Source organism: Carassius gibelio, chromosome B6 (genome assembly GCF_023724105.1).
Source record: "Carassius gibelio isolate Cgi1373 ecotype wild population from Czech Republic chromosome B6, carGib1.2-hapl.c, whole genome shotgun sequence".
NCBI classification, from domain to species: domain Eukaryota; kingdom Metazoa; phylum Chordata; class Actinopteri; order Cypriniformes; family Cyprinidae; genus Carassius; species Carassius gibelio.
In genome coordinates, this window is record NC_068401.1 from 21,373,286 (window position 1) to 21,496,353 (window position 123,068).

The 123,068-nt window shown below is 38.5% G+C and overlaps 3 protein-coding genes across 20 annotated transcripts; all 3 read left to right on the plus strand.

The window, feature by feature from the left end:
• The first annotated feature begins 24,149 nt into the window (after nt 1-24,149).
• Nucleotides 24,150-25,771, plus strand: trim63a (tripartite motif containing 63a). Its single transcript, XM_052559038.1, has one exon. It carries the CDS (start codon nt 24,276-24,278, stop codon nt 25,314-25,316), a length of 1,041 nt encoding a protein of 346 aa, XP_052414998.1. The 5' UTR covers nt 24,150-24,275; the 3' UTR covers nt 25,317-25,771.
• A 12,755-nt stretch (nt 25,772-38,526) lies between these two features.
• Nucleotides 38,527-64,727, plus strand: mlpha (melanophilin a). Its single transcript, XM_052559030.1, has 14 exons — nt 38,527-38,606; nt 39,333-39,460; nt 40,833-41,054; nt 41,188-41,300; nt 42,204-42,245; nt 42,386-42,447; nt 42,975-43,064; nt 43,149-43,263; nt 44,570-44,766; nt 52,081-52,164; nt 52,327-52,545; nt 59,633-59,797; nt 63,105-63,182; nt 63,280-64,727. The coding sequence occupies exons 2-14, from the start codon at nt 39,351-39,353 to the stop codon at nt 63,331-63,333; spliced, it is 1,551 nt and encodes a 516-aa protein (XP_052414990.1). The 5' UTR covers nt 38,527-38,606; nt 39,333-39,350; the 3' UTR covers nt 63,334-64,727.
• Nucleotides 64,728-66,394: 1,667 nt separating this feature from the next.
• lrrfip1b (leucine rich repeat (in FLII) interacting protein 1b) lies at nt 66,395-108,615 on the plus strand. Of its 18 annotated transcripts, XM_052559012.1 has the most exons (22): nt 66,401-67,017; nt 78,343-78,429; nt 79,777-79,794; nt 80,051-80,098; nt 80,556-80,600; nt 81,886-81,936; nt 83,625-83,690; nt 85,614-85,658; nt 86,899-86,964; nt 87,672-87,749; nt 88,079-88,108; nt 88,219-88,344; nt 88,434-88,604; nt 89,459-89,551; nt 89,718-89,810; nt 90,035-90,127; nt 90,268-90,412; nt 95,953-96,002; nt 96,144-96,261; nt 96,489-96,568; nt 96,763-96,867; nt 106,643-108,615. In XM_052559012.1, exons 1-22 carry the CDS (start codon nt 66,928-66,930, stop codon nt 106,751-106,753), a joined length of 1,809 nt encoding a protein of 602 aa, XP_052414972.1. In that variant the 5' UTR covers nt 66,401-66,927; the 3' UTR covers nt 106,754-108,615. The 18 variants fall into 18 exon arrangements, with proteins under 18 accessions (XP_052414985.1, XP_052414972.1, XP_052414977.1 ...); XM_052559017.1 differs by lacking the exon at nt 90,035-90,127; XM_052559014.1 differs by lacking the exon at nt 80,051-80,098.
• Nucleotides 108,616-123,068: the final 14,453 nt, after the last annotated feature.

Consider the following 123,068-nt stretch of genomic DNA (forward strand, 5'->3'; position numbering starts at 1 on the left):
AATATCTGTATTTTCTTGTCAATATCTTGATAATTTAGCAATAACTATTGCTGTTCATACGTAGTTTCATACTTTTCTTGTAATTCATACTTAATGTAAATATACTTCGACATTATTGTAATGTGCTACCTTTTACTTTCTTTTATGAGGATGTAATTTTTCTTATAAATATTATATTTGGCTTGTACCTAGTACGTGTCTAGTACCCCACACGTTTTCACTTTCTTTTTGCATTCTTCTTAAACCAATCATGCATTACGTCAGAGAGAAGTAAATGCTGAAAAGCTCACGTATTAACTTGGAATGACCCACTGCCTAAACTTTACACACATCCTCGTTCATAAATAACACTCTGGCCAACTGTCAAACCCTCAGACTTCTGCTTTCACAAGCATTACAGTAATTTAAAGAGACAGGTTTAATGTTCATATGATACTACTTATACTATTGTGCCCTTGCTGGTGTCTTACTGACTAACTGAACACTCCTAAAGGACAAACTGTTTCAAGACAGAAAGAGATAGAGGTGAAAGTTTCATACTTAATGACGCATATAACACATTTAGTTTCTTACATATCTCATTACAACGCTCTCTCTTGTTCGCTGTCACACAGCATTAAGGAAACATTACACCACCAAATCTCCTATAAGGCCAGTTAAACTGGCTTATTCAGGTTCAACAGTTCCTCATCTCACTTTTCTTAAAATCTTCTCTTACTTTTCTGGCTCTCATTGTAAGAAGGGGGTGGTGGCTTTTGTCTGGATTCCACTTCGTTATCAGGGACTGTTTGTCTCCCATCAGCTCTAGCTGCAGCTCAGGGTGGCTTATCAGCATATAGCTTTAGTGAGAGATGTCTAGAGCAGTGGGCAATTGTGAGATCATGTTGCTGTCCAGCCTATACCAAGTGTGCATGACTGTATGCAAAGCCATTAAGAACTATTCTTTAATGCTTCGCTAACTCTCTGGCACAGTGAGAGGCAGCATGATAAGGAGAAAAAGAGAGAAACAGTGTGAAAAGTGTGGGCACATTCAATTCGAAAACAGCGTGGGATATGATAAAAGAACAGGGTTTTGACCTTGACCTGTGTTGATGCTGTGGCTGCTTAGCAAAACTTGACAAAATTCCACAGAGCCACAGATTCGAATTGCTAATGCAAATTCATAAGCCTTTACAACAAAATAGCATTTAAACAGTTCTTAAAGGTTAAAATATTATCTTTTTGTTTATGTGAAATATTTACAAGGCAATAAAATTAACATTCCATTCCATTTCCACAGCTAATATTGCAGCTAAAAGGATGAAAACCTTAACTTGTTAGCTTCCTACAGCACTCTATCTACTGTATGCTAACAAAAGCATGTACTCTGCTCAACTGTGATGATGCTGCCTCATTTTTTTTTAAAGTAACCTTTACATTCCACAATAAGAAAGAAATTACAGTAATTTACAGGTATGTTGCACAGGGAATACGAATACTTTTTAAAATGATTATTATTATAATGAGACATGCGGACAATAAATGTGACACAGCTACTGCTGAAGCTGGTAAATTAATGAATGACCTTGTACTAGAGACAGAACTTCCAGACTGATACTCTAAGGAGACTACACCTCAGATCAGGTGTGAGAAATCTGTTGCCCCAAGCTCTTTGTGGACATTCAACACCAAATCCCAGCACCTGGACACCTTATTCTTTCCCTTTCCTCCACTCTCGATCTTGGTTTCCCATTTTCTTCCTGATCTTTTTATATTTCGGATCAGCCTACAGCTATGAAAAGCCACAATATCCCATCCATGACATCCTGAAGCCTTCTTTTTTTTTTTTACTTTAGCAGGCAATCCCTGACCTTCGAGATCCCACTACGTGACAAAAAGCTTCTTGTTAAAAAAAAATAAAAAATAAAAATTCTTGTCAGCATTTACTCCCAGTCATATCATTCCAAACCTTGAATGGCCTTCTTTCTTCTGTGGAACACAAAAGAAGACATTTTGAAGGATGTTGTTAACCAAATGGTTTCAGGTCCCATTGACTTCCATAGAATGGCAAAAAAAACCTTCTTCCTTTTGGTTACCAACATTGTAGAAAGATATACATACAGGTTTATAATTACAAGAGTGATTTTTTTTTTGGTGGACCTTTTAACTTAGAATCTTAATTTAACTTAGTAACTATATTACATAGGCTTTTACATAGGGTTTTATTTCATGATTTTATTAGATCAAGTTTTATCAAGATTTCTTGTGTTAACCTGCAGGCTTTAAATGTGCTCTACTACTGTAGGTGTGAGAAACTCCCATATATTGTGTGAATTTAGTAAGTTAGTCATTTAGAAATGCACTGGGATCTAAAAGGAACAGTTAGTGACATCAAAATGCATTCCCACATGAATTTGTTTGAATAACATTTGGTTAAACTGCATTCTGGGGTAATTCAAACAGCTCTTGCCGGTTGGCACAATCTTTGAAGGCTAATATTGCTTGTATATATATAATATATATAAGTCAGCTAATCTCATTCAAAGCAAATGAAAAGAGCCAGAGGTAGAAATATTTTTTTAAAAGAACTAAAAGCCAGAGCGAATGTTTTGCTTTACGGTTGTTTTTACAGTATTGCCTGACACATTAAGAATAATGACATTACACATGATGTCATGTTCCTTAAAACCCTATCATGAAGACTTATCCCTCACTCTCCACAAGAAAAATCTCTGAGCTCATATGCAAGGTTTCTTTCAAAGACAAATGAATGCAAAGACCTTCAGTGGCTGTACAGACCTCACCTGAGTGTTGAGTGAGGGGTTTACTAACCTGGGAGGTCTCTGGTCAGGCCCAGGCTGGGTTTACTGAAGGCAGGTGTTGGATTAGTGGAGCAGAGAGCCCACACATTCCTTCATGAGAGACGCTGAGGGTCAGCTTTAAGACATGCTCCATGGCACACAAACTGGCCCATCCTCCATTCTACACAGTGAGACCCAGACTAAACGACTCCGAGATGGTGGGGTGAGAGCACATACATGGGCACTCATGCACACACACACCGGACACACACACACACACACTTGGAGAGACAGAGCAGGGCAGAAAAAGAAGCAGCATTTCTTTTCACAGAAAGGGAGAAGACAGTATTTCTTTTTGCTTTTCATTCTCCCAAAGAAGTTTCATTTGCTCAGAGAAGTGCAAATAAATATGTCAAAGCACATTCCATGAGTTTTCATTTGTAAGCCACTTTTTTGTGTTCCCAGTCTCACAATAAAAAGGCTGCAGATAATCAGGTGATATAATCAATGCAGTTTGTTGAATCATCTAAATGCATTTATTTTTTTGTTGCTTGCTTTATTAATTGTTAATGTACAAACATTAATTGTATTGCACCAGAATTATTTTACAATTTCAATTAATATTTATATTTTATTTTATGTTAGATTTCAATTTCAGTTACCGAAGAAGAGGTTTACTAGTTTTAGTTAGTTAATGATAACAAGAGTGTTTTTGTTAACAAAAACTAAAATGAAATCTACAATGAAATATAATGAAAGCATTTTTGTTAACTAAAATAAAAATAATATACTAATATATTATTTTTGTAAAAAAAAATAAAAAATTGTCATGACTCTAAAATTAAATAAATAAATAACAGTAAAAAAAAAAGTTTTATGATACAAAATACATTGGAAATTTTTACAATGTTATAATCCACCTCATTAAACATGACAGAGTCACTAGATAACACTAGAGTAAGAATTGTAATGCTGTTGTTTATAATTTAACCCATTAACTTTGTAAACACAAACAAACTAAAACTATATATTTTTAAATCTATAGAACAGTCAGAGTGAAAAGTAACAAACACTTAACTAAACTAAAAGAACAGAATGAAAAACAAATCCTTATTTAAAACTTTAATAACCCTGGTTCACATGTCCATCTAATCCTTAAGAATGATAATGTTCAACAGACTTAACCTGCTGTATGTAAAGGAGAGTCTTGAGCATGAGACTCGACTTAATTCACCCCCTCCCACTGCAGAAGCATTAAGATACTTCCAGTTCAATTTGTGGTGCACTATTAGTGTTATAAATGGTTGCATATGGAGTAAGGAGCTGGCTGACAGCATCACCATGCACCAAGCATTTTCAAGTCATTTGGCCGATAGTCGATGCCGATATGGATATATAATTATTTTTAATTTTGTTAGTTTTTAACAAGAACTTATTTGTTAGAATTAAATAGACAACAATAAAGTTATTTTATAAAGACAGCACAATAAAGATTTTTAAATAACTATGAATAAACTATGGTATATATTAATCCCTGTATTTTTTTCCCCAAGTCAAGTCAAGTCACTTTTTATTGTCACAACACCACAGCACATGTGCATTGGTGAGTGAAATTCTTGGGAGCGTGCTCAAGAAATTGCAGAAACAATTTACATATAACCATACTGACTTCATCAGAAAATGTGCAATATGCACATACATCTAGTCAGCACACACAGTGAACTATTAGACATACTTACAGTTAGCACTGCACATTATACGCAATATGTACATACATACAGTTACCATTACACATTATAAACTATACACAGTATGTACATATTCTACATTATAAAAATATGCTAAGGTGTAACAGATTGTACGTGAACTGGATACAGAAAATGTCATGGATGTGCATTGGATAGTATACAGTGGTAGCAGATAGATTATTGTATTAAATGCAGTGTGTATGTATAGCCCAGTGTTAAACTGTTGAAGTTAAAGTGCAGTGTGTGGCATACCATATTGTGGGAGTATGATGTAGGGCGTATTAGTTTTGACTGTTCATTAGTCTGATAGCCTGAGGGAAAGAGCTCAGTCGGCTAGTGCGGGATCAGATGCTGCGGAGACGTCTTCCTGAGGGCAGCAGAGAGAGCAGTCTTTGGGACGGGTGGCTGGAGTCAGTGATTATCCTCCGGGATTTCCTTATACACCCGCTGGTGTAGATGTCCTGGAGGGAGGGAAGCTCACATCCAACAATGTGGTTGGCAGTTCGCACTACCTTTTTCAGACAAGTGTAGAATGATCTGAGGATCCTGGGGCTCATTCCAAACTTCCTCGGCCGTCTCAGGAAGAAGAGGCATTGATGTGCCTTCTTCAGCACTGCATCAGTGTGTGTAGACCAGGTGAGATCCTCACTGGTGTTAACGCAGATGAACTTAAAGCTGCTTACCCGCTCCACAGGTGTCTTGTTGATGGTGATGGTTCTGTGTTCTCTGCTCTGTCTCCTGAAATCCACCATCAGCTCCTTTGTCTTGTCGATGTTGAGTGAGAGGTGGTTCTCCCGACTCCATTTAGTCAGGGTGCTCACCTCCTCTATAGGCCGTCTCATAGTTGTTGGTGATCAGGCCTATCAACATTGTGTCATCAGCTAATTTGACAATGACGTTGGAGCTGTGTGTGGCTGCACATTCATGTGTGTACAGGGAGTACAGGAGTGGGCTGAGGAGCCTGAGGAGCACCAGTGTTGATGGTCAGCGGGGATGAAGTATTGTTGTCCATTCTTACCACTTGACTTCTGCCTGTCAGGAAGTCCAGGATCCGCCTGCACAGAGATCTGTTTAGTCCCAGAGTCTGGATCTTCGCAACAAGTGTGGTAGGCACTATAGTGTTAAATGCTGAGCTGTAGTCCACAAACAGCATTCTCACTTAGGTGTTCTTATTTTCCAGGTGGGAGAAAGCATTGTGTAGGGTGAAAGCAATAGCATGGTTTGTAGAACGATCCAGTGAGGCAGGCAGCACAGAGGAGATGTAGTCTCTTACAAATCTCTCAAAACACTTGCTGAAGATGGGTGTAAGAGAAACGGGCCTCCAGTCATTTAAGCATGCCAGAAATATGCAGTGGAAACATTATCATTTTATTTTATGGTTTAACATTTGACCATGAATGGCATAAAGCAAAAGTAGTTAAACATTTCTGAATATCTTTTAGAGCTCTTAATTTTTTACAAAATATAACATATTACACATTAATGAATAAATCAGAATTTATACAATTATTTAATTTAAGTGTCATGTAGATTATTGTTTTTTTCGTTCATGTAAGCTTCTGACCAAAACATACTCATGATTTTATGAAATACATTCTAAATGTTATTTGTGTATTTTGCTTTCATTTTATTAGAAGTAGGCCAACAGCGCCCCCTACGGAATTAAAACTCATTACGGATAGGACCCGGCGGAAGCTGCCACTGCACGTGCTATTACTGGGTACTCGATCACATAGCGAACGCATCATTCTGTATGTGCATTCTCAGTTTAAATGCAGCGATCCAAAACAGTGAACCCAATCACCATTCAGGCAAAACTTTTCTTCAAGAACGAGCCACACAATTCTGACTTGATCTAATTGGTCTGTTGATGGGATCTAATAGCTAGCACAACCTGAACACATGTGATCCTTATGCACATCAAGACTGCATTTACTTGATCAAAAATACAATAAAAACAGTAATATTGTAAACCGTAACAGTAATATTACAGTTGTACTGTACAGGTGCTTCTTAATAAATTAGAATGTTGAGGAAAAGTTCAGTTATTTTAGTAATTCAACTCAAATTATCAAACTCATATATTAAATAAAATCAATTCACACAGATTGAAGTAGTCTAAGTCTTTGGGTCTTGTAATTGGGATGATTTTGGCTCACGTTTAACAAAAACCCGCCAATTCACGATCTCAACAAATTAGAATATGATGACATGCCAATCAGCTTATCAACTCAAAACACCTGCAAAGGTTTCCTGAGCCTTCAAAATAGTCTCTGATAATCATTGACACCCTTCACAAGGATTGTAAGTCACAAAAATTAATTGCCAATAAGCTGGCTGTTCACAGAGTGCTGTATCCAAGCATGTTAACAGAAAGTTGAGTGGAACAAAAAGTGTGAAAGAAAAAGATGCAAAACCAACCGAGAGAACCCCAGCCTTATGAGGATTGTCAAGCAAACTGAATTCAAGAATTTTAGAGAACTTCACAAGGAATGCACTGAGTTTGAGGTCAATTCATCAAGAGCCACCACACACAAGTGTCAAGGAATTTGGCTACAGTTGTTGTATTCCTCTTGTTAAGCCGTGTACCAAAGGCAATGTCATAGGCATCTTACATGGGCTAAGGAGAAGAATAAACGGCTGTTGCCATTGGTCTAAAGTCCTTTTTTCAGATGATAGCAAGTTTTGTATTTCATTTGGAAACCAAGGACCTAGAGTCTGGAGGAAGGGTGGAGAAGCTCATAGCCCAAGATGCTTGAAGTCCAGTGTTAAGTTTCCACAGTCTGTGATGATTTGGGTTGCAATGTCATCTGTGCTGGTCCATTGTGTTTTTTGAAAACCAAAGTCACTGCACCTTTTTACTAAGAAATTTTGGAGCACTTCATGCTTCCTTCTGGTGACCAGCTTTTTGAAGATGCTGATATCATTTTCCAGCAGGATTTAGCACATACCCACACTGCCAAAAGCAGTAAAAGTTGGTTAAATGACCATGGTGTTGGTGTGCTTGACTGGCCAGCAAACTCAACAGACCTGAACCCCATAGAGAATTTGTGGTGTATTGTCAAGAGGAAGATGAGAAACAAGAGACCAAAAAATGCAGATGAGCTGAAGGCCACTGTCAAAGAAACCTGGGCTTCCATACTACTTCAGCAGTGCCTCAAACTGATCACATCCATGCCACGCTGAATTGAGGCAGGAATTAAATCAAAAGGAGCCCCTATCAAGTATTGAGTACATGTACAGTAAATTAACATACTTTCCAGAAATTCAATTCACTAAATGTTTTTTTTTAATTGGTTTTATGAAGTATTCTAATTTGTTGAGATTGGTGGGAATTGGTGGGTTTTTGTTAAATTAAAAGTACCAAAGACTTAAACCACTTCAGTCTGTGTGCACTGAATTGATTTAATACATGAGTTTCACAATTTGAGTTGAATTACTGAAATAAATGAACTTTTCCTCGACATTCTAATTAATTGAGAAGAACCTGTATATATGTCACATGATCCCACAAAAAACAATTCTAACATGCTGATTTGGTTCTCAGTTATTATAAATAATTATTGTTGCTCAATTATTGGTAATGGTTCTTATTATTATAAGTGCTGAAAACAAGTTTTTGCTGCCTAATATTTTTGTGGAAACCGTGAAACAGGGTTTTTCAGAATTTGATGAATAGAACTCTCAATGCCATCCCAAGAATAAATTATATTTTATACTATATTAAAATATAAAACAGTTCACATTAAATTTTTCATACTATTTAACAATATTATTATTTTTGATTAAATAAATGCAGTCTTTCTAAGTTTAAAAGACTTCTTTAAAAAACACACACATTAGAAAATATTAATTATTCCAAAGATTTGACTGGTAGCCCTAAGTCTCACCATTTTAAGTGTAAATATAAAGTCTCTTTTGTTGGATTTGTCAGAAAGTAACAAAGCTGAAGAGTGTCTGTAGATAAGAATGTATCAGCAAGAATGTCAACATATGCAGTCCTAGAATAAAGCAGCATTGAAAAGATCTGATTCCAGGCCCAGACACTCCACAAATGCTATTATGTGAAAATCCTTCTTTATATAGTTACTTCTCTATACAATTATCATATTTCACCCTTCAGTCAGATGTATGGTATGCTTGACACTGTTACTAAGGGAAACTGGTTAAACAGAACGGCCTACACCCTACAGGGCATTTTATAGGTTGCCTGTAATATAAGAGCAAATGGAGCCTTTGAGGAGAAGGCAATGAGACTTGTTTATTCAGTGGAGTCTTTTCAGGAGGCCACATGTGGCCATAAAGCCGGAGGATGAGATGGAGAAGAGCTCTCATCACCTGCTGCAGTGTTAATTTGTATGTGAATGTAAGAAGAGACAAAAAGATATACGAGGACAGTTGTCCCCTGGACATATACAGTTATGGACAAAGCATGACACCAGCTGTTGGACAAACTGAGTATAATGAGAGAAAATCAATGAAGGATGTGTGCAGGATACAGAAAACTAGAAAGAAAAGGGAGCAAAAGGAGAACTGAACTTAAGACTAAAGAAATGTGTCGATCAAAACCTGTGTATTGAGAAAAAGGGAGAGCCAGAAACATTGAGATAAAGAAAGCTGGAGAAAAAGAGAGAGTAGGGGACAACAAAATGTGTGACAGAAAGAGTGATGAATGGGGGTCTGAAACATGTCACTCCACACTCCTCTTGTTCGGGGAAGCTCAATACGTCAGGATTTAACCCCAGGCCTCCCCCTTTTGTGGGCTGCTGTCAAACAGAGACAAATATGCAAACATGATATGAGCCCACTGATACTGTCACCGCCTAACAAATAAGTCTTTCACCAACCCAGCTGCATGTTGACAGAGCACCTCTGAGATGTTCACATTTCCTGCAGAATAATACAGGGGGCTGGGGATACGACACATTCTTTCATGTCTCAAAGGTCTTCTTCACTATGCCAAATTTAGTTTGTTCTGTGTCATCTCTGCAGTGCCAATAATACATAATAAAGACATTGCAATGAATATTTTTTATTGGATATTTTCCCCTTTATATAGCAGTGTATTGAATTTATTTTCTTCTAAACAGCCACGCTCAGAAGCAAATAAAGGTTTTCAAAATCCATCCACACACATGTTGGGTTTCCATGTTTTATAGGGACATTCCACAGGCATAATTATATTTATACTGTACAAACTGAATTTTCTATTTCCCCAGCCCTAAACCTGCCCCTTACTCAAAATTACTGGCATTGCTAGATTTTCAAAAAATGCCATTATGTATGACTTACAAGCTTGTTTCCTCATGGGGACCAATGAGGAACCACACACACACACACACACACACTTTTAATAATATATTATTTATATACAATTTTTTTGTAAAAATAAAAATAACAATTAACAGGGCTGTGCCACATATTGGGTAAAAAATACTGTATTTTTAAAAATTATTATTACAATTTAATGTAACCGTTTTCTATTCTAACATACTGTTTGTAAAAAAATAATAATAATTATCCCTGTGATGGTTATGTTGAATTGAACCTTCAGAAATGAGAAATCATTCTGATATGCTGATTTTGTGCTCAAGTGCATTTCTTCTTACTATAAAAATTTGTAATGGTTGTGCTGCTTAATTGGTATTTTGGTAATGTAAAATGTAACAATTCAATGTGCTTTACATATTTTTTGCATGTATAAAAATGGTCAAAGAATAGATATGAGTGCTTAAGTATTAATAAAAAAAAGTGGTGACCTCAAATTGACCCCAAATTATTTTTGAATTTAATTCAATTTTTCTTAATCATTTTCAAATGAGTGAGCAATACTTCACTGAATCTGGCGAAGCTCTGCCAAAACATCTAACGCTTGATTAGCATTTTTCCTTACTTCTCCCTCATACCCCACTGCACAAATTCATTACTTATGTTCACAGTCTAAATATATCACTCCATCTCTGCTGTTAGATGGGGCTAGATTAGATTTGATTATAATAGCCTACCATGCCCCTCTGTTGGCAGCAGTCTGCAGTCCATTGAGAGCGAGATCAAAGGCGCATGGTAGCCAGAGCCAAAAAAGTGCCAGATAGAGAGGAGAGGGAGGCCCCACGCTTACTCTCATACACTGAGGGAAAGTGACCTGTTCGGTTTTCCTCTGAACCTTCCATACATGTTCCCATGTGACTTGCCACAGGGATATTGCTGGGCATTGTGGTCTGACTGTTGAGAAACAGAGAGCTCCTTCACCACTCTGTTGCAAGTCAACGCAATCCACTCTGACTTTCTCTCAATGCTGGAAAATGAACTGCGAGGCACCCGGCCTCCGCTTCCACTCGAAAACTGTAAGATAGACACAAACAAGATCAAACGTCTGATCCCCGCTCATTCCCACTGCTGTAACCACAATGAATTTACAGCTGTCTCTTTACCACACAATCCTTTGAAGGACATACACTCTCAAGGGGCTCTCAGACATGTGGACGAAGTGATTGTTTCATGACATATGACTTAAACCATGAAAACGCTGTGACTCATTGGAACAGGCTCAAATGTGATGAACTGAGACATGACATGTTAACATAAGGGAAAATCATTAAAGGGTAAAAGCTTCTGGATCAAATGGCTGTGATTCTGATGCTTGACGTGTTGATATGAATGAAATATTTTCCGCCACAGGAACGACTTCCTTGCATTGTGTTACAGTTCTACAATTAAGTGAAACACGCAACTCTCTGCAGGATACTGACCCAGGTCAACCTAAAGCAATTTAACATGCAGTCGGTCAAAAGACACGTGCGTTAGGCGAACAGGGATGTATAAAACATTTAAAGAAATTTAAGACTGTGTTTTGATTGCAGTGGAACTGCATACACCACAACATATATTGACCTTGGCAAGCTCTCTGGAGTTTTATACAACATATATTGACCTATATTGACCTTGACCATTTTATACAACATATATTGACCTTGGCAAGCTCTCTGGAGTTTTACAGAGCAAATTGCTCTTTAGAATTAAAATGCACAGACAGTTTATCGGTCTAAATGATTTCATTCAAAAAAATCCCAGAGTATCTGTTGCACAGCAGACTACAGGCATGTATATAATTACTGTTTCTTTTCTGGGAAGGAAATAATTATGTGGACAAAAGGTTCTGACATGGGAATAAAACCTACAGTTAAGATGCATGTAAATTCAAAGTAAAAATGAAATAGTTTGATAGGTGGTCAGTCAAGCACTAAGATAATCTAGACAATTTATTATGGACTTTCACAGTGAAAGCACATTCATTCAGTTTTATTTACATTCATTGAATTTAGATAACAGTCATTTTATACTTATTACAAAACCCTTAATTCTGACTCATTTACTTTGCCAATTTCCCAAAAGATTAGAAACCAGAAACCATAATCCCTTAAATGTCTTATAATATTTTTTATGTTTTCATAAATATAAATAACCAGACACAGTCATACTTTTAAAGGGATAGTTTATTCTGAAAATTCTGTCATTAATTACTCATCCTTATTCATTTTCAGAACACAACTTAAGATATTTGTTTGATGAAATCCGAGAGCTCTCTGACCCTCTGTTCCTGTGTGATTTTTCATTATGGGTGAACTATCCCTTTAGATATTCTAATGCATTATACCACGATCCACAACAACTTTCATTCTGCAGAAGTTATACTTTATTGTTGGTATTAATTATCATAATTTAGTAATGACAAATCAACAGACCTCACGAAATCAGAACTATAAGCTCATGTGTTTTTATCTGTATCTTATGCATGTACATTATATTGACAGAATAAGTCAAGCTTATAAAATAGATAATGATCACTTCTTAAATAAAACACTCTGTGATAACTGATTTTATCCTGAACTCTATTTAAGAAACTCTCATGTTTATACAGCTAATCTGTTGTTTATATTTTGCACAAAACTGTATACATGTATTATATAAAACCTCAGATGTTCTGAAACTGATATGCACATAAACAATACCCACTTAATTTAACAATAATTTAGCATTTTCCATGTCAAGTTAAGATATCAACCCAAACACATACAGCATTACTTCCTGAACTTTAATGTCATATATCCATATGTCTGTTTTACATAATGCCGGTATATGATACTGGATGTGTTATACATAATAACATCTGTGGGGAAAAATATTGTTGATACAATCTGTATTTTCCCATTCTCATATCTTTCAAACCTGCAAAGAACTGTTTTGTGTCCTGGGCTGATAACAAAAAGATGGTGGATCAAATTACTGCTGTAGCCAGAGATTGATGCAACCCTAATAACTACATTCCTCAATGACAGATTCAATGAATTTATCTCTTATGTTCATTGGTTTGGTCCAAAGTTCAAATCGACCGGGAAAGTGGTCCCTTCAGCTTTTAGAGAGAGAAATCCCATAAGAATTTGAGAGAGAAAGAAATTTAGAATACCTTGTGCTTCAATTAAAGTAATTTTCTGTGTACTTCATCTCATCTATATATATTTTTTCTGTTATATGTCTTTAAACGTTATGCTTCTGTACTTACCATATGGGACATTTCAAGAGTTTGTTCCCAGTTTTCGGATTTTTCCCTTTCTGATTTCAGAACCTGTAAATCAAAGAAACCAGACTGTACAAATGATGAAGATTAAATGAGGTTATTTTTCCCAGCGCAGTATTCAATAAGTTTCCCTCATTCATCTGTTATCATGGGCTGTAATTAATAACTCTTTGCTAATGGGGTCTTAGTCAGACCCATTCATAACTGTCTGCTTTACCCACCAGCCCTTGCAGCGCTATGCATCTATAAAAAGCCCTTGACTCCAGGCCATGCAAACCCCATTCATCTTCACACCCACACAGGCTTACGTATTCTACGGCATAACCTGTCCATCCTTCATCAGAAAGGAACCTGATAAAGCTTAGTATTTACTGAAACAACATCCCTTCCTGCTGCTCTGGTTTCAATTGCATCTGCTAAAGCTGATGCTTGACCACACTGCCATTCACGTAACCAAAAACACTTTTCCTAATAGCGCTGCAGAACAAACCCACTCTGTGTTGGTTTCAGTCACACTGACCTGTCAGTTTCAGCCAAACACATCTGGCTCTGTGTGTATTTGTGTCAGGTATAATATGGGTTTACAACCTGCAGATGTCTTTCAACAGTTACGATGTTTGAAGTTTTACTCAAGGTTCCTTCCTTGGCGTTCCTTCCACTGGTGAAGTTCCAAAATTGGGTAAATATTAGGCCAAGGAATGAAAAAGACCCGAGGCCATTGGAAACACACAAAAAGAAGCCAGACACTGGGATACAGGAAGCTTGGCTGTCAGTACTGTATTTAATCCTGACCTCTATTATCTCCGCTGACAACTACTATATAGACTTCAGGCACCAATGATCCAGCGGAGTCCATTTCAGATAAATCCTGTGGGTGTTTTATTACTTTTGACAGACAGAGACATGGAAAACTGTCAATCATGGATGCCTTATCTACTCCCAGAAACAAAAGGACGACTAAAACGAAATTTAAGCAGGCCAAGTTATTTTCCTTCTCTCTCTTTTTGTGAACAGTGTCGATCAAAGTATTCAGTTTTTAGAAAGTGGCATAAAATTTATTATAACAGCTATTATAATTTTAGTGTAAAATGAATGACATTTAGTCATACTTGATCTCAACCATGACCATGACCATTTCCATTACACAAAAGCACAATAAATGTGTCTCAATACTTAGAGGTTTTGGCCTAAAGACCTCTGAGACTCAATTCACACCTGATTCACATCTGATTTGGTTGATCCAAGGCAAACTAAAACCAATAAAAGAATGAACGAATGCAAAGATGGATGAACGAACAAACAAACAAATGAATCAATCAATCAATCAATCAATTAGAGAGTCTGCACAATTCATTTGTCAAATGTGTTTTCAACCATGATAGCTTCAAAGGATCGTCACTGAAATCACTGAGAAGACAAGAGTCAAACAAGAGTTTTACTTCATATTGTTGTCTAATCAGTTCGTCCAAGCTTGGTTTTACTTGGACAGCTAATTCATCTATAATGTGAGGAAGGGTTAATATTCTAATAAAATGCAATGCTACTGAAACACCAGCCAAGTGGATACAGTTTGGAAGATGTTACTCTGCCTTTATGCTTTACTCTAGTGTGCATTTTTCATTTGAGGTCAAGGAAGAATGTTACGGTACATGGAACAAAATAACACAGAAATCCATATAGAAGATATGTTGATATGCACCTGTTTTTAAGCTCTAAATCTCTTGTGGCTTTAAGATGTACTGTTGGTTTTAGAACATTTGTGGATCACTACTTCTGCTACCCTCTCAATCAGTAGTCTCACAAGAGAGTCCAAATCCCTTTCCCGTTTGCTGCCAAATAGCTACATTCTCTTAGGGGCCACATCAGGGGTCAAAGGTCTCATTTCCCTCCATTTATTAATATTTTGATTATGTGCTAAGGTGGATGCCTACATGTATGTGCATTCATTTACTTTGTTTCAAAGAGCCATAGAGAGATTCCTGTCTGCTGATTGCCTAAACATCAAATTCTGTACACGTTTGTAAGTATGATTATTTACAAGAGAGCTGTAACATAGCTTTTTTTTTTTTTTTTTTTTTTTTTGCTGAAACATAGTACTCATTGTCTAGTGAGGACAAAAAAAAACAGAATTTTTTCAGAATATGTTTAGTAGAAAGATGTACAGTTTTAAAACGACACAAGGGGGAATAAATGATGACAGAATTAAAATTTTTGCAATGATTTACCCTTTAAATTAAAGAAATTAGTCTATGTAGGTCACTGTTTCAAAATCTGAGTGATGGTGCCAAAAGTTTACTTGTGAAACTTGCATGAATCTCTCCTTTCAGGGCTTTGGCTGGAAAACAATTTGGTTTAAGGGTACACAAATAAATAAAGTCAAAGGAAGATGTGTTCCACTCTATGTCTGGCCCCGTCTGTGGTTGACAGCCTTCTGAAAATATTCTTAATCCTAATATTGTATGAACCTCATGTAATCAAAAAGAAACAAATATTCAGCTTTTTTGTTTAGGATACATCATGATTACAGCCAGGGATAGTTAGAGCATCATCTGTGGAATAAAGCCAGTGCCGCAGTGCAGATGGCCTTGATTCCCCTCTGTTTAGAATACCACAGACAGATAATAGCAAACAAGTCCAGGCCTCTCTATAAAACATGGTCACATAATGAAAGTTCAGACCTCCTGCCTTTTAGACTAATGTGTGGGAGATAAACAAGGTGAAAACTGTGTGCTTCACTCTGTGGCGCCATGTGAAGGAAAGAGCGGTGTGTCTCAAACCTAAGAAAGGGACGTGGAGGCATAAATACTCTCCTGTCCTTCTCCCCCACTGACCAGACGAGCATTGCCACATATTTGAGCAGATAAGAATCAGCAAACATATGGGCTCAGACTCAATCAGCGAGATCATAAAGCACTTCCTCACTATTATATCTAGAGTCTGGCTGCGTCCTCCCCCGACATAGTTCAAAGACGCTTGGATGGAGAAAAGACACTTCACAAATAATCACGTCTTGAGGAGCGTTCGCTTGCGGTGCATACCAGCAATACACCCTTGAACTATGGCTTTGGTCCACCGTCTGTGCGCTGACCTACAGAAAATGGTTTAATTGCAGCACTGTTGACCCTTCGCTGACCCACTTCCTTCTCAGATACAAAACATCCCAATTAAAAGAACTACTACCTTGGAATTATCTGGGGAGGCGTTTGGTGAATAATTGCACCTCAAGCACTGTGGAGTGCTTAAGATGTTTTTGATGAAAAGATGAATAAGACTTCATTAATTATATTTTAGTTGAAAGCTTGATTCATTTATGTCTTGAACATCCCCAAAGAGTTCCCGACATAGTAATGAAGTAGTATAAGAATAATTTGAGTTATGCTGTGCTTTTTTAAAACCCATTATTAACCCATAAGTCACTTTTCCAGTTCACTTACGAGACACCATTAATAAATACAAGGAGTCCAGCTGAGGAAATGCTAAACTTATATTTAGTTTTTCAGTGTACTGGGAAATGGAAATACAGTCCAATGCCCTCTTTTTGATCTTGTGATTTAACAAATGAAAGGGATTTGTGATAGGGATGTGGTAAACAGAGAGTAAATTCTAACCCTTGAAAGAGGTTATCTTTGGTATGGACTGTTCTTAAAACAACATCTCACCGAAACACCATCTGAGATGGCAGCAGCTGGATAAGAAGCAGCTTAAAGACAGAAGAAAAGCAAATAAATGTGAAGCACAGATATCCCATACCTGTACTGACCTATATTGTGGCTGCTCCAGATTCAATTAGGGACTAGCTGTGTCCCAAAGCTTCTGCCCAGGGTCCCTGAATCCATCTGAGGGAGCGGACCAGGGTAAAGCAACACAAAGGTCAAGCTTCACTCTGGGTAATTTTATGGCTATTTGGGGAAAATCTAACTCTACAGCTGTCCCTCAGAGCAGAGCTTATGTTCTTTTGGACAGCCATGGGAAAAGCAGACCGGTGGATAATCTGAACCATGCTTTGACAAATCATGAGATCTTTGATAGATAAAAACATTTCTTTATTCAAGTTGTGAGACTTCCTCAAATTTCAAGCAGTATCAAAATCAAAACAGACACTTATCATTTAAAGCATTATATTGTAGAAGCTGAATCTGGTGTTCCAAGAACCGTGATATGTACAGTCCAACAGTACTGGGAATTCACTGTTTGTGTCTCTCCATTTGTCTTTGTCAGCTCTAGACCATGTGTGCCAACAAGTTACTGTTTTTATGAGAGAGTCGATGAATAATTGACACAACCGTTTCATTCAGAAACACATTCAAGAATGAAATGAAAAGAATGAGTGAGTCATAAAATAAATTTACTCAAGCATTTTTGTAATTACGAGATGTTAGAGTTTACAAATTGCGGTTAAATTTTGTAAACTGAGTGCGTTTTTGAATTACAATATTCACATTTATTTTAACTATTTGCATTGCTGGAGCAAAAATAAACACCATAACTGGCAATACTGTGTCCAAAATAAAATGTTCCAAGTATTACATTTTTTTTTGTCTTTTTTTTTGTCTTGAAATGCTGTATAAAAGCAATATTTCACTCGCAATAGCCTTAATGGTCTTCATATCACCACATGCTGTGGAAAGGCATGGCAATGCTCAAAAATGTTTTTGTAATGATGAAGGCCACAGATTTCACAAGACACATCTAACTCTGGTTTCCAGTGACATCATAAACCAATAATGTTTGTTACACCACAACCACTCTCTGTATCAGTTTAAGCCTAAAACCTGTTAAAAGTAAAGTCTCACCGCCACAATAAATGTCAAAGAGAACTTATTAAGGTGGCAAATGAAACTGAGAAAAAGAAAAGAAGCCCACCAGGACCCCTTAATCCATCTAGCAAATACTTCTGCGAACAATAGCAAAGCCCACAGTCAAGCAGATACTGTTAGAGTGCACCGTCACAACAATGTGTACACTATTACATCAATGTGTACCTCCATCCTGGACCATGAATATGGTAAGATACCCTGAGAATTAGCATTAGGGCCGACAGACATGTAAACAGCACTTTTATTTAAAATCGAATGGTGTTCAGTGAATAATGCCTTTAACCCAAGATACTGCATGCTAGGCTAATCTTTTGTTTACACTGGTGTGTCTTTCTCTGTTTTGCTGAAGGGGTCCAGAGTCTTCAGTAATCTCCATTTAATCTGACCACCTCTTCCTGTTTAGAGTGACAGTGGTCCACTTTTTTCCACTCTGTGGTGAATGATGTTGATGGATATGATCTCTTTCTCTTTTCTTACCCTCCCTTGCTATCCTCTTCTTATGACCCATTTCCTTTTCCACATATACAAATTTCTTTAATTCTATTGGTGAATGTTCTGTTGTCTTATAATCATATTAAAAAGTCAAGCATCAGTCCTAGTCTGTGGGAACATTCTCAGACTAAAATATCACAACCTGGCCTGTTATGGTGGCAGTGCTCCTTTACTGGTGCCGGACTAAAATACAGCAGCCTATATGTGTATTAAGAACAATCTGAATTAAGTAATGCAGCCAAATTTATACTCATTGTGTGCTTGTGTTTTCACTGTAAATGTAAACCTTCTGGAGACTATTTTGGAATTTAAAAGTCACGAATGAAGAAATGCCTGGCACTTCATTGAGACCACCATTCACTCCACCCGTGACCTCAAAAAAATCTCTATTTTAGGTGCATGTTGGGTGAATATGTGGAAACTGGCCACATCTGTATGGACGCCAGCATCTAGACAAAGCCATGAGCACATGGTCCCTCCTAATGCTGGTGATAGAATGGGCAGAGGGCTTCTAAAATAGAGGTGAGTGATCAAACATCGGGAAATTATGCCAATGAACAATACCACCCAGCTCCTTCATTTTCTCACGCACTCCCACTGGGTGCAATGCAGCTAAACAGAGACACGGCTCAACTGGGAATTCCTGCCTCATTGTCCTTGGCAATCTTTTCAATTCAGAAACCCTTCAGTTGAACAAATAAACATGGAAAAAGTCAGATCAAAGATCCTGATATGATGACTTGACCATTAGGTACTGTGTAATTTGTTAGTTTTAAAGAATTTTGATTCCTGGAACCTGCAAGGAACCTCTTTTTTTAAGACGGTTCCATGTATGAAAACCTATATATACTGTCTGAGAAAAAATAGTAAGTGTAATGATATAAATTATTTTCAAAATGCAAAATGAAATATTACACTTTTATATTGTCATTGTGCTGAAGCCCAAAAAAATTATTACAATTATATCTGGAAAATATTATTTTGTAGTAAGGTAATGGTATATTATTCATTGCCAATTATGATATAATACTGTAGGTCTATAAAACAAACAAAAGAAACATTTTTAATTCAGTTCAATTTATTTATATAGTTCTTTTCACAATAAATATTGTTTCAAAACTGCTTTAGATACAATATTGCCTAACAAATCTTTATTGTGAAAGTAAGAGTGGCAAGGTGAAACACTCTAGAAAGATATAAGATTATATTTCCCCCCAAAATCTATATGCAGATTTGTTTTTAGTTTTTATTGTTAAAAATCTATGGCTGTAAACAGAAAAACAGTGATTTATATCAAGTTTTCTGATTAAAAAAGGCACTTTTTTAATTGACGCTTTCACTGAATGTAACTGCAAATGTACTAGATTTCTTTCAAACCCAGTTTATCACGGAAAGACAACTAAAGACCCATACACCTGTAGATTTTTTATGTGGCCCTCTTAACTGTATCTGGATGAAACCTAACAGTTCTAATAGTCCCAGAAGGTACCCATTAGTCTATATTCCAGTGGGATGATTTAAGTGTATAGGTGATGAGAGAAGCCAGCATGGGTTCCGTCTGGTTGTGGAAACCACAAGAACAATGATTCATCCAGATAGAGATTTATACAGGGTAAAATCACGGTCCTCGTCTGGACACCTTCCCTCACACATTCCTCCATCCTGTGACTCCCGACACATGTTTCTTTTCTCAGAAGCACAAAAAAAGTTTCTTTTTTACTGAAGAACTTGTTGTCTTTCAGAATGGAGGCAGACAGAGACATAGTCACATGGACGGTCCCAGAATAGTGTGATTTAAAGCATGTGGAATGCTTTCTCAGAACAATTATAAGGACGTTGATTTTTTTTTAGGTTCATAAAATTAAATTGTAACTGGCATTTTGGCTAAATGTTCGCTGATCAACAGCTGACAGGAGGTGACAGAAAATCTTAGCAGCAATAGGAAGCTGACCTTTGCTGACCTGGTCTGAACTTAGTTAGATAAAACTTAACCCTCTCCTTGCCAAAAAGAGTAGATCCGCAGTTTTAAGAACACAATCTTTGAATATTACAATACAATTATTATTATTATTATTTTTGAAACTGCCTAATTTTCAATTTTCTTTAAAGGAATAGTTCACCCAAAAATTTAAATGCAGCCATTAATTACTCAACCTCATGTTGTTCCAAACCCACATGACCTTCTTTCTTCTTCTTTCATTCATCTTCTTTCATTAATAACAACATTTTACAACATTTTAACATTTTAATGGGGTGTCCTAACCCTTTAATGCTGTAAAAAGTGCATGTTTTGTATCTTTAAATGACCTAAATAGGTCATTTAATAGGTTGTTATTTTGCAATCTTTCATGTCTTGCCAGTTATGAGAAGGATCATTGCAAATTACATTTTATAGGTGCACTGGATATTTAAATTTTTTGAAGCGTGGGAAAAGATATCACTATAATCGCTACCAATGTTGTTGTTGACAGTGCCATTGTACCAAACACACTGCTGTATTTATGGTCATTTGACATCCTCTAAGTGGCGGAAGCTAAACACACTGTCAAGAACAGGAATCTGGTCTGCACGCCATGTCTTAGCTGGCACCTTTGACAAGGCGCAGAATTCTGCACAACAGCCTTACAGCATGATCACATCAGCATTGGTTTGCTATAAGTCATTCAAATCATTGTGTCTCTTGTACACACACCCACAATGGACTCGTATGGTAGACTTATGGGACACAAAGATAGTTCTGTTGATAGGAGCCAAACTGGCTCCATTCAGGAAATGTGCATTCATCAGTTATCTTTGATTGCTGCCCCAAAACAAATAAAGGGTCTCCGGTGAACACACACACTGTAGGAAACACATTTGTTGGAGAGACATTACATTTTCATAGATTTAATAAGTGTTTTGTATGCAGTAAGGAACCAACTTTTAGTCTGCCCTATTAAAATTCACAGAACAGAGGAGGATAGTACATTTATTTTTGGAATCTCTGACATCCTAAACCCACTCAGTCTATAGCATAGCTGTGGAACGAACTAAAACCTAATATATATATATATATATATATATATATATTACACTACTAAAATACTGACTGGAGCTAAACTAAGAGTGAGCTTGAGACCCTTTGTGATGTTGAAAAAATTGGTATATTTTGCCACCTAGTGGACACTTTTTGGTTATACAACGTACTTATGTGGACCTGAAGACTTAATATAATAATTACATTTTCACTTTTAAACACATTTTTTTTTAAATATTTACATTTTATATTATATTTCATAATTCATTTTTTTTAAACACAGTTTTTAAAATGCATATTAATTTAAATGAAATTATAAAAAAAAAATAAAAAAAAATTCCACTACATTTCCACTACACTGCCCTTACCACATCTGAATTTGTGATTAAATTAATGCACTGGAAATGACATTACGTTTTAACACAGGTTTCAGGGTTGCTAGATTTGAATCATATGATATTTTAAATCATTTCATAATTAAATTTTACAATATTATATACAATTATTAAATATCAGAATAATTTTGAAGAATTTGTCAACAACAACTTCATTGTTCAGTGGGGCATTTTTAATTATAGATTTAAATCATTTTCACACAATAATCATGGAAATGGTTTATTCTAATTTCTTTATTTATATCATATATATAAAGTATTTTTTTTTTTTTTTTTTTTTACGTACTTATTAAGATTTGTATAATGGGTTGGCAAATTTTAAAACTGAAATGGGTCTATGACAAGGGGAAAGTTGCAAAAATAAACAATATTGTTTTAATGTGATATTCATATAACCAAAAGAGATACAATTTGTTAGCTTTAATAAAAAAATACACCTGGGACATAAAAGTACTTGAAGTATAGTTGAAGGAAAGTTATAACTTTTGTTTAATTAGAAAGGGAAAGCTTCTGGATATCTTATCACAGTTGTCACACTTTTATCACACTTTGAAGATTTCTTAGAATATCCCGTGGCAAGAAAAGGAATGGTGATTTGATCTAGTCTCGGAAATTTAAACCTCACATTCCAGGAACATGCTTCACTGCCAAAACATGAATATCAAAAACAACCCACATTTACATAGTAAGCCACATGAACACTAGAGGTACAAGTACATCTTGCAAAACACAATTTCATGAGTTGTGTCTATGAGTTGCATAAGCATCCCTGCAGGTATCAGTTTGCAGCTGGCTCGCACGCTTGTTTATATTTACATGGATGATGTTCATGCAGGGCCAACAAACTGTTCTCAGTGACATTTAATAAAGGTTGTGCTCTAGATCAGGGGTGTCAAAGGTTAGTTCTAGGTTTTTCTTTCTTTCATTCTTTCTTATACTATTATAGTATTTATTATTATTTAGAATTGGCTTTTATTTTTATATTTTCATTTTCACATAAATTATTAATTTTATTTCACATTTCAGTATAATTTATATATTTTGTTATTTAGTATTCCTTATTAGCGTTTTAGATTTTTTTTCCAGGTTTAGTTTTAGTAAATGTAATACTAAATGTAATACTTCACTATTTTTATTTCAGTTTGTTGCCAAAGTTAAACATTTTCATATTTCTTTCAACTTTTTTTTTTTTTATTAATTAAAACAATTTTTAACAATGTTAGTTTTAGTTAATAATAACAATTTTTTTTTTCTGACGTTGGTTGTACAACATCATACAACATGCCATTTATTTGCTGGACAAAGATTTTTCAGTAATAACAAGCAATGAAGCAGCATATAATAAACATGACTATACAGCTGAAAATATATGTTTACCAGTTATAAAATTAACCACCTACATTTACAACACACAGTACATATGCCACTTTTTATCAAATACTTTGTCAAAAAAAAAAAAATGCTAAAATAAATAAATACATTACAGCTGCTTGAAAACATTTCTCAGGTATTTTCCTTTGATGATAAAATTGGCTCCTACCTTCGATGGGCACATACTGGTCTCAACATGTTGCTTTAGCACTCATGTGAGTGAGATGATGATGCAACAGATATGACTGACATATTATGTTCCAATATATTCTACAGTGACCATGTGCTATCTCAGGGAGGACAATGACACTTTCAGCATAATATTGCGTGAAGTCGCTGTTGAGGGGTGGGACAGTTTGTTTACAAATTCACTGTGCTAAAATTGTGAAACGGAAAGTCTGACGTCTGTCTCTTCACCGCCCAACCATCTGATCTCTCTTCCAGAACCATTCAGACGGATGTTAATGGCAAGCAGCCATCATTACAAACAGGTGAGGAACAATAGAAGCTAAAACAGACTGTGTTACACAACTCACCCCTTGCTCAATTGCCCTAAAATCCTTCTGCATTTCTCACATACCATACAACAGCTGATACAAATGCTCCAAGGACACAAAGTGCAGCTATCAAAATGTCATATTTTGGCCATTGACCCACCATGTTGTTGTGCAGTCTGGGAAGTTCTGGATATCTGAATGTCTGCATGCCAACAGGTATCACATGTGTGTATTTGCCTGACTATGTGATTCGCCTACACATTTCTCTCGCAGATGGAGAGCTTGGAAAGGGAGGGGGGTCTGTGTTGCTAAGTTTGGCATGTGACTTGTTCTTTAGTGGGTTGTGTTGGAGGGCTGCATGTTTCCTCCGAATCAAATCGCATAAACAAGTGGTGGGAGCAATCCTGTCCCAACCACCTCACAGATCAAGTGTCACAGGCAGCCAGCCGGTATATAAACCCTGAGGTTGTCCAGCCCCGACAGATCAAATAAGCTAGGTTAAGGCAGAAGCACCCAGAAAAGCTCAAGCTCAACTGAAAGGCAAAGCAGTGAAGGTTATAAGGACTCTACCTCAAACGACAGCAATGGACATCCAAACGGGTCAAATAGTCCGGGCTCCAAGTCCCATGGAGAGCCTGGAGAAGCAGCTGAGCTGCCCCATCTGCTTGGACATGTTCACAAAGCCAGTTGTCATTCTACCATGCCAGCACAATCTGTGCCGCAGCTGTGCCAGTGACCTCTACGACTCCAAAAACCCATACCATTACTCTGGAGGCATCTTCCGATGCCCTACCTGCCGATTTGAGGTGGTGCTTGACCGTCATGGTGTCTACGGTCTGCAGAGGAACCTTCTGGTGGAGAACATCATCGACATCTATAAGCAGCAGTTGGAGAAAGGAGGTAATGCCCTTGAACCCCCTCTGAAATCCAAAGAAACAAAAGAGCCTCTATGCGAAATACATGAAGATGAAAAAATTAACATCTACTGTGTGACCTGCCAGACACCTACTTGCTCTATGTGCAAAGTATTTGGTCAGCACAAGGACTGTGAAGTTTCCACTCTTAAAGGTGTTTATGAAGCCCAGAAGTCTGAACTTAAAAATTCCATCGACCTGCTAGGAGCCAGCAACAGCTGCTTGCAAGTGATGTTGACGCAGATTAATGAAACCTGCAAAACGGTGGAAGAAAACAGCCAAGCGCAGAAGCAGAAGCTGGGGGAGAATTTTGACCTGCTCTATGCCATCCTAGAAGACCGCAAGGCCCATCTCCTGGAGCAGATCACTCAAGAACAAGATGAGAAGGTGGCTCTGGTGCGATCGCTAATCCAGCAGTACAATGAACAGCTGCAGGCCAGCATCAAGCTGATGGACAAAGCCTCCCAGACCATGGACAACGGCAATACGGTTGAATTCCTCATTGCTGCCAAGCAGCTGCTCACAGAAGCCAAAGATGCATCCAAGAACTCCCATCTACAGAGGCCGGAGCCCGGCTTTGAGAGTATGGACCATTTCACGCTCTTCACAGAAGACGTAGAGACCATGCTTTCAAAAATAGACTTTGGAGTCGCTGGAGATGATGATGAGGATGAAGAAGAGGAGGAGGAGGAAGAAGAAGAGGAAGAATAAACAAAGATAAAATGTAGAAAAAAGACTTAGCGGGGAAAAAGAGACGACAATAGATACAAAACTTTCATGGTTCATGATAAGAACAATCATCTGCTTTTGATGACTGTGAGACAAGGGAAGTGCAATCTAAAAGCAGTTTTAGTACAAATTGTACAAATTGCACCATTTGTAATGTCTTTTCCACTTGACTTTTGTACTTTTTTATTAATATGGATGTTCATATTGAATTATGTTTTTTTTTATATTTTAGTAGAAAATAGAAGATTATGTTTTGTTTGCTAAATTAAAGCTAGATTAATAGGCTGTAGAATACAACTTTGCTTACTTTAATGGGTCATGTGAGATACAACTGTTTGAATACTTGAAATATTAAGTTACGCTCTTGACTAATGAACTGTAATGTAATGTTCATTTTCATTGTATAATTCAGTGGAAATAAAAAACTTACAAAGCCAGATTTATTTAAATTACTCCATTCATTTGTTGAGATACACACACCTTCAAATGGCCTTAAAATTCTTGCCATTTTACATCTATCAACTGGGTTGCTATATCTGCATTCTCTCTAACCTATGATTGTGAGGCATTGCCCTACACAGTTAAAGTGGGTGGCTATTTTAGCATGGTGAGAATGAGAGAGGCCACAGATCTCCAGGAATAGACTCACAGTGAGCTACAGGCCTCATGTTTCCAACCTTGACAATCACAGCTGCTTACAGGCATGTCTGAGGGAGTTTTGGGACAGAGGTTAACACTGACTCTGCTGTCAGATACAAACACAGTTGCCATGGTCCTAAAAACAAGCCCTAACACTGGATTTAAATAACAATTCTGTACGTGTCAAGTAAACAAGTAATGCCATTATATGTCTATATATAAAAATTAAAAAAAATAAAACTAAAAGTTTGAGCAGAGACTGAACAATATTTACCTATTTTAATCAGTAATTTATTTCTTTAAAAAAAAAATATCACAACCACTAAAAAATGTGTATTATAAACTGCTAAAAAAAATAAAGGGTACACTTGTGGGTTACGTTGTGTTGTTTAAGTGCTCCCTTTATTTTTTTGAGCAGTTTAAATATATATATATATATATATATATATATATATATATATATATATATATATATATATATATATATATATATAAAATGAAATCACTGATGCTGAGAGAAAGGCAAGAGAGATAAAGGGTTAATGTTTAACCTTTACTGTAATGGCACCTCTAGCCATGCCAAACCCTGTCAGCACATCTACCAGGCATTTGATGTTGAACTTTTAATGGACTACAAATCAAAGACAACAGACTGCTGTGAGTTTTCACTTACCTTTTTTCATAATAACTTGTTTTCATATTCTTTGATTTATTAGTATGTATTAAAATGTTGTTACATTCTACATTTAATTTAAAATATTTTTAAATCATAGATTTTTTCAATGTTTTAAATGTTTTGTATAACCTGTCAAACTGATGTATGTAGAACCCACCCCCTTTGGCTTTTAGTGAAGGCTGACTCATCAGTTTTCTACCCCTACCATATTAAACCTCCCTATATAAAGACTGGGCATCCTAATTGACTTACTCAGCATGGACTATAATAGGGCCTACAGCCATTAGTTTTTTTTTTTTTTTGTACACTTTGCCAGTGACCTCTATGACTCCAGAAACCCATACCATTTCTCTTCTCAGTACTCAGTTTCAGTAATGTTAATCAAACAACAATTAAATGTGTATATGTTAAATAAACCTACTGCATTAGAACAATGACTTTATTTAATATTTACTTTGTATCTATCGTATTTGTCTTATGGTTTGTAATTTGCTTCTCTATTTTATTATATAACAAAATAACTATTAAGCATGTATGTGTGTGTGTGTGTGTGTGACAGTATATATGATTTAATTGCATTTTAAGTTTTTATTTTATTGGCTGAAAATCGAAAACATAATTAAGGATGAGCCGCTCTCTTTGTTTTTTTTTGTGGAACACACTGCTGATCTGCTGATATTGATGAACAAGTCACTCAAGGTACACCCTGCACCGGTCCTTGCAAACTCCAGCTATGGCCCTGAACACCATATATGTTATTTTCTCACACACATATGTATCTGTTTATCTGTCAGCATGAGAAAACATCTGTTTTCAGTCTTTTAGTTTTAAAACAGATCATGGCAACACTAGGTGGCGCTTTTAAGGGCAGCCGCATGACTTTTGAGCTGCTCAGAACATACCTTTTTTTAGCTTTTTAAACAGTACTAACTTAACATAGTCTAGAAATGCACAAACGGATCACCTAATGGTGTGATTTTATTCTTAAATTGGGCATCAGGACATCTGGATGGAATTACTTGATGGATATTTGATGGATTCTAGGAACATTGCGGCCTACTCGACTACAGTTGGATGGATGAAAATTCTCCACTGCAACCTCTTAAGTAACTACCATTGTCTTTCCCCAAGTTAACAATGGCACAACTCAGTTTTAAGAACAATTTAAACTTTATAATAAGCCTGAAAAAATATGCATTCCCGTTGGCCCCTGAAGTCAAAACCATCTTGCAGAAAACTGGGATTCTACGACTTAGATCTCGCCCAAGGGGTAAGAAAGCTGGGAAAAATTACATTCACACAATATTTACAATTGTTGGAAATCGTCCTTCTCTCTGTGGGACTACAGTGGATGCTAAGAGCAAGTCTGTTTGCTTCTGACTGTTGTCACCATCCCAAGAACTTAATTTACATTAAGACAAACCAACATAAATCAAGACCAATCATGCCTGGTTTTCTACTTTCCAATGTGCGCTCCTTACGCTTCAAGTGCGATGAGTTGTACAGTATAGCTGTGAATAATAACTCAGCAGTTATTGCTGTATCCGAGACCTGGCTAAATGCTGATATCCCAGACTCAAATGTAACTCTGCCAGGATATACAATACATCGGCGGGATCGTGAGGGGTGTGGGGGAGGAGGAGTCGCTTTGTATGTCGATGAAAACATCACCCAGATTCGACTGACTTATGTAGAAGAAGACAAACATGAAGCATTGTGGGTCTGGTTACGTCCCAGTCGTCTTCCTCGAGGGTTAAGCTGTATTATTGCTGCTGTGCTCTATTTTCCTCCACAATCTTCAACAACAGCACAACCTGACACACTAATCACTCAGTACCTGGATCGTTGCCTTAGGTATATTGAATGCAACTACCAACAGGCTGCAATTGTCATACTTGGTGATACAAATAAGTACAAGTCTGAAACCATCTGCAGTAGACATGGTCTGAAACAAATAGTGACTGGAGCAACAAGAAAGAACAGCCAATTAGACTCAATCTTTACTAACATTTCCTCCATGTTTGAGTCACCAGAGCATTTGCCTCCTGTTGGCTCCTCTGACCATGAGACTATCCTACTAAATGCTGGAAACTGGCCCATCAAGCCCGTCAAGCACATTTTTTGTAGAAAACGTACTTCTGAAACAAACAGGCAACTGGGCCTTCTCATGAATACCTCTGATTTTTCTCACATTTATGAGGCTACGGACCCTGAGGCTAAGGTTAGTGCCTTCACTTCCATGATCAAGTCTATCTTAGATAAAACAATTCCATTTAAGAAAGTCTCTATCACAAATAATGATAAACCTTGGATGACCATACAAATCAAAGATTTGCTAAAAGAAAGACAACGTGCCTTTTGCTCTGGCAATAAAACATCCTACAGTAAACTAAAAACAACTATTGCCAATAAAATTAAGAACGCAAAGAAACAATATTATAATCATGAGGTCGAGAAACTGCAAAACATCAAGCCTAAGCAATGGTTTAAGTTTCAAAGCAGCAAAGGCTGCTGGTCCCGACGACATTCCTCCTTGGATATTAAAGACATTTCACGAGGAACTGGCACCGGTGCTGTGTGATATCTTTAACACGTGCATGCAAAATAACATTTTCCCAAAACAATGGAAGGAGGCTGTGGTCAAGGCTGTTCCCAAAAAAACAAAGCCCAGTTTTCCAGTAGACTATCGGCAGATTTCATTACTCAGCTGTGTTGGAAAAGTGTATGAAGGAATCCTCAGAGACGCAATTCTGGAGGACACCGTTGCTAAAATTCAACCATCACAACACGGCTTCATGGCGAACAGATCAACTGACACTGCTCTGATTCAGATTTTGCAATCTTGGCATGATGCACTTAACACCAATCCTAAATTCGACATCCATGCTGTTTTTGTTGATTTTACTCGAGCTTTTGACACAATTGATCATTGTCAACTGCTCTATGCCTTAGCTGAGATGAATGTCAGACGACCGCTTTGGCTCAGTGTAAGGAGCTATCTGAGTAACAGAGAGCAAAAGGTGATGTGGGGCTCCTGTGTGTCTAACTCCTATCCAATTGCAGCTGGTGTCCCTCAGGGGGGTCTTCCCCTCTGCTTTTTGTCATCGCCATAAACAGCTTGGATTCCTTTCTGCCTCCCTCAGTAATTCCGGTCAAATATGCTGATGATTTAACAATTACTGAATTTTTAATGGGATCCCTACCAGGATTAACTCAGAAGGCCTTGGACTCAGTGGCGGATTGGGGACAGGAATTTTCATTGGCAATGAACAAAGGTAAGACAGTGGATATGATCATTAGCACCAGGAAAGATGAAAACATTCCCTGCCCTCCCTCTCCCGTAATATCAGGATATGCAATTGGCAGAGTTTCCACCTTTAAATTGCTTGGAGTCCAAATTTCTTCTGATCTGTCATGGGATGCCCACGTTAAATACATGATTTCGAAGGTGCGTCCTAGAATACACTATCTCTGTGTTGCTAAAAACGCTGGTCTCCCTAGTGATGTTTTAATGAAAGTATATCTGACATTTATATGGCCAGTCCTAGAGTATGCTAGCCCGGTATGGGGTGGATTACCTAAAGGTCTCTCTGATGAGCTAGAGAGGGTCCAAAAACGTTGCTGCCGGATAATAGGTGTTCCAACTTCTACTGTCCCATTACTGAGTCAGAGGCGCGACGAGGCCACTATACGTACTTTTATAAAACTACTCAAGGACAGTTCATCACCTCTGCATTGTTTCCTGTCTGTGGCTCCCAAACCTACTTACCTATTACGGCAGCATAGGGAGTTTGTTGTGCCCAGGAGTAAATCAAAAAGACATGAACTTTCTTTTATTCCACGTGCTCTTAAACTGTTTTATAAATAATTTACAGTTTGTTTTGTTTTTTGTTTGAAGCCTGTTTTGTTTAATTTATTTATTAATTGTATATAAGGTTGTTTCGAGTATGTGTTCTGTTTGATACATTTCAGGGTTTTGTTCTTCAATATCCTGCCTTGTCAAACTCTAAATAAAACTAACTAACTATTTGCGGCACAGACCATGTTTGCAAGCGTCATTACAGTGTAAAATCGATGGACATACAGAACCATGCCTGAAACAGAAAAGTTAACAGAAAACATAGCCGTGCTGTATCATGAATAAAACACAGCTGCGGAACAATCAGAATCGAGGAATGGAACTAAACATTTTATAAGACATAATAAAAATGCAAAAATGTAACAAGTACTTTTCAAGTTGAAATAAAATTAGTAATGAGTAAACTACAGTTAAAAAAAATACTTAAGTGCAGTAATGAAGTAAAATTAATTACTAAATTAATTTAAATTATTTAATTTAAATTAATAAAAGTATTTTACACCACTGTTAATAACACCACTCAGACATAAATCTTTACATTTAACTGCTGCAGTCAACTTTTTTGAGTTTTTAGAGATGTTTAAAAACAACAAAAAATATGGTTTTAAACAAAAGAATATAACAGCTGTTAGTAGGGTTGACCTCTCGATTTAAATCTTTCCAAGTATGTTGGCCTGAGCTGCCGTGAATAGTATTGTGCATGTCTGTCATGTATATTTATCTGTTTAGCTTGAGGCTCAGCTTTCATGTTTCTAACATACTGCAGGCCACATAGCACGAGATGAAGTCTGTGCACGTGTGTCAAGACCTTCTTCTCAGCTCAGAAACAAATTCTTTTAAAGGGGTTCTTACAAGATTTACCATACAACTTGCATTGATTTGTATATAAAGTACAATTTATACATTTCTAATCACAATTTTAAATACATTAACATAATACAGACATTTGAAGTGTAACAACACACTCATATATGATTCAGTTCTATAGATAATGATCTTGTGATACAATACTCTCACAATAATTGAAACAAAGCCAAAACAGAGTCTAAGTGGTAAAAACAAAACCTTCTAAGACATACAGTATGATAATCAGTCAACAAAAAGTACTGTTTATTAAAATATTAAATATGGTATTGGGCAGGACATGAATAGGTTTGGATTTTGTCTTTCTTGGTCATGTATGATGTCACCAGAATATAAATATTTATAATTCTCTTAGCTAAAGAATACAGAATTATGTTAGACACAAATGCTTGCACTCTGTGCCTGACTACATAAGTTTTAAATACTGTATTTTATTAAATTTTATTAAATAATTATTTATCAATGGTGATTAATTCAGAAGCTCAAATGTGTGACCATTTGGAATTACCATATTTGATGCTAAATTTATATTTAAAAAATTCATTTTGGATGAATTATACCTGATACAAATTGTCAATATCAATATATTGTGACATGATGATTTATTTATGCTCCTAGAAATCTTATTTTCCAATGATCTTCAGATTTATTGTCTGTTGATATCATTTTTCTCTATTTAACCGTATTTGCTATTAATAAACTCAATTTTACAGCTTAAAAATGAAACACTCAACCAGTGTGTGCAAAGATCCATTTGGTACATTCGAAAAGTCACTGAACGCTCAGCAATGATTCCCTAAATAAGAGCAGGACTTCCCCTAGCCAGCACCCAAGACCAGGGCAGTACATTGGGGCTAATTTTAGAGGAATGAATCAGACTGCTCATAGTCTAGCCCTAATGCCCCAATGCACTAAGGCACCCTCTAATTCAACCTCCTAACCTACAGTGGGAAGAATAATTTTTTATTTTTTGCTTGAATCACTGCTCAGGATAGGGGCTTTTCTGATAACTGCTGCAGGGTTTATCTACTAAACTCAAGGATATAAACTGCTGTGTCATTTTGCACACAGTGCATATGAAACCTTACTGAGGTATTGCAGAGTGCACATCTAAGACTGCGCTATGATGTGTAAAACTATCCCACATTCATTTATAGCCACCACAAACATTGCCTGTAGATGGGCGTACAGTAAATAGAAACATTCACTTAGTCATCTTGCCATATGCCTCAGAGGCGCTATTGTAGTGTGCACCATTGCTTACTAAAGTCACATAAATGTAAAAGTTATTGTAAAACACAAAATTTCCAGGAATATTACAATAGGGATAAAAGCTACTCTTGATTTTTATCTTGGATTTCAAAAGGTTGAACATGGTGATGTCAATTGCTCTGCTTTTTTTTTTTTTTTTTAAGGAGCAGTGTCCTATTAAATATCTGCCATTCAGCTTTTATAGACTTTACCCATGGTTTTATTATCCATGAGTTTATATATTGTGCTCCTGGCTCCTCTTCCACACTGCTTGCATACTTTGATCTGGAAATCCACAAACACAAGCAGGGGGTCCACACTGTGAAATCAGTGCATTTTTAATAAATATTAGCACTCTTTGAAAGTGTCATGTACAGACTTTGGAAAGAATATGCATGATGCAAATAACCCACTGGAGACACTGGGAGAATACACACCATCACAACACTCAAACGTGATGAACACAGACAACTAACTGAACAGAAAAGGGAGTATAATTACCCAGGGTTAACAAGAGAACTTAATGACATAATTTTAACAAAATCAGTAACTTACAAAATGAAAAACAATAAGCACAATCAAACTGCTTTCTGGGGGATGGTTAAAGGCACCTCTCCCTCCCTTTGAGGAGAGCCAGGCGGAGAATCTGGAAATCTCGACAGGAGAGCAGTTTTCTCCCTCTCTGGATCCAAGGAGGGCACGGAGAGTTGCGGACGGCCAAGCACCGGACCTCACTCATCCTCCTCCTTCGCCAGATGGCAGCAGCGGGCGGTTTGAGAGCGTCAACAAAGGCCCTACTCACGCACCCTCTGCCAACCCGTGGAACCAGGTTAGCCCTGCACCCCACACTCGCACCACACTCCGGCCTGCTCACAAGCTGCCTGAGTTGGGTCCCTGTGTTTCACCTCGCTGCCCCACTGCGGGTATGGCTGTGGTTCCGCTGGTCCTGCTTGTACGGTTCTTGAGCGCCTGGTCAGCGCTACTCAGCCTGTCTCGCTGGCTTCTGCAAACCATCAGCCTTGGCTATGCGATTCAGATCACCCGGCATCCCCTCAAGCTCTGCGGTGTCCACTTCACTACAGTGAAAGCGTCCGATGCCCCTGTCTTGCGGGAAGAGTTCACAGTCCTACTGGTGAAGGACGCGATAGAGCAGGTCCCTCCAGCCGATATGAGGACGGGGTTTTACAGCCCGTACTTGATTGTACCAAAAAAAGGCGGTGGGTTACGACCGATCTTGGATCTGCGAGTTTTGAATCGGGCTCTCCATCGGCTACCGTTAAAAATGTTGACACAGAAATGCCTTTTCAGGTGCGTCCGTCCCCAAAATTGGTTTGCAGTGATCGACCTGAAGGACGTGTACTTTAATGTGTCCATCTTTCCACGCCACATACCTTTTCTGCGGTTTGCGTTTGAAGGACTGGCATATCAGTACAAGGTCCCGTCCCTGTCTCCCCGTGTCTTCATGAAAGGAGACAGCTCTCATTCCTCTCAGAGAGCAGGGTGTTCACATTCTCAACTACTTAGACGATTGGCTGATACTAGCACAGTCTCGAGATCAGCTGTGAGAGCACGGGGATGTGGTGCTCCAGCACCTGAGCCTGTTGGGCCTTCAGGTCAGCTGGGAAAAGAGCAAACTCTAGCAGTGGCAGAGGATCTCTTTTTTCGGTATGGAGTTGGATTCGGTCGAACAGACAGCACGCCTCACAGAGGAACATGCGCGGTCGGTGCTAGCCTGCTTGAATACGTTCAAGAGCAGGACAGCGGTCCCACTGAAACTCTTTCAGAGGCTCCTGGGGCATATAGCGGCCACGGCGGCACTTACACAGCTCGGCCTATTACATATGAGACCGCTCCAGCACTGGCTTTATGGCCGAGTCCAGAGGTGGGCGTGGAAGCGCAGCACTCACCGGCTCCAAGTTACACTGGCCTGTCACCAAACCCTCACTCTGTGGTCAGATCTTGCATTTCTCTGGGTAGGGGTGCCCCTAGAGCAGATCTCCAGGCATGCTGTGGGTTACACGGATGCCTCCACCACTGGCTGGGGGGCCACGTACAATGGGCATGCAGTCTCAGGGTTCTGGACGGGCCCGCAGCTGCAGTGGCACATCAATTGCCTAGAGTTGTTAGCAGCGCACCTTGCCTTGAACCGTCTCAAAGGTCTCTTACGAGGCAAGCATGTGCTGGTCTGAATGGAAAACACTGCAACTGTGACGTACATCGATTGACAAGGTGGTCTGTGCTCTCGTCACATCTCGCAACTCACCCGCCACCTCCTCCTTTGGAGTCAGAAGGTTCTGAGGTCACTTTGTGCCATTCACATTCCAGGCCCGCTCAGTCATACAGCCGAAGAGCTGTCTCGAGCAATGCTCCTGGGAGAATGGCGACTCCATCCCCTGATGGTCCAGGGAACTCTCGGCACGGACGAACTGACACACAGCTGTATGCATTTCCCCCAGTGAGCCTTCTCGCACAGACACTGTGCAAAGTCCGGGAGGACGAGGAGCAAGTCTTGCTAGTAGCACCATATTAGCCCACGTGGACCTGGTTCCCCGAACTAGTGCCTTGGCTATGCGATTCAGATCACCCGGCATCCCCTCAAGCTCTGCGGTGTCCACTTCACTACAGTGAAAGCGTCCGATGCCCCTGTCTTGCGGGAAGAGTTCACAGTCCTACTGGTGAAGGACGCGATAGAGCAGGTCCCTCCAGCCGATATGAGGACGGGGTTTTACAGCCCGTACTTGATTGTACCAAAAAAAGGCGGTGGGTTACGACCGATCTTGGATCTGCGAGTTTTGAATCGGGCTCTCCATCGGCTACCGTTAAAAATGTTGACACAGAAATGCCTTTTCAGGTGCGTCCGTCCCCAAAATTGGTTTGCAGTGATCGACCTGAAGGACGTGTACTTTAATGTGTCCATCTTTCCACGCCACATACCTTTTCTGCGGTTTGCGTTTGAAGGACTGGCATATCAGTACAAGGTCCCGTCCCTGTCTCCCCGTGTCTTCATGAAAGGAGACAGCTCTCATTCCTCTCAGAGAGCAGGGTGTTCACATTCTCAACTACTTAGACGATTGGCTGATACTAGCACAGTCTCGAGATCAGCTGTGAGAGCACGGGGATGTGGTGCTCCAGCACCTGAGCCTGTTGGGCCTTCAGGTCAGCTGGGAAAAGAGCAAACTCTAGCAGTGGCAGAGGATCTCTTTTTTCGGTATGGAGTTGGATTCGGTCGAACAGACAGCACGCCTCACAGAGGAACATGCGCGGTCGGTGCTAGCCTGCTTGAATACGTTCAAGAGCAGGACAGCGGTCCCACTGAAACTCTTTCAGAGGCTCCTGGGGCATATAGCGGCCGCGGCGGCACTTACACAGCTCGGCCTATTACATATGAGACCGCTCCAGCACTGGCTTTATGGCCGAGTCCAGAGGTGGGCGTGGAAGCGCAGCACTCACCGGCTCCAAGTTACACTGGCCTGTCACCAAACCCTCACTCTGTGGTCAGATCTTGCATTTCTCTGGGTAGGGGTGCCCCTAGAGCAGATCTCCAGGCATGCTGTGGGTTACACGGATGCCTCCACCACTGGCTGGGGGGCCACGTACAATGGGCATGCAGTCTCAGGGTTCTGGACGGGCCCGCAGCTGCAGTGGCACATCAATTGCCTAGAGTTGTTAGCAGCGCACCTTGCCTTGAACCGTCTCAAAGGTCTCTTACGAGGCAAGCATGTGCTGGTCTGAATGGAAAACACTGCAACTGTGACGTACATCGATTGACAAGGTGGTCTGTGCTCTCGTCACATCTCGCAACTCACCCGCCACCTCCTCCTTTGGAGTCAGAAGGTTCTGAGGTCACTTTGTGCCATTCACATTCCAGGCCCGCTCAGTCATACAGCCGAAGAGCTGTCTCGAGCAATGCTCCTGGGAGAATGGCGACTCCATCCCCTGATGGTCCAGGGAACTCTCGGCACGGACGAACTGACACACAGCTGTATGCATTTCCCCCAGTGAGCCTTCTCGCACAGACACTGTGCAAAGTCCGGGAGGACGAGGAGCAAGTCTTGCTAGTAGCACCATATTAGCCCACGTGGACCTGGTTCCCCGAACTAGTGCTTCTTGCGACAGCCCCTCCTTGGCCAATTCCTCTGACGAAGGATCTACTGACTCAGAGTTGGGGCACCATTAGGCACCTGCGTCCAGACCTTTGGAAACTCCATGTCTGGTCCCTGGATGGGACTCGGAGATTCTAGGTGACCTACCCCAAGAGGTAGCTAACACCATCACTTCGGCAAGAGCACTGCCTGCGAGACACGCTTACACCTTAAAGTGGAACCCTGAAGATGCCCCGATTGCGGTCGTGCTGTCCTTTCAGTTGAGCTAATGTTTATTTCATTGAAAACTCTGCTCCTGCTTGCTCTGGCCTCCACCAAGAGGGTAGGGGACCTGCATCCATTTTCGGTCGACGATTAGTGCCTAGAGTTCGGGCCAGCTGACTCCCAGGTAATCCTGAGGCCCCAGCCTGGCTACGGAGGAAAGAATATGCATAATATGCATGTTACAGAGGCCTGCAGAAGGGGAGTGCCGTCTCTAAGCAGAGGATGGCCCACTGGATTGTGGATGCCATAACCCCATCTTATCAGGCTCAGGATGTACCCTGCCCGTTCAGGTTGCGAGCTCACTCAACTAGAAGTGTTGCATCCTCCTGGGCGATTGCTCGCGGCGCCTCGCTGGGCGACCCCTAACACATTCGCTAGGTTCTATAGCCTTCATGTAGAGCCTGTATCCTCCTGTGTTCTCACCTCAAACGGGTAGTGGCACTGAGAGCGGAACGTCCGGTGCCAGGCCTTCATGATGTATCCGCGAGAACCATGGAAGGGTGGGTTCCATATTGAGACCTAAGCGGAACTCGTATGTGTATAGTCCACGGTATAGCCTTAGAGCCCGTGTTTCCCCGGCAGACTTCTGCCTTCCCAAGAGGGTTTTTAATCACCTCAAATTTCTCTGTATACTCCTAAATGGATGCTATATGTGTATTTGCCTCTGAGACCTCCTTCCGGAAGGATGGGGCTTCCGCAGCGTCCAGGTTCCAAGCGGACCGGGTACGTTTTCCCAGTGTTATCGAATCTCACCCAGTGAGGTAGTTCTTTGACAATGGTGAGTGGAGCTACTTGTTCTGAGCCCCGGCCTACACCTAATAGGGGTGCAGGCGGTTCGCACAGGGCACTGGAAGGGGCAGCACCCATGGTGCTTTGATAGGGATCCCATATTCGTCGGTCACCGACATGGTTTTGAGAGTGACCGACTGAAAGGGAATGTCTCGGTTACTTATGGTAACCCTTGTTCCCTGAAGGAGGGAACGGAGACGCCACGTCCCGTCGCCATGGTTGATGTACCGCTGCTGAGCTGCCGGGTCCCCGGCTCAGCTCCTCAGCGAAAAACTGGAATGCATTGCACCTGCTGCCTTCTTATACTTACGCAGTGATCAGTGGCAGCTGGATGCAATAATTGCATGCCAATGTGCATTGGCTCGTTTAGTTTACACTCAAAGTAGATTGGTCTATTGAAGCGATATCCCATATTCGTCGGTCACCGACGTGGCGTCTCCGTTCCCTCCTTCAGGGAATGAGGGTTACCATACGTAACCAAGACTATAAAAATGTAATACAGACAAACTAAATTAAATAAAAAAAAAGTTTCCCATTCAACAATCAACCAGCAGTTTATTTTAGCATAAAATTAATCAAATAGAAAAAGTAAAGAATCAATATGAAAAAAAGCAAAAACGAATAATATCTCATTAAATAACAGATATTACTTATTTTAATGCATTTGTTATTCTTTTTATTTCAAGCATGGAAAGGAAGGGTGGAGCTTCTCCTACACCACATTTCATTTGAAAAACTAGACATGTGATTACATTGCCATACTATCCTCAAATTATCTGCCTCATCCCGAGAGACTTGGCAAGAGCAGTTGCTTGTCTACAAGCAAGGTAAACTAAATTTTCATTATCACTTATGAAACTATTTATCATTTTAATGATATTAAATCAATTGTTCTTGCTGCCTTTAAAGTTACGAATGTGAAGAGTGCATGTATGTTTTCACACTGTGATTTTGTGTTAATTTCTAATGACCACAGCAGGTATCTGTCAGACTTGATTCATTTCCTATAGGTTCAGTTATTCATAGCACCATGACTGAAATTATAACATGATCACATCATGAATGCTTTATTTATGAGGAGCCATGACAATCAATGCACTATGAATTAGATTGACACTACTACCACATCTACATACAGGAGTGGTGTTGTGCCATCACTGACATTTAAAGAAAAGTCTTCAGAATGTTTGTTTGTTTATGATATTGCAGTTTGTAGTGTTAGCGCTCATTTTCACAATCCGTAACTAATGTTTCTTTTAGAATGGAATTCCAAAACTTCATGTGAATTATTGACAGAGGTGTTTACTCAATAATTTATTAGATTAGTTTGTAGATGTGTTGTAGTTATGAAAACAGTCACGCCCAATGAATGGACTTTTGATTGTGAGTATGACTGCAGTGCTTCATATGATCATGTTGCATGTTCTGTTAGCTCATATTGGAAACCTGTTAAGGTTTAAGGTCTAAAGTGGAGAGGTGGAATAATAAGAGTCACATTATCCTTAGACTTCTTATATATGCCATCTTTACCTATTATTTTGTTTTAAAAAAAGATCAACTAAGGTCCAAACATGGACAAGAAGTTGGACCTGTCCAGACTAACAGAAGAGGAGGCCAAACATGTGTGGGAAGTCATTCAGAGAGACTTTGTCCTCAGAAAGAAGGAAGAGGAGAGGCTTGGGTAAGGAATTTAATTTACATGATTAAACTTTATACAAGACTTTATACAAATCTGACACGATTTAACATTGGTTAATGGCTAATGTTAGTGATCTGTCAGTGGAGCAGCCAGCAATGGCTCCAAAAGACATAGAAGGTTTAGTGTACTGTGAGGTCTAGTATTCACAATTCCATCATTTCTCTGTTATTTGTCTATATATCATACTCTATTTATAGTCAACGCTAGTGGAACAAGGTTATGAGAAAGGCCAGAAAGTGTGAAAGGCTGCTGTTGTAAAGGCATCATGATGATCATGGTACAGTCACAAGGCTTGATCACACCATTCCAGAGTCTGGGAAAACACGATGCCCCAGAGCTCTATTCTTTTTGTACAAGGAGGTCTCTGTGTGGCTATTGAATTTTTACTTGAAAGATGATGCTCTTTTCTATTTGTTGACAAGGACAGTGATATATGGCTTCCATTCAAGTTAATTCTTGATCAGACTGTCTTACAACACCAATTATGTTCCAATGCTGTTTTTATGCATGGTGAATATACTGGAAAATTCACCGGAACTTGTGTGACTTACTTTGAAAGCATTGCATTCACAATGTTCACTGACATCGAAGAACCCTATGAGTCTTGATATGCACTTCTATTAAAAATCTGGCAGAGCTTTTAAACCTGCAATTATTTTCTATAATTATTTTATTTAATGTTATGCATAATCATAATAATTCTGTAATATTGTGCTTAAATAATCAAACACGGAAAAAAAAAAAAAAACTAAAATACAACATTTTAAAGATTTCAAGTGACTATCAAACATTATAATGTACACAACACATCACATTCTGATTTTCCAAAGATTATATTTAACATGGTTTGTAAATTGTAAGTGTTACTAAATATTAACCAGTGAAAACAAATAAAGGAAAAGGTAATTATTATTATTACATTTTATTTGACATGGACATTGCAATTACATTAGATGAACAATATGCATTTGCAAGTGTTTTGCACACATGCCAATTTTTAACACCTGTCCATGGGAGGCTTTAAAAAGAAAATAAAAATGATACTAACAATACACAAACAAAGAAATAATAGCAATTCTAACAATAAAAGTAATTATGCCATGTAATTTTAATGTTAAAATAGAAGCAATATTCACTGTAAATAATATACTCTAAAAGATCTCTAATATTGGCTTACAAAATGTGATACAGATATATTGTGCATCCTTAACAGGGAACAGGATCAGAAGCTATATGGCTTTATTAAAGCTAATGATTAATATTCAGTTGTATTATAAATTGGTTTTTAGAAAGCAACCTAATTATAAAATCATGTATAAAATTGGTTTGTCTTTTTGTTTGTATTACACCACAGGGTGCTTAAATCCAAAATTGAGAAGGAAGAAACAAAGAGGGAACTCCTGGGGTCTCAGTCAAACCTGACCGACTCTCACTGTATCCACTGCTTGCAGCCCTTTAAGTTCCTGGTGAACAGCAAACGGCAGTGTGTGGACTGTAAACTCTACGCCTGCAAGACCTGCAGCCGCTACAACAAAAAGGAGCGTGGCTGGGTATGCGACCCCTGCCGTATGTCCAGGTTAGAATAAGTTCCAACATCTGATGACATTTGGGAAGAAAATTACAGCTCATACACTCAAATAAACTATAGAGTTAGGTATATATTGAATCACTAATATGGAGTCTTTACATGACATCTGTTTGTTTTGCAGAGTCCTGAAAATTGGAACTTTGGGGTGGTACCATGACAATGTACGCTCGCGCTTCAAGCGTTTTGGCAGCGCAAAAGTGATGAGGTCACTGTACAAGAGATTAAATGAAGAGGGTGAGTGCTATTAAAAGCCTCCTTTATTGTGTCCATATAAGCTGTCACATCATTATCATCCTGTTTCAGTATCATAATTCATTTTAAGTGGTTATGCAAGCAAGTGAATATTAAGAAGAGAGAAGGGTCTTACTGTATATAACACTGATGGAGTTTATTTTGCGATAATAATTGGTTAACTGTACATTCTCCCATGATAGATACTCGCCATGACATAATAATTTCAACTTATTCTATTATTTACCTGTAAAGATGCTTTGCACAAGTGGCTACTGATGAATAAATGCCAATATTTATTATTTGCTAGTATTAAAAATCGAATGCAGTAATTTCAAAATAATGCATAAAAAATATATTTTAATTTGATCACAAATTCACTATCAGCATTTTCAACACATTTTTCAACATTGCTCTCATCAGCTTAACATGAATGATCATCAGCGATAAGTTCAACATAGTAATGCCTGTTTATATTGCTTTTCAGATGAAGAACCGCAAGATACAGCAATGGCTAGACCCATGTGTTATCATTAGATGCCTGTGTGTATTTAGTTACCAAGAGGATTTGTTTATCATTCAGTTGAGGCCATAACTGGGTCACATGCTGTGTCTGGGCACTGCAGAACTTGCTGCTGTTGTTTATGAACTTGCACGACAGGGCATGTTAAACAGATCAATTAGAAACCTTGGCTGAATGCACAAATGGAGGTGTTGATCATTTAGCCCAAGGTTAAAGCTGACTGAAGCGACAACTGTATTTGGTTTGCAGCTGTACAACTGTTAATGTTCTATTTTTACCATTAACTAGGTTCAGTATATTTTATTGTACTATTATATAACTTCTATCAGAAGTAATTTCTCATTTACACAAGACCAGCACTCGTTATTTTCCTGTTTCTTTAGGGCACCGTGATGATGACATACAGAGCATGCCTGATGTGCGCAGTGAGTACACAAAAACAGTCATGGTGTTACAAAGAATACAGGAAACCAGCTTATGCTGTCACAGAGCAAACTGAAGACGATTGGCCAAACTTTGTTAACATTTATCTACCACTGTAATATGCATTATTTTTTATTCTTAGATGTATATAATGGTCATGAAGATGAACATTTGGATGCATCTGAAGTGCAACGTTATAAGCAGGTAGACTAAATTTTGTCATAAATTTGAATTTGTTTCATTCTGCATTTCAGGGGCTTTGTTAAAAACATTCCCTTTTACTAAAAGTAAGGAAAAATATAATTGGTAAATCATAATTATGAGAAATTAAAATTATGAGACATTAAGTCATAATTACAAGAGAAAATTTCATCAAAATAAAAAAAAAAAAAAAAAAATCATAATTCTGACTTCAATTATGAAATTAAGATTTACCAAAGAATATTTTTTCTTTAATGTGGCAGAAATGGGCTTCTATACCATATAAAATTAACATATAGTTTAATTATTCTTCAAAATGTTGTAGTTTAAAGCAGTTAAATGTACAGTATAGCTGTTGAATGCTGTATATTATATTATAAAGCCCTGTTCATATTTTTTAATCATTGTCTAAAAGCAGAGGGGGAATATTTTACAGTGTGGAATTAGGATAACAAAGCTCTCTTAAACCAGTACTTTGAAAGTCTTTTTCATATCATTTATGAGCTAAAATCATCCTGACGTGTTCTCAGATGCGAAAGACCAAGCGTCTTCTCTCTGTCCACCCCATGGATCTTGACATGGATGATTATAGCACTCACTCTCGCAGACAGTCCCTCCAGGTAATGAGAGGTCTCGTATTGTTATAAACATCCACTCTGTAAATGGGCACCCAGGCATTATAGACAATTTTCTCTCTTCTTCAGTACATCCATGAAGACAGAGGTCAGCGGAATGATGTAGAATACAACTCTGACATATACCATCACCATTATCATCGCATGAACCGCAGGAAAAGTCTTGACAGGTTCTCGCGCCCAGGTTAAGCAAACACATTCTGTTGGTTTTTATTTTTTTCTTTGTTTCTCTTCCTTCTTCTTTCAAAAATGCACACTTTTACACAATTGTCTGCTGAATATCTGGGATTTCATGTAAAACAGGGATTTTTGATTACAAACATTTTTGGATTATAAAAAAGACTATTCATGTTGCATGTGCGTACTGTATACAATATTACACCACTAAAATAATTGTGTTTTTTAAAAAATTGTTTGCAGAGAATGTATTGTAAAATATTTTAATGTTTTGTATATATTTCAATTACTTTTTTAGAATGTATTCATATATTTTAATAATAATATTAATAATATTATTCTGACCCCAACATTTTCATTCTTTTAATATAAACATAAACTGTAATTTATGTAATTTTAATGGATGTTTTTCTTGTAAAAAATAAAAAAATAAAATTATATATACAATGTATTCTGAAAATAATACACGTCACACCTAGTTTAAAAAGTAGACATGTCAAGCTTTCTATAGATATCTCTCTCATGTCTGTTCGTTGAGTATTCACTGAGTTACAGTTCATTTTAATGACGCGTCTAAATGAAGATCAGAGCAGACAAAGGCTGAAGACAGCACACCTTGTTTGTTATGTCTATTTTATAAGTGCACAAAGTTTTGTTGTTATTATGTCTGTATCCAAAAAAAGTAGACCCTTTACAGATTTGATTGATGTATTGATCTTATATGTACGATAAAAACTGAAAATGTAAAGTTCTTTTCGGGGTTATCATGAGAAAATGACTCATAACGCGTATCCACGTTAATCGACTCCAGAGGGTTAAAAGCCCTTGCTGCGTGTACTGCATTTAAGCTAACTGAGACTTGTTATAGCACTTATACTGTATATCATTGCTCTTTTATTGTTTTTGATTGCTTCCATTGTCCTCATTTGTAAGTCGCTTTGGATAAAAGCATCTGCTAAATGACAAAATGTAAATGTAAAACATACTAAATGAGAAATCTATTTGTTCTGACAACATTTTGAACACTTTGAAAATAACTTGCAAAATAATAAATGTAAATATAATGTACGATTACAAAATATTGTAGGGTTATAATGTGGGTGATTGGAGTCAAGGGTGATTGATTAAAAAGTTTAACTACTACAAATCTTAGAGTTTTAAAATGTTTAATTTAAAAAACTGTATTAGTACGTTAGTTGTATAGTATATAGATCCACAATTCTGGACAGTCGCCAGAGGACCTTTGATTGATTTTTCAGTTTTAAACAGCAATAAACAGATTAACCAATTTGTCTCCTTTATTTTTGTTTTAGATGATGGCACATACTCTGAACACAGAATGGTACGTGCTCGCTCTCTCTCTAAAATCAACTCCTCTGTGGCTCCACGCCCGATCTACCTGGATACTTCAGAGGAGGATGATGCATTCAATTACCCCGTATATCAGCTGCCCCCACGCCGCCACAGTCGAGCATCATCTCAGGAAAACATTCATCAGAGTGCCCCACCGGTATGATCAGAGACAAAGGGACTTACTTACTTTACATTTAAAATATAATATAATTATATACATATCTAAATGAGGCAAAATGTTTTCAGCATGTGATTTCAACGATGAAATCCCTTGAAAAATACTGATATAAATGTGGGTATATATGATTTTAAACATTTAAACACTGTCGATGAAAAGTTGGGGGTCAGTCAAATTTTATTGTATTTTTTTTAAATAATATTTTTATTCAATGAGGACACATTTAATTGATCAAATGAAAAGTGAAGACTGTTACAAGGCTTTCTATTTAAAATAAACACTGTTCCCTTTCAGTCAATCCCTTTCAACATTACGTCAGTGACTGACGAAATGGGATCTTGCTAGAGATCACCTTACAGTGTCAACAAAACAAGCCAACGAATATTGGCATGCAAGATTTTCATTGCGCAACCCACCCCGCAGTACAAGTATAGAGGTGCATCTCAGTAAATAAGAATGTCATGGAAAGGTTCATTTAAATCAGTAATTCAACTCAAATCGTTAAACTCATGTATTAAATAAATTCAGTGCACACAGACCGAAGTAGTTGAAGTCTTTGGTTCTTTTAATTGTGATGATTTTGGCACACATTTAACAAAAACCCACCAATTTACTATCTTAACAAATTAGAATATGGTGACATGTCAATCAGCTAATCAACTCAAAACTCCAACTCAAAAGGTTTCCCGAAGCTTCAAAATGCTTTTTCAGTTAGGTTCACTAGTCTACACAATTATGGAGAAGACTGCTGATCTGACAGTTGTCCAGAAGACAATCATTGACACCCTTCACAAGGAGGGTGTGACGAGAGGGGTGGGGCCGAGAAGAAGCTGGCTGTTCACAGAGTGCTGTATCCAAGCATGTTAACAGAAAGTTGAGTGGAAGGAAAACGTGTGGAAGGAAAAGATGCACAACCAACCGAGAGAACCACAGTCTTATGAGGATTGTCAAACAAAATCGATTCAAGAATTTGAGTGAACTTCACAAGGAATGGACTGAGGCTGGGGTCAAGGCATACAGACGTGTGAAGGAATTTGGTTACAGTTGTTGAATTCCTCTTGTTACGCCAAACCTGAACCACAGACAATGTCAGAGGCGTCTAACCTGGGCTAAGGAGCAGGGCCGTTTGAAGGAATTTGGGGGCCCCAAGCAAAATGGACATAGAGGCCCCCCGACAACAACCCCCCCCACGCAAAGCCTACAGGAACCACATCATAGCCATACAGTTTAAGTTCACCCGCACCTTATATAAATTAAAAAAAGTTTACAGTGCAAATACTGCTTGAAAAAATAGTTTGGTGGGAATTCAATAGTGATTTGCACTGTTTTTTTTTTTCTTCTAATAATATGACAGCACATACTTAGTTTAAACTCTGGGCTGTGCAGGATATCAGCTATAATTATAGAGCTTGTGGATGCATCTGTTGATGTTGAGGATGAAGTTGATGGTGTAGCTGGGAAATTATTGAAACAAAAATCTGAAATTACCTGTGAAGTACGTTTTACCATTTCACTGTTAGCATATTGAAAGAGGTCACTATTACCAGCTCAGGGGTGCGTTAAATGAAAAACTAAGTTTCCTTTTTTAGATTTTTTTTTTAATGCATAGAATGCAATGCATACATAAAAAAAAAAAAAAAAAATAAACCATTTAATTATTAATAATTGTTTCTCTGTCTGTACTACTTGTACTTTGAACAATGACAATAAAGTTGACTGATGAATTAAGTGCATTTAAGTGCCATTCAGGTGGGTTTTTAAATAAAGCATTTTCTGAGATGCACATTAAACACCAAACATTAATTTATCTTTTAATTATTGAAAATTAAGCAAACTAAAGTTTTTTTAAGAGCAGTTCTGTAGATGCTGTTCATGCGTTCACATTCTTATTTAGTGAGACATCAGACGCGAGACTGAAATCACCGCGCTTCTGCTCCTTTCATTAACAGAGACACGCAGAACATGCAGGATTCATATTTAAACAGACTGTTCCTGCTTAATATTTACAGATATTAGTCCGTATCGTGGTTTGATGTAAGCGCAATGACCTATTTTTAATTCATTCATTCAAAATTTGGCAAATTACGTGTCATTCTGCGTTAAACTGTAAATTCCGTTTTTATGACTGGATTCCGCGATTCTTGCAATCGAAACACGCCACGACGTTCTCTTTATGTTTGCCTGAGACCTCAAATCAAAACACTGCTGACTCCTTGCAGTCTGCGATTTCTGATCTGCGTTTTCCTTATCCCGTTAAAAAAAAAAAAAAAACATATTACAGTAACCATATTCCTTCCGTTCGAAAAAAAAAAAAGCAGAGATCACTTGACTTGGTTGGCCTGCTGCTGTCAGCGACAACTGAGAGGGGCCCCCTTGAGGGGGATCCCGATAACAGTGTCATTACATGTTACTGCATTGACGATCAAAGGGGCGCTCACACAGTGTCGTTGCATTTTATTCTTAACCAGTCGTTGTCTTGGGGCCCCAGGTCAGCTCGGGGCCCCAAGCAATTGCTTGGTTTGCCTGCATTGTTGCGACGGGCCTGCTAAGGAGAAGAACTGGACTGTTGCCCAGTGGTCCAAAGTCCTCTTTTCAGATGAGAGCAAGTTTTGTTTAATTTGGAAACCAAGGTCCTAGAGTTAGCACAAGTTGCTTGAAGTCTAGTGTTAAGTTTCCACAGTCTTTGATTATTTGGGGTGCAATGTCATCTGCTGGTGTTGGTCCATTGTGTTTAAAAAAAAACAAAAACAAAGTCAGTGCACCCGTTTACCAAGAAATCTTGGAGCACTTGATGCTTCCTTCTGCTGACAAGCTTTTTGAAGATGCTGATTTCATTTTCCAGCAGGATTTGGCACCTGCCCACACTGCCAAAAGCACCAAAAGTTGGTTAAATCACCATGGTGTTGGTGTGCTTGACTGGCCAGCATACCCACCAGACCTGAACCCAATAAAGAATCTATGGGGTATTGTCAAGAGGAAAATGAGAAATAAGAGAGCAAAAAAATGCAGATGAGCTGAAGGCCACTGTCAAAGAAACTTGGGCTTCCATACCACATCAGCATTGCCACAAACTAATCACCTTTATGCCACGGTGAATTGAGGGAGTAATTAAAGCAAAAGGAGCCCCTACCGAGTATTGGGTACATGTACAGTAAATGTACATACTTTCCAGAAGGCCAACAATTCACTGAAAATGTTTTTTTTTTAATTGGTCTTATGAAGTATTCTGATTTGTTGAGTGGGAATTTGTGGGTTCTTGTTAAATGTTAGCCAAAATCATCACAATTAAAAGAACCAAAGACTTAAACTACTTGAGTCTGTGTGCATTGAATTTTTAATACACGGGTGTGACAAGTGGTGTGGAAGTAATTGGAAATGAGCGACACCTGTGTCACTCACGGGTCTCGAATCCCACAGAGCAGCTCTGGAAGGATAAAAAGAGAAGTTACAACAGTGAAGGATGAGGGAGGACCAGGTCTGGGTTTTAATTTGTGTTTTGGTTTTGTTTGTGCATGACAGTCTTCCGCGAGGGGCCTCCAGCCGATACGAACTCAGGTTTTAACACATAAACTGTATAAAAACATGGACGTAGTGAGATCTCCCAAAGGTTTCCAAAGAATGTTTTTATGAAGCCAAAAGTAGGCAAAGGTCTTGGCAGCGAGTCATAGCGTGTCACTCCTGGATAATTGGAAATAGGCAAAAAGGCCGGAGCTGGTCACTGAAACCACGCCCACTTAGCTTGATGGTGATGACAGCAACGACAATCCACCTGTCACTTAAGTGGCTGTGCTCTTAATTATGCAGAAATTGAAGGCTTAAAATTATTTAAAAGTAAGAATTATGAAAAAACTTTCAATCCCCTCACAGTTGTCATCAAGGGTAAAATTAGCTATAAAGACCAATTATTTATTTTTTTTGAACCAGGCTGTAAAAAAAAATGTTTTTTCAGCTGTAAAGTTTGGCATTTTTACAAGGGGAATCTATGGGATTGACTCCCTTTTGCAGTCAACATCTAGCGGCCAGTTGATTAATTACAGTTTGAGTCACTTCCGTATAGGCTTCGAAAAAGAGAGAGCGAGAGGTTTCCACTTGGTTTTACAGCCCCTACTTCATTGTACCCAGGAAAGGCAGTGGGTTATGACCAATCCTGGACCTGCATGTTCAGAACCAGGCCCTTCACAAGCTCTGGTTCAGGATGTTAATGCAGAAACGTATCTTTCAAAGAGTTCATCCAAAAGATTGGTTCACAGCAATTGACCTGAAGGACGCATACTTTTATGTCTAGATTCTCCCCCGACACAGGCTGTTTCTCCTCTTTGCAAGAGAGTTACAAGGTCCTCCCCTTCAAGCTGTCCCTGTTGGTTCATGTCTTCGCCAACGTCATAGAGGCAGCCCTCGTCCCGTTAAGGGAGGGAGGCATTCACGTTTTCAACTACCTTGATGACTGGCTCATATTGGCCCAGTCCCAAGCTCAATTATGGGAACACAGGGATGTGGTACTCAGTCACCTCAGCCAGATTGTTTCATATGAGACTGCTTCAGTATTGGCTTCACAGCTGAGTCTCGAATTGCTAGCAGTATGGCTTGCTCTGTGGCACATCAAATTACTACTACACAATAAGCACATACTGGTCTAGATAGACAATACTGAGACCATTGCCTACTTCGACCACCAGGGTGGTCTACACTCCCATCACATGTCAGAACTCGCTCGCCATCTCCTCCTTTGTAGTGAGAAGCATCTGAAGTCGCTTCATGCCATTCTGGTCCCAGGTGAGTTCAATCGGGCAGCTGAAAAACTTTCACATCAGCCCACCCATCTGGGAGAATGGCAACTCCACCCCGAGACAGTCCAGCTGATCTGGAGACATTTCAGAGATGCCCAGGTAAACCTGTTTGCCTCTCCGGACATGTCCCACTGCCAGTTGTTCTATTCCCCGTCCGAGGGGACCCTCTGAATGGATGCACTGGTGCACAGCTGGCCTCGGGGGCTACGCAAGTATGCCTTTCCCCCATTGAGCCTTCTCGCACAGATACTGTGCAAGGTCAGGGAGGACAAGGATTCCTTTTAGTAGTGCCATACTGGCCCAGTTGAACTTAGTTCCCGGAACTCCTAAGCAACAGCCACTCCCTGGCGTATTCCTCTGAGGACTGATCTCCTTTCTCAGAGAGGGGGAACCTTCTGGCACACTCGTCCAGACCTTTGGAATCTCCATGCATGGTCTTTTGACCCCCATGTGAGAGTCAGGTGCCCAATCGTGGAGGTACTTTCCATTCTGCAAGATGGGCTGGGGCGAAGGCAGTCTCACTCGACCCTCAAAGTGTATGTTGCCATGAATTCATGCCAGTCAACTCTAACATTGTCCTGAGACCCTGGCCTGGATATGTGCCCAAAGTTCCCTCCACACCTTTCAAGGATCAGGTGGTGAACTTGCAAGCACTGCCCCGGGAGGAGGCAGACCCATGCCATTGCTCTGCTCTGCCCCGTCCACACTTTACACATTTATGTGAACTGTACGCATAGCTTCAGGACCTCAGACCAGCTCTTTGTCTGCTTTGGAGCACAGCAAAATGGAAAGGCTGTCTCCAAACAAAGATTGCCCAGTGGATAGTGGAGGCTATAGTCTTAGCATTTCAGGCCCAACATTTACCATGCCCCCTTGGAGTGAGAGCACATTCTAAAAGAGGTGTGGCTTCTTTCTGGGCATTGGCACTGGGCGCCTCAATACAAGACATCTGTAGAGCTGCTAGCTGGGAAACACCTATCACATTTGCGAGATTCTATAATCTCCGTGTAGAGCCTGTGTCCTCTCATCCACTGGTCTCAGGTGGTCAGTGGCACTGGACTCACTTTGTGTCTATAACGCTTGCTGTTCCATCCCCCTCTGCAGACAGGATACATGTGCCTAAGTGCTTTTCAGTTCAGTTTCCTTTTTGGCAAACCCAGTTGGGTAGTTCCTTCTTCACCCTCAGCATTCAGGTATGGCAGAGCGCCAGATGCCAGGTCCAGCACTCGTGTGTATGCCCAAGGTCAGCCCTTGTGCTGGGCTAGGTGCCCGTGTGTAGTGATTCCCCTTTCGGGTGATCCCACGTGTGTATTCTCCCACGGTACGGCTTCTCTCGTGGTAAGCCTGTGTCTTTCCCTGGCAGAGTCCTCTGCCATCTCTGCTGTGCATTGCTCTCACCCCAGTTTGGCTGAATCTGCTACGGGGACTCCCATATGTAGTACTGTCCTGCGGCCAGTCCATATGTGTAAATTCACATGTTTCCTCCTATCCACAGGATGTTGCTTCCATACCATTTCCTTGGGGTACACTTTCCCAGTGTTATCCAATATCTCACTGTATGGAACAGCAGTGCCGGATTCCTTTGCCTAAGCCCTGTCCTATCTTATGCCCCATCTGGTGTGGAGGGACTTGCTGGCTTTCGCAGAGCACAGCAGGGGTTAGCAATAGTGGCGTTTTCCATACAGGTCCCAATTCGTCAGTCACTAATTTAATGTCGAACGTGACTGACTGAAAGGGAAGGTCTCAGTTATGTATGTAACCCTCGTTCCCTGAAGTATGGAACGGTGTTACGTTCCATTGCCACAGTTGCTGTACCACCACTGTATGGCCGAGGCACACCGTCTCTGCTCCCCACCAAAAAAACTCAATGTGTGACTGCACACTCTCCTTATATACCCGCACTTCGGGGAGTGGTGCACAATGCAAATCTTGCATGCCAACACTCATCGTATTGATTTGTTAACACAATCAGTGGTGATTTGTCTCTCTAGTGAGATCCCAAGTCATCAGTCACTGATGTAACATCTCCGTTCCCTCCTTCAGGGAATGAGGGTTACACACGTAACTGAGACAATTTGTTTGAATTGTTCATTAATAAAAGAATGATGAAACTTAAAATTGTAATGTCTACAATATTACTAATTTGCTATTTTTGATCAACTACATGTAGTCTTGGTGAATTTAAGAAACTTCTTTTTCAAAAACATAAAAAAAGCTTACAGATATTTACAGAAAATATCTTGATATTTGAACAGTAATTCATCTTTTAAAAGGACTGTTTTTTATTGCTCCTTTTATAAATGATTAAAGGTTAGACAAGTTTGAGTTACCTCATGTTTTGTCTTTTATTGTAGTATGATTACAAAGAATTATTTACATTCAGATGGCTTCCTTCTAAGTTGATTTAGACAAAAGTCTGACTGCCTTGTTTTCATTTGATCATTTCATCAATCCGCAACTTTGTTTTTTTCTTTTTCATTTTCTTTGACCTGTTTCTGTGAATTAGATCAATGAACTGAACAAGAGAATGTCTGCCATTGAGAGTCTCTTAAATCGACTGGAAGAGAAAATGACTTTGTCTCCTGATCAGGTATGATTAAAGTATTTTTTGCAGAAACACTTATTTATTACAGAACATATTATTATGCCATAGCAGAGTTGCCTTTTGTATTAAAGAGTTTGGTTGTAGGTGTCATATAGGTCATTGTGGTTTTAAAATGAAGTATGTATTTTGTATTTTGTATATCTGTAGCCTGTTCAACCCACAGCAGGGCAGATGGAGGAGGAGAAGCTGAGGAGAAAACTAGATGAGCTGATGAGTGACAAGGCACTTTCCTCTGATGAAGATGAGCCTAAGAGGCCTCCTCAGTCCAAAGGATCTACTGTGAGGGGGGACCAGGGACCAGTGGCCCCTGCATCCCAAGAACCCCTGAGCTCATCCAGTGATGAGATGTCCACTGAAGCACAAAAGGTGAGGACTCAGACAACAAGCACATCCATAGAGGCCACAAAATGTTGTCAAAATGTTGAAAGTTTTCTTGATAAAATATACTGATTTAATGTTTTTCTGTAGATTGCGGTATCTCATTATCAGAGTACCAGTGGAATACAAGTGGGTTTTAAAAGTCACGCAACTTACCTTAAGCTTCCCACTGTCACATGTATGTTCCATGTTTTGAGTTCCTGTATGTCCTATATATTTGGTTCTTCCTGTTCCTTAGTTAAGCTTTTCGTTGATTTGATTCCAGGTGTTCCCCGTTTGTGCCTTTTAAATAGTGTTCTCAGTTTCTAGTCCAGTATTGGTTATGTCAGCCCCAAGTGCTACTGTACATGTGATTCCCTACTAGATGTTGATTAAACTCCTGGATTCCTCCCCAAACCCTCCAAACAGCCCCTTTGCCCGTGCCCCCCCCCCCCCCCCCCCAGTTTTTTAAAAAGTGTTTTGTTTAGTTTTTCCCACTCATTTACTTGTGCAATGTTTATTTCCTTGGCTCAGGCCAGCCCAGACCCCATTGCCTTCACGAGGGCATTCATGCCACTTGTCCTCGCCAGCTCCCTCACGGAGGAAACCCTTGTGATGCTGTTCTGGCTAGGGGTCACATACCATCAGCCTGTGGAACTTCTGGAGAGCCTCAAATCCTGAGCCGGAACTCCTCTATCAGCCTTTCCTCGGCTAAGGCCGCCGTCCGCGGCTCACTACAGTTCACCGTCCGCTCCGATGTCGAGTAAGCTGGCAGTTCCAAAGCCCAGTCAGCCAAACTTCAATATGGCAAGCCAAATGAACATTAATGTGACAAGCTGGCCAGCCCCAAAGCTCACTCCAGTGCCGGGTCCTCCAAAGCACTTGGTAGTGCCCCCTCCTCCAGAGCACCCTGCAGTGCCAGCACAATGTAAGTGCATTCCTGATCCCCAGTCAAGCCCAGGATGGACTCCCGTTCCCGATTTAAGCCCATGGAGGGCTCCTGTTCTCAGGTTAAGCACAAGGAGGGCTCCTGATTCCCTGTTAAGCCCAGGGAGTGCTCTTGACCTCCAGTTAAGCCCAGGGTGGGCTCCTGATTCCCCGTTTAGCCCAGGGAGGGCTTCTGAACCCCCATTAAGCCCAGGGAGGGCTCCCGATTCCCCATTAAGCCCATGAAGGGCTCTGGATCTATTTTCAGCTCTCAGAGCTCACCCCAGTGTCAGCTCCAGTCCCAGAGCGCCCATCAAGATACCTAGTTTTCCCCAAATAATTTTTTTTTTGGTGGGGCACTATACCTGTGGCTGTGCCGGCTAAGGTAATGGAAGATCCGCCATGGCCTCCCGAGTCACTCTACTGTGTAATCTCCTACAACCAGAGAAGCCTGGAGAAAAATGTATGATCAAATAGTGAACACTCTCAAATCACATTTCTCTCCAAAGCCCTTAGTAATTGCAGAGAGATTTTGGTTCCACCGACGAAATCAGCTAGAAGGAGAAACTGTGACAAGGTTTGTGGCAGTGCTAAAAAAAACCTAGCTGAACACTGTGAATTTGGTGATGCATTAAATGACACACTTCGGGACAGATTTGTGTGCAGACTCAGCTTTGAGTGCATACAGAAAAGACTGTTAACTGAGAGCAACCTGACACTACAAAGAGCACTTGAACTGAGTGTGTCTAAGAAAGCTCAACAACTGAGCTTAAACAGTAAAGTGTACAAAATGGATATTGAAAAAGGCCCATGTTTTTGTTGTGGTAAGACTGGGCACTCACCTGTCACATGCTGGTACAGCTGTAAGAAAAAAGGACACATCGAGCATGCATGTAGAAATAAAGCAGAAAAAGGAAAATCCAGCAGAAAATAAGCAAAAGAAACATGTATTCACCATTGACCAAGAAAACAATCAGGTCACAGACTCATCTGATGATGAACTTCCTTTGTGCTCACTGTTGCAGGGGGAACCAAGGCATACAAAGTCACCACGTTTCTGGAAGGATAGCCAGTGAAGATGGAGATTGACACTGGTGCTGCAGTGTCGCTGGTGTTGGATGTGGTATATAGTGAAATACTGAGCCACCTGCCACTCAAATCACCTGATGTGACCCTTAAAACTTACACTTGTGAATCTTGTGCCATGAAAGGCTTCACCCAGGTAAAAGTCGAACTAAACAAACAAAAAAGCTGCCATTGTACGTGGTTTTGGATGATTATCCCTCACTGATGGTATGTTCCTGGCTGGAGCAACTTAAGGTGGACTGGCAGGCCATACACTTGATGACAAAGAAAACACTGGATTTAGAGGGTGTTCTTCAGAAACACAGTGAAGCCAAAATTCTTAAAGGCCTGGCCCCTGCCTTATGCACTTAAACCCAAGGTAGAGGCGAGCATTCGTGGAGAATGATGTGCTCGAACCAGTAAGTATAGCAAGTGGGCAACATCTATTGTTCCAGTTATAAAGAAAGATGGAGGCATAATAATATGCGGGAACTTTAAAGTCACTGTAACTCAGTGTTGTCTGCAGTACAATACCCCTTGGCTCATTTTAAACTGAATGGAGGGCAAAAATTCAGTAAAATCGATCTTAATCAGGCATATGTATCTGCAAATGCATTTTGAGGAGCAGTCCAGAGAACTTCTTTTTGCCATTTGGAATTACTTGGGCTCCATCCCTGTTTCAGCGAGTGATTGACCAGATCCTGGCAGGGCTTCCGGGAGTAGTGTGTTACTTAGATGACATTCTTGTGACCGGCACTGATAATGAGTCACACTTGCTACACTACCTTATACGCTACCTTTACCAGACTAAAAGAGTATGGAATAAGGGTGCGGAAGGATAAATGTGAATTCTTCCAGTCTGCAGTTGAGTACCTGGGCCATGTCATTGATGCCTCTGGTCTACATACATCCCCATCAAAGGTTAGAGCCATAATGGATGCCCCAGAGCCTATAAATGTCAGCTAGCATACATCTTTCCTCTGTTTGCTTAATAATTATGGACGGTTAATTCCAAACATCGCTACCCTGCTGAAACCTCTGCACAAATTGTTGTGTCATGAAAATACTTGGAGGTGGACCACTGAATGTCAGGAGACATTCAAAAGAGCAAAAGAGACTCTGTTAAATTTGAAGGCCCTCACCCATTTTGATCTTGCTCTTCCAGGTCAGCTGGCCCATATGGTGTGGGAGCAGTCTTGTCCCACATTATGCCAAACGGTCAAGAGAAGCCGATTGCATTTGCATCGAGGAGTCTAAGCAAAGCGAAAGCAAACTATGCTCAGATTGAATATGAAGCATTGAGCAATGTGTTTGGAGTGCGCAAGTTTTATCAGTATATTTTTGGAAGAAAGTTTCTGCTGCTGACCGATCATCGTCTGCTCACTGTGATTTTTGGCCCTTACCATGGCATTCCCTCTCTTTCTGTGAGTAGGATGCAAAGATGGCATTATTATTATCTGCTCACACCTACAACATCAAGTACCACAAGTCAGAATTGCACAGTAATGCGGATGGACTGTCCAGATTGCCTCTGGCTGACTCCGTGAAAGAGGCAAAGGTGGCTGAAATTTTCTACTTCAGTCAAGTGGAAAGGGACCCCGTGACAGCTGCTCAAGTGCATACAAAAACACCAAATGATCCTGTTTTGTCATGACAGGGAAAGGTGAGAATGATGACACAGAGCTCAAACCATACACCTCTCGACGTCATGAACGGGACCCCGTGACAGCTGCTCAAGTGCATACAAAAACACCAAATGATCCTGTTTTGTCATGACAGGGAAAGGTGAGAATGATGACACAGAGCTCAAACCATACACCTCTCGACGTCATGAACTTTCGTTGCAGTCAGGCTGTTTGTTGTGGGGAAGGAGAGTGATAATTCCACCACCTCTGCATAATTCAGGGCCAAATCAGCTACAAGCGGGACACTGTGGAATGGTTTGAATGAAAGAGATTGCCAGGAGTTACAACTGAAAAATTGAGGAAAAGGCAAGAACATGTACGTCACGTCAGAGCATACGCAATGTACCACAAGTGGCACTGCTGCACCTGTGGGAATATCCTGAGAAACCATGGCATCGCATTCATGCTGATTTTGCAGGCCCAGTTGAGGACAAAATGATATTGGTCATCATTGATGCACACAGTAAGTGGCCTGAAGTGGCTATCATGAAATCTACCTCAGCAGACAAGACAATTAAGAAGTTGGGAGAAATTTTCAGTAGATTTGGACCACTCGTGCAGTTTGTCTGAGACAATGGACCCCAATTTATATCGCATGAGATGGCCACATTGCTACTAGCAAATGGAGTACAACATATCAAATCAACACCCTACCATCCTTCCACAAATGGGCTAGCAGAAAGATTTGTTCAGACCATGAAACATGCTTTGAAAGCTTCGATTGGGCAAGGCACATTTCATCAATGCCTTCATAACTTCTTGCTGTGCTATCGTAGTACGCCACATGTGACTACCAAAGTGTAGTCAGCTCATCTGTTGTTCAATCGAGAGCTCAGGATGAACTTTGAGCTGCTTAAACCAGCAACCCTCAAAGAAACTGTCCTACAACCACAACAAAAATCAGGTACAATGATGTAAACGGCGAGTCAAAGTCAGAAACTTTTCAACAGGCCCACCCGTGCTGGCTCGGAATTATGGCAGTGGCCCAAAATGGGTTCCAGCTACTGTGGAGACCCAGACCCAGTGTCATATAAGGGTAAAACTGCTGGAAACCTTCTATGGAGGAGAATGAGTCAGCGCAAGCTCAGAACGTGTGTAAATTGTTTAAAACGCTTGAATCAGCAAGATTTAGAAACAAGTGCTAACGATCAGCTACGATCCGTTTCACCCCTTCAAGCGAGTGAACAACGTGAATCAAGTTAGTAATTTTACATCACTATTCACGATAGCCTGTCGGACTGGAAAACACAATAGCCCCGGGACGTGGGGCTGACGATTTTGCGAGCCCTGCACCTCAGATCTATCCAGTTTGTGAAACACTGGTTTCGTTAAACAAAATAAATGATTATTTTAAAAGATTGACTCAAAAGAATCATTGGTTCACTAATCGGATTATGAACTTGTATTACCGAGCCAAAGATGATCTATTATTGAACATCTCAAATGAATAAAGACTTCAAGTTCATCTGTAAAGCACATAAAGCTATCGTTTGAGTTTATAAACTTCTATTTCATGCATGATTCGTATGGATCTGCAAACTGAATACAAAGTGTGAGTTTTAGAGGAATGTTTGTCTTGATGAGCATATTGCTCACTAGGAGTCGCTAAATGAACAGCTGCTGTTTTTAATGGAGGATCAGTTGCCCTATTGGTTAAAATACACAAACTTTTTACTTAAATATTAATTTAATAAATGACATCAAAACAGGGGCGTTTGCATTATGATGTGGTGGGCTGCTGTGGGCCAGAAAGTCCAGGGCCTCTTTTTGGTCCCAGTCCGCACCTGAATGGTGCACCCCTATCCAAAAAGCGCAACCAGTTTTATTATCCTGAGTGTGAAGTGTTACACAAGTTTTAAATAAGGTGAAAAATTAAAGTTTTGTGTTGATGTTGAAATGGATTTTAAAACATATGGTATCGAAAAAAGTATCATTAGGAACTGGTATCGAAACTGAGGTATCGAAATTGGCACCGGATCGAAAGATTTTAAACAATACCCAGCCCTATTCAAGAATCTTTGGAAAAAAAAAATCACACATTGTTACAGTGAAACTGAATGGCTTAACTGCAATCCTGTAAGTGATGATTCATTTTTTATTTATGTTGACTTTATGAGTAAGAGGAGAGGAACTGTTTAAAATCAGAGCATGTGTCATATTTGTATAAAGGTGCCGTTCATTCAATCTAAGATACGACACTGTGGTATTTTTTATGTCATCATGTCCTACATGTGATTCCCTACTAAATGATGATTAAACTCCTTGGATCTGAGCTCCTGGTCTCCACGTTCCTTGCTCCGTGTTCCTGCACTGTAGCAGCCCTGTGACACCCCTATTATCCTTCAAATATTTTATAGAATGTGCCAGAGCACAATTACTTTATTAATAAGCTTAAAAAGCTGAGTTTTATCAATAGCATAGCAAAAGGAACAGCTGAAAGAAGCAAGAACAGTAGTTCCCCTGGGTTATTTTCGTAACTAATCATTGTCTTATCTAAAGACCATGAAGCACTAGCAACATGTATGCCTCATTTAGCTATAACCTTAGCCATGTTAATACCTGACAACAGTAGTCTTTTTTAGGGTTTTAATGCTGATTATGCTTCTCTCAGTTAATTGCTTTCAGAGATGCACCGCGATGGCCCTATGCGACATCACAACTGAGATTCTAAGAACAATTAAAGCTGCAGTAGGTAACTTTTGTAAAAATATATTTTTTACATATTTGTTAAACCTGTCATTATGTCCTGACAGTAGAATATGAGACAGATAATCTTTGAAAAAATCAAGCTCCTTTGGCTCCTCCCAGTGGTCCTATTGCCATTTGCAGAAAGTCATCCGCTCCCAGTAAGAAACAACCAATGGAGGTCCGGTCCGTAACCTTGTTTGTGTTCAAAATGTTGAAAAACGTATATAATAAGCGAGTACACCATGAATCCGTTTTCCAAACCGTGTTTTTAGCTTGTCACTAGGGTACATCTATAATAAGTGTTTATATTCGGACTATTTTAGATTGCTTCGGGGGTACCGCGGCGGAGTAACCCAGTACCTTTGTGATTCTTCATAGACATAAACAGAGAGAAGTAGTTCCGGCTACAATGTTCTTCCGCAAGACGCAAGCAGTTTTGTTTATTAACCGCTAGAGCGTCAAAAGTTCCCTACCGCAGCTTTAATGCCAAAGAAAGCGTTATGAACGAGTTGGCCCCCTCAAATCCTAATGACAGATCCTAAGCAGGCTGATGATGCATACAGGGAACTTGAGGAAAATGTAAGCTTTTCCCTCTAATAGATATTTTGTCTGTGTGGAGGACAGAGATTAGACACTTGAAATATCAATGGCATAAACAAACAGGTTTATATCATGGAAATGTATATCATATTTGTTCAGAACTCTATTTTCTTTCTTTTCTTTTATTGCAGTTGTACATGACTGCAGGGAAGTCCTTCAATATGGTTAAAAAGTTGCAAAAGATTGAACAGAATACCAAGAATCACTACGGAGGCCCATTAACTGATTCAGAGCTCTCTGACCTGGAGGACCAGGTTACTTTGGCAGCTGCCAAAGTTCAGAGCACAGAAAGTGAGGTGAGGTGATCCATCTATCTATACTGAACAAAATTATAAGGGCAGCACTTTTATATTTGCCCCCATTTTTCATAAACTTAACTCAAAGATCTAAGACTTTTTCTACGTACACAGAAGGCCTATTTCTATCAAATACTGTTTACAAATCTGTCTAAATGTTGATTAGTGAGCACTTCTCCTTTGCAGAAATAATCCATCCACCTCACAGGTGTGGCATGATTATTGCACAGGCGTGCCTTAGGCTGGCCACAATAAAAGGCCACTCTAAAATGTGCAGTTTTATCACACAGCACAATGCCACAGATGTCGCAAGTTTTGAGAGAGCGTAAAATTGGCATCCTGACTGCAGGAATGTCAACCAGAGCTGTTGACCGTGAATGGAATTTTTTATTTTCTGCTGTCACTTTCCTCGGGGTCTTGACCTGACTGGAGTTCATTATCATTACCGACATGAGTGGCCAAATGCTCACATTCACTGGTGTTTCAATGATAGGCCCACGACACCTCCAGAGGGCTCATCGGCAGCACCTGGCGTCCCAGGTGTGCCCCCCTCTGCTTTCAACCCCTCAATGTCTCAGGTAGTATTAGGGGCCCAGTTGGAGTCTCCCCTTTTTACCCAAAGCCATCGACTCGCTTCTTCTGCTGCACCTGAGAGGGCTTTGATGGTTCGGCGTAGGGTTTGACCTTGCACTCCCAATTCCTTAAGCAGCCTGATGGTTGACTTGCCCACGAAGCCTCTGCAGCCGACTTCCACTGGGCAGACCTTGGATTTCCATCCGCGTTGCTCAGCATCAGCTGCCAACTCTGTATACTTAAGGCTCTTGCGCTCAAATGCCTCCTCCACAGCAGCCTCCCAGGGAACAGTAAGCTCTATTATATACACAATGTGAAGTGAGGAGGACCAGAGCAAGTGGTCTTGTCTGAGATTTGTTGTGGCGATCTCAGAACGGAAGTGTAGTCTTTGGTTCAAATCTACCACCAACTTCCGGTCTCGAGCCCTTCCAAGCTGGCCGACATCCGATGTTGTTTGAACTTTGGCTGTCTTTAAACCTTCTCGGATGAACTCTCTTGCATATGAGGGATGAGATGATGGTGGAGGCAGGGCATTGATCTGTAACCATCTGCACTCCAAGGTAGCTGCTAGACATTTCAGGACATGGTTGTGCCTCCAGGTATAGTGGCCTTATGACAAGCTTGTCTTACATCCAACCAGAATGTGTTTAAGGTTTGCAGGGGATGGACAGAGGGGGCATGTCGGGTCTTCTCCATACCATTGGTTGAGGTTTGAGGGGGAAGGCAGGACGTCGTATATTGCACGTAAGATGAAGCTGATGTGAAATGCTTCCATGCCCATCAGCTCCCTCCAGGATAACTTTCTCCTCTCAACTCCCTCCCATCTCGTCCATTGTCCTTGCTTGGCTTGTGAGATAGCCTTTACACACCTTGTTGCCTGCTTGTGCCGACGCACCTCCTCAACAACCAGCCGTCGGCGCTAAGCTGGAGCTGCCCTTTGCCACGATGGTCTACTGTCTCCAAGGCCAAGGCCTCCTCTCCCCTGTTGCACATTACCAATGATGTCTCTGTGCCTGAGGTCTGACTTTGCCTGGTGAGTAGCTGCCGCTGGGTTCCATTTCCTTCCACTCACCAGTGTAGGGGCTGTTCTGGAAACACATGGGTCACGGAACTCTGTTAGTGTCATTTTCAGCCTTACTTTGGAGCACTTGAATTCTTCTGCAAGGCTGGAAACAGGAAACTCCAAGATGCCTCTTCCATACAGTCCGATGTTAGTAAAGCATCTAGAGAGCCCCAGCCACTTTTTGGCAAATGAGTTGATCACCCTCTACAGCTTTTCTACCTTGGATATTGGGACCTCATAGATGGTAAGAGGCCACATCAGCCTGAGTAATAACCCAAATTGAAGGCACCACAGCTTTAGCCTGCCAGGGAGCTTGGTCTTGTTAATACTCTCAAGGCTGCATATGGTGTCCTTCGTAAGCTGGTCAACTTGCTCTGTGTCCTTGAGGGTGGCATGGTACCAGCGTCCAAGACTCTTGACTGGCTTCTCTGCCACTGTTGGTATAGGCTCCTTGCCCACATAGAACCGTTGTTCGGACAGCTTCCCCTTGACGACTGAGATGCTCCTGGACTTGCTTGGCTTTATTTCCATCCGGGCCCACTGGATGTTCTCCTGTAGATTGTTCAGCAACTGCCTAGCACAAGCCTTGGTTGTGGTGAGGATGGTCATATCGTCCATGTAAGCTCTGATGGGAGGGAGACGAAGACCAGATTTGAGCTTCTGACCTCCTACTACCCACCGAGATGCGCGGATGATGACCTCCATAGCCATAGTGAATGCTAGAGGTGAGATGGTGCATCCCGCCATTATTCCTATTTCCACTCATTGCCATGCTGTGGTACACTCATCAGTTGTCAGGCATAGTTGTAGGTCTTCAAAATAAGATTTAACAAGGCGGGTGATTACTTCTGGTACGCTGAAATAGTGGAATGCAGTCCACAGGAGATTATGAGGAACTGATCCGAGGGCGTTTGCAAGGTCCAAGAACACAACATGGAGATCTCTTCCATCATTTTTGGCGGTTTGGATTTGAAACCATATCATGTTTAAATGCTCTAAGTATCCAGAGAAGCCTGGAATCCCTGCTTTCTGCACCATAGTATCAATGAAGTGGTTCTTTTCCAGGTACGCTGTACACAATTCCTGGAAGCTGAAAACATCCCAGTTCTTGCATGGCCAGCATACTCACCTGCCATGTCATCCATTGAGCATGTTTGGGATGCTCTGGATCGGCATATACAACAGTGTTTTCCAGTTCCTGACAATATCCAGTAACTTCTACAGCCATTGAAGAGGAGTGGACCAACATTCTACAGGCCACAATCAACAACCTGATCAACTCTATGCGAACGAGATGTGTTGCACTGCGTGAGGCAAATGATGGTCACACCAGATACTGACCGTAAATACAGAATACAGTAAATAATACAGTAACACTGCACATTTTAGAGTGTTCTTTTATTGTTGCCAGGCAAGGTACACCTGTACATTAATCATGTTGTGTAATCAGCATCTTGATATGCCACACCTGTGAGGTGGATGGATTATCTCGCCAAAGGAGAAATGTTCACGAACACAGATTTAGACAGATTTGTGAAAAATAATTTGAGAGAAATGGGCCTATTGTATACATAGAAAAAGTATTAGATATTTGAGCAATCTATCTATCTATCTATCTATCTATCTATCTATCTATCTATCTATCTATCTTAATTTATTTTGTTTCATCAGGTATCAGACATTGAAATCAAGATAGCTTCTCTAAGTGCTAAAGGATTATCATTTGATAAAGCCAAGAAAAAGGTGACTGTAAGTAAACACATAATCTTAGTAAAATCTAATTTATTTTTCCAGTTTTCTTGCAAATTTGAACTAATAGTATGTTTTTGTTCATATTTTCTTTAAGGCACTGACTATACAACAAAAAAGGAAGATTTCTCAAGACAGAGTACGCATTTAAGTGTGAAGAACATCATGCTAAATTCTTTAACATTTTGAGTATTCCCTATGCCATGAGATCTGTGCTTGACACTTGATATCTGTGCCTATATTACTATATTTCTTCATCATATGTTCAAGATATTTGAAAATGATCTTGACTAAACACTAGTAAACCCTTTATCTTGTGTAAATTGTATTTAGCAACTTGATCAAATCCCAATTTAGCTCAAATTAACATTAGTTAAAATGATAAAATAGTTTACAGAAAATAGGTGTCTAATAAGAATTCATGTCAAGAAAATAGGATTAATTTCTGTTAATGTCTTACTTTCCCTGCTTTGTTCTTCAAATTGATTTTCCAAAGATTTTAATAATTAAATTGGGATGGGGTATGTTTTTCTTTAGTCCATTTACAGTCTTTTTGGAGGTACACTAAAGATGTAATTTTATCAAGCTAACCAAACACCCAGTTGTACCCTTAGAAAATGCAATGTAAAACAACCTGTTTGTGATGCATTTGCTGTTTGAATGAAGAAAAAGAAAAAACCTAAGAAGACGTTAAACTACTCCAAAATGTTTTGCTGGTCTTAGCTGGTCACCCAATCTGTCGGTTAGTTTTAAAAAACAGCTTGGTGAGGCTGGGAGACCATCTTTTTCAGCAGGGTTTTAGTATTCTAGTGAGCATTAACAGAGGCTTTATTATAGATAATGCAGGGAAGAAGGGGATAATTGTTGGATTCTAACCAGCCAAAACTGATCCCCCCTTGCTGCATTTACTTTCCCCTTGGGGTCGATTGTTGAAGACTGTGCTGACCTCTAGAGGATACTTAAAAAAAAGGCTAACACGTTTAATCCTATATAGTATATACTGTCAGGGCCGTGCACAGACCTTTTGAGGGGCATGTGCTGAAACTGAAAAAGGGCACCCCCTCCCTTTTTTTATATCAAGATTATTTAGTAAAAAATAAATTATATATATTCTCTTTTTTAGCTATTCTGTTTGGTTTTATAAGTTAATTTGTATTATTTGTTTAACATGATTATGAATGACATTGAGAAGAGGGGAAGGTGAGCGATCAGTCAAGTATTTTTGACAAACTTTTTTAAAATATAATTTAAGTAATTATGTCCAACTCAATTCCAGATTATAAGAAACTATAGCCATACCGTTACTATAACATATCCAACATGTATCCGCCTACCTGGCAAAAATTTGATACTGTGGTGGACCAGGGATGTTGGTCTCTTATTCACTACACTTTCCCTAACATAAGCCAGCAATGAAAAAATAAATAAAAATAGTGTGAAAAGTACAGTTGCAGTGAAAAGCATTTCTGAAGGATCACGTGACACTGAAGCGTAGACTGAACTGAAGTAATGATGCTGAAAATTCAGCTTTGAATTTCACAAAAATAAATTACATTTTAAAATATATTCAAATAGAAAACAGTTATTTAAAATTGTACAAATATTACACAATATTACTGTTTTTGCTGTATTTTGGATCAAATAAATGAAGCCTTGGAATGAATCATGAATTAAATTCGGCATGATAAAATATAAAGATTTCACAGTGATCTGTATTTTTTTTTTTTTTTTTTTACTACTACATTACTGTAGTAAAACCATGTTTTACTACATTTTATACATGTGAGGACGAGCGGAGAGCATACCATAACATGATTAGCCTGAATGTTAATAAATTAAGTGTATCAGCAATCATAAATCAAAGAAGAAATTTCTTAGAAATATAGTTATAAAGGTGACGAGGATCACTCGTCGCTTTGTGTAAGTTCTAGTAGGAAACAGCGGGGGGCGCACCTGTTATGATTTTCCGATGGTAAAAACAAATTATATGTTGTTGTATTACTTATCAATATATAGTTTTTGACCAGCGAATGTGTGCAAATGTGATTTTTTTTTGTCCGTCATTAAAACGGCATCACATTACATTTTCATCTACAAGTTACAAACTAGTTTTTGTAGCTATATAGACGGAGCGCTCAGTTTTTCCTGTGGTAAAATGCATTTGGCCAAAATCGCATTTTATAAAAGATGAAATGCTACTGTATGCATAGGCTATTTAAGTGTTAGCTATATATTGTCTCAGTCAGTCAGACAGACATCCAATAAATAAAATATGAGCCTTTAAAGACATAGTGTTTAGTAGTACTTATTCAAACAACAAGATATTTATTTACCCTCCACAAAACTTTGTTCAGCTCAGCTGTTGTCTACTGTGCGGCTGCTGTGGAACTTCAGTTGATTCAATGAATATAGAGGGGGCGGAGTTATCAGCTTACTGACAGCTTGAGGATCGAATAAGATTTACACAAGCTCGTTTTAAGAACTTTCATTTGCTTAATATTTGTAAAACAGACAGACAGACGTAAAGGGTGACCAATAGCATTGATAAAAAATAAAAAATAAATAAAAAACACCACCAAAAAAAGGGCACTTCGGAGTGTAAGGGCAAAAAGGGCATGTGCTCCGCACAGGTTGAGCCCTACCTGTGCACGTGCCTGTATACTGTACAGCATGAACCTTGTAGTTGGGAATATTTTATTCTTCCTATAGCCTAATTAAATTGACCAGACTTAAAATTATTACATAATAGTCAGAATTATGAGACACAGCAAATTAAACAATAAAACTGATATTTTTTAGGTTAAAAATATAACACACACAGATATATCTAAACGGTTTATAAAACTTTTTATCTCCATAGAGGGCTCTTTTAACAACGACCATGAAAATTATGGCATGAAACGATGCACCAAGTAGCAACATAAATTGTTGTTATCTAATTATGCCTCTTGATGGCGCCAATGCACCAGCCCAGACAACAGTGTGGTACGACGTTCCAATCAAATATGAATAAAATGCAGTAGATAGATAGATAGATAGATAGATAGATATATATATATATATATATATATATATATATATATATATATATATATAGATAGATAGATAGATAGATAGATATAATTAGATGAATCCTATTCATTTTGTGAACTAAAATGCAAAAAGACGGAAATTATTAAAATGCAAGGTCAGGTCCCGCCCACATGTCCCCGCCCACTTTTCGCGCAGCGTCCAAGCACGGACTGAAATCCGACCGTGTGGCATTGGGCTGCTGTGTATTCTCATCCTAGGGCCGCTCATCATCCGGGTTCGATTTGCCCTAGAAACAAATGCAGCTCTGGTCCGATGACTTTATTATTCATTCGTTTGGTTTGACGTACCGAACTAACATATTAAGGAATATTAAGGGAAGACAGGCTATATTCTCAGGACTACCTGCGATCTATCGTACTCATGGCGAATCAGCAAACTGTCCTCTTCCATCCTATTCGTGATGTTTTGACATATCGATGTGTCGTTTGATTGTGCAACAGGCTCCCGCCATATATTCGTGCGGTTTATGGAGGCGATGGGGGATCAAAGGGAGGATGTGTCCTAGTGCTCCACATATTTTTGCTTGTGGTTACAATATAACCATTTATTAATGTTGTTCACTTTGAATGGTGCTCTTTGACATATACACAACTGGACAGCACTTCAGTTTGACGAGGTCATTTTTTTGTAGAGGTTGATAAGGGAATTTAAAATGGCAACGCAAGTAACGGGGAGGAAAAGAATTCCCAACCGGGAGAAACTATCGGCGGAGGATGATGCTCTCAGTCAAATAGCTCGCGAGGTAAGATTTCACGTGCTCCCATAGACATAGCTCTATCATGCTGCGCAAAATGTCGTCTTTTTACACCAACTACTGGAGGTACTAAAATGTAAAGTCTTAATGGAAATCCCCAATGATCTTGCTGAATAATGAAAGGGTTTTTGTCAGTTGTGCTGTCCTCCCGTTTCCAGCATGCAGAAAAATGACCACGGATATGATGACGCTCGTGTTCTTTAATGATGTGAATGGAAAACATTGTGCCCCTTCCCCTCCCAGTTGTAAAGCGCTTGTGAATGACAAAACACATTATTCGTCGCAGTCTGAATCAGGGCTTTGTTGCTAGCTTGACCTACATGATTGAAAGACTTCAGTCATAGGTCAATTATAGTGGTAAACAATTTGTCCCTCTACTAATAGCGTTAGTGCAGATGAGCAACAGCATCATGTTTGGATACCTGCACAGACGAAAAAGCTGAGAGAAGGTCCCAGACTGCTGACGTCAGAAGCTGCTGTCATGCGGCACATAGCCTACATCACACCCAGTAGGCTAAATGGCCCGGATAGCCTCAAGGTCCAAGGATGTATTTTAAAACACACAGAGCTCAAATTGTGCTGATCACTTAAATTCTCTGCCATATGGGATCCAGCATCGTCCTGGAATCGTTCGGTTTTCAGTTCATAATGAAAAACAGACTCAGGTGGCTTGGAGAGTGTGTGTCATAACTGCAGAAAATAAACGGTGCAGGGGTTTATTTGTACACATCTATTATTATTAAACAGTTAATTGATATTTTATCGTTAATTGAAGTCATATTATTCTCTCTGTTTCAAAAGATTTGTGTTTAGTGCCAATATTCTTTACAACAATATTCCAGTTCTCTGGTTCACTTAAATACCTCCGTGAACCTTTGGATCAACTGACCACATCTGGAAAGCATTTTGTCACTAAAGAATCCACAATTTTTACTAAAATGCTTCTTTCTTTTATTTGACCTTGACATTATCTTGATGCTTAGCTGGTGCCCTTAATAGGCAAACTCTCTGGGTGTGGTATGGAAATGCATCATGGACATTTAGTCTCCAGCTCCGGCAAAGGGATGGAAAGAGTAATGATGATTTACATCATTTGCCCTCTGGTCCTTGTGTTCTTGTAAAACTCTGTACCCACCCACTATTAATCTCACCACCCCTCTTACAGGATGAATCAGTCCCTAAAGAATAGAATAAACTCTACATCCTCAAATGTTTTCCTTTCTTTTTATTCTGCTTTCCCACGGAAACTGCACAATCAGCCATAATGCCAAAGGGAGAAATGAGTCAAATTTAAAGGAATGGTTCAATAAAAAAACAAATAAATTTGCAATTGTTTTTTTTATGTTATTTTACATCGTGCCATTCCAAATTCATACAACTTTTATTCTTATGTTTAACACCAAAGGTGAGTTATTGAAATACACACTGGGTTCAATTTTCAATATAATGAAAACTCAACAGACTCCACATAATTACCATAAAAGTAATATTAATGTCCATGTTGATTTGTGCACTATTTTCCAAGTTTTAATTTGCTGAAAACCATCACATCCACCATGCTTGTCCAATTCATGAATGACTGAATCGATTATTCACTTCGGTTTAAGCTGCTTTCTGGCTCCAAAAGAGTTTAAGAATGCAGTCAAGTCCGATCTTTTCAGTGATTCACCTGATCCAATTCACCAAACCTGAACAATTTATTCACTAGACTGATCTGTGCTCCACCCCCCCCCCCCCCCCCCCAAAAAAAAAAAAAACAAAACAATGGTAAGCCTACGTAGATCATAGAAACCACTGGTGCCAATGGTTTCTACCTTCTGCTTAATCTTACAATGATCTTGGAACATGCAGACTCAATGATCCAGTTGCAACAGTACACTTGAGACTATCAGTGATTTGCATTTGAAGCTACCTGTCCATAGTCATTATACGTAATTGGTGAAAAAACTGTAGAAAATAAAATCCTACAGGTTTAGATATAATGTCTGGGTGAACTACAGTAATCTTTTAAACACATACCTAAACTTCGTATTTGACAGGAGAGGCAGAGTGACATAGCAGCTATATTAGATTGCTCTGTTAAGGCATGAAGTAGGTGTGCAGTGTGATATGGGGTCATTAAGATGCTGGGCCACTACAGTATGTAGCACTTACAAGTTTCAACAGTAATCAGTATAATCAACATCTCTGCCAGCTGAGCTGCTTTTATACACCACACATTAGAGAACAGCCATGCCAAGGAAATGCATTACAGAACAGTCCACCTTTGAATGTAACGTGAATGTACTTTTAAATTGTAACATGAAGGATTTCACTCAAAGTAACCTTAACGTTTAAATGCAAGGTTAAGAAGGTTAGAAAACGAATTAATGAAATTGTTAAGTAATAACCTCAAAAATTACAATAAGTATTACATTAAAAATAATAACACTAGTAACACATGCTACTTGGGACCTCCTTATCAATTTTGAGGACTCATCTTACACCAGATGTCTAATTTTGCCTAAGGTTGCTACATACCGTGTCCTACCCAAATCATATTATAGTTCCAGAAAAATGGAGTGAAATGCATGCTGATTGCTTATAATCAAATGGATGTTTTTTCCAGCTCAATGATTGACCTCTTTCCAAGTCTAATGTATTTAACATGTCTTAGTTTCACAGAAGCAGAAATCACATCTCATGATCCAAATTTAACATCTAGCTCAGTCACAGCATGTGGAGTCCATTGGAACTTTGGACTCCATTCACATTCGTCTCTTTTTCCACTTACTGCCCTTGTATTTTCTGACTCCCGAGACAGAAAGCAAAAAGCCTTCCAAATGGCGCTCTTGATATGTACTTATGGTCTTGCAGACCTGTCGTGGCTCGTGTGCCTGTGAGACCGTGGAATGTCCAATTGGATATTTTAGGGATCTCATGATCACCCACTTTGCAGAAGCACTGATGCAGACTCTAGCGATTTTTTGCCGGACAGTTAATTTGGCATTATGCCAGCAAAGTTTGCATTTGGAGGTAGACCATAAAGGTTTAGGATGGCATCTAGAACTTTGTGAAGGTTTTGACAGTTATTATTGCAGAAGGGTTGGGTTTGTGGAGGAAAAGCTGCAGTTTTTGGCTCATCGAGGGAGGGAATTTAGCTGCCCTAGTAAGTGGAGAGTATTTAGCCCCTGCCCCACTGTAGCAACAGATCGGCCAGCCACCACCCACTGACCTGCATCCTATAAGCCTCTCCACAACATCCTGTGTTAATCGCCCCTCTAGGAGCCTCACTTTGTTGGCTGCTTTCATTGAAACTCCACAGTCATCTGAAATGTATTCCCTTTCAGGGCTACTGATGACAGTTTAACAGTGAAAGACCTCCAGTGTGAAGTGCCAGGAATGCAGAGGCAGTTTTTCAGTTAGTCATGCAGGGTCATATATCAGCCTATTCTGCTCTCTGTGGTGCAGTGGGAGGCAAAGCTGATGTTGTAGGCCATTGCGAGTGCGCGTGTGGGGTGGGGGGTGTTTGCAGTAAGCCTGCGATTAAGTTGCTGGGTAGATTGAGGTGAGGAGCAGACAGGAAGTGATGCGTTATGGGCCTGCATTGCACTCTAAAAGCAGATTAGTCTGGAGCAATACTCTCCATGACCGTCTAATCTCCTGCACTGTCACCTGGAAAACAAAAACAACTCATTCCCTATTGCTGTGTGTATTATATTTACTCAGAATCACTGTCAAACCACTTTATGTGACCATTGTTTAAGGATTGTTTATTTGCCAACAGTGTTGTTTCAGTACTTCATTTACCAACATAATTATGCAAATAAGGTACTGCCACAAATAAGATGACAACTTCAGAGCTGAAAGCAAATTGCTTAGTGCAATTTCCCATCTTGCAAGCCAGTTCTGTGTTTAACTACTGCGATCCAGGCATCTTAGAAGGGTAATTTAAATGTTTAAAGTGTGCTCAATTAATGTTTTACTCAATGAAACTCTAAAAACTGATCAGTAGAAAATATAGACAAACATTTATTTTATACAATTCAAAAAGATTCAGGCCCAATCCCAATTCTACCCCTTAGCCCCCACCCCCCCACCCCTCCGTTTCGCGCGTTCACATGAAGGGGTTGTGGTGTCCCGATTCTCTTTTGGTTGGAGGGGTAGGGGAAGGGCCAGGCAACCCTTAAAATGAAGATTTTTTGGGACTACACTTCAAACGAAGGGGCATGAATTATCTCGGCAATATGGCTGCCTGAGCGAACAAAAAGACATATGAATGGGAGCATTTTGGGCAATAATAAAGATTTTAACGTAAATTAATCATTTGTTTTATGTTACATTCAATTGTGAGTTCATATTAACGGTCATGTTACTCAAAGAAATGTTAGAAAAACATCGCTAATATTTGCTAACGTCATATCATTACAGACTGCAGAAAGAATGCTACCACAACATATTTTCATGACTGATCAGGGCGATAACCACCATAGACATTCAGGAGGGCTAGTCCCCCCAATAATTAGAAATCACTAAACCCTTTTCTCAAACATTGAGAGACAGACAGAGAGAGAGAGAGAGAGAGAGAGAGAGAAATGGAAGTTGTGTGTATGCACATCTGTGCATTTCTCTTTTTAAAGTGAGTTTACTTAAAAACAGTGATTTTACCCTCTCGCTGCTGGAAAATATAATGTAGCGATTCAGTATTTAAACTGATTTAATAAAAGTCGTGGGGCAGCATTGACAAGTTTTTCTCCTGTGTGAGCTGCACAATTTCCGATATGCTTGTGTGTGTGTGTGTGTGGGTGTGTTTTTGTGACTTATCAGGACACAACTCTGTATAATGACATGGGTATGACACAGGTATTACAAAGAGAGGGTGACTTTTTCAAAACGCTTATAAATCATACAGAATGAGTTTTTTGGAGAAAGTAAAAATGCACAAAGTTTCCTGTTTCTACAGTATAAAAACCATTACGCATAGCATCTGTATTGACAGTAATTGTGTTGAAAACATATACAGAAAAATATACACATACAAAATATTTAATTACTGTGTAATTACAATAGAATAATGATTCAGTTTAAATCACCTTTATGAATTGAATAAAAACAAAACAAAAAACACTATGATGCACATTCTTTATACATCATTTTGTAAATGTAGAGGTGAAAATAGTATAATTTTATGTAGAAAAGTTAAAATGCGATCTTGTTACGACCAAATAGCGACTTGAATGCACCTGACCTCATAATTAATTATCATCTGGTAACAACCTTGAAAAGGTTCTTTTTTTGATAGTTTTTCCTGAAATATCACACACAAAACCGTTTCCAGTCCACGCAAATGCAAACACACACACACACACAAATTTGTGATCTGGGTGAAGTGTGACTCAGCATACTTGATATTTAAATTAACCCCTCCGCAAGACTGTGGAGGAGGAGGACAGCTCTTGTTGTTTGTTCCATCAGTCCCTATGCAAAGTTCATTTTGCAGTCTTGCTCCGAGCCACATATGTTAAAAATGGCTGTGAAGTGCAGGCTTGTTTGCTTTGGAGCCTAATCCTATGTGTGCTCATGGTCTCCAAAGACACCCAGAGTATAAGTCAAAATGTGCTGGGCCTACACAACTGCCTACTTCATTTCTGCCATGTGGACTGCATATCAAACTGACTCAATGCTGCCATGCTAGGAGTCCTCTAGAAATAGATCAAGACTGTATCAAGGCTATGCGATTTTGTTATTGCATTGTCTAATTGGAAGAGAGTCTATTTTGAGTTGGTCTGCCTGGGAGCAGATTGTGAGATAAAGTTAATTCACATGGGGTTGCCAAAGCATGAGTTTGATCTCAGATATTCATGAGTTCCACTGTGGCAATTTGAATAAATTATACCTCTCTTCCTTCTTGGAGCTCTGTGAATGACTGCAAGAAATTTGCACATGCAAATATACACACCAACAGTCCCAAAAACACATCTTATAGGCTCGTCTTGTAAGTGCAAGTAGTTGAATGATTAATCTATAAAGATTAAACTCTTTCTAATACTACTTATGTGGTATGTTGGATTATGACAGATATCTTGCTTCACACAGCAACATATGATAAGCAGCAGCATGTCAGTGATAAAATTAGAACTCCAGACTGCACAAATAATTTAAAAAGTAAAAAAAAAAAAAAAAAAAAAAATGAGTTAATTGTTTGATATATTTGATTATCTTGATTGTTTTTTGTGTCATATAAACATTGCTGTTTTATAAGTATTTCTGCCTATTTGGGGAAAAAAGTATCATTTAACGATCTTAATTTTGAATCGGACATAACTGAAAAATGACTCGATTAATTGAGGAAGTCAGTTGTAATGTGTTTAAATCAAACCATTCATATGAAAGTTTCATTAAAAAAAGAACTGGTTCTTAAGACCTTGAATCAAAGATCACAGCACCCTGTGTTTGCTCACTTTAAACTTGCATTATGTATAAATAAAACTTTTATTAACTGAAACCACATGCGGATGCATAATTTTCTTTTATTTATTTATTTGGTTTGGTCACATATCTATAATAATAATAATAATAATAATAATAATAATAATAAAAATATATATAATAAATAAATTGTCCTGGAAAGAAATACAGCATAATTATTATGCTTTTAAGATTTTTTTGTCAGTTGTAAGTTGTCAATTGTAGGTTATTGATATTTTTAAGAGAATAATTTATGTTTACCAAGGCTGAATTTATTTGATCAAAAATACAGTAAAGCGTAATTTAGTAAAAGAGCAACATTTATTTGAAATATATTTTTTGTATCAGTGTCTTTAATGCCATTTGATTAATGTGAATCATGCCTTCTAAATAAAAATATTGATTTCTTTAAAATTGCTTTATATATCTTCAACAACCCAAACTACTGAATGGTACTGTAGCACTGAATGGTCCCTTTGCTCTTATGTGAGTTCGCAGAGTTGATCTCTTTCCTGGCACAGAAAAAACCTAGTTCGTTATGGCTCCATAGGGAGGCCTGTGGGGTCCTGACAGCTGAGGAGGAAAGGAACATCTGTCAGATTCTGCCACGTTCTTGCTTGATCTAGGACAGGCACTCTGTCTTCTCCTCACAGAACCTCAAATCCCTCTAATAGCAGTGACTTGTAGCCTGTTTTTACAGAGCGGTGTTTAACGAAACCAGAAACTAAACATTAAAACTCAAAATATAGCTTCCCCAGTGAGGGAATCCAGCCAGCAAAAAAAAAACAAAAAACAAAAAAAAACAGATTGCACTGACTGCTTTCATTTTTTTTTTTTTTTTAGTTGAGCATATCTGAGAGAAGATTTAGTGCATTAGAAATCATTCATGTGACAGCTGTGACAGACAGTTAAGCTGGAGCCTTTTATCATTAAAGAAGCTAAATATTGCATTAGCAGTAATAATGTCATTTCTCTATACAATGTAGCTCTGCAGTAACTAAAACCAACCAAAAGCACTGGTCTGAAGTGGAGAATGTACACAAGTCTAGGATGACTGATAAGGCACCAGTTTATCACATACACATGTGTCTCATGCTGAGTCACTGATCAAAGGCTTTTGACCTGTGGAGTCCACTGGCATGTGGATGCGTTTAGCCTGTAACTATTCTTTATTGGTGCACCCCATACGGAAGGAAAATATATTTACCAATATATTTCTTAAAATATATTGTCATATATTGTAATATATTATTTTCCCTTTTTATTTTCTAATATATTATATATTTGAATACATTTAACAATATATTATTGATACATATATTATATAATATATTGCAAAATATACAAATGATTGCCACTTTCAATATATTGCAATATATTGGAAAAAATAAATATATATCAGAATATATGCCTAATATATTACATGATATTTTCCAATATACTGCAATATATTTTTGTTTCATAAGGGACTATTTCAGCTGACATTCTGGAATGGAAACTTTTGGAATTACATTGCTCAAGCTATGGTTGGGATTGTTTGTTTCTTTTTTAATATCGGCTATTAGCTTCTCCAGCCTAAAACTGTTGTTTAACACACACCATATGAACTAGCTGGGTTATTCGTTTTCTGTTACTTCTGTTAATATTGATGATGACCATACTCCATATGGATTATTAACATGATTATACCACATGTGGCTGATATATCATCCACTATTTGATTTTTTATTATTATTATTGCAATCAGCAGCTATGCTTTTCTGTTTGGTTAATGTATCAAAAGCACTTAATAAATAAAGGACTTTTATTTTGACAGTGTTGCGAACCTTAGCGCCTGAATGTTTTAGCTCCCATTCTTCATTTTCATTAGTTTATGGTCTCTGTTTCAGAGAGAGATAGAACTGTTAAGCATTTAAATGGAAATGGTAATAATAGCACAATCAAATATACAGTACTTCAGTATATCTTTAGTTGGGTTTCAGCACTATTCACAATTAAAGTGCATTAAGTACAAAATTAGTTTCAATTTAGCAGATTTTAAGTATACTAGTTTAGTAAAAGCACAATTGCAGGGTGTTTTTATTAAGTACATGCATATGTACATGTATTTTAAGCTACACAAACACAAACACACACATAAATGTAAATGTTTATTGCACATGCTTATTGGATTGAACAGACCTTAACTGAAAACAACGCTACCTCAGAGGACTTCAGTATTAATATTATTGCAAAATTGTTGCAGTGTTTGTCTTGATGCTAGGCAGACTATTTTTATGTTTTTTCTGTCATTTCCATTTTGCTTTGTCCAGATAGTCTGTGGTAGTCAGTAGCTTGTGGGAGTTGCTCGGCTGAGCAGTGTGAACTCTCCAGTTCTCGGCATGCTGTTGACAGGCCAGTGGACGTGGTTGGCAGGATCTAGGGCAGAGGCTTGTCTGAAGACCCTTATTCAATGAGTTGTGACTTGTTCAGACAAAAGAACCAGAGCAGCTTTCTAACAGTTTTTTTGTGTTGCTTGGTAAGCTTGTTATTCTGACCAATGTGTCAGAGATTTAGCCAGACTTCGTACAGTGCATTATACATGCTGTGTATGTCTACAGTATATGGATGTACAGAAAAACTGCAGACAATAAAGGTCAATTTCATTTGAGGTATTACAAAACATGTTTTCTTTTTATAATTACAAATGCGACATAATAAATGGGCATTCTTCCCCTCAAATAATAACAGTGGCTTTATCTTAAACACCCCTGTTCTAGACCAATAGCAAGGTCTTTGATTAGGCTCTCAAAAAATCATTAAAAATAAGTAATGACAAAATCTATATAGTGCACTACTTTATAAATGACTTTCTCTCTCTAACCCAAGGAAATGCTTGGGTAATTTGTTCACTATTTTGTAACGAGCGATACATTGAAAACACTGCCCCCTAGTGAGTCATAAATTATCACATAGTTTCAATACCAAAAACAAAGCTACCAACTTCTGTTTGAGTGACTTGCAGAGAAATACTTTACACCACAAAACTACTAAAATATTGTGCACAAAATTTATTTAATACTGTTAAGGTTATTTTTTTCTGCAGATTGAACACTTTGAATGCAATGTCTGTTATGTTGCTTTTCTTTAGAAATGGAAAATATTCATTTTAATTGTGTAAACCTACGTACTTGTAGTGCATCAAGTGTTAGTTCGAGATTTGTGTTAGTATTCTGTTTTCTGCTCATTGTTATGAAAAAACAACAACAACATTTACTCTGTTTTAAAGATGTCGTATGACATTGCTAAAAAGAACATTATGTTGTGTGCTTGGTGTATTTCAATGTTTATGTGGTTTAATGTTCAAAAGCACTTTATTTTCCAAATAATGTACATTACTGTTGCTCCTCTATGCCCTGATGTTCTGAAACACGTTTTTTTTTTTTTCTACAAAGCTTATCGTTCCGAAAAGCGAGGTGTATGCTTTTCAGCTATCCGGTGCATTGTGATTGGCTGAATACCTCAAGCATGTGACGGATGTGTTATGCCCCTTAACATACTGTGATGCCAGCACAACGAGACAAATCCAATAAAACCCATTATAAACGAGGCATTTGTTGCATCTAGTGGGGACATAATTACTGATTATAATGAGAATTATAATTGAGAATGGGGCGGCTGGCAGCGTGGTTGACTCTTTAACTTTTATAAAGAATATTTCTTTGGATTTGAGACTTTTGTAGTAAATAATGTAATATGTTTTAAGCAATGACCTATTTTAAATTTCAAGTACAAAGGGACAAATATTAAATGAAATTAAAAGAAAAATAATAAAGGGACACATTAAATATGGGTTCACTTGCAAGAGTGATAAATCTAGTTTGCGGTTTCTACAGCAAATTATTGGCTGCCAAGAGCTTGTTGCCATTAAAATTCAAGAGACTTTTATAACCCAAACATTACAGAAGCTATGAAGACAGGCCTATGTTGTGTTTAAATTTCATGTTAATATTAGAAAAATTGCAATCTTAGATTTTTAGGGACATTTATTGTTTCTGCACAAACACTACTGTAGAAAATGCATAGTAAGTTTAAGGACCTCTTAAGAATGGCATTTTTATGATGATAAATAGTAAGCTATTACAATGTTTTACGTCATTTGTGTTGCTGAGCAACCTTTTTTTCTGTTATCCTTTGGGTTTCACTTGTTGATCGGAAATGGCAGCTTGGAGGCAATGAGTGAGCTATTCCTTCCTGGCACTGCCTGTGTGTGTGTGTGTGTGCTTAATGATTAGCGATTTGAATTGAAATCTTGTTTGTGTTTACAGCTTACGATATTACAGTATATTAATGACCCTTATTATGGTTATATAATTATACTTATTACACTTTCTCTGGACCATCGTGTTTTTGTTTTTTTTCATAGTTAAACCATTTTCTTGACCAGTAGAATAGTAATTTCTAATGGTTCTTAATCTTGTTGCTGCTGATCATTGCTCATTTCCATGGGCCTTCCGCCTCCTCATATCTGCCATTCATCTGCAGTTGAAGTCAATGATTAGATTAAAACTACAGTATAATGGATAAATCAATGGAAGCCTGTGAATTACTTAATTTGATTACACTCCAAGAACTCTCCTCAACTTCAGTTTTAGCTTTTGCTGTGCATAGAGCTCCATCAGAAAAGGTTTCTGTGTCATACTGTGTAGCCTTTCTGGTACAGTAAATAGTATATATGACTTTCATATTGAATAGAAATATGTAGATGCAAGTGCATTTTGTACATGTGATTTATCTATTTTTAGTTTATATGTTTACGCATATTTTTTTCTCTATTTGATTTGTTCTGACTCTGAATCCCTCTCTTTCTCTATATCTTTCTTCCAGGCAGAGGCAAGACTGGCCGCTAAACGGGCAGCCCGGGCAGAAGCTCGAGAAATCCGTATGAAGGAATTGGAGAGACAACAGAAAGAGGTCAGGAGATAATCTGTTTGGCAGACTGTTACAGTTATACTGTTTATTCTTAGGATCTACAAAATGGCCTGTAAGGTTCTACTTAAGATGATAACTACTATATTTCACACTTGCACAACATGTAGTTCACTCTTTATTTAAGCAAAAGCATACAAGCAAGAGTGCAAGAACTTATATTTCAAAAACAGTATGGCCAGTTTTCTCTCTTTTTGCTCTGTCTTTTTACTATGTCTCGTTCCGCCCATATTTGCAATAAATAGTTGTTTCTTTCTTTAATGAATAAGTGTTTTTTAACAAGTCAGCATAGTGAATGATTCAATCACTCACTTATAATAAACAAAAAGTGACAAAAAAAGAACAGGTTTACAACATGACAAGGAATGAGAACCTCTGACCTTGAATGATGTGAATTCTCTTTATTTGTCATAAATCACTTCAGGATTAAAGAACAGTACCACTCTCACAACTGAACTGGAACAGAAACACAGCTATTCATGATTTAAACCTTTAAACCTTCTAAACATCTTAAAGTGCATGAGTTGTGAAGCAGTGAAAAGAGTGTACAAATATTCTTGTGTTTCATAAGAAGGTTTTACTAAGCATGTGGAAAAAAAGTGGTGCGCATGTGATCATGGATCATTGTGTGTGTGTTTTGTGTGTGCGAGTGTGTGTCTGTGCTGATGTTTACCTTAGAAAATAGCTACTCTTTAATAGTAAACTGAGAATCTGATATGAATGTATCAAACATTTCATATATGTATCGATTTATATTTATGACATAATCCCATTTAAAGATGAGTGTCAGTGAGTCAGTGAGATTTTAATTGAAAGAAGTCTTTAATTAAAAAAAAAAAAAAAAGCTTTACTGTCACTTTTGATCAGGTTATTCTGGCTGAATAAAATATTAGTATTTGATGTTTTTTATTAAATAATAATAAAAGAAAATGAAAAATCTTAATGAATCCCAAATTTCATTGGTAGTATGTGTCTAATAAAAGTCCAGTCAAAGACTCTTTTAACCCAATTCTAACATAAAAATATAAAAAACGGAAATACATTTGATGCTGTTACATTTAGGGACTCATACAGTCATACAAACAGTAAGATCATTAAGGGTTAATTTGTTGTCATTTTGAATCTGGGTCATGTTCTTAAAGGCTTTTGAGAATGTTTTTGGTTCTTTCCGAATAATACAAATCTTTTTGTTTGTTAGATTTAAATTCTTTATACCTATTCTGATTCATTTACAAATGAACTTTCTACTCTTCTTCAAGCTCTTTATATCTTTCTCTTCCTGTCTTACTTTCTTTCTTTCTATTCATCCTGGTCTCCCCGCTGTTTATTTAGATATATCAAGCCCAAAAGGTAAGATCTGTCCCTCCATACTCTTCATTTTTTTCTTACATTACTCAGATTTGCTTATTAGAAATATAAACTGTATTATTTTGCAGTATTTTACCTATATGAAATATAACTAAAGCTTGAAGAACAAGAAACAGGACCTGTCCCACGTTAAAACCATGTTTTCTTTCACACCTGTTTTTAATATCCTATTATCCTTCATTATACTTTCATAACACTTCCTCATTTGATCGTCTTGCTCTCCTCCTCTCTGCACCAGAGATACTATGGGCCGGACAGCAAATGGGGCCATATTGAACAGTGGATGGTATGACCTGTCATTATACCACACTGCCGCATGCAGTAGACCACCAAAGATAGAATTTGCATTAGAAAATTCACTCAGCACAGGTCCTTCAGAGAATGAAATGTGATTGGTTGATGTTGCATGTCTCTTATGCAGTCTGTGTCTGATCCTCATTTCACAGGCTTTACTAGAGCAGTGGGGGGCAGGAGGCCCATATGACATGTTAGGGCTTAGCAGAGGTGGTCATAACATAGAGCAGGATTATAGAGCGGTCGCGTGACCCACATCTTAAAGTACTCAACCCTCCCCTCCCACCCCTCCAGACACCCTGTCTGAGCCCTGTAATAAACCGTGATATGACAGACAGCGTAATCTCTCAGTGCATGCTTTGTGCAGTTTTTGCAGTTTTTGATAATCATGTGACCTTTTGACCTAAAACTTCCTGCTTTCTGTCCCCTTTTCCTGCTCTGCTTTTCAGGAGGACAGTGAGCGGTATTCCCGCCACTCTCGGAGACATACCTCGGTTTGTATCTGTCCCTCTGCTTTTCATCCTTCTATTTCATTCACTTTTTATTTAATACTATGCTTTTACTATCTAAAATCAAATATGCCCCCAGTCATTTAATCTCTTCTGTAACTTTCTTTTCCATTTTTCCCTATTTTTTTTTTTTTGTGCAGTTTTATAGTGTGCTGTTTAGACCTCAGATGTCCATCAACCAAAATTTTAAATAACCTTACTCATCTTAATTATGTCAAAAAAGACCTAACTGTTGACGAAAACATGACGAAAACATACCTGTGGGAACTTTTTTTGCAAGGTGTGAAATATTGCATTTTTACATCACATTCACTTTTGTTCCTATCGGGTAGGTTTAGGTGTAGTGCAATTGGTGTGTTATTTTAAAACATAACATTTAGAGTTATAGCGCCACTTAACTGACACTTCAAGTCAGAACTGCAGTGACACTTTACAAAACAACGTCACATAAAATGTACCATATTCACGTTTATCTATTCCAGGGGAAAGAAACAAACACTCTTTTAGTGCCACTCAGGGGACATTTCACATTGAATATGTCTAGAAACATATGGCGGTATGTTTTTTTGTTTTGTTGCAAAAAAGTTCCCACAAGTACGTTTTCATCTTGGGATCAGGTTGAAAAAGACTGTCGCTAAAGAGGAGAAAATATGAAAAATAAATTGCAATCTCATTTCCATATGGTTGTGAATAAGGGCTGTTTGAATTTTTTTTTTTTTTTGAATGATTGCAGGAACATTAGTTCTACTAATCATGATGTAACTAGATGATACAAAGACTTACCTCCTTTTCAAACATACATCTGATTATCAACATCTCTTCATGTAGTCTGGAGCAGTGCTTAAATGTTTCCATTGTTTACAACAGAACAAGCTTATTTAAGCTAAACTAATATTAAGTTGTTGTTTTTTCAACAAATGAGAACATCACTAAAAGGAGATTTTAGTCAGATTTGTGTCACTAAATTTAGATTTTTGGTAGGTGCAAACACACACACACACACACACACACACACACAATGGAAAATACATGGAATGTTACAATGGAAATGTATTTATTTTATTTTAAATACATGGAATTTTACAATGGAAAATTTTATTTTTTTAACTGATAAAGCATGCATTGTTGAAAGGTATTCATCTTATTATATCATATTTCTAGAGGGTATTGGTTACATATTCATTAAAGCAGTAAGCTTAGAAATACCTAAAAGCATTTTTTACTCAAAGCACAAACTCAACCCCTTGTTTTCTTTGTCTTCCTGTCTCAGATATCAGATGATGAGGAGCGGATGTCTGTTGGCAGTCGGGGCAGTTTGAGGGTTAGTATACATGTGATGTCATTAGAATGATAAAAAAAGAACATTGTATCATTTATGCCAGTAAATAGCATTTACCACTCAAAATCAAAGTAAAGGGTGGTAGTTAAGTGGTTATTAATTTGAAGGTTCCAGGTTAAAATAATGGAAAGAAAAATTCCTGCGTTTGTTGTAATTTTTTGTAATTTAATAAAAAGAGTGGTTTTCACTTCGTTTTAATCTTCTAACAAATAAATAGCAATACTTAAATGACTAACGTTTCTGGCATCAACCATGCACAGAAAATGATGGTGGTTATGTAGTAAAAGAGCTTGTGTGGGCTTGCTTTTTTTCTTGAATTTTTCATTACAGTTTTTCTCAATTGATTTTTGCACATTTCTCCAAACTCGTGTCACTGTTCTCAAAAAAGTTAACACAGAGATCTGAATACTTTATAATTTTCAAAAACAGACTGAACGTTTTCATTAATTTCATACAAATTACAAATGCAGATAATTTTCTCAAAACAATGTGCACATAACTATGAAATGTTTTACAATATTTAATACTTTAAAATAAAAATTAAAAATATCTTACACAAATCACAAAGTTTTATGTACCATTTGTCCAAAGGCAACAAACAAGTTCTGTAACACGCATTTGGCGTGTATGCCCCATAATACTAATCTTGTCAACCGTTATAATAGCATACGTTTTCTGTAAAGATACGAATCAAAACAACTCACCTGTCGAGTAAAACACAAGTGAGATCGGCATCTCAAGTTGAAGTTGGTCGCGAAGCTACTTCTGCATTTGTCCACGACACTGTTGTCATGTGTTTTCTACGTCAGTAAAGGCGGTAACAAAGGGTATCTAACGTCATTGACAGGCGACTGCACTGCCCCGTGTCACTGTTTAGAATGGGAATTTTCTCATAATTTACAAGTAGTTGAAAACATTTGAGATATTGTTAGTAATCAGCTGGACAAAATATATAACACTAACCTAGTGTTTTTTGGATATTTTACTGCAAATATCTTACAAATACCTTTAACACAAGAAATGCACATCATCTCTTCCTTCTCTTTGGATTTGAGACTTTAGTCTTTGCAACTTTACACATCTTCTTTATGCACCAAGAGATGGTAACACTCCAAAGAGAAAGCAAAATTTGTAATAGCATCATATGACCCCTTTAGGGATGATTTGAGAAATGCACCAAAGCGACTGAGAAAAACTGTAATAAATGCATCGCTAGAAAAAAATGCAGTGCTTCATTTTGCAGTAAAATCGAACTGTCTGGTTAAGATAATTGTGTGTTTGGTTGGCTGTGCTAATTGTTTTGAGAACAAGAACAATGCATTGGAGAAAAGTGTCAAATCGATTGAGAAAAACTGTCATTTATTTTTATGTACAGTATGTAACTTGTCAAGTGTGTGATCAAAGTGTTGCTTTTTAAATTCCAATTTGTTTATTTGAAACAAATGTAATAAAATTAAAAGTATAGATGATGGAATTGATATGATTAAGGAATCAAGATTCTGTGCAACTGCATTTTGCACAAAGAGCACTGTCACTGCTTCTTTCCTCTTTCATTCTTTCAGACTTGCTGAATCACACTTGTGCGACAATCTGTCACTCTTTCATTTATTTATTTTTTTCTTCATTTCTCATTCTCACATTGTCCTTTTGTCCTCCTCTGCTTACCGCAGGGCAACCACACAGATCTCTGCAGCAGCACCAGCAGTCTGCCTTCAGCCAGACTACAAAATGGACGGGTCTGTCCCTCTCACAATCCCCAACAATTCATCTTTAATCCTTTCTTTAGTATTAGTTATCTTCTTCATTGTTTTATCTTATAACCCTTTCTTCCTTTTGACTGCTCCTCCTTCCCCAGTCATTTCATAGGAATTTATAAACACATTTCAGTAAACCACAACAGTAGGGTTCTGGACGTAAAAATCTTGTTCAAAAGATCCATAGACAATTTTTTTTTTTTGTGATGAAAAAATCCATATACTGTACAGAGTCATGGTATAAGCATCCTAAAGTGAGGTGAGGTGAGGTGAGGTGAGGTGAGGTCAGGTTAGGTCAGGTCAGGTCAGGTCAGGTAAGGTAAAGTAAAATAAAATACACTTGTTTTAAATTCTTAAGTACTTCGTTACCCACAATAGCACTGTTAAATACAGTAATCAGTTACTGAAACTAGCACTTCATCTTAAGGTACAGCCACATTAGCAACATTTCAGTTACATGTTTCAGACAAAAAGCCATTAATTCTCAATTTCAGCTGTACAAATTTATGAAACAATGGTAAATGTGGCCTTTAGTAAGTAGAACTCACATTAGAATTAGTGAATCTCAAATCATAGCATGTTAAAATTATATTCAATATTTGGTGAAGTTTTGAATTGTATCTTTTAAATTAATGTAGCCCAATGCCTATAGGCAAAATGCAAATATTACAGTAAATATTTAAAAATAGACACGGTAACACTTTCTATGAAGCCCATATTTATAATACATTATAAGGGTATTCTTAAGGCATTATAATGAATGCATAACGCATTATAAAAAAACCCTTATAATATGTTATATCATCTCATGAATATTAATTAGAACAGTTTTAATATATTATAATATTTACTTATTTGTGGTTATAGCTTTTAAGAGTATAATAATTTATAACACAATGAACATGTTACATAAACTTTTACAATGGATTATACTTCTCATAGTTATAATGAATTATACAGTAAGTCTCATATCTTGCCATGTTTCTGATGCTACTTTACTTAAAGCGGTCAAAGTCCACTTATAAGTAGTAATAATAATATTAATAACAACATTTTGTTCTCTCAAACAGCCAAAAGATCAGATATCAGATCAGTACAATCAAAATAAAATATAACCATATAAAACATAGTTTTTTTTTTTTTTCAGTTGGAGTATTAATCTCACATCAGTTATTTAACATTGACTCCACGGGACCCATTCAACATCTAACCCCTCACAAGCTGTAGTAAGATACTGTGCAGACCTTAAATAAACAATGTCAAGATATGACACAGTCCATTATATTGTAAATGAAGCAGATTTAATATGGTGTTCATTTTGTGTTATAAATAATCACACTCTTAACCTTATAACCGGATATACATGAGTATTATGATGTATTATAATTGTGGTTATGATTATTCATGAGTTGATATAACATATTAAGTTTTTTCTATAATGCATTATGCATTCATTATAATGCCTTAAGAATACACTTATAATGTATTATAAAAATGGGCTTCATAGAAAGTGTTACCATAGACACTAATTTGATTAAAACATTCTCAGTGTTTTATGGGGTGTTATGAGGATTGATCAGTATAAAGTTTGAAATTGTTCAGTCAAATATAACACTGTTGTGATTAATCTGGGAGCTGATTTATTTGGTTAGGGTTACATTTCTGTAAAATTTTAAAATAACTATTGGAAATGAAAAAAAATATATATAGAAAATACTTCCATAACAAAGGCAGGTGCAAAAGTTAGCTGTCATTATTGTGGTCTCTACAAACTTGTTTTAAAATGTTGTGCTTTGCCTGATTAGTATTTAGGAGAGAGATTATTTATTTCATTTGAAGAATGTGTAGTATTGAATGCAATGTTATGAGCATATATTTCTTCCCCCTCTCTCTGTTTGTTTTTAGCCCTCTGCGCTTTTTAATGACCCCCCTCGTTCAAGAAGTCACAGGGTTTGTTTCCAGTTGTCATCTGCATGCAAATTTACATTTAGATCATTTGGTTTCATTTTGGTGAATACATGGCACATATATGAATGAATGTACGTAAATATATAGTTCATCCTAAAATGGAAATTCTGTTGTCACTGAAAACCATATGACCTTCTTTTTGTGTTTGTGTGGGACACAAAAGGAGAGATCTAGTAGAATGTTCAAGCTTTTCTTTTCTATACAATGAAAGCGAATGAACAGCACAGTCCCTTTCCCCATACATTCCCTTTAAACAAATAATTGCGCTTTACTACATTGAATGTGCTCTTGTAGTGTACTTCAAATATGAATAGTAGGCCTATATAAAAAAGTAATTACAGATTACTTTCATGACTGCTTAACACTTTATGCACAATATGCACTTGGTAACATGAAAATTGACATTCATTTTTTTTCTATAATTTACACAATTCTTTAATCTTATTTTCATGCTTTAATGTGTTTAGTAACACATTTAAGGATGTGTAAAGTACCTGATTATAATTTTAACTGTAGTATGATATTCAATGTTACATTTAAAGTTAAAATATTTTAAATGTACTAACTGATTATAATTTATTACAGTGCAGTTAACAAGAAAACATTTTCACAATAACCATTCTAGAAAAGAGCTGCTTGGACATTCTTCTTGGACATCTCTGTCACTAGCTTTCTGTTTGCGAAACCTTAGCAAAATCTTAACAGAATTTTAATTTTATGTTAGACTCTTATTTAGGGACATGTTGTCTGTGTTCAATCCCTAATGCAACCTGCATGCAGTTTAGTCACCTGATACACAGAACTTCTTTGGTTACACGTTGACAGGTCTCTGGCTTCCAAAGCCTCTTGCTCAGACATCTAACGCAGCAATCAATTCGCTGTTTAGTCATTTCATAAGTGCTCAGAGTACATCAGAGTGTGTTAAGGTTGATGGCTAATGTGTTAACATTCTGTAAACATGCAAAGAAGCTTTCTTTGCGCTCCTCTGTATGTAATGAGCATTTCCTGACCTTGATGTGTTTAAAGTACATCTCCCCTGATTGATAGCAGCCCTGTTAGATCTCATTTCATGGTGGTGAGCAATTTTGGATCAAACAAGCAGTCATTTAAGGGTCTTTATCATCTTTTGAAAGTGTTTGTTGTGTCTTTCGTGGCTATGTTTGAGAGATATCGAGTATGTGAGGTGAATGTAGTATGGTGAGGTGTTCTGTTCTGTCTGCAGGGGTCACTGCATGAAGAGAGTTCTTACTCTGCCACTAGGCGTTTCAGTGGCTCCAGCGCTAGAGGCGTAAGGCCCTAACTTGACCTATCTCTTTGACCGTGGCATGACCTGATACCCAATGCTACTGTGGGCTTGTTGAGCGTCTTGCATGGTTCTGTTTTCAGACCACAGGCTTGACTATGTTGTTTATGTCTTTGTTTATGTCTTGAAGTTTCTCTGAGTAAAGTTTGGGAGCTGTTTTTTTCCCCTAGTAATGAGAGTGGGACGGGTGGTGTTTGTACTGTATGTAAAGCATGGCTAATCATCTTGGATTAAATTTCTTTCTGTCTTTTGTCTGGTCAAAGTATGGTTGTTCTCTAGTCCTACAGACCGACTCTCCTTCACACACAGAAACCCACTAACGTTATGTGTATGTCAATGTGTGTTTTGACCTACAGAATGGGCTTGGTTTTACACTACTGTTTAACAGTTTTTTGAAAGAAACTAATGCTGTTTTCAGCAAGGATGGATTAAATTGATCAAAAATGAAAAATGAAAAAAGTGTAATTTTACAATATTTCTGTTTGTACTGTATTTTTTGATCAAGCCTATGTGCATAATAAACTTTATTCCAAAATCATCAAGAATCTTACTAACCCCAAACTTTTGAATGGTAGTGTATATGAGACTGTCCTTACACTTGTCAGTTTTTATATATTTTCCCTTATTCTCTCTTCCTGCTAACATCTACTGTACTCCTCATCCCATTTTCTCTATGCCTGCATTCTGGTCAGCCTTCAGACTATAATGGCTTTCTGGGCTCCAGTTCCAGGGCCTCTTCTAGGGCTAGTTCAGCCCGTGCCAGTCCAGTGGTGAGCTTCTCTTTTCTATCACTGATCAAGTTTTAGCTCTGCAGTTTCAAGGTCACCTCTGCCATCCTTGTAGCATATAGAGATCCATGGCAGAAATTGACCTGCTCTCTTGCTCCTCTGCATATCCTCTTCCTCTCACTAAAATCTTCAGTATCATGTGGAGTTTGCATGAATCTTGTTTGTGCCATGCTCCCTCTAGTGGATAAAACATGGAAGATATCTCTAAATAGCCCAGTGTTGTTTTTGATCCTGAGCATTTTATCATTTAATTTAGACATATAAGAAATCTAGATGTTTTTTCAATGTAGAATACATTTTTTTTCGCACAGGTGGAGGAAAGGTCAGATTTCCTGGAAAAGGTGAGTAGGATCACTTTTGGGTTGTTAAACAGATTCACAAACATCATGGTAGATAATACCACAACAGAGTGACCCACCAGACCAAGTAAATATTTTAACTACACCCCCAGGGGTCCAGGACAGCCTCCACCCTCTCTGCTGCAACTCTAGCATCCCTTGGTGGAGGTTTATCACGAAGAGGAAGCTGTGATACCTCGATTTCAGCGGACACTGAGGCCTCCATACGGGAAATGAAGGTCATTTTGAATTTATCAAATTTTATTTTGTGTTATAATGACCATGTTCTGTATGTAATTTCAACATTTTTGTTTGTATCTGCTCTCAGGACTCCCTGGTGGAGGTGGAGGAGAAATACCGTAAGGCAATGGTGTCCAATGCTCAGCTGGACAATGAGAAGACAAACCTGATGTATCAGGTGGACACACTGAGAGACACTCTGATGGAGCTGGAGGAATTTCTGTGTGAGACACGCAGAGAGTGTGAGGAGAAAAGCAGAGTAAGGGCTGTCAAGTGGTGAAATTACTTTTTTTTTTTAAATCCTCTATTATAATTTACCTTTTTTCAATGCATAATTGTTTTATTTTTGTTCAATACAAAATGTGAAGCGGATATAGTCACAGTCATGACCCAGTACATATATATATATATATATATATATATATATATATATATATATATATATATATTATTTAAAATAATTATTTATAATAATTTATAATAAAAAATTTTTTATCAAAACTTTTGACAAAAATGGTGAGTCAAAATTCCATATGAAGTGCACAGGATAATTCTGACCCCTTTCATGAAGAATTAGAATAGTGGAATTATTTTTTTCGGAACTTATGACCAGGAAATGTATTATTAATGCTGCAGAGGCTCACATATAAGTTTTGACATGCAAGCATACTAAATAGATAAAAGACCCCAAAATTCACTAAATATTCAAAATTCAAATATTCTCTTATCAGGGCAGTTTGACATTTGTGTGTTCAAGTGTAAAGACTAATCATAACTCAACTTTGTGGCAGTGTTTTCTGTTATATTATGAAGAAATATAGTATTTCATAAACAGTTAGGGTGGTTTCAATACTGAATTGGTTAGCAGAGGAGGGCACACATATAATTAATGTGAGCATTAGTAGATTGTTAATATAAAAAAAAAAAAAAATAAAAAAAAACATAGATGATCTTTGTGAAGTCAGAGTATGCAGTGGTCCTTTAATTCTGAGAAATCATAGAATGACTACTGTTCAGATAACTGTGATAGTGACTACTAATAATCAGGAATTCAAACAAAAACAAAAAAATCATCAATTAAATTTTTTATTTACATTTTTTAATGTATGTAAGGACTTCGAGCGAGAGCGTCATGCCCACAATGTCCTGAAGTTCCAGTTTGAGGAGATGAAGGAAACACTGAAACAGAGTGAAGAGTTGCTGACGGTGAGCATCAGCCGTAAATGATGGAATATTCGAAGATCTTCTGATTCTTTGTCTTCCCGAAATAGATGATTGGTGTGTTATTCTGTTGTCTTCTCTCACATTTTCTTCTTAATATTCTTTAACCTATCCCTGTTTCCCACTGCTTCCCCTCATGGCTGGGGCTCAGGAAGCTCAACAGTCTCGTGGAAAGCAGGCAGACTATATTAAAGAGATCGCTGACCTGCAAGAAACATTGGAATGGAAAGATAAAAAGATCCGGGTACAATAACCTTCCATGGCCATTTTCTCATTACTCATATCAAATTCTTTTGTATATTAACACTTAATAATCTTTTTTCCCCCTTAATACTTATTAACTTATTAACCTATTAATGCTTGATACTGTCACATGACCCTTTTAGTCTTTCCAAATCTTACATGTTTCCTTTACTCCTCTGTTCTTCCTTTCCTTGATTGTTCACTTTTGCGGATGGCTGCATTAAGGCCTTAGAGAGGCAGAAGGAATATTCAGACATTAACCATGATGAACGGGAAGCACTCAGGAATGAAGTATGTCGGCTTAGGGATGCTCTAAAGGTAGAGATATAGAAGGAATACTGGCAATCACAGCAAAGAAATAGCAGTCATTATATTAGCATTATTATTTTGAGTTTAAAGGACCATTATACAGTAATGGCATAAATGGGAGATTGACATCAGATTGCATTCTTTCACAGAAACATGGCATTATGCAGGGATCTGAGGTGACGGCCAATGGGGAGTTAGCAGACCGGGCGATTGATGGGCATGCTGTTGCGGAAACAGCCTCCCGATTGAATCAAGACTCTCACACGCCCACTATAACTGGAGACAGCATGTTAGGTAAGAAAAATGCTTACCAGATCTTTTTGAACACATAATTAAGCGTTTTAAACAAATCAGCTATTGTGGATGATTTGTATAGTATCCAGCTTAACTGTAGTCAAATTATATGCATTTTTACAATTATGCTTTTATGGTATTTTGTTGCTGCAGATTTGAAATGTTTTATTTAATTATAGAAACCATTACAACTATGCTGCAAGAAAAGCAAAAACTAAATGAAAACATTTAGTGAAAATGTTTAAATAAATGAGACAAAAATTAAAAGATTTGTGTTAAATTAAATAAAGATCAAATAACTAAATAAAAAAATAACTGGAAAATAATAAAACTAAATAATAAATACATTTCTCCAAAAATAAGTAAAATTAAATGTCCACAAATTAAATTTGGAATCAGTTTTCGATATATTATAAAACATGAATCCAGCTGCATTAAACATGGAAATGCCACTAGATAGTATTAACAATAGACTGTGCTGAGAAGATATTAAACATCTTTCAATTATACCACTTAACATTAACTGAAACATATAATAAATATTTCTATGGTATCTCTGCTGGAATTCTCTCTTCATTGATCAGCCTTTAATTCAATCAAGATCAACTGCCAATTGCTTAACAAAATCAATAAAATTATTCTCTGTGTCTTTCTGTTTTAATGGAATCGTAATTGTGATTTACTCTTTGAATCCAATCAAGAGGTGTTTTCCATCTGGCATTTCATCTCAATCTTAGTAATGTTGCAAGGAGAGCTTCATAAGTCAGAGATTACTCAAAACTATGGTGAGACTGCACAGTTGCTGCAGGGAAATCTTTTTGGTGTTTTTTTCTATGTTAATCTATTAAATGAGGAAATATTTACTGTATATACCCCCCCCCCCCCATTTTTTTTTTAAAAAGGTTAAAAGAGAGAGGACTACAAGTTATGAGGCATAGAAACTGGACTCTTTGCTATCTGAAGTAATCTACTGTTAAAACCAAACAAAACAGGGCAGAGGATGAAAGATACATAAATTCAAGTGCAGAGACTTCACCTAATGTGCTGCTATAATTATTTCAACCTTAAAATTGGATGATATCTGAAATTACAGTATATGAACCACAGAACGTTCAAGCAGAGAAAAATAACTGAATATAAATCAAATGCTGGCATTAAAACCTCTGAAGATCTGTGTTTGAGCCCACAGAGTCTAATGAAATTCTGGATTGCGTTAGCAGTGACCCTCTGATCTGGATACAGACTGGAACTGGTGGCTACTGTGACATCGGAATAAGAGAGAAACAGACAAATATTAGCGTAGATGCCATTCTTCTAATGATGTTGCAAGTACATCAGGTGTTATTGGAAGTGTTCCTGTTTCCGGTTTTCCTGCAGCCTAAAAATCCTTTAACAGATTTGGATATTAGAAGCGTATTAGTGTCTTATGTGTAAGCTAGGTTAAAGAGATGGGTCTTTAATCTAGATTTAAACTGCAAGAGTGTGTCTGCCTCCTGAACAATGCTATGATGACTCTGTTTATCGTGCTTTTATTGAATCGGTTTTATTCTTTTGTATAGCTGCTTGGTTTGGAAGCCTCTCCCTGACAAATAAAAACAGACTTGGTAGTCTGGTCAAAGTGGCGAGCAAGATTTCCAGGAGAAGTTTGGTTCAACTTGGGGAGTTATACATAAAACAGGTCCAGAAGAAAAGCTAGAGTCATAGCTCATTCACAGGATCATGCCCTTAGAACAGAGTTTGTGCTTTTGCCCTCTGAGTGGGGCTATCTGGTTCCTAGCTGCAGAACAAAGAGGATGCAAATATATTTTATTCCGTCAGCTGTGAGGCACCTTAATGGCACTTAGCACTTTATAATAACTTGCACAAGTTGCATTTTTGATCAAGTGTCCTGTATTTTATTTATTTATTTATTTGCACATTATGTACATTGGCCGTTATTGTGAATTCCTTCTCTGCTGGTTGGTCTTTGTTGGTGAATGTTGTTGTATGTTTATGTGGGGCATTTGCTGCAAATCCAATTTCCCCTTGTGGGACAATAAAAGTACTTTGACTTTGACTTTGAGCGAGGTTATTCCAGAGTTTAAGTGCTAAATAGGAAAAGGATCTGCTGCCTGCAGTTGATTTTGATATTCTAGATATTATCAAATTGCCTGAGTTTTGGGAACGCAGTGGACATAGAGGATTATTATAGCATTACAATAATCTAACATTGAGGTCATAAAGGCATGGATTAACATTTCTGCATTTGACATTGAGAGCATAGGCCATAATTTAGATATATTTTTGAGATGGAGAAATGCAGTTTTACAAATGCTAAAAACTTGGCTTTCTAAGGAAAGATTGCAATCAAATAGCACACCTAGGTTCCTAACTGATGACGAAGAATTGACAGAGCAGCCATCAAGTCTTAGACAGCGTTCTAGGTTATTATATGCAGACTTTTTGTGTCCTATAATTACACCTCTGTATTTCAGAATTTAGCAGTAAGAAATTGTTCGTCATCCAGGTTTTTATATCAACTATGCATTCCGTTAGTTTTTCAAATTGGTATTCTGCTCAATTTCAGTTTGCTTCTGTACTCAGTCTACGTAGAATAGCGAACTATCTCCCAGTTTTCCTCTTGCTCCAAAACAGCCAGCTAATCAACGAACAGAGGGCAGGCTGAGAGCCGTGACGCAGACGCTAAGTGCCAATTTAGGATTGTAGTTTAGGTTAGGGAAATCGAAAACGAACACGGAGACACGGGATGCTGTTCGCTCTGTTGTGGAGAATATTCCCGCCATTTGCCAACTGAAGTCCAAACAAGAAGAGTGTTTGTTTCACATTTTGAATGGAGGTGAAGTTGTGGCCCTACTCCTGAGTCCCGGCAGGTATTGGGAAAAGTTAAATTTATCAAATAAATATCATATACATTTATATAAAAATTAATGATACCGATCGTTAGGGAGAAACTGGGGAGGCCAAAGTCTGGCAAGGCAATAATTGTGATTGTGAACTGCCGTGTTCACTCCGGTATTATGCTCGATGATTTTGTTTTTGCAGCATTCCTGTGTTTACAGTGGAAGTTTGAGGAGGCTGAGCCGCCAGATAACATATGTCATAACCAAATGTTATGTGATTGGCTTACGGGTAACCAATGATTCTAAACTTCAGACAAGAAGTTTTCATTAGCTGTGTGAGTGCGCGGTTGATTTCTCCTGCACTCATTATTAGAAGCACGCATTTATTGCTCTATGGCTTCTATACATATAAGAATGTAATATCAATGACAGTCATTCAAAGTATTTTCTCAGGGAGAATGCTTCCCCTGCCAGACTGCCGCCCACGATTATGCAATTTATGTAAATCCATGTAACATATTTCTCGTGCCGCCGCTAGGGGTTGTATGCTTCCCTCTTTTACAATCATATATTTGCTTTAAGCATTTTAAGCTACATGCATGTTGCATATCCTCGATTGCCTAACTTGGGGTGACGCTTGCCCCTCAAAGCATTTTAATATCATGTTAGACACTTAAATTTGGATAATATACAAATGCCATTGTATTATATTTCTGCATGCCTCTAGGGGTGTATGCTTCCCCCTGTACATTCAAATATTTGCATAAACAGCTTAAGCAACATGCTTGTTGCATGCTCCCTTACTGAGTTGGGGCAATGCTTCCGCCATAAATATAGTATTAAGCCAACATTTCCCATCGCTGACCATTCAAATTGCATCAGTTGTGTTGGGGGGTTTTTGCATATGGTTGTTTTGGGGGTTTGTTTTGTTGCTTTTCCTGCTCTGACCAAACATGGCTCCATGGACAGGCTTGTGGAGTGTTGCCCAGAACATAACCATACCGGCTACACAAAATTGTATGCAATATAATTGTAATAAATATACTTGACGAAAGTGTTCCTGATAGAAATTCAGCATCACGTTTCAGGCAGGCCATGTCAGTCAAGCTAGCATCAGCCGACAGTCAGCTGTTCCTGACGTGTACCAATCCAGTGTTGACACCTATCTCAAGCGGACTATTTAAATTCCCATTCTTCAGCACCTCTTCCATCGTATCGCTGCTTGCAATTATCTCTCTTCCCTAACCCCAAACTCCACCTAACCAAACCTTTAATCCAATCTGACTTTTGTTTCTTCTTTTACAGTTCACTTCATTGGAAGCAGTCTCTATCATGTTTTGTTTTACAACTTGTAATTATGTATGCATATAATGGTTCTGTTCTGTACCCCATGGGGGGTTAGTTCTGTTGCTCTCCCCACTCTGTCCAAGCATGGCTGCATGGACAAGTGTGTGGAGTGTTGCCCAGAACATAACCATACCACCAACACTGTATGCCATATAATTGTAATAAATATACTTGACGAAAGTGGTCCTGATTGAAGTGGATATTTTTAATACCACAGGAGACAATGATGCACAATCCAGGAACCAGCAGGAGACAGAAGCTGGGCCAGAGTTACAGTTTGTGGAGGACACATATAGCATGCCAATAGAGCACAAGGGCACAGTGTTCTTTCTCGATAGTTGTGAGGAAGCTGTTGCATTGGATGCTGATCTTTTAGTGCTGGATGATATAAATAGGCATATAAGTGAACCAATAAAACAGTCACTGTGAGTGGACTGAGTATAGAAAATTAAACACAGAAGTTCTACAAGACCAAGCTTAAGATGAAGAGGATCTTTAGCTGCTTTGTGTCATAACTGTTCTCAGAATCATTTTAATTTGCTGAAGTTTTTGACAATATTGTTTTGATTTTTTTCTCATTTGATCTTTTGATGTTATGTTGCAAATGTACTTTAAATCTTCAATGCAAATGAGACCTATCAAGACTTGTTTTGAACATGTAAAGGCTGTTAAAATTCTTTCAATATTCTGAAATTAAAAAGCTTAATTTAAAAAAAAATCAAATAGATATTTTCGTAAAAGACATATATACAGTGTTATATGCAGAAAATGCATATACAATTAAATGCATTGTGTTTTGGAAGAAAAGTGTACTTTTTCATGTTTACAAATGCTGTAACTGTCGTCATACTACACCACAAATAAAAAGCACATCCTAACACATACAAATGCAATAATAATTGTGATAATGATGATGATAATAATAGCAGCCCCATATACTATTCTATTTATGCACAATGATATATTAATCATAAATAAAATATGTTTAATATGTAGGCATTTTTTATTGATAACATGAAATTCTGATCATTAAATTAAGTAATAAAGCTTTAAAAAGACATTCTAATAATGGCTTTAGAAATTAATACACACATATGTAATTTCTTATGACAACAGCAATCCAGTCATGCATTAGACAGATATTTATTGTCATGTTAACTGGCTGTTAACTTTTATTGTAAGAAATAAAAATAAAAACATTGACTGACTAGTTTGTATACTTTGTGCTGCAAAATATGTTTTTGTTTTGTTTTTGTTTGTTTGTTATTTAGTGCTTCGTTGTATGTTACATTGCCCAATTTGAGGCTCATGTGCTGTGTATATAGTTGTTTTTTTATTATTTGCAACTTTCAGAGATCAGATTGAGGAAGCTGGTGGAAGAGAGAGAGAGTTTGCTCGACCAGGTGAGTTTTGTCATTTCATGCTTTTCAAGCGATTCATTGAAATGTGTCTGATTAATATTGTAGGAGAACATCTTGTGAAATACCTGTTATGACTGTCATAAGGACTTTGTTAGGATGACTAATCTGTGTGTGAATGTGAAGGTGCGGAAGTATAAAGCCATTGCAGAGCAGACCCAAAAGAATGGGACAGCAGAAACAGGAAGCACAGATGAAGATGACCTAAAGAATGGTCTGGACCCTCATATTCTAGATCTCCAGAGTAAGATATACCTTTAAATTTCATTCACCATCATTCTTGATCAAGGGGTGCCCAAACTCAGTCCTAGAGGGTTGGTGTCCTGCAGAGTTTACTAAACTAAAAAAACTGAACTCTGCAGGACATCGACCCTACAGGACCGAGTTTGGGCACCTTTGGTCTTGATTAAGGCTGGTTTGTAATGTTTTCATTTAAACTCTTAACTCTATTTAAACTTTTATTTTCTACAGGAGATGCTAACAGGCAGATCAGTGACCTGAAATTCAAGCTGGTCAAGTCTGAGCAAGAAGTCACAGCACTCGAACAAAACGTAAGTCACTGATATAAATAACAATTTTGTACTCTTGCATGCAATTTAATCATCAGAAGTTCATAATGTTCTCTATTTAAGTTGAATCCTCCTTTATGCACTGTTAATTTTGTTCCTATTGTGGTACAAACAGTTAAACAGGAAATTATCTGACATTATTTTGTGCATAATCTGTAATCTCTGTCATGTGGCAGATCATTCGACTTGAGGGTCAGGTGAGCCGCTATAAAACGTCTGCTGAGGCTGCAGAGAAAGTGGAAGATGAGCTAAAAGTGGAGAAACGGAAGTTGCAGAGAGAGGTACACTAAATTATCAAAAAAAAAAGAAACCCACTAATATTCCAAACAATATAGCAGCAACTGTAGCTTTCTTATACTTAAAAATATTGAGTACATTTTATAGGTCTGAAATCAATTAAATATACTTTATAAGTTGAATGAATGTATGCAAAAAAATTATTATTATTATTATAATAAAGTATAAAATAATGCATTGCAAATCGACATGGTTGATGCATGCCTTATTCTGTTTAAGAAGCCACATTTCACAGAAAGATTTTTCAAACACTCGACTGACGTGATGAAGTGACTTTGGAGTAAAAACATCTCGGTTACATATGCAGGGGCACCCCCAGCATTATTTGCAGTGGGTACTATTAATTTAAATGCATAATGTAAATTCACAATGGTTTAAGAAGTGAAAAAAAAGTGCAGCACCTGCTGCAACCACAGTTTTGCGTCTCTGAGCAACATTAAAGCGTTTCGTTCCTGAATGAATCAACCGTTTAAATGATTCGGTTCAATCGCAATGACTCCCTTATTGTCACGATTGGTATTGGGAAAACACAAAGAGAGGGTAGATCCAAATGCAGGTAAGGGTTTTATTTAAACAGAGGGGTAAATACAAAATAAACAGTCATGAGAGACAAATCAAACAAAAAGGGAACCGGATGAAACGGGGAACTCGGAAGAACGGGAAGGTAGAGGAAGTCTGGTGGAACGAGAGAATGAGACACATAGGGTAAGGCAAAGCAAGACTGATGGACCTGAAACGCAATGACATCAAACAAGGACTCCGTAACAAAGACTAAGACAGACTGGGTATTTATACACAGAAGGATAATTGGGAAACAGGAGACAGGTGGGGTGAACAATCAAACACGTAACAAGGAGGAAGGTGACCATATAAGGGAACAGGAAGTGATCTGGGACAGACACCGTGAGAAGGAGGACATCTAGTGGAACCCCGGGGAACAACAACCCAGACACTGTGACAGTACCCCCCCTCTACGGAGCGGCTACCAGACGCTTAAAGACAAAACATGACACAGAGACCAGGAGGGAGGCGGACAGGTGGAGGCTCAGGGGGAGGGACGGAGGGCCAGAAAAGGAACACAAGGGGAACAAACACCAGAAATGATACATAAAACCGGGAGACCAGGAGGGAGGAGGACCGGAGGAGGTACAGGGGGAGGGACGGAGGGCCAGACTAAACTAAAAGGAACAGACAGAAACAGAACTCAAAAAACACAAAACATAAGTCCATGAAGGACATGTTGAGGCGTCCACTAGGACGGAGCAGATGACCACCACAGCCGTGTGGTCAAGGCCAGAGCCCTCCAGGGCGGAGCGGAAGACCACCATGGCCTTGTGGTCAAAGTCAAAGCCCTCCAGGGCGGAGCGGAAGACCACCACGTCTCTGTGGTCGAGGCCGGAGTCCACCAGGGCGGAGCAGAAGACCACCACGTCCTCATGGTCATCACCAGAGTCCCCCAGGGTGGAGCGGACGACCACCACGTCCTCGTGGTCACCGCCAGAGTCTCCCAGGGCGGAGCCGAAGACCACCACGGCCTTGTGGTCACCGCCTCGGGAACTGTAACGGACACCGCCTCGGGAACCGCATCGGACACCGCCTCGGGAACCGCATCGGGCACCGCCTCGGGAACAGCATCGGGCACCGCCTCGGGAACCGCATCGGGCACCGCCTCGGGAACTGCATCGGGAACTGCATCGGGCACCGCCTCGGGAACTGCATCGGGCACCGCCTCGGGAACTGCATCGGGCCCCGCCTCGGGAACTGCCTCGGGAGCCGCCTCGGGAGCCGCCTCGGGAACCGCCTCGGGCACCGCCTCGGGAACCGCATCGGGCACCGCCTCGGGAACCGCATCGGGCCCCGCCTCGGGAACTGCCTCGGGAGCCGCCTCGGGAACAGCATCGGGCACCGCCTCGGGAACCGCATCGGGCACCGCCTCGGGCACCGCCTCGGGAACCGCCTCGGGAACCGCATCGGGCACCGCCTCGGGAACCGCATCGGGAACTGCATCGGGCACCGTCTCGGGAACTGCATCGGGCACCGCCTCGGGAACTGCATCGGGCACCGCCTCGGGAACTGCATCGGGCACCGCCTCGGGAACCGCCTCGGGCACCGCCTCGGGAACCGCATCGGGCACCGCCTCGGGAACCGCATCGGGCACCGCCTCGGGAACCGCATCGGGAACTGCATCGAGCACCGCCTCGGGAACTGCATCGGGAACCGCCTCGGGAACTGCATCGGGCACCGCCTCGGGAACTGCATCGGGCACCGCCTCGGGAACTGCATCGGGCACCGCCTCGGGCTCCGCCTCGGGAACTGCATCGGGCACCGCCTCGGGAACTGCATCGGGAACCGCCTCGGGAACTGCATCGGGCACCGCCTCGGGAACTGCATCGGGCACCGCCTCGGGAACTGCATCGGGCACCGCCTCGGGCTCCGCCTCGGGAACTGCATCGGGCACCGCCTCGGAAACAGCATCGGGCACCGCCTCGGGAACAGCATCGGGCACCGCCTCGGGAACTGCATCGGGCTCCGCCTCGGGAACTGCATCGGGCACCGCCTCGGAGACAGCATCGGGCACCGCCTCGGGAACTGCATCGGGCACCGCCTCGGGCTCCGCCTCGGGAACTGCATCGGGCACCGCCTCGGGAACAGCATCGGGCACCGCCTCGGGAACCGCATCGGGCACCGCCTCGGGAACTGCATCGGGCTCCGCCTCGGGAACTGCATCGGGCACCGCCTCGGAAACAGCATCGGGCACCGCCTCGGGAACCGCATCGGGAACCGCATCGGGCTTCGCCTCGGGAACTGCATCGGGCTCCGCCTCGGGAACTGCCTCGGCCTCGGGAACAGCATCGGGCACCGCCTCGGCCTCGGGAACAGCATCGGGCACCGCCTCGGAGACAGCATCGGGCACCGCCTCGGGAACTGCATCGGGAACCGCATCGGGAACTGCATCGGGCACCGCCTCGAGAACTGCATCGGGCACCGCCTCGGGAACAGCATCGGGCACCGCCTCGGGAACCGCATCGGGCACCGCCTCGGGAACCGCCTCGGGAACCGCATCGGGCACCGCCTCGGGAACCGCATCGGGCACCGCCTCGGGAACCGCCTCGGGAACTGCATCGGGCACCGCCTCGGAAACAGCATCGGGCACCGCCTCGGGAACTGCCTCGGGCTCCGCCTCGGGAACAGCATCGGGCACCGCCTCGGAGACTGCATCGGGCACCGCCTCGGAGACTGCATCGGGCACCGCCTCGGCCTCCGGAACATTAGCGGGCACCGCATCGGGAACGGCCTCGGCCATGGCCTCATGGACGGCAGCGGCCCGCTCGGGAACGTTCTCCGGGTCCTGAGGAACAGTAGCTGCCTGTCTCCTCCTCCGCCCTCTACGATGGGGAGTCGGTGGCGTTGAGTCGGCCATCTTGTGCTGTGGTGCTGGGCTGGCCGCCATCTTGGGCTGTGACGCTGGGTTGGCGGCCATCCTGTGCTGTGGGGTTGGGGTGGCGGCCATCTTGTGCTGTGGGGCTGAGCTGGCAGCCTTGTCTGGACACTCTGGTGTGGTTGTTGCATCCCACTGGGCACGATGGTGCAGGTAATTGGTAAACCCCCAAAAGTCCAGTATCTCTAACCCCTTCATCTCCCATTGAGGTAAAGGATCATCCAGGCAATTATTAAATAAATCCTTTAGTGCTGCATCATTGTAACCTAGCCCGACTGCCATAGTCCAAAACAATTGCGCCAGGCCACCCACCTCACTTCCCTCTTGATGAAGGGTGATTAAGTTCCGGAATCTCCCCCTCCGTTCCTCCATGGTTGCTGGGGAACCGATTCGAAATCCCACACCGCTGGATCTAGGCATGACGGAGTCCTTCTGTCACGATTGGTATTGGGAAAACACAAAGAGAGGGTAGATCCAAATGCAGGTAAGGGTTTTATTTAAACAGAGGGGTAAATACAAAATAAACAGTCATGAGAGACAAATCAAACAAAAAGGGAACCGGATGAAACGGGGAACTCGGAAGAACGGGAAGGTAGAGGAAGTCTGGTGGAACGAGAGAATGAGACACATAGGGTAAGGCAAAGCAAGACTGATGGACCTGAAACGCAATGACATCAAACAAGGACTCCGTAACAAAGACTAAGACAGACTGGGTATTTATACACAGAAGGATAATTGGGAAACAGGAGACAGGTGGGGTGAACAATCAAACACGTAACAAGGAGGAAGGTGACCATATAAGGGAACAGGAAGTGATCTGGGACAGACACCGTGAGAAGGAGGACATCTAGTGGAACCCCGGGGAACAACAACCCAGACACTGTGACACTTATTAACAGTGACTCGCCGGCCGCCACCTATTGGCGGTTTTAATTTCACATTTTAGGTACCTTTTCATTTTTTAAAATAATTTCAAACATCAGTTTTCAATGTTTTATCTTTAAAATATCAAAACATTATTTATTCATTTGTATCTGCAGGTTAAATTATTCCATGTTCTCCAGGAGCTGCATTAAACAGTGTGTAAAAACATCTAAATGGCACTTCAGTTTTCTCTGCATTGCAAACATAAATTTTGTTGATACTGATTGCTTTAGCTTGGTAACAGCCCAAATGCAAGTATTTGACCTAAAAGATGGTGTACACTTTTAGAAGAAATAGCGTAAAGTGTTAAGATAAAAAAAAAGTTTAGGAGTCAGCTGTCAAATAAGATATGAGCATAATAACACACTCAGCAAATATTGTTATCGATACAATCCCAGAAATCACATAGATATCTTTTTTTTTCTTTTAATAATGCAAACCCTTATTTATTTTTTTTATGTGCCACCCCAAGATTTACTGTGGCCTCATCTGGCCACCCCTATTAAAATTTTCTGGGGCCACCACTGTACATATGTAACCCCCTTCCCAGAAGGAGGGAACAGAAATGTCACGTCGGATGTCCGACGAATTGGGATCTCACTTAGAGAGACCAATCTACTTTGAGTGTAACTAAACAAGGCATGTGATTATTGCATCCAGTTGCCAATGATCACAGCATGAGTATTAGTAGGCAGCCAGTGCAGCGCATATTCAGATTTTCTCTGAAGAGCCGAGCTGGTGACCCGGCCGCTCAGTAGTGGTACAGAAGCTTTGGTGATGGGACGTGATGTCTCTGTTTCCTCCTTTAGGGAACGAGTGTTACATATGCAACCGAGATGTTCCCTTTCAGTAGGTCACCCTCAATGTCATGCTGCTATAGTGCTTTAAGCACTAGAGACTAGGTCTGCATGATAAATTGCATGCGATAGTTAATATGCATCTTTTCAGTAAAGCTGGTTCTGTAATCAGTGGTAAATCTCAATCACCTGCTCGCAGCATTAACTACACAGAGCCCTTGTTCACAGTTCAAGATGCGCAAAACATGCGCAGAACATGACTCATCCAAAAATGCCACCTTAGCGGGCTAAATGCCCAAGCATATGAGGCAGCAATTTTTTGTTAACTTGAATTAACTGTGAAGGCTCTCTTAGGGATACAGCTCTTTAAGTGAAGCACACTTAAGAGATAGCCGCCTGCAACACAAACAGGGGGTAGTGCAGCCTGATATGTGCAAACAACTCGACATGGGAAACCACCACCGCTGAAGCGCTGTACCGGCAACACAAAGAGCTCTCAAAGAGCACACTGAAATCGTTCAGTTTTCTTCTCTCAGTAGAGTAGTCAGAAGCAGAATGATGTGGTAGCTCGTCTCCGAAGCGAAAAGCTGAATATGCACTGCACTGGCTGCCTATGTCAGGGTTGGCAAGGGAGGAACTCAAGTGCAGACAGGAATCGGGTTACACAGAGGATTTATTATATACAAAAAGGGGAAAAACAAAACCCACGAGGGGGAAAATAAGGGCTAATGTAGACAATAAATAATTTAACAAAAACTGAGTAGACAAGGTAAACAAGGACTCTAAACAGGAGAACACGAACTACAAATAAACACTCACTGCTAGACAAAAGACTTCTTAGAGGGGTTTCAAGGACAAGATATCTCAGGAGGCTGACAGGTAGGAACACATAAGTTGAACAATGAACCGACCAAAGACAGAGCACACTAGGAGATCTAAATAGGGGAACAATTAAGACACGACAGGTGGCACAGATAGGACAATCACGACAAGACTAGGATAACAAGGGGGGCGGGGCAAGGGAACGAGACAACACAAGCACATGGCCCAAAGACAAGGCCATGTGCTTGTACACAAAACACGGGTCTGCCATGATCCTGCCTCAAGACTAGGAAAAATTAAGGACATGAGGGCAGAATCATGACAGAACCCCTCCCTTAAGGAGCGGTTCCAGACGCTCCTCAAGGGAACATCAAACACGGGACATGACTGACATGACAGACTGGGACACAGACACAAACCAACAAGACATGACAAATAATAACAACAGCAAACATGAATACACAATGGCAGGGTTAGGGTGGCAAATCAAAAAAAACAAACAGGGAAGGGGAGGAGGCGGGACCACAAAGTTCATGGGGGACAGACCAGGGTGGGTGGGAGGGGCAGGAGTCTGAGGAGGACGGGACGGAGGCTGACGACGAGGGGTCCGGGCAGGTCTGGGTGGTGAGGGGTGGGGGGGGGACTCGGGACAACTGACAGAGGACATGACAGGAGCAGATACAGGACGCGGGGCAACACTTACGGGACGCGGGGCAACACTTACGGGACGCGGGGCAACACTTACGGGACGCGGGGCAACAACAGGACACGGGGAGACCACAACTACTGGACACGGGGAGACCACATCTACTGGACACGGGGAGACCACATCTACTGGACACGGGGAGACCACAGGACACGGGGGGACAACAGGACACGGGGGGACAACGGCTGGACACTCGGGATTTCTGGGGACAGGGTCAGGGGACAAGACAGGACTGACGGGGACTTCTAATATTTGAACAAGACGGGACAAATAATCAGACAAAGCTTTAGCAGCTATGATAACTGGCATCTCCTTACGAGATGAGACAGACTGTACTAGAGTTTCTGCTGCAGAGTCGGCCGCGGCTCTCTCCTCCGCTCTCACGACTGCAGACTTGAATACAGCTCTCTTCTTTGCCGGCTCGGGCACGCCAGCGCTCACCGCTGCTGGCTCGGGCACGCTCACCGCTGCTGGCTTGGGCACGCTCACCGCTGCTGGCTCGGGCACGCCAGCGCTCTCCGCTGCTGGCACGGGCACGCCAGCGCTCACCGCTGCTGGCACGGGCACGCCAGCGCTCACCGCTGCTGGCTCAGGAGACCTCGCCGACTCAGGAGGAGACAGGGTCACAGGACCAGCAGGCCCCTTCTTCTTCCTCTTCCTCCTTGGGCGCGGTGCAGAGGCCACAGCTGGGTCAGAGGCGGGTTGGGGGAGTTTGGTCTCGGACAGGGCAGCCTCGGACGCCGAAGACTCTGAAGCTGACTCCCATGAAGACCGTCTCCCTCGCTTGTTGGGGAGACTGAAGGCAGTGGGAGGTGCCTCAGGATTTTGGGAGGGACTTGCCTGATCCCCCAGGGTTGCCACGGCCAGGACACGACCCTCTGGGATCGTTGGCAGCTGGGTAGGTGGAGGGGACCTCTGTGGCTCCTCCTGGGAGATGCTCTCCCACAGCCGGGCATAATTTTGGAGGATCCATTCCCCCTCGGGCGAGTATGGGAGGGTGACCCCCTTCCTGTCGGTGGGGGATGACATCCAACATTGACGACGGAACTCCAACAGGTGTTGGAGCTCGGGGGACCTCCTGCCTGCTGAGTTCCTTTTTGGTCGGTTCATTCTGTCAGGGTTGGCAAGGGAGGAACTCAAGTGCAGACAGGAATCGGGTTACACAGAGGATTTATTATATACAAAAAGGGGAAAAACAAAACCCACGAGGGGGAAAACAAGGGCTAGGGTAGACACTAAATAATTTAACAAAAACTGAGTAGACAAGGTAAACAAGGACTCTAAACAGGAGAACACGAACTACAAATAAACACTCACTGCTAGACAAAAGACTTCTTAGAGGGGTTTCAAGGACAAGATATCTCAGGAGGCTGACAGGTAGGAACACATAAGTTGAACAATGAACCGACCAAAGACAGAGCACACTAGGAGATCTAAATAGGGGAACAATTAAGACACGACAGGTGGCACAGATAGGACAATCACGACAAGACTAGGATAACAAGGGGGGCGGGGCATGGGAACGAGACAACACAAGCACATGGCCCAAAGACAAGGCCATGTGCTTGTACACAAAACACGGGTCTGCCATGATCCTGCCTCAAGACTAGGAAAAATCAAGGACATGAGGGCAGAATCATGACAGCCTACTTATAATTACGATGTGATAAGTGGCAGCTGGATGCAATAATTGCATGCCAATGTGTATTGGCTCATTTAGTTACACTTGAAGTAGATTGGTCTCTCTAAGCGAGATCCCAATTCGTTGGTCATCCGATGGATGATGAGAGTGACCGAGTGAAAGGGAACAAGTCATTGGATGTGGTGTTTTTACATGCTTTCAGATGGAGCAGCATTTACTCCACAGAGCAATAGTTCACTGAGAAGCTAATCAAACAGCTTTCATTAATGCAGAACAATATCTTCTATTTCATTATTGCGCATTTTAAATCATCTGCAATGATGAACGTGATATTGTGTATCTTGTCAGTAAACTATGACTCTGTGTAATAATTGCTGCTTCATCTGAAAGCACGTGATGATATCTACTACTAATCACAGAACCGGCTTTAGTGGCTAGATGACTATCATGATTAATCATGCAGCACTACCAAGTCCAACCAAGAAATTGAGAAATTGAGCATTGAGCACCACTTGTTCACCAATGGATAATCTGCAGTGAATGGTTGCCGTCAGAAAAAGAGATTAAACATCTGATAAAAACATCACAATAATGCACAAGTAATCCATAGGATGTATGTCTATTAATCAAGACGATGGCTATTTTTCTTACAAAATCTAATTGCTTTGCTTAAGAAGGCATTCATTAACCCACTAGAGTCATATGGATTACTTATATTATGGATGGATGTGCTTTTTGGGACTTCAAAAACCTGGGCAACATTTCCTGCCATTACAAAGCTGGGAAGAGCCCGGATAGTATTTAACGGAACTCTATTTGTGTTCATCTGAAAGAAGAAATGTATATAAAACATAGGATGGCAAGGCATAAATTAGGGTAAGTAAATTAGGGGATAATTACAGTTTTTGGGTGAACTGTTTGGTGAACTCTCATTCTAACGGCACCCATTCATCACAAATGATCCAATGGTGAGCAAGTGATATAATATTAATAAATGTCAAATACTAATTTATTTTTTAATACAAAAATGATTCAGGTCACCTTCATTAATATAATGCTTTATACAATACAGATTGCGTCAAAACATCTTTACAATATTAAACAGGAAAATAGTGTGTCAGTAATGCAAGAGGACAAAAAAATTAAACTTTCCAGTTAAAGCCAATTCATCACTGATTCAATGATGTTATCGTCCAGGGCTGCATTTCCCAAAAGCATCGTACATCTTAGACCCATTGAAACCAATGAAGCTATGATCAACTTAGGATTACGATGCTTTTTGGAAATGCAGTCCAGCTTAGATCATTTCAAATAGTACTGTATCTGACACTTAAGTGATATTCAGAGATTTTATTAAGGTAGTGTAACTATTTTTATGAAATTCACAAAGTCACTGATTTTTTTAGAGTGTGATGTGTTTTTTCTTTAGCTGAGGTCTTCACTTGACCGTATCGATGAACTGGAAGCAAGCAACAGCCACCTTACGAAGAGACTAGAGAAGATGAAGGCCAATCGGAGTGCACTTCTGGCACAGCAGTGATGCCCACCTGTGCCTACTCATCACCCACTGGCACCAATGATCTGCCACCCATATTACACTAAAACTTCTATCAAAATCATACCAAATTAGCCCAATCATAATCATGCTAATTCAGACATTCAAAAGTAAATATGGCTGACAGGCATGAACGTCAACCTTCATTTGTTTGCTAGTGGGTTTCCAAGCGGAGGACATATCAAAAACGAATTCTTACTGAGGCTCATTAAAGTGACCTTTGGTTTGGATTAGCAGAATTCTGGCCCTCAATGAACTCTCAAAAAGTTTTTGACTGGTTACGGATCTCTGTTTCAACAGACCAGCTCAGCACAGGCTGAGCACAGCTATTGCAGCATGTTCCTAGTATGGTAGCATGTTGGTTTAGTAAACCAGTGGTGAGGGACATTGACTTATCTTAGCAGACCATGCACTTTATCCATGCATCAGTATTCAAATTTTGTTACACAGAAACTGTAATATATCTGTACACAGACCTGCGTTGCAAAATTAGGTAATTGAATTTGTGTAGTCTAGAGATTAAATGATTGAATGTATGCTCACATACAGAGACAGTTGAGTGTTTATAGCAATTTTTGTGCAGATGAGAAGTGTTGTTTACACTATCAACAGCTTAGCAACTTATTGCTAATGTCCATTTTGTTTCACCCCAGATCTGTGTGTGTGAGCGTGTGTGTTTGCGCACTGGTCCATACCTAGATAAGGTGTCTTCATAATGTAAGTAATTTTTGTTTTTATGCTAATGTTGGGTTAACATCCTGAAGAACTAGATTAGGACTACAACAAAATTATGCAATAACAATTATAATAACTTTATGGAGTATATTTGGGTATAAGCCAGGCTTTGAAAGATTTGATTCATCGTCCTGTTACAAATGTTCTTAGCGCTCACTGCACTTAGTTCCCCTTCTGGAACTCGAGCTGCGTCGAAACGCTTTGGCAAAGCGACGAAGCGTCTCATTCCCTCGGGGAACCAGGGTTACATACGTAACCTAGAGATGTTTTCTTTGATGCTTTATGAAAGCACTTAATGTTTTCTCTCACATATCCAGTGGGCCAAATGATGAAAATACTTTTGTTTTATTTAATATGCAGGTTTAAGACTACATACTTAGTTTCCATGTATAAAAACCTACAGATGTCTTGGTCATTGTAATATTGTTAGTAGAATTAGACAGTAAGCACAGCTGATCATCAGTAATGTTTCATGTCCAGTTTAATCTCAGATCATGGTGCAACTATATCATCTGAGGGCTAAATGGACACTTCAGATGTCACCAGCCTTTAAGGATACAAACTGTAATCTGAGTCTTGCTTTTGAAAACATGCTGAGTCAACACAATAAATGGGAGTGCAGCTTTTTCTTTTTTTAAAAGCTGGTCATTGTAGCACTTTCACTAACGGTCGGCCATGTAACTTCATTTAAGTGTAATAATAATCTCAGTGCATTTGGGGTTTATAGAAAGGGACATGGCTTTTTTTTTTTAAGAGAAGAAGAAAAAACGTTTTTGCAATGCTTTCAAGTGTAAATTGACCATTGCAAGATGTGCATCATTATGAAAACAGCTAAAATAATAATTGTCTTGATGCTGTATCTGCTGGTTAATCGGTTCTATCAAGAATATGGTTCTTTTTTGCTGTAATTAAACCTCTGGGTTCTGCTTCCATTAAAGACAATGCGCCACCTTGTTTACACAGTCAGTGAACATGTAAATGCTGTCTCTAAAGAACTGATAGGCTGAACTTTTGAAATAACAGACAGACACACCAATTACATCGTTTACCTGTATTACAGCTCTTCTGTATGACATGACATAGCAAGAAATAAACTCATGCAATAACACTGACTTTATTATTTTATTGCATAATTTGAACGTTTATTAATATCTTAACCCATTTGTGCACAAATTTTTCTGAATTGTTTTTATGCTTATAATCATGTTAATAGTGTCCTATGTGAACATTTTCAGCATTTATTCCCCCCTTTTTTTCTTTTCTTTTTTTTGAAAATCGTATTTGAATGTGCAGCAATATGGCCGTTAGGCAAATATGTTGCATGCACCCCTTCAATGTCAAATTTTAATAGGAGAGCATTTAGCATCTAACTCAAAATAAATGCTTTCAACAGATCTTTATTTATTAATTTATTGTGCATAAAGAACATTGAGGAACATTCGAAGCAAACTCAAAAGTTGCATATAGCTTATAATCTCTTGAATATGAAAATACAACAATTCCATTTGTCTTAAAGTGGTGGAACATAGTGCAGAACAAAGTGCAGCCATTAAGTAGCCCTAACGGAATTGTATTTAATAAAAAGGGTATACCAGAAAGAAAAGTATGCGTTTACCAGTATGTTTGGTTACCAACATTCTGCAAAATATCTTATTTTGTGCTCAACAGAAGAAAGAATCTCATACTGTAGGTATGCAACTTGAAGATGACACGATTTCCATTTTTTGGTGAACTTTACCTTATGTAAGCAGCCTACAAGTAGCCTACAAAACATATTTGCATACTATACTTTGTGATGTAAATATGTAAAACATCACATATTTTATGAATAGGCACATATTGATTAGGTCAAATGCATTAACCCTAACAAAAGTCCTTGATATTCATGAAATTAATGATATTCTTTTTAAAATATATGATTATTTAAATAATTATTATGTGTAGACTATACACCCATGATTGTTTGTTTATTTACTTATTATTGAACATGCAGGTATTTTCATTCTGAGAAGTGTGTTAGTCAAATGAAATTATATAAAAATCTATAGAATGTAGAAAATATTACATCTATATAATTAAAAAAGGAATACCAGTGTGGGATTACAAATTTATGAATCTGTTTAAAATATGCTGATCCAATGTACTGACATAGCATCACATGAAAAACTAAGGTAAAGCCCAATGTATTAAGCATTTAAGGTAATATATGATGACATCAGACAAATTATTATCTTAAGCAAAGTCTGTAGCAAGAGGTTCCTGTCAGTTCCTCTTCTCTTATGCTGATTGGAAAGGGACTGGTGAAATGGGGCAGGTTGCTATTCCTGAATTTCATTTGCATGCTTTGCATAGTATTCAATGGCTGACTATAGTAGGTTATTTTATAGAATAATGTAAATGTAAACTCATTACTTGTCTGAATTCCAACATTATAATGGAATCATAAGCTACTAGTCATATAACGAATTAGGGTCCTTGACCGATTAGAATGAAAGGCATCCAAACTGGATAATTTGCCTCTTACAAGACATAATGTCATAAAAGGGAGAAAAAGATAATCTACATCAATTAATCCCATGTGTTTGCTCTTTATCTTTCCATTCTTCCTTTTGTGTGACTGACTGAAGTTTGTAAACTGCTGCTGCTGTCACATGAAAACTGGAAATTCCCACCCCTCATGGCAACATCAGACACAGAAGAGGGGCAGTGGAGCTGTGGAAAGATTGCTCTCTCATCTCCTCCTTTTGAAAGATTTATTCCCTATCAAATTAAGGTCTAGTGTACAGTAGATATGTCAGTTAAAGGGTTAAGTAATACTTTAGGTGTTATATTATGAAAGCAAAAAAAAAAAAAAAAAACCCAGCAGAAAACAAAACCAATAACCTTGATTTATTAACCTATTAAAACAGTATACCCCATTTCCCCCATAATATGTACTTACATGTCATATGCCCACCAGCAGCATAGTTGCCGCTTGGACTTTTGACTAAGTATATACAAAAAAAAAAAGAAAACTACAGATCTCCTGGAAGATCTGTTTTGTATGGATGATTTTAGAGACCTTCATGATTATGTAGATATATAAATGTCAAAAAAAAAAAAAAAAACGTACTAGTTAACATTAAAATTACATTTCTTTTGGAGCGTTTGCCTTCGCCATGCTTCCTGGAAGTAGGGGTAGGAATATGACAGCCTCATGTACCCTTTTTTTATTCTTGAAATCATTTATTTGGTTGTTTGATTGCATTTTATTGAGAAATAAAACATGGATAACATCTAGAAAAAATACTTACAAAGGGAAAATGACAGCTATAAACTGCGGCAACTATAGTTGCAGATGGGCTTAAATGGGTTAAGAGCAAACAAACAAGATTTGAAAAATGGACCATGCTCCCTTTAAACATTCAATAACATGTTTGATCAGCAGAGGGCAGCAGTGATTTTCATCTTCTAAATCAGTTCCGCATTCTGGTGATATTATCTATGTTATAGCAATAAGGAAGTAAAAAAAAAAAATGAAATAAAAAGCCCAGATGGAAGTCTTTTGGATATGCTGGCCCTCACACACAGACAGACAGCTGAACACTGGTCTCTGGAGATTTGACTTCTATATAGGCCTAGCCATGCAGCATAGCTCTGACTGACAGAAAATTGCACAGCAGGCCTGTCCTGATTTCTTGATAAAGAAATCATTGAGAATATATTAATAGAAACAGCAGTTGAATATGAAAGGAATTCAAGTCAGATGAGTAATGTTGAATGTTGAGTGACACATTCATACAACTATGATAACTATGATAGGAGGACTATGCAGGAAGATTAGAACACACACACTTACAAACACGCTCACGCACACACACACACACACACACACACCGGATATATAAACTACTATACAGAATATTAATGTATTGTAATAGTATTACTGATGTTACAGGGTTTCAAGCCTCAAAACAATGAAAGTTTAATACAGTTTTGATACATATACTGTTTAAGAACTCTCTCATGTTTGCAAACAGACAGTTAAACAATACTTGATAAGTACATTGGCATGTCTTTAAACATTCTTTGGGATTGTGATAATTGTGTGCTAGTGATACAGACACCATGTTTATCCCCATCTTTCTTTCCACAAATGATAGTACTTTCCTACAAATTCATATTTTCAGACTTAAACCAGATTGTCCAGTCAAGTCACAACATGTCTTTTATTTAACCCTTGACACATACCAAGGAACTTGTCTGTTTGGCATCCTGTTAAGAGTAATAAATTAGCAATTCATCTGCTCAGTAGTTTATAATCATATATCTGAATGTTTGCGCAAATATCCGGATACTGAGGAAACAGAATCACACCTACATTTGAACTAAGCTTCTCTGCTCATACTGTACATGGCCGAAAATGTTTATTGTAAGGGCTTTGGAGATTAGTATTAGAGTGAGTATTAATATTAAATGTTAATATAAGATAATATTAATATTAGCTTGATATACTAAACAAATAAAAGGTAAATCCCACTGCTATATTCCTAAATAAACATGAAAATGGAAGTATGGAATTAAATGTGTACTTTTTAAAAGTAAACCAAAACCCTGAAAGCACATTCATAAATCATGAATAGCAAAAAGGAAGCTAAGAAAATTAACAAAGTATGAAAATGTGACGTTTAATTATTTATTTTTAGTTTTTACTCTTACTGAAAGCTGTTTTCCAGTTTTCAGATGAAAATATAATTCAGTTAATTACTATTAAACATCATCAAGAGCTTTCATTTGATACATACACACACAGTGCCTTGTGAATGTATTCATTCATATTTGTTTGCTGCCTTATGTTAAACTGCTTTAATTTCCCCCCCACAACAATCTACACTTCATACACCATAATTGTAAAGCAAAAGACAGGTTTTTAACATATTTTATCTTTTACTCTTTATCTTTTTACTCTCTTCAGTTAAGACATGAAAACACGTTTAGAACTGTGCTGGTTGCAGTCTCATGCTGGATATATATATATATATATATATATATATATACATATATATATATATATATATATATATATATATATATATATATATATATATATATATATATATATATATATATATATATACATACATACATACATACATACATACATATATATATATATATATATATATATATATATATATATATATATATATATATATATATATATATATATATATATATATGAAATCTCCATTTTACAAATGTCATTACATCTCTGGTTAGATTTTCCTGTATTTGACTGAGCAATAGTTTGGGTGGCTCGCCAATATACTAGATTTCTCTAATACATAAAATAAGTAAGCTTGACCAAAGCTCTTGTGGAGAGAAAAATTTATTGAAGTTAGCAGTGTAGCATTTCTTCAGCAGTGATGTTAGCATATCTTCCTTCAAACAATCTTAACCCAAGGTACTGTCTGTGTGAGCTGACCATTATACCTGGTAACAAATGGAAAGCCAATGATAGTGTAAACCTCCTGATGGCCTGATGGACCGCTCCCATGGAGAGCTTGTGATGCATTGACCTAATGCTGACCTAATGGGCTAATTGCATGGGCCATTTGGGCCACAGTTTTATAAACAGTTTCAGTTGATTGCATCTGAGGCACAGCCACAATGTAAATGCATGTGACTAAAGATACACATACAGTAACATCTCAGTCCCACTTTTGATCACTTTTGATCACAAAACATACATACATATACTATACATACATACATAAATATAGAAAGCTACATACAGGCTCCATTAATTAAGATATACAGAATAAGAGTTCATGGTGAGGTTTTCATTATTTTGAATGTCTAAGTGCTTTTTTATTTTAATGTTGCGATCTTGTGGAAGTGACTGATGTCGTTGTGTTCTTCAGGCAGGTTCATCTAGGTGGCCAGTGCAGTTTGCATATCTTTGCTCGTCCTCTGGAACGCTGGAACACCTGCAAACACACACATAGGAGAAGGGAAACGCACCTTTCTAAAAATTTTAAACAAAATTTGTTTAATTACAGTAATAGAACAAGTCTTTATGTACATGTCATAGCAGTATATCCTCATCTTACTTTCTCCATACCGAAGCCAGCAAAAACTGAGATGTCACAATCAAAGACACCTCAAAGTTATTCTTAACAACCTTATAGAAAAACTCAGCCTGTACGTTGCTTTGTCAGACATGGAGAAGTCTCTGAGGTGCCTGTGAAGGGTTTTCCTCTGAATGTTCGGTTTTTGCATATTCACGAGGCCACACGTCACTATTTGGAAGGCAAATTTACTTTGTGGCTCCTGAACTGGAGAGCATTAGTAAATTGTGAGCGCTTGAAATCAAACAGTGGATTTCAGTCTTTTCTCTTCCCCATCAACAGATCACATCTGCAGACTGAACTCGGATATTGTTGAAAACTGTATAATAACTAAAATAAACATGGATTGTTCTTCTTCATCTACTATGAAGTTTTCTCTCTGTTTACCCTTCATCACACCACACCACAGCTGTTTCCTGCAACGAAAATGTAGCCCTTAATACATATGAATGTATAGGCTACTTTATTATACTTGATTAACTTTCATTATAAAACATAGTACAGTTCATGTGGCATTATCTACCATACAGTAATGCATTGAAATAATTGAATCCAGTGACAGACTTACATGAGATTAGAAAGAGGTTTGCTTTAAAATGAAAACAGTAAACATTTTTGTGTTTGTACATTAAATGTGTGTGTCTCTGTGATCAGGAAGACTTGTATTTGGCTTATTCAGTAAATGTTATAACCATCTAACTTATGCAATAGAGTGGAATACTGTAATAGGTTTAGTATAACACCCTAACCTATTACGCAAACATTTTTTTAATTTTATTTATTTACAATTATTTTTTATTATTATACTCTCATTGCAGGCTGAGCCCCACTAAAAGGAAAATCCTGGAATCGCCCCTGGTAGGAAGGGGAGATCCGGTAGGCATATCCAACAGATGACCCAAGACAAACAGGGTCACAACGATTTAACTGAGGTCATGTTTGATCAACAGCAGTTGGCCTTTGTACATGTTACGTTTGACGTAAGCACCAGCAGAACTTCATTCACGCTATTTGTAGATCTGATGAGTCAGAAACAGAAAATACACACACACACCCCAGTCAAAGCAACACATTCATTACTGAAACGACTGTATTTCAATGTTTAAGAACTCTCCCATGTTTTTAAGCAGACAGTTCAGTATATTTACATTAGCGTGTCTTTAAACATTCTTTGGGACTGTGATAATTGTGTGCTAGAGATACAGACGTCATAGATTACTCGTACATGGTTGAAAATGGTTATTGTAAGGGTTTGGAGATTCGTGTTAAGAGTATTAATTTTGAATATTAATATAAGATCATATTAATATTAGATTGATAGGATAAGCAAAGAAAGAAAGAAAAAAAAAATTAACACCTTTTTATCCTGCTGCAAAGTTCCTAAATAAACAAGACTGTGTAAGTATGGAATTTGTGCATTTTATCTCCATTTCACCTAAAACATCACTCATGCCCCTGGTTTTTAGATTTTCCTGTGTTTGGCTGAGCAATAGTTTGCGTGGCATGCAAATGTACTAGATTTCTCTAATACATAAAAGTAGTAAGCTTGACCAAAGTTCTTGTGGGGAAAATAATTTATTGAAGGTAGCAGTGTAGCAGTTCTTGCAGTGATGTTAGCATATCCTCCTTCAAACAATCTTAACCCAAGGTGCTGTCTGTGTGAGCTGACCATTATACCAACAAATGTGCAACAAACAATACAATAACACCCAATGGAGAGCCAATGATAGTGTTAACCTCATGATGACCTGATAGGACCTCTCCCATTGAAAGCTCATGATGTATTGTCCTCAAGTCATGAACTGCATGACTAATTATTATTTGCAATAATAATAATCCCACTGCCAACACACATCTATGTTTAAACAGCTTGTAAAAGTGCTGTATTTAAAATATACTGAATTTAAAATACATGTATTTCATACTAGTTCAAATCTATTAACATTTCATTTTATTTATTTATTGTATATTTTCTGACATATCGAAGTATTTACCGATATAAAAATTATAATTACAATTTTATTTGGAATGCAACGCATATTAATCCTAAAAGGTGTTTTAATGTTACTATTAGTGAGGATCATATGATCTTTGAATAATATTGGTCTTTAAATGCAATATTTTTAAAGTGTACCTTAAGTAAACTTGCAATAGTTTCACTGTTAACACAATCAAATATGCTTTGGTGCATCTTTTTGGTGCATTTAAGTGAATTAATAATAATGAAAAAAAAGTTATTCTAAGAATTAAATAAATGTAATTCAAATACATTTTTGTATTTTTATTTTTCACTAGGGAAGGTATCTGTAAAGGCTTTTCAATCACCCATTTTGTTAAGTGGCTGGCATTACTATTTTAGTAAAATTAATCTCATTCAAATAACTAATTTGATGTATGGACTTTTTATGTGATATTTTATCATAATCGATAGTTATTTCTTTTATATATATATATATATCTTTAATATCAGTACACAAAGTCAGATAAAACTATGGTAAATTTTTGCTTTGGCCTTCCTGTCAAGTTGGTGAAATGTCACTTTTTTTCCCCGCTCTTCAGGCTCTCACCCCTCAATATGTGTACATTGAAATTACTTGAGTATTATTTCTATTAAATTTCATATTTGTTGTATTAAGGAGAATGTATGATGTTAGAAATGCATGTCGGTCAAGCTCCTGCACTTTTTATAAAATAACTGCAGGCAGACAATTTTTTAAGTAAACTACAAAATATATCCACCTTGTCATAGACAAATTCAAAAGTATACATTTTCGATTATATAAAATAATGATTATAAAATGTAGATTTTCAGAAATATAATTTGTCCCTTTCCCAATGATACATTTTACTTAGTGGGAAAAGTCTTTTGAAAAATGTAAATTACTTCGACATATTTCTATCCCTATAAAATATGCGAAAGATGCATTTTCTTTTCTAAATAAAATCAAACGACAAAGATATTTGGTCAAACTTTCAATGAATACTAACTGGCCCTCATTTCTTTAGAAAGAAATCAGACAAAAGGTTTTGCCAACTTATTTAAATAATTTGTTTATTTTTATAAAAGATTATGATGACAGGGTAGACCTTGGCATGACAGGGTGGACAACAAGATGACAGGGTGGACAAATGCATTAAAGGGTGAAGAGGACATCAGATAAACAACAGGAACAACAAGAAACCCTTCAGTAATATAAAGAATGATTACAAAAATATATATTCTACAATGCTATTGTAAGTTGTAAATGTATTTAAAAGGGTATTTCTACATTTATAAGGCAATTTTTTTCTTACCTTATTAGAGGTATGCACGATATTTTGTCAAATTCTTACATTTTAACCAATGATTTAAATTAGAATAGTAAGACACTATTGGGCTGTTCCAAAATCGAATGAAATCATTATATATATATATATATATATATGCTATGAGATTATATTTATTATTTTAAATATTAATGTTTTTTTTTTATATACTTTTAATTTATGAAAGTAATAAAAAATTAAATGATACTCTATATAGGAAATTAAAGCCACTCACTGGGTTTGTTAAAAACACAGATTCATTCAGTAACGAAACACCGATTTGTGTTGCTCAGGGATGCAAAACAGTTTCACTGTGGATTTTTTGGAACTATTTTCTTTTTAGAAAATAGAAAAACAAAAACAGACAATATTGACGGTATTGCGGTATTGTGTATAATATATATATATATATATATATATATATATATATATATATATATATATATATATATATATATATATTTTAAACACAATACCATCAATATGGTATATTGGTATAATGTATTATACCACGTACAACAATAATAAAACAGTGCATAGACATAAAAGCATTTAATTTACTTTTATTATTTAAGTACTTTTAAAAGCACTTTTACTTTTACAACTTTTACTTGTAACAGAGTGATATTTGACCAGCAGTATCTGTACTTTCATGTAATGGAGTGTACTTCGTTCACCTCAGGATGTATGCATGTATCTTCAGATTTGAAAGCCTGTGTGTTCAAATAATTGTGCTTCTCTTGAATCTTCATGCCCCATCAGATTCTACTGGCAAAAATTTCTCACAAATCCAAACTATGAAAAAATCTTTGTGTTTACTGATTTTAAAACTGGCAGAAAACAGTGTGTTCATGACACACTCTTCTTTCACAGTGCTGTTCAACTTCCAGGAAAATTTGCATAATGCTTACACTCAAAATACACCAAGCGGTACGTTGGCTTCAGGCGTGGACATAACCAACCAGTTTCTGTAATTGGTCCAGTGAGAATTCAACCGTGCACAGAGCCTTCAAAGCCATCAATGAGACTGTGGGCACCAGCTGTACTGACCCATTTGGATGACAGCAGGCAGAAAGAAAGCACATTCTGGTAGAGCATTGTTAATGGGCTGAACATGGACAGCTGTGTGCCACTCTCCCCAGAGCTCCCTTAATGTTGTCTGCCTAAACATCATGTTCTAGTTTCTTAATAAGCAGAAGTGAGTGTGTATTAGTTGGAATTGTAGAATATTACTTTGTACTGAGTTGAAATATTTATCTCATAATGAAAATTCTATAGTTTTTATGTTTTATGTTGCTACAAAACTTTACAACCTTTTCTTGTGGCACATTTTTTTTTTTTTTTTTTTTTTTTTTTGAGAGAAATATCATTTGTTGTCTTTGCTCTCCCCATACAAAGGAAGAAAATGGTAACCAAAAAAAAGGACAGAAAATATAATTCAACCAAATAAATTTGCCTCTCTTTGGAGTCTTCTAATATGATTGGCTTTTAAATGCAGAATTTTTCTGTTGCCTTTGAAATACATGTTGTGACAGACAGCATTAACAATGACTCAATCTTAGCCATCAGTTACAATATGAAGAAAATGATGAATACGATAAGCAGAATCTTATGTCTATATATGTTTCTCAGAATCTACTGCACCAAAGGGTTGTAGTAATGAATGTCTATTTATCAAAGGCAGTGTCAATTCACAGTTAAACAGTGGGTGTGCTCCTATTGCTGTGTTTCTTTCTTGTAGCCTTTACATTCTTTGGCGAGTCAGTATACTGTCAATACTTGATCTTGCCAAGTATAGTAAATAAGCCTGAATGTCCAATTTCACAATGCTTCATTCATAAGAATACACACACACACACAGTATATATATATTTACTGTTTTTTTACATAAGTACATATATATGTTACCCTGGACCACAAAACCAGTCGTACAGTAAATTGCTGGGGTATATCTTTAGCAATAACCAAAAAAAAACATTGTATTGGTAAAAATTATAGATTTTTCTTTTATGCCAAAAATAGTTGTATCTCAGCCAAATATTGTCCTATCCTGATAATATTTATTCATACACACACACACACACACACACACACACACACACACACACACACACACACACACACACACACACTCACACACGGTTGGGAGCAGGTGTAACCAACATACTGGAATTTAAACTCCTAACATTTTCATGAATCCAACAATTTCTGTCAGAATGGACTACAGAACAAAGAACATTTGAGATGATGTAATGTTCTGTGTTCATAGGTTTATTGAACATGCAGGGATTGTGATGCTGGGGGGAAAAGACAATCTAAATACAGTCAGGTTGATTTAGATCATAGACTACACTATTGTAACACTGGGCCAGTACACATGCATAGATATGTCCATCATTTCAAGTTGTCATGACAACAGCCCAGTTCCAAATGGTATCCACCCTTTTTTCTTCGCCCGATGACGCTTTGCACAAATAATGGGATTAATTTTCCTTTACACTGTAAACAATCAGTAAAAGGTTCACTCTATTAAGACAATAATAAGCATTTTCAAGAACGGTACAATGAGGTGATATTTTTTAACTTACCCTTCAACCATCGATCATTGAAAGATCATTAACAAATTAACTCCTAAAGATCCCCCTTCTTTCTGCAGCAATATCATAAACGTTTTAAATATCATTGTAGTAATATTTCTTACAGCACTGTGAAAAAAATCATCATTCAGCATTTTGAAAAAAAAAAAAAAACCTTTTCAAAACTGAGACTGTTACAGTGCTTGATTTAAGCTGCATTTAAAGCATAATTTTCTCTAGAAATATACACATACAGCATGATCTCATTACATCAGCCTGCTAACAGTTTTACCACACAAAATTCATTTTTCAAAATGTCATATTTTGTTGTGAATTTTGTCTTAATGGTTGGTGTAAGCACATACTAAGCATTTTACAAAAGCAATGAGCAAAAACAATAAAAGTTTAACTAACTGCAGTATTCCATTGTATTGCATAAAGGGGTATACAATTTAAGTACTGATTAAGGAAAATACAAGTCTTCCTGATCACACACACACACACACCTGTTTACTGTACAAACACAAAATGTACTGTTTGCATTTATAGTACAAACCTCCTTCTATGCTCAACTGCAAACAGAAATATTGAACCAGAAAACAACATATAACTTTTAACTTACATTAACTAGCCATATTATCAATATAAAAACAGCTATAATGCTGGACAATGGATTTAAATATGTGAGTGCTATGATTCACTTTCAAAATGTAAAACAACAACAAAAAAAAAACAATCAAGCAAAATTATTTGTCAATCACTCTGATATGGAGTTAAAATAAGTGCATTGACTGAGGGCTGTATGTCACTGCCTTTGATCATTTCTGTGCATGATTCATTAATGATAGTTAACATGCATTTTTTATATTGAAAGTTACATTTTCAAATCAAATTAACAACATGATCATTTTATAAAACATGCGTTAATATTTGTTTCACTGGAGGAAAGAGATGTATTTAAATGTATTTTGTAAACTGTATTTATGACAAAGAACTGCACAGATGCAGATATTATGTTGATCTATTGACACCTAAAGCCCCCCCCCCCCCCACCCCAAATTCAGCACTAAACTAATCAAACTAATAAATAGCGGGAACAGCAGAAGCAAGAAAAAACAAACAAACATTACATATAATCATGACAGAAATGGAGCAGACCTGTTTTAAATTCACTGTTAACCATGGCTTAACAGGGCTTATTGCTTTATTTGATTTTTCCGAGATTTGAGATAGTTAGAAGCTGTACTTGCATGACCGGAAAAAAAAAAACTGTTTGGAGAAAGGCAGCCACTGGGTGACTGACATCTTGTTTGAGTGGTAAAAATGTAAAACTAATTTTAACAATCATTTTGTGACCACTCTTTCTCCTTTCTGTCACTAGAGTTTTAACGCTATTTTTACATTTTATTGATCTGAATTTTTAAATACTCTAATTACAAATGTTATAGCTGTGATGCATTCATTTATATTGCCTCTACCAACTAGAATTTCTTTTTAGGAATTGAATGTTTAACATGATTAAATCTGAAAGCTTACTTTAATGTAAGTGGCTGAAAGTATAGCTAATAGCCCTTGTATACAGCATCAGCACAAGATGTTTAACCAATGTCCTGAATCTTTGCTGCAGACAACTGAAATGTGCACCATCAATTTCCATTGCAAAGTGTGGAGAATGATGTAGCTTAATTTTAGAGAATAGTTTAACCCAAAAATTAAAATTAGCTGAATATATATATATATATATATATATATATATATATATATATATATATATATATATATATATATTTATACACACACACATGTTAGTGTCCAGATGATATACTATTCGATCCATTCTTTTTTAGCTAATGCTGCCAATCCCATCTCCAATAAAAAAAAAAAAAAAAAAAAAAAAAATATGAGATTGGAAGATTATATTCTTTCAATTTAAAAACAGCCACAAGGACATTCTAGTCTATAGACAACAAATGAGGTATTACAATTAATAAATGAGTATATAAAAATGTAATTATACTTTTATAGATGTGACATCAAAATCGTGAATTCTACTCATTTATTAATTGTAATATCTCATATGTTGCCTATAGACTATAATGTCCTTGGAAGATATTGGAAGAACCAAGCATAAGAAAAGAAAGAAAGAAAGATTAGCAGAGCACAAATATGCTATAAGAACAAGTAACCACCAATACCCTATGGCTCTACATTTTAAAGAGGCGAACCACGGAAGTAGCGATACTCTAAAAATCTTTGGGATGGAACACGTTAAATTATCACCAAGAGGGGGAGATAGACTTAAAAAACTTTTACAAAGAGAATCCTTTTGGATGTATACTTTAAAAGCTAATCAATACCCTGGTCTAAACTTGGAATTGGATTTTTCTCCTTTTTTTGTAACTGACTATATGCACATGTCAGTGTTTTTGCTATATGTATCTATCTATATTGACATTTCAAATTGTATCTTGATATTTGGTAAAACATAGAAATAAAAAACGGAGACTGCACATATTTATTACAGCATAAAATGAAATTATATATTTTTCACAATGTAACTTTTTTTCTGTTACTTGTCTTATACAAAGCAACCTCTTCCTAGATGTATCTATTTATATTGATTCTTTTAAATTATCTTGATGTGGGAACTGGTTAAATATTGAATATATGACTTGTCTTATCTAAAGTAACTTGTTGTAATTGTTTCTTGTTTGGTGACACCTGTGCAGATGAACATCTGTGCTTCTAGGTCATGTGACCACATAGAGATACATAGTATGCAGTCTAGAGACTGCCATTTTGAATTAGCCCTGAAGAAGGCCACAGAGGCCCGAAACATGTTGGCATGTTTTTAATGGATAGTTTAAATAAAGGCTTTTTAACATATATTCCTTGTGAGTGCCTCAGAACTACTGTTTATTTGGGAAATATTTTGGATCTCCTAGCTGAAGAGCGCCAAAGGAATACACCTCTCAATACGCAAGTAGCACTCCTACTAACTCATTTGTGGAAATAATTCATTTAGTTTACCTGGAATTAATAAATTAATAAATAAAAAAAATAAAAAAAAGTAGTCAAGCTTTGTTATAAATGCCATAAATATAGATTTTAAAAGTAGTTAGTTAGTGGGAAAGGAACTCCTCTTTGTCAAACCAAATCAGATTAAACACTCTGTATAAGGTATACGACATATCTCACACAAGGATCAGAACTCTGCTGTTATGTCAATAGTTATGGTAAGTCTATCTTACAAAGGCCTGACTCAGATTTGATAAACCAGTTTGCAAGAATGCAAAACAGAGAAGTGCCTGAGGTATCTTTGTGATTTTGTTGACACTTATTTCATTTGATTGGCAGTAGCCTTATAGTTTCATATTATTTGTATTGATAAAATGTAAGTATTTTACATGAAAGATGATGGATGAATACATTTAATAAGGTTAAGTGGTAAAAAAAAAAAAAAAAAAAAAAAAAAAGCCCTTTAAAAGCAAAAAATACACTGGAAATTAATTTAAGGGCGCAAATATTGTAAATATGCCTATGAGCTCCTGATGGCTGATTTATGTAGTCTAT

What these genes read in the sequence shown, in the direction of transcription:
- trim63a (XM_052559038.1), top strand. Translation starts at nt 24,276, where the DNA reads ATGGACATCCAAACGGGTCAAATAGTCCGGGCTCCAAGTCCCATGGAG.
- mlpha (XM_052559030.1), top strand. Translation starts at nt 39,351, where the DNA reads ATGGACAAGAAGTTGGACCTGTCCAGACTAACAGAAGAGGAGGCCAAA. An exon ending in GACCCCTGCCGTATGTCCAG is followed by an intron (nt 41,055 to 41,187) that starts GTTAGAATAAGT and finishes TTTGTTTTGCAG; the next exon opens with AGTCCTGAAAATTGGAACTT. An exon ending in TGTCCACTGAAGCACAAAAG is followed by an intron (nt 52,546 to 59,632) that starts GTGAGGACTCAG and finishes CTTTTATTGCAG; the next exon opens with TTGTACATGACTGCAGGGAA.
- lrrfip1b (XM_052559012.1), top strand. Translation starts at nt 66,928, where the DNA reads ATGGCAACGCAAGTAACGGGGAGGAAAAGAATTCCCAACCGGGAGAAA. An exon ending in GCCATATTGAACAGTGGATG is followed by an intron (nt 80,099 to 80,555) that starts GTATGACCTGTC and finishes TCTGCTTTTCAG; the next exon opens with GAGGACAGTGAGCGGTATTC. An exon ending in CCTCCATACGGGAAATGAAG is followed by an intron (nt 88,345 to 88,433) that starts GTCATTTTGAAT and finishes ATCTGCTCTCAG; the next exon opens with GACTCCCTGGTGGAGGTGGA.